Genomic DNA, 144,179 nt, shown 5'->3' on the forward strand with positions numbered 1-144,179 from the left:
TTTTTTTCACACCAGAGTAATAAGCAGTTTCCTAAAGATCCTTCATAATTACTAAGTGATGGAAGCAGGGCAAAACCTACAATGATTGGAAAACCCCTGTCCCAATTACAAGGATGCTCCCTCAACACTTTCTCCAAGTATAGTGACTTGCTCAGTCTCATTTTAAAGTCACTCCAAATGCACATTAGCATGCCAACACTTGCTGAAATTCCCAAAACTTGATTTTGGGAATGAACCATGACTTGATGTTTGAATAATAAGTAATGCAGTGGGATAACAGTAACTGGATTTGTGTAATTAATGAAGCACATTGTAAATTTAAAAATACGATCTTATTTTAGAAAGCAGAAAGGTGAGATTAAGGCCAAATTCCCATTATATAACAGAGCAAATTAAAATTCAGGGGGCATGAAACCATCTCAAATGTTACTAATAAACACCAAAAATGTGACAAGTAGGAAAGACTGACACATACACTCTAATCATTAAGCATTGAGGCACACAATGACTGAAGTCAATCTTCATCAATAGATGCAATGCGCCTCTCAGCTTTTCACTTCTGTAAAAAACAAAAATTAGCATCTTAATGAGTATTTTGACCTTCCCTAAAAATGACTTAAAATTGTGTAGATGTAAAAGGTATAAAAGACACTGTGTAACAGAGGTACACTGACATTTCAAAGTGTGCTCTGTGATGTGTGACACCTCAAAGCAGCCCCATCTGCACCAACCCTTTTGGTTTATGCAGTAGGACTTAATTCTGAGACTTCTTTGTTTTCTAACTGGTCTATCATCCTAAATTGAATGTACATTTCATTCATTCGAACTGTATCCATTACACAGTTCAAATCCCTAGACATACCACAAGTTTCTCAGTGCCAAAAAACACACGAAGAACTATATATACAGAAAACAAATAAGGTTATTAAGGAAAAAATTGGTAATAAAATTAGCAACAAAAGGAAAACGAGCAGAGCCTGCCTGTAATATCAATAATACTCAAATCATTACATATTACACAGCAAAATAGTCTTAAAATAGGGAAATAATAAACCAGCTTTTAAAGAAGGACTTTATTTTCAACTTTCAAACAGGAAAAAGTTTTAAAGTAAGAGAAAATGGAAAGGGCTGAAGAGGTCAGGCCAATATTAACCAACAATATTCTCATTATTTGTTAATTATGAAAATGCCAGTAGAACATACTGTTCTGTTTTACCTTTATCTCTTCTTCAACAGCACATGAATATTAGGAGGCATGACATACCAACTTCTCCTTTTCTAGTCTATCTCTTTCTCAAACTGAGAAAAACATAGGCTTCCAATAAATTACAAAGACAACAGCCAACAATTAATTAAGTAGACTTTTATTGCTCTTTCAACTTCAATAATATCTACAAAAAATAGTTTTCTTCTCACAATTATGAAACAAATATGAAAGGCAGGATGGTTCACATTATAGACTTAGTGACTTGTACTTCATATAAATGAAAAATATCAGTTCTACAATTTAATGTTTAATTTACTTTGGAGTTTATTACAAAACCAAATATCACTGTAATTATAAAAGTCATAAAAACTCTATACTGTGAAACTACACCAAGGTATCAAATATTACATGAATGAACAATAAATTGTTATTTATTTAAACATAGTAAACATTGAAAGACCCTCCCCACAAAAAAAAAAAAAAAACCTTGAATAAAGCAACGTTAAGAAAAGCCACAGCACAAAACCAATCAATGTGCAAAAAAATGATTAGCAACAAAAGTAGGGCTTAACAATTACTCTAAGTATTTGGTAATTAAATTTTTAAAAAAATCTTTAGGTGATTCCTTTTTAAACTGTTTTTCTGTAACTGACATTTATTTTACTTTCTGAAAAGTTAAAGACTACATTATGACTGCCAAATTTTGAAATTTGAATGTTATTTTAAAACTTGAGTGTCTTTAAGTCTTTAAATTTACTTCCTAAAAATAAATAATTGTTGCAATAAGAGAAAAGACATTTCACATATTTGTACTAGAACAATGATGTTAATCTACATAAATAAATTTAAAACATTGTTACTTAAACAGCTTGAATTGTAATGTTATATTGATGGCTTATATATTCAAAATCTGAGCACTTTGTAACAGGATGTTTCGCATGTTAAATTGTTAAAACTGTCAAGCACATTTACAGAACTGATATACAGGATAAAATTCTCTAAGTAGCGAGCTCTGGTATTATACTCAGTTTCGGAGAAGAGGTTTTTTTTGTTTTGTTTTTTGGTTTTGGTTTTTTTTTAAAACAATTTTGAACCCACCTTTGTGAAAGGAAAATGTCAACTAGTATACTCACACAGAAACTTTGAGTTTGTGGAAAACAGAAATGTTTTGGATGAAGAAAACCAAAGTTATTAATTTTGAGTAAACAAATCACCTTTATAAATACATGCAGTAGCACATAAAAGTTTTATCCAACACATTTTATAAAACACTTGGCAAGTATGAACATAGGTATGCCACAGCTTTAAACAATGTTAAGTTTGGAAGCTAACACACACACACACACACACACACTCAAACATGCTTTAGAAAGTTGTGTGTATCAGCATATCTAACATTAAAAACATATAGTCATCCTTTTATTGTAAGGAACTCAGCTCACTGTATCAAAAGCTGCTATTTTAGATTGAAACAGCAACTGAAAGTAAATTTCAGATGGTGAACATCAGATTTATGATAGTCTTTGTAAACAGGCATCTATAAATAAATAAAATAGGGTGAGAAAAGAATATCCTGAGATGGCTCTGTGGCCAGGGTATTCAGTAGCACTAAGCTCCATTCTGAAAATCAAGGCATCTAAGAAAGTGCAGGGCTGTTTGTCTGAATTTATTTTGTAAATGAATATGCACAGGTTTAATTATTTTGCACCTTGAGGTAAATCAGTACATAGCAACTACTACTGCTCATATACACCTATTTAAGGCAACACTTCAAAATCAATATACAGTAAACTGTATCTTCCACTGTCTTGCAATGAATGCTATCCATGATTCACTTAACACAAGCAGTTAATTACTTAAACATGAGTTACCTTTGCTCTTCAATGGAGTAGTCATATCAGATCATTTTGTAAATCAAGTAGTCAAAAGAAAGCAAGAGTCATTAATAACTGGAAACAGTAGAACATTTTGAATGCTAAGTATCTTGCAAGTTATATTTTTTCTAGCATTGGATAATCACTATACATAATTATATAATATCAGAGAAACACTATGATCCCAGGTAGTTTTCAGTTTAAATTTTAAAATCACTTCCTGTAAAATAAGTGCATTTGTTAACCCTTTGATGTCCAAACACAAGGAAATGAGGAGGAAATTTTCTTGTTCAGGTACATCAGGGGAATTTTAAAAAATAGCAGCAGATACTGGGGACTTTGGAACTGACTGTGCTGCTCTGAATAAAAATTAATCACTTAAATGGAAGCACATAAATGATAGTAAGCACCATGGGTAATACTCTCCATCCATTGCCAAGAGTCTAAAACTCTTTTTCAGGCAGTACCAAATAATGCCAACTATATGTTCTAAAGAAAAGTAGCTATCTCCAACATCTCTGCTGAGGCAGAAGTTGAATTCATTATTGTATTAGAATCTACAGAAAAGGAAATTGTATTAACTATTACATAGTTTAGAATGGATTGAAAATACTCTAGAATTGCTAAAATATCTGCTTTTGGCATTTCTTATGATCTCAAGATCAGTTCTTTGTATTTCTGTACTTTAATTATAAATGACGAAAGGGAACCCTGAAATTTCAATAAATTTTTCCCCTAATATTCATGTTACCATCTCCACTATTTCTGTAGCTTCTCAATATTCACTTGAATTTTGTAAATTAGTCTCTTGCCAAATTAGTTTCTCAACCCCATTCATCCAATCCTACAAACTTAACAATAACATTTATTTATTCTGTATGAAGTTATGAGTATATAAAAGATGACTAAAATGACTTGCTAGAAGTTAAAAGAGCAGCTCAGAAAAACTAAATTAAAAATACTAACACAAAATAGGAAAAATATCATCAATCTGAGCCATACAAAAGTCTAATTTTCTTTAAAAGACAAACAATGGCAGTGCTTTATATCAAAGATGAAAAATCTGTCAATTTTTTTCAGATAAACATAAACGCAAGTGAGCACCAATTATTTACATTAACAGTTTATACAACCTATTTTTCAAATATATATAATAATTCAGTATAACAATTAAAATAAGTAAAATATTTTAAAATGAAATTGTGGGGCACAGCCTATCAAATATTATCTATACAATAATAATAACAGTAAGAAAATGAAAGATAATTCTTAATAAAGTAACACTGATCATAAACCCATGAGAGAATTCTGACTCCTGATTACTTGATCGTACTATTTATGGTAATCTACTCAATAACTTGACCCTGATACAAACTACTTAACTTTCAGAGAGCAACAGCAAAAAATAGAGGAGGATTTATGAATTGTTAAGAGTATAAATTGAGAAAATAATTTCTACAAAGGTAACAAAATTTATTGCAAACTGGCATTTTATAGCTTCTAAATTCCTAAAAGTCATAACTGGTGTGGGTGCTAAGTTATAAATACCTGGAATTTACTCGGCTTTTAGAATAGAAATCTAGATATGGAAGCTTCAAGATTAAAAACAAAAATTCCTAAAACTAAAACTTAAAAACCACAGTTACTAAATTAAAAGTTTCCACTGTTGTCCAATCACCTCTACGGGCAAAAAAATGCCATCACAGTGCGACGCGGAGGACAGCCACAAGAGAGCACACACACAGAGAAGCCAGAGCGCGGTACTTATATCACAGCACTGATACGAAGACTCTGTTCTTCCTCTAAAGTACTAGGTTAACAAAGGTGAAATAATGTGAACATGTTTAGACACTCAAGTAAAAATGATAATTATATAACCTAACTATGTACCACTTAAGGCTGGTATAAACTGACACTGATGAACACAGATCCCCAAGAAATGTCTACTGTGCATTTCTCCACATCTTTCTTCTACTTCAGAATAGAAAAGCTTTTTTCCAACAGAATAAATATTTTAATAATAACAACCATGTACCTCATTTCTAAGAGACTATTTCATTAATATACACAGTCTCCATGGTGCTTTTAACAAACTTCAGGTATTATTTTAAAAAACGCAGTAGTCATACATATACAGCATGACATACAATATTGGTATAGTGATATGACACACACACATTATTGATATACATCTGTATCTATATATAATTCCGGTTGGTTCAATTCTATAATGAAGTTTCCGCATCCATGTATTTCTTCGATGGTTCATCTTCAAAATTTACTGTCACACTGACAGGTTTTTCGGGGCTATTTAAAACAAACAATGAGAAAAAAATTTAGAAGAACAAATAGTGGATTCCAAACCAGCTAACAATGAGTATCTATGTTAAACATTTCAAGATGAGTATTCAGTAACACTATTAACTTAAAACTTGCTACTTTAATTTTACTGCTTATTTTTAGTATCAATAAACTTAAGCCACATATTAAAAATTCTTAGTTTCTTAAAAATTATGTTTTCAATTGAAGTTTATGTTTTTAAATAATTGAAGGAGTTCTTTCAAATAAGTCTACTAATACACAATGTTTATTAGTTTTACTTCACTCATAAATAAGAGTTGTAGAACTGGACTTTTATTTCACTGAAAAATCCACTAACACAAATCTTTGTTAATGTAGATAAGCATCAAGTAATTTCCTTAAAAAAGTAACAAATTGGCAAAGCTTCTATTTCTAAATTTGGCTCACAAGTACAAGATCAGCACACTTATTTTACGTTTTTAAGGTAATATACCAATGACTCCCTTCTATATGAATTTAACTAGTTGACTGATTTGTCAGACAACAGCTGGATTTTGAAAACACATTTTCAGAGAAATATACTATTGTTTGCTACCTTTCACAAATTAGATGAAAGATCTCCCAAAGGTTTTCTATCAAAACAACATTGCAGAGACATTCTCTTTATTTTCATGTGATTTGAAGTTAGAAGGGCAACTCAAAGAACGGTGGAAGTGTAAGAGATATGTTGGTACTGCTAGAAGGCCTGTATATTTATTGTAAACTGTATAGTGCCTTGGCCAAGAGTGTGAAAACAGAAACTAACAGTAAAGAGATCAGTGACATTCTGGCACTGTGATCCAAAATGACAATATTTAACTTCAAATCTTTACAAAGTACTACACACTGGTAATCCTAGTACTCAGGAGGCCGAGGTAGGTGCATTTTAAGTTTGAACCCAGTGGGGGGCAACTTAGTATAACCCTGTCTCCATACAGCAAACAAAAGTTTACAGAGTAAAACACAAATTTAAATGGGATACTACCTTGAGAATCTCTATTTAACACAAGAAACAATGACAGACGCAATTAAATTCTTTTCTGAAATATGCAACTGTTTTCAAAAGTAACATATATTGCTGATAGGGAAGAAGCAGAAAAAAACCCTATAGGTAAAAGCTAATTAATTACTATCACCACACAGAGTTCATAAAGACAGTAATTAACAGTTTAGCTGTATGACTACCTACACTGGAAGGTCCTGATCTGAAGTCAAGCAAAGTATTACTATACTCAACATAGCACTTGACATAAGGTAAACCTAAGACATTAATTGAATACGAATGACACAGTGTCTTGGAATTTCATTCTTCAGAAATCTAAGTAGTACAGTTCTAAAGATCGTCAAAATAGAATTCCAAGGTTTCAGCCATACAGTAAAGGCAAAGAAAAAAAGAAGTACTACATAACAAGAAATGTAAGGAAAGAGTTATAAGTTTTAACACTTGGTATATTATAAAAGTCTTTATATTAATGTGTTTAATTTCTTCCAAACATCCTCAGGAAAAACATTTACCTTCCCCAAAGAGGTGATACATGAAAGCCAAGCTAAGCCAGGTTAAGCCAAGTCAAGCCAAATAAAACAAATCAAAACATAAGAAGAAACACAACTAGTTCTTTGCTTTTCTTGAACCAGCAAAATGCATGAGTAAGACAGTGTTCATTTAAAATATTTATTTAGTCCCTAGCAATTATCTTCCATGTTTTTAAAACTTTTATGTATCTATTTTATGCTGCTGTATGAAATTTTATCTCTAATAAAAGTACCTTAAATTCTTTTCTGAAATACGCAACTACGTAAATTTAAAAACTGCACAACAGATCACTGCTGGGATAGACAAAAGGAAGGAGAGCAAGGGAGAATGGCAGGAAAGTTGGTTTTGTTAAGTAAGGAAAATATGAATGAATTGGGTAAGTGTGATGACTTTACTGCATAGATCTCTGTAAGTAAACTGGCACCAGGTAGAAAATGCATAAACAGTTATTACTACCTCATGTTAGATCTGGTTACTTTGGCATTCTCAGTATTCATGGAAAGTGCCTTCCACTGTGCAGTTTTGGCCATTTCATCTGATATATTAACCACTGAGGGATCAACACTGAGGAACAAATACACTTGATGGTTAGTATTCAGTACTTGCAAAGCATTAATATTGTCATTTTTATATCTGTATGATTATTTGCTTTCATCTACATAAAACTGAGAAATCCCTTGTCATGCACTTAAATCAAGGTCCAGCAAGGTATCAAAATCCTGGAGTTCATCTGAAAAGGCCTTGTGAAAAGAATCGCATCTTCATTTATAATTAAAACTAAGCATAAAATTAAATTAACAAGATTTGGCTAGGCATAGTAGCACATGCCAATAATCCCAGCCCTTGTGAGGCTGAGGACGAGGTCAGCCTGGGCTCCGTAGTGAGTTCAAATCCAGCCTGGACTACATAGCAAAATCCTGTCTCAAACAAACAGGAAAAAAAAAAGTAGCAAGACTTATTTATGGAATTTTGCATTAGCACTTGATTTGGGGTTTCAGTAGTACTTTAACAGTATTTAGTAATGATGCCCTCTGGTCATGTTGGCTGTTTTATTACATTGAAGTAATATAAAAGATTTATTAATGTTCATAAAACAGTATCAATTAGAAAATTTTCATAAGTGGCACAAATTTCAGTCTCCTTAAATGAATATCCACAGTATGCAAGAAAAATTATGATAAAAACAAAATAAAAACCAAAACACTCTGTAATCCTAACTGCTTACAAGGCTGAGGCAGGGCAGTACATTCGAGGCCAGGTTGGTAACATTGCAAAAGAAAGAAAAAACAAACAAAATAGAACAAAATCCTTTGTTTTTCATAGTCCAGAGATAGAATTTACGACTTCGTGCTTGCCAGGCAGGCGCTTACACCGCTGAGCTCAACCCCTGGCTCACAGTCTTTATAAATCATTCAAAAAAGAGCATTAACACTGTGCAACTGAGAACAAAGTTCTGAAAATATTTAAAAAGATAACACTAGGAAAGCTTTGTAAGTTTCATTTTGGCTGCCATTCATGTTTTTAGCATCAATGTGTTATATTATCAATTATCAAAATCAAAGTGATACTGCCAAAAAAAAAAAAAAAAGTGATACTGCCCATTACAAGGGATAAATGTAACAATTCTAAGTGTGTGAATTACTGCAAAAATGAATTAAAGACCCCAAATCCAATAATAATGATATCCATAAATAATTTAAACCTCAAGGTTATGAGTCACAAGTATATGGAAGTATCATAAGGTTAACAGAACTATCTTCAAGCCATTTTTTCTTCAGTAAAAGAAAAATATTTCATGCAAATAAGCTACATATACAATGTCAAATTAGATCATGTTAATTTAATTAACAACATGACAGTGGCTAGATTATGAATGACTAAACAGCAATACTAGCTTTGTTGATAATTTAAGTCAGAGTGCTGCTTACAATTTAAGATTATAGAGAAGTGTGACAGGGTCACAAAGAAGTCTCAGGACCAAAGTTTACAATGGCAGAGTCATGCAGCTTGCAACCTCTACCTTAAGTAAACATTTATTCACTCGGCTGTCAACTTCAAAAAGTGGAGAGAAGGATCCTGAGTGAAGTTTCTAGTTTCTACCCTTCTCTAAGTATCTTCCTATTTTCAGAAATTAACAGTTTTTGAATATTCTATACATTTTATCTCAAAAGGAAACTAGAAGAGTTTGCCTACACTATATAAATTGTTTTCATATTTCAGAGCTTTATATTTTCCAAATGCTTTTATACAATATCTCATATGATCTTCATAGCAAATAACCCAAAGCTATTTAAGAAAGTATGTTGTGGCAAAAAAAATAGGTTAGCCATTTTTCAGCATTCTTGATGCTGTAACTTTAAGAAAAATCAACATTAACAATGAATTATATCATTTAAAAAAGGAAACAAAAGGAAAAATACAGATAGCATTCTGTTATACATCTGACAATATAAATTCCATTTAAATGTGAAGTTCCTTTGTAGTTACACTGAAAGAATGATACAACAGGACAGAAACCAAGTGACAAGTAACCTTAAACTGCCAGGTACTAATCACCATTGTGGCAATTTCTACACTCTTTTTATAGGTACAACTAATAAAATTCAGATAACACACATTTATAAAACCTTGCAAAGCTGTCTATCATAACTGGATAAATTAAAATTGCTACACTTGGCACTGAATTTAAAGTGTATGAATGTCTAATACTTTTAGGAACCATTTTTTTAGTTTGTAAAGTGTAGGAAGATTCCAGGGAAAATCATTAACTTAACACAGAATAAAACCAGTGGTAGAAACTAACAGCACAAAGTACAGAAAGACAATTACTTGATTAATTCATTTATCATAGCTAACCAACATGTAACAAGACCAAATATGACTATAAAAACTCCACAAAATAAGGATGAAAAATGGTTGAAGCAAGTTAGTTAAACACTGTATCAATAAACATTTTCTAACTAGTCAGAGAGGGAAGTTGTATCCATTGTGCAAATGAATTCTGAACTCTTAAGTAGCTAATCAGAAATGGAAATGTTATAGAAATACAAACCAAAATATATACAAATAATACAGTTGTTTAATCTTTTAAACCATAAAAATGTATTTTCCAAACTCTTTAACACCAAAATGTATGCAAACCATAAATGAAAACCATTCATCATTTTCCATAATAGGTGCCTTGTCAATAATGAATTACACCTCTGGAACTAGGAGAGCTACAGAGGCCCTGCACAGGTACACATCAGGAGGTTACCAGAAAATGGTCTATAGATATTTATTTTCCAGCACATACTGATCTTAGTACTCCAGAAGACAGAAAAGAAAAAGTAGTACTATTCTGACTAGAAAAATGGATTGAGCTATTCTAAAATTTGTACACCGGTTTTGACACCTAAATCTTGTTGGTTTGGCATAGCAGTGAGTTTAAGGCTGTCAGCCAGCTCCAGCTTTTCTTCATACTTGCTAGGCTGGGCAGATAAGGACGAGCAGACTTGATTTTCCAACTGTGTGAAGCTCCCCTTAAGCTCATATGCCAACCAGACTTTTACCATGTTTAAAAAACAGAAACCACTGCTTTAAACTATTACATGACTTGACATGGGTTTGAAATTGTTTTTAGGAAATAGTTATACCTCACCTATATTTGAGGGCCTTAACTGGAATCTGCAAGAGACTCCCCCCTTCAAATGGAAGGTGCACAGTATCATCATCCTCTTGAAGCATTCGTTCAGCTTCCTGTACAACACACATAGAGGCAGAGATTATTTTTCCAGAATAGTTCCAAGAGGACAGGTACGAGAACACCTTAAAGACTTAGAAACTCAAACTGATCTTACTTAAATGTAACAGACATCTGACATAACTGAAAATTTCATTTTATAATTATGAATGCATAGCATAAATTGAAGATCACTTGTAGAAATTAATATTAAATAGTGTAACATTTCTAAAGCTGAATCAATACTATTTGAAATCAATTTATATAAATTTGACTATCAGTTATTACATAGGTATATAATGAGAAAAAATTTCATGAAATCTCATGGTTTTCATTACAATACAATCTGCCTAAAACCTCATTTGTATAAGGCAGATTTTCAACGCCAACAATAGTAACATTTAGACTAATAATCCATTGCTGTAGGAAGAAGCCCTATGTACATGACATTTCACAGCTTCCTGGTGTCTACCCATTGAATACCAATACGACTTGTACAGTTGTGACATTCACTGGTGTCTCATCTTAGATGAGATGCCCCCTGGAAGTTGAGAACCAAACAGGCAACAGACTCAAAGGTTGGCGTTAACAATGGGGATGGGGAGGAGGCAGTACCAATGAGACAGAGATTTCATATTCTCCTAATACAAGCCCCACTATTTGCAGGTGGCAGTGTGGCCTCATTTTTAACATAAAACAAGGAAACCATTAAGTTACATAAATGTCCCAGCATTTCTTGCAAATCAGGAACACATGTAGAGACAGAACTTATAAGAAGGTATTTTTTGAAATACTTCTGAAAACGTGACAGTGAAACAAAGCTCCTTTTGCCTTCTGCCTCTCGAAAACTAACTTGATAGCCAGATTATCAACAGCCATTTTGACCTGGGAGGTGAACTGGAGAATGGAAGAAACCACATCCTACACGCTGCGAGCACAAGGAATGCAATAACGGGTCCCTGACAAACCTGCAGAGATGCAAAGCCAGGCCACTTGCTTTTGAGAATTCTTTTCACAGAAGAATAAATCCATGTGTTGAAAAGTCACTTTTACTTTCGCTTTGTATAATATGTCACTAAACTTTAACGGATACAAGTGGTAAGCAGGAAATCTACCTAAGTGTATTATAAATAAATTGTACTCTATTGGGAAGATATTAACAAATGCTAATATGGATTTACATATTAACTTTAATGAAAATATGTGGAGCCACATTCAAATAAATAGCCCTAAATTTTTGCCAAAAAATAAACAAAATTAGTAATTTTTATACTTCTAAAAATGTGTATTTTTCTTATCTCTGATTATCAAACAACATTGTGTATGAGAAAATTAAGTACAGCTATGATCAACACAATCACTTAATGCTGCATAGTCTGTACTTTTCTTTAAGTGGGAGCACTGTATTTATTAAGAATAAAAAATAAATTCAGAATGAAATATTCATGTATTTATCTAAGTCTGCAATTCAACTACCGGTAGTACTTAACAATACACACAAAGACCATGCTTTCGCTGGAACTGGTGACAAATGCTTGTGGTCCCAGCTTCTTGGGAAGCTAGACTGGGAGGGTTCCTGAGCCCAGACCAGTCTAGATAACAGCAAAACCTCATCTCAAATTGGGGGGGGGGGGAACCAGAGCTTTAGCTTTACTATGTATTTTTTAAAAAACAAATACATACTTAAAACTTCTTTTACTGGTATATATACTAGATTAAAATGTATGCTAAAGTTAATGTAATATACTTACAATTAACCTAAATGACACAATTATTCTGTTATCTATGTTTTAAAACTACTAAATTTTCTGATTCTTCTACTGTTAAGAACACACAATATGTAACTTTCCAAAAATACTGTGTCAGAAGTATAGTGGGGCGAGACTGTGAAATGGGAAAGAGGTGGCATTTAAGACCAGTTAACTAATAGTGCCTTCCTCAGTTTCCTTATTTGTAAAATGAAGAGAAAAACAGTAACTATACCTTATTAAATTTCTTACGAGATTTAAAGGAACTCATTCAATAAAGTGATCATAATAGTTTGTGATATATGATACATTAAATGGTACAAAATATTAAATGGAATGGTAAAAAAAATCTAAAATTCTTATCTTTTTACCTCTTTCTCTTTTTTCTTTTTATCATCTTCTTTCTTTTTCTTACTTTCTGGCATGAGATCATCAAGCCAACTGAGTTCTCTCTTTGTGAAACACAGGTCCATAAGCTTGCGAACAAAAACCAATGCAAGAACCTTCAAAAGTTACAAGAGAATATTAAGCAACATATAAACTATATCACTTAAAGAGGAAAGTATTAATTAAATCTTATAAACAATGGGAAAATACTTCATGTATTTTACATGAATTTAAAAATTATTTTATCCACTATCTTACTGCAAAGAAACTGAGTCACTTATTTATCTTTTTGAATTGTCTACTTTTAAAAAAAGCTACAAAGGGAAAAAAAGAAAATTGGATTTTTAACCTTTTTGCAGTCTGCATATTATAAAACATTTTGAGTATAGTGAATATCTTAAAGACATTCTGTATGTTTATATAAAAACCTTTGGAGCAAGCATTAGATTACCTATTTCCAACACTAAGTTTCAATCACACGTTTATCATTTACTGCTACTGAGAATCAGAATATTTTCAAATACTGATTAGCCACTTGGATTTCCTCTTCTGGTAACTTCCTATTTCCTATCTTTTTGCTTGCATTTGTTTTTCTCCTAGTTTTTATGACTTTTTTAGTTGGCTTTATTAGTACACGTGTATAGGACATAATACTTACATTTCTTGTATGGAGTGGACACACATACATAGTATATCCCAATTACTTTTTTTCATCTTTTATCTGCCCCCTTTATTCCCCCTCCCTACATTTCTTGATCCCCTCCCTCTTTGAAAAGGATCTATCTTCCTACTTTCTATAATCTATCTTTTATTTTACTCTTTTATTTTTACTCTCGGTTTTTCATACAAGGGAAATGATGGTATTTAAGCTTGTCTGTCTGGTTTATTTCACTTAACATTAAGGTCTAATGATGCATCCATTTTCCTATAAATGGCTCAAGTTTATCTTTCTTTGTGACAGAGCAGTATTCCCAGTGTATAAATACAACTTCACTATCTGTTCATTTACTGATGAACATATAGGCCACTTCTAAGATTTAGCTCTCATGAACTATGCTGCTATAAATATGAGTACACATGTACCTCTGTAATATAATATCTTTTAACTTTCTCCAGAAGATAGTAGTACAGCTGAGTCAAATGGAATTTCTAGTTTTAACTTTTGGGGAGAATTTCACACTAATATCCACACAGGCTATACTAGTTTACATTCTTATTATGGCTTAAGTGTCCCCTCAAAGTCTCATGTAGTCATGGAAGCAGCTGAGTCTAGTGCTTGTGACTGGTCCGCTGTCTCATGCTGGGATTGGAAGGTGTGAGTGCTGCCAGGGAGCAGGCATATAATATAAGGGAGGGGAGGAGGCCTGTTTTCCCCTTTTGCCCTTTCGCTCTTGTCACTTGCTGCCACACCAAGCACAGTGCTCCTTAGCCACACCATCCTGCCTTGGAGCCAGCTGAGTATACGGACTGAAACCTCCAAAAACTGTAGGATACATAAGCCTTTCCTTCCTTCATTTTGGGCATCAGGTATTTTGACTCAACAACACGAGAAAAGTAACAAAGACAATTCTCAACAATTATGTACAAGATTCCTTTTACCATGAAGCCTCTCCAGTGTTTGTTATCATTTGATCTCTTGATGATGGCCATTCTTTCTGGGGTAAGATCTCAGTGTTGCTTTAATTTGTATTTCTCTAATAGCCAGCGATGTTGAGCTATCTGTACTTCTTCTGTAAAGGGTCTGTTCATTTTACCTGCCCCATTTTTTTATTTTTGAATACCAATTGTTAGAGTTCTGTATAGTTTGGATTCAAACTCTCTAATTTGCCTTATGTTGCAAATATTTTTTCCCAGCTCACAGTATGATTTTTATTGTTTATAATATCTTTTGTATGCAGGAAATAAACATTTAATGATCTTACAGTCAAGAATATTTATCTTGTTTATAGTTGGGTTTCACCATCTTCTTCGAAAAGTTATTCCCAATTAGTGGATTATACAAATGTTCTTCTCAATTTTTTTCTACAAGTTTATTTTATCATTTAAATCCTGAACTCACTTATAATTTCTTTTTAAACATGTTATCAGATAGGGAGCACAAATTTATTTACTTTCCAGTAAATACTAAATTCCCCAGAAAAATAAGATAACTATCTTAAAATAAAATAAGCTACTCTTAAACCAAGTGATAAGATAATTTAAACTGCATCAAAGTGATAAAAGTACCATATATTCAGATAGATTTATGGACTCAGTAGTCTGTTTTCCATTTTGTCTATCGTTTTGCCAGCACTATTACACATTGGCAATTTTAAATACCTCATTATCCAAAAATACGATGCCAACACAGAGTAGGCAAAGCTTCTAATTATCATTTTGTTAGCTTATGGCATTTATTATATCCTTTTTAAAAATAAATATACAATTTATATACAGTAAAGTAGAAAAACAGCAGTGAGCAGCTGGATGCCGCAATAACTGTATACTCATGTTACCCAAACTCACAATCCTGAGCATTTTTACAATCCATATTGTTGAGTCTGGCATTTATTTTTCTCTATAAGCTTTAAAACAGTTTATCTAATGCACAATGATACCAGCCCCTATACCTCAATACACACATTAACTCTAGCAAAATTTATGCTTAGAACTATTACATTTATAAGCTACCTTCAGAAAACTGAAATAGCAAAGAACATAGTATATTTAGTAGTTCAGGTCTTATTTTATGTTGTTTAATACTGCTAGAATTCAATTTTTCACCCCATTAAAGACAGGCTGAAGCTGGGTGTGGTGGTGCTTGGCTGTAATCCCAGCACTCTGGGAGGGAGTTCAAGCTCGAGACCCTGTCTAAAAAAGGAATAGGGTACAGCTCAGTCAGGACAAAGTCCTCGATTTGATTACAAGTACTGCAAAAACAAAGCAGACAAATTGAAGCCCAACTCACAATATCTCAGAATATGATATTATTTGGAAATAAGGTCACACAGATGTAATTATGGAAATGTCATACTGGGGTGGGCTGCTAATACAGTATGAATTTTTCTCTCACGAAATCTCATGCCAAGTGAAGACGCAGCAGACAAAGAGCACTATTTGATGACATCAAGGCAGACTGGAGTTAATGCAGCTGCAAGCCAAGAGCTGCCAAGAACTGCAGCAGCCCCAGGAAACTAGAGACAGAGCACGAAAGATGCCTCTACGGGATTCAGAGGAGTGTGGCCCCAGTCACATTTGGATGGCAGACCTCTAGCCTCCATAACTGTAAGGGAACATATTTCCTTGTTGTTTTTAACCACATAATTTCTGATAATTTATTACAGCAGTTCCCAAAAAACTACTTTTCCTTTATATTCCTATATGAAACCTTTTCCTTTATATTCCTATATGAAATTTTTAATTTTAGTTAATTTATAAGTATCATATAGATTTGTATCACTATTCTGAAAAAGGTATCTTCCCCATTTTCTAGCATTACTGAAGACCTAGATAATCTACTAATTTTCATATCTTCTTATATGTGTCCTTTCTAACGTATTCTTAGTAATTCTACTAAAGATTTTTAATCTCTTAGATTTTTAACTATAGGGTTAAAAGGTACACTATCACATTTTCAAGAAATATGCTAATTCTTTTAATGTTAGAATCATTTTTATAATGAATTAGACATTAAAATTATACTCTTCATAACTTTCTAAGTTCTAGGTTAATCACTTTGTAAAAAAAAAAAAAGTGCAGTGAAATCCATTAAAAAACTATGTTGTTTTGGTTGCTTTCTTTTTGAATTTGGCATTAGATTTGTTTCATAAAAGTCATAAATTTTTAAATTCTTTAAAAATACAAAACAGATGAGGCTCCAAGATGGAGAAGCAGTAAGCAGCAGTGAAAGAGCGTCTCTAAGAGTAGCCGTCCAGACTACAGCAACATGAGGAAGACAAGAAGGAGGGAACTGGGTCCCTGGAACCCAGTTCAGATTCAGGAGAATCTGAAGCACGAGTGGAAGAGTGAAAAGACGAACCGCGAACAAGAAGGAGGTAACCAGGTGCACAAGAAGGAGGTAACCAGGTGCACAAGAAGGAGGTAACCAGGTGCACCTACTCCCTGAGAAGGAATTTGCTATGCAAGAACAGCAGTTCAACCAGCAGTCACACAGTGACAGCTCACAAGCCCAGAGGCCTCCACAGAGATGTGCAGCAGTGCAGGGGAGAAGCAGACACAAAGGACTGCACTAACTCGCAATGAGTGCTCAGGGTTCAGTCCTCCTGCAAGAGGCAGTGACTGGCTAGGAGACATCCTGAAGAGGGGTCTGCTGAGCTCAGAACTCAGACCGGTTCCCAGCTGGGCTCAAACTTGCAGAAGGTGTGTGGATGGCTGCATGCCAAGCCAGCCTGCTCTTAGCCAGAAAATGCAGGCTCACTGAGATTACCCAGTACCCCACCAAAAAGCTACTGCTGGCAAGCTGGCATACATCAGCATGGACCTGGACTCTGTCTCCACACACTGTTTATGAGTGACAGCAAAGACAAACCTGGAAGTAGACTTTTTAATAGTCTCTCTCTTGTTTTTTGTTGTTGTTCTTGTGGGGTTTTTCCCCCTTTATTGTTTGATCTTGTTGTTATATGAACATGGTTTCTAGCCTCTTTGTGGTTGTTGTTCTGCTCTGATTTTCATTTTTCTTTCTTACCTCTCTCTTTCCTTCCAGTCTTCTGCACCAGTTTTCCCAAGTCAGCCTGATTCCCCTTTGTCTTCTAGTATTATTTCTAATCTCTTCCTCTTCATCCACCTATTTTTTAACTAACACCCTATAAACTGTAATCCCTCACATATTAAGGACTTATATACTGCATATAATTTTTTGGTCTGTTTTACATTTTGTTACATAACCACAAATCTAATTTATCCAGTTAAAGATGGCAAATTAATGGTTACCTCCATTTGTCATTTCCTAGGCTATGATTGTTCCAATTGTTATTGATGATTGTACAATTTTAACAAAAAGGGACATAATTGTTATGAACAGCTATTTTTCCTGGTATTCCAAGAGAGATTGACTAACGGGCAGAGACAATACTTTGGTACAGTGCCAAAGAACTAAGGGTTGGGCCAAACAGGCAGCAGTTTCTCATCACCAACAAATTGAAGACCAAGGACCTTGCAACAGACTCAAAACCTAAAAACCAGTTGCACTTGGCAGATACTTCAGAGAAATAGTCATTTTCTAAGATTTCTAGTAATGGCAAGAAAGTAACCCACAACAGGCAATTTATAAGCATCACTTCAGGGATTACACCTAAAAAAAAAAGAAAAAGAAAATGAGAAGACACTGAAAAATAAGATGCAATCCCAGACATCCAGTTCAGCAAAGGCAAACCCAGAAGGCAATGAAGGAGGACAATCCAAAAGCTGACCTGGCCTCTCTGAAATGGGAACAACAAAGCAACTGAATGAGGTTCTAGAAAAAAATCAAATCAAAAAGAATCTCTCAGATAACTGCAGAGAAAATGTCATGAAAACTATGCTTGGTGACTCTAGAGCAGATACAGACAAAAATATGAAGGAGCTTAAGAAAATTGTGGAAGCCAACAATGCTCAGCATAGGAATCCATCAATCAGATTTTCAAACAGATATCCAAAGGAATAAAAATTCCATTGAAAGTATCTGCAGCAGACTAAGCCAATGTGGCAAGAGGATCTCAGATATAAGACAGGCTTGTGGTCAGCAATCATGAAAAGAAAGATTCCTTAAAAATAGGAAATCAATCCAGCAGCTGCTGGATGAGACCAAGAAGAATAATTTAGGATTCATTGGAGTCACTGAAAAAGCAGGAGACAGAGCAAAATATATATTAAAAAAAACTTCTCAGACATCATGGCAGAAAACTTCCCTGGCAGAAAAAAAGAACTTGACATACAGTTAAGTAAGATATATAGAACTCCAGTTAGCCATGATCCACAAACAAACCAAAAAAAAAGATCTACAGCCAGGCATACAATAATCAAGATTCCAGATATTCAACACAAGAATCGAATTTTAAATGCTGTCAGAGGAAAGACACAAATCACAAATAAAGGAAAATCCATCAGAATCACAGCTGACATCTCAGCACACTCACTCAAGTAAAGGAGAGCTTGGAGTAAAGTATTTCAAGTTCTAACAGAAAAAAACTTTCAAACCAGACTGATGTACCCAACAAAACTATCTTTCAAAATTGATGGAGAAACAAGATATTTCCCTGACAAAGAACATATGAGAAAATTTAAGACCACCAAGTCAACACTCCAAAATATTTTGAAGTACATTCTAGAAAAACATAACAAGGATTACAACTCCATGGATCCCAACAAAAGGAATCTACCAAGCAAGACAAAATAATTAAACAGATGAAGGTGGGAAAGTGGGGGGCAACAACAAGAAAATAATATAACAATGAAAAAAATCAATACATATCAGTTATAGCCATCAATGTTAATGGTCACAACGCACCAATCAAAAGACACAGACTGGCAGAATGGATCAAAAAGCAAGATCCAACAATATGTTACATGTAAGAAACACACTTCATTCAAAAAGAAATTCACAGACTGAAAGTGAAAGTCTGGAAAACAATACTCCACATGATAGGAACCCAGAAAAAGCCAGGAGTAGTTATTCTGTTTACAGACAAAGTAATTAAAGCCAAGTTTCATTAGTAGAGATAAGTAAGGTCACATACATCCTTATAAAAGGAATAATCCAAAAGGAAGAGACAACTAATCATACATATATATGCAACTAATACCAGTGCACCCAAGTATATGCAACAATTACTAACAGACATGAAAAATCAAGCACTAATACAAATGTATTGGGGAAATCTCAATACTCCACTGTCACAAAAAGACAGATCAAAATATCAACAATGAGATTTGTGGGCTGGGAAGAGAACCAAGAAGTCAGCCTGTCCTTCCTGTGAGCCGGGGCAGTTATAGGTTGAGCAGAGAACCAAGATGTTAACCCGCCCTCCCCATGAGCCAGCAGAGCCATGAGGCTGGTAAGAGAACCAAGAAATCAACCTGCCCCTTCCATAAACCAGCAGCAGTTGTGGGCTGGGAAGAGAATCAAGAAGTCAACTCCACAGTTTCCATGAACCAGTCAGTACTTAGGTTGGTGACAAGATGACATCCAATCTCCCACGAGCAACCAGCTGATTTGGAGGAATATAGCCTGGGACAACAGCAACTGAGGTACAAAAACAAATTAATGTTTCTATTGACTGACTGAATTTGCAGGCCTAATGCCAGTAGCCTGAGCATCAGTTTAGAGCATAACAATGTGCAACACATCAACTACGGGGAATTTCCTTCTGTCTTGTTTTTGAAATCCAATATTGCTCTTACTGTTTCGTTTTGTTCCATTTTATTGTTTTGTTTTATTCTTTCAAAATAAAAAAAACCAACGATGAAAAATATTAGAACTGAACTAAACTTTTGAACAAATGCATTTAGTAGATTTTTACTGTGTTCTACCCCACAACATCAGAATACACATTTTTTTTCAGTTACACTTGGGACATTCTCAAAATAAACTATACTAGCTCACAGAACACACTTATGTAAAGGCAAAGGAATTGAAATAATCCCATGCATATTATCAGACCATGGTGCAATGAAATTGGAAATCAACAGCAAAAGAAATCAGAAGAACTTCATAAACACATGGATATTAAACAACACCCTTCTGAAAAATCAATGGGTCACAGATGAAATTAAACAAGCAATTAGATAGTTTCTACAATTCAGTGATACTGACAATACAACATAGCAGAACTTAAGCAACACAATGAAAACAGTCCTAAGAGGGAAATTTACAGCAATGAATATCCATATCAGGAAAATAGAGCAAGCACAAGTAAACAACTTAATGATGAACCTCAGACTTTCAGAAAAAGGAGAGCCACAAGCTTGTATGGGCAAGGAAAGTATAAACATCAGAGCAGAAATTAGCAGAATAGAAACTAAGGAAACAATGAATCAAACAGTTCTTTGAAACATTAAATAAAATTGACAAACTCTTATCTAACTATGAAAAGACTCAAATCCTCACAATTAGGAATAAAAAGAGTGAAATCACAATGGACCCTGCAGAAATCCAGATCATCTATAGCTACTTGAAAACTTGCATTCTAATAAGATGGAAAATGCAGAAGAAAATGGACAGATTCTTATATACATATGAATTACTAAAGTTGAATTGAAAAAAGTAGAAAATCCTAAGTAAACCAATATCAATCAGTGAAATCAAAGATGTAATTAGAGGGGCTGGGGATTTAGCTCAGCGGCATAAGCGCCTGCCTTGCAAGCAGGCAGTCGTGAGTTCGATCCCCGGTACCCATAAAAAGGGAAAAGGAAAAAGACAAAAAAAAAAAAAAAAAAAAAAAAAAAAAAAAGATGTAATTAGAAATGTTCCCACAAAGAAAAGCCCAAGCCCCGACTGATTCACTGCTGAATTCTACAAGAAATTTAGAGAAGATCCAACACTACTATTTCTCGAACTCTTTAGGGAAATTGAAAGAGAAGCAATATTCCCAAATTCATTCCTGGAAGCAAGCATTATCCTGATACCAAAACCAAGGAAGGATCCACCTAGGAAAGAAAACTATAGGCCAGTCTCCCTAATGAACACAAGATACAAAAATCTTCAAGGTTCTGGCAAAAAGAATGCAGAAAATCATCAATGCACCATGACCAAATGAGTTTCATCCCAAGGGTACAGGGATGGTTCAACATATGCAAATCAATAAATGTAATACACCATACTAACAGAGCAAGGACAAAAATCATGTATCATCTCACTAGATACAGAAAAACTTTTAAACAAAGTCCAGCACCTACTCATGATAAAAACCCTACAGCAAATTGGAATAGATGGTCTTTATCTCAAACTGATAAAAGCCATCTACAATAAACCAGTAGTCAACGTCATACTAAATGGACAAAAACTGAAAGCTTTTACTCTAAAATCAGGAACAAGACAAGGACGTCCACTGTCTCCACTCTTATTCAGCACAGTCCTGGAAACTTTAGCCAGAGCAATTAGACAAGAGAAAAGGAGTAACAACATGAAAGGATGGAAGTTAAATTATCATTATTTGCAGATGACTTGATACTCTACACAAAAGACCCCCCAAAACCCCACTAAAAAACTGCTAGATTTAATAAACAAATTCAGTAGCACAGTTGGATACAAAGTTAACAGTCAAAAATAAATAATTAGAGCCAGGGATAATAGCAGCACGACACCTGCCTGGCAAGCATAAGGTTCTGAGTTTGCTCATCAGCACCCATCAAAAACCAAAAACAAACAAATAAATTAAAAAAAAACCCACAACTAGATCCAAAGATCAATGGAAAAGATTAAAAGATGCAGAAACAACTCCAAACATACTCAGTTGCCTTATCTTTGACAAAGGTGCCAAACACATTCACTAGAAGAAAGATAGTCTCTTTAATAAATGGTGCTGGAAAAACTGGCTCTACACATGCTAAAGATTAAAATTAGACCCACATCTTTAAGCACTAAACTAAAAACAGATTAAAGATCTAAATACTAGAACAGAAACACTAAATCTGCTAGAAAATAGGTGAAACTCTTTAAGTCATTGGTGTAGGCAAAGACTTTAAACTAGAAGTCCAATGGCACAGGAACTATCTCAACGAATCAAAACTGGGATCTCATTAAAAACCACCAACAAAGTGAAGAGAACTCACAATGTGGGAAAAATGTTTGCCAGCTGTTTCTTAAAGGATTACTATTGAGAACATATAAAAAAACTAAAAAATATCAGACCTCCCAATTTAAAGGCCCAATACAAAAACGGGCATCTGAGATGAACACACAATCCTCAGATGAAGAAATATAAGCAGCAAACATATATGAAAAAATGTTGACCATCACTGGTCATTCAAGAGATGCAAATTAAAACAACACTGAGATTCATCATACGCCAGAAAGAATGGCTATTATCAAGAAATCAACCAATAATAAATGCCAGTATAGCTTGTGGGGAAAAAGGAATCCTTTTCCACTGTTGGGAGTATAGAAATCAGTATAGAAAATTCCTCAAAAAACAAGCATTACAGATTTCATTTGAGCCAGCCATTCTCCTTCTGGGTATTTTCTCAGAAGAATTAAAAACATCACACCACAGCAATAATGTTTACTGCAACATTATTCGTAATAGATCTTGGAAACACTCCAAATTCCCATTAATTGAGGAATGGATGAAAAAGATATGGTCTTTTTATACAATGGAGCACTAGTCAGAATAAAGACAAACTGGAGACTTTCTCAGGCAAATGGATGCAATTCAAGACCATACTCATGTGAAATAACTCAGACGCACATATGCACACATCATATTGTTTCCCTAATGTGAGAAACTAAAAGAGTAAATACGATATTGTAAAATGGTGAAGAAACTGTTCAAACAAAAGAAAACTGGGACAAGGAAACGAGAAAAGAAGAAAGGGAAAAGCAAAAAAACAAGGAGGAGGAGGAGGAAGAGGAAGAGGAGGAGGAGAAGGAAGATGTGTGTGTGCATACAAAGATAATTAAATGCCTGAATCATGTACTCTGAGTAATTTAAAGCTAATACGCAATTTATTAACCTTTGTTGCCTTCTATTATCATATTTTCAAATTTTATTTTATTTCTTTTCTCTTTAAAATGAAAAAAAAAAATACAAAATAGAGCTCTAGGGCTGAGGGTGCAATTCAGCGGTAATGTACTTGCCCAACATGTATGAAACTCTGAGTTTGACTATCAGAACCATAGCAAATGAAAAGGAAAAACAAAACAAAGTAAAACAAAAGAAATGAGAACTCTTGAAAGAGTTCAAGACTAAAACCTTGAAAATGACATGAAAATTCAGAATTGAAGAGATCTGGCTTATAGCTACAATGAGATAAAAACACACATCTTCAAATACCTAAGACAGTTAAAATGGTCTATACTTTTTCTCAAAACCAACTATAAATTAAAAAAGAACTACTATGAAAATACACAATCATTTAAAAAATACAATTGCATTATTAACTGATGGCAAAATAAATCTGAAAAACTTACCATCATGGGAAAAACTACTGCAGCAGCCGAAGCTTTTATCACCCACAACAGAACCAGACAAGTGAGCTGAATGACTGTGAAAATGTGGACCTTCCAGAGAGGCACATAGCGGAGGTAGATAAGATCAGGCTGGTGCTTTGCAGGCATTCCAAATAATTTTATACGATCAAAAAACTAGATGGAAGAGAAACAAAACAAAGCAAAACAAAAAAAAGAAAAGGTTTCAACAAATGCTATTTCCAGTGTTCAGAAATAACACTGTACTCAAACTTAGGGTTCTCATGTTAAATTTAAAACTGTAACTTCCTTGAAAAGTTCTGAGAGTATAGCACACCATTTTAGAAAGAATCTCTGGATCTGGTTACTTTTTTTTTTTTTTTTTTTTGTCTTTTTTTCCTTTTTATCGGTACCGGGGATTGAACTCACGACTGCCTGCTTGCAAGGCAGGCGCTTATGCCGCTGAGCTAAATCCCCAGCCCGAATCTCTGGATCTGAAGAACGAAAAATCAGCTTGAACTGTTGCAATTAACTAGAATACCCAACACGAAATGTTGTTCTAGGCAGGATAAAACATTTAACCTCTGAACTTGTTTTCTATTTAAGTTTAACTAATGAATAACCATCCGAATGACTTGTAAGGTACTCTCCAAGACTAACAGTACTTCTTCTATGAAGATAACTTGAAGTCGCAATATTCAAGTATTCATTCATTGAAAATGAAACCCTGTGCAAATTTCTTCGCTTCTTGTGCTTTAACTTTCTCATTTATAAACTGGGAATAAGATCAGCCCTCCCAACCTCACAAAACTGCTGCCAAAAAAAAAAAAAAATCAAGTAAGATATAAGGATATTTTCTAACTAATAAAGAGCGGAGATCCTGGACCAAGCTTTTAAAAAAATCTACCTTGTAAAAATCCTGCAGCCACTAGTACAACAGCTGGCAACTACAGACGACAGCATTTCTGTGAGAAAAAAGTCAAAGGAGCTTACCTGTGCAGCCTTCACACTTTCCACTAACATCTGTACCAATTTTAGTGAGTTTCCTCAGGTTCTTTTCCAAGAAGTAGCGGAAGTCAAGACAGAGTAGTGAAATGACTGGGTTCTGGCCATGTCCCTAGTGCTCACTTACCAAATAACCCCTGCAAGTCCCTCTACTTATCACCTGATTTACAAAACTGAGATTTTTTTCCTTTCCTCTTTCTCAATCACCATTTTAAACATCAGAGAATAACTCATGTCCTAAACCTTCTAAATCATACTGTGCCATACAAATCAAAGACAATACCACTGTTAAGAGTAAAATGTACACTTTGCTTTTGAAATTCGTAACAAACTGACTTTAAAGTCTCGGGAGAAATAAAGCACTGAAATTGGTGTTCTGCATGTTACAAGCAGAAATTTTTTCCCCTTCCACTTCTTTTGATCTGCCCTTATATTGCAACACTCTGTCCTGAGAGTTACAGGGGTTTTTGCTTTAGCTTTAAAAACAGGTGAGGAGGGGCTGGGGGTTTAGCTCAGCGGCATAAGCACCTGTCTTGCAAGCAGGCGGTCGTGAGTTCGATCCCCAGTACCGATAAAAATGAAATGAAAAAAGACAAAATAAATAAATAAATAAAAAAAAATAAAAATAAAAACAGGTGAGGGCCGTGTTGGTTCACGAGCTTAATTCTTGGAGTGGCGGGACAGGAAGCAACAACTACGTCGCAAGTGTGGACCTGCAGTCACCAGTTAAAAAAAGTCACCTGTCCTGCAAGAGTACAGAATAAATCACTACCATCATAAAACTTAATTCCTGCATATTTTGAATAGTTTTACATTTTTCAACATAAACATTAAGTACTTAGGACTTGCCTGGATTCCTTTTAATGAGGAAACTCCCATATAAAGGAAAACACCATACAGAACAGGCATCGGAATAAACTGCAAGTAAAATTACCACACTCAGTATTAAAATAATACTAAACACAACATTACTAAGTATGCTAGTGAAACACAGTAACGAGTACACAGAAACATAAGTTTAGTGAAAAAAATCAAAAATCTTTACTGATGAGAGTTGGGTCAACCTAATATTTCTATGCCTAAGACAATGCTAAGAACCATAAACTCCTTGAAACTTTGTTCATCTTCTATGTGTTCCTTCCTGAAAAGGGAGTATTTTCATAGGTTAAAAGAACAGGAACTGTAGTCAAATTACTTCGTTTAAAAACCTAGTTAGCTTTTTAAGCAAAAAACATTTTCTCATGCTTGAGCTTCTACATCAGACAACTACGACAATTACATTACTTCAAATACATAAAAAGCAGTCAAAAACGCAGTTGAGACATTAAAAATCACTCAAAAGTCATCAGGAATTACAATTATTGTCAATGCATCCTATAGTACCAATACTGTTCAGTATTATTTACTAAATAATACCATTGAACTCCACCTCTAAACTAAAGGCCTTATTACTCTTAAAATTATGCAAATCCCAAACCACCTATCTATTTTACACCCAGGCCTTCTATAGTAAATCCTGGCTATTAACAGGCCCCTTAAATTAATTAAAACCACAATCATCGCTCTGACCAAAATGAAAGGCCTTAAGGCAAAAAACACTCAGCAACACAAAGAAAAACTCTATCTACTACACCTCACATAACTGACCTAGATGCTCTTCTAAGAGCCTTGGAGGAAAAAGAAGTAAAACTCATGAAGAAAAGAAAATGGACTTTTAAAATCTAGCCAGGCCCAGTGAGGCATACCTATGCCCCTGGGATCCCAGTACTTGGGAGGCGGGGGCAGGAGAATCACCCTAAGTTTTAGATCAGCCCGGACTCCACAATGAGTTCAAGACCAGCCTGAACTAGAGTGAAATAAAAATGATTTTGGATAGTCAAGTGTATTTTAATGTTTAATTTTCATGCAACAAGCATAAATAATATAATAAATGAGATTTTAAAACACTGCAATGAAAAGGTTTTTACCTTCAGTACTGAAGTCATGAACACAGAGAGGCCCATTAGAATAAAAATCATTAGTCCTGTAACGCGCTGCTCACGAATTCCCAGAAACTTGGGTTGTTCCCCTGGAGCAGAACACTCCGATTCAACCTTTAAGCTGTTGACGTGACTTATGGACAGCACCGTTGCAGCCACAAACCATGGAAGTCCCATGACAGAGCAGACGCCCAACATGACACCCACCATCAGCAAGTCAAGGTGATAGCCAGCCCCTTTCTGAAAAGCAAAGTGAGCACAGATGTTTCTAAGTCTAAATAGGCTCAAAATCTACATTACCTGTAAAAAGGGAAGAAACTGGTTGTTACCTTGCATCTTTTAAGGTTCCAATGAAGAAAATTCAAGCCCTGAAGGAATCACAATGCTAAACACAAAATTTAAAAATTACCTTCAATTTGTGTTCCTTTCTGTTTATGATTACAGCCGTAATCTGCTGATCCATGAAGATGAGAATAGTACAAAGCAGAGCTGGAATAGCAGCTATCAATAAGGTCCACCAAGGATTATCTCCCAATGGGCTTATGATCCAGCCCCTATTTGGATCAGTGGGCTGTTAAAAATTAAAGATTTTTTTAAAAGTTTCAGTCTTTAGTGCTCTAAATTTCAACCGCATAGAGTGGGACTTATAAGAACTCAATTAAGTCCAACTGAATTATTTGCAAGCACAGCATGCCCCTCACCACCTGACTCAGCTACTCTTTTCAGGTACTTCCTTCTCCCTTGAACCTGGGATAACTTTACAATTTTATTCCACAGAATAAGGCCAAAGTGCTGACCTCTAGAAATTCTGCAGCTTCTGGAACCCTGTTAAGATTATGCCGTTAGATAAGCCTAGATAAGCTTTCTTAGGGACATAACCCAATGGACCTAAAATAAGATGGTGAAGAAGGACAGGAAGGCAAACAAGTACCACTGCAGCCACTTTAACCACTGAGCTAAGTCCCCAGACCCGTGCAGGAAGCCACAGCATCCCAAAGGCTCCTGGACATCAAGCAGCTGTGTGAAGGGAGGGCCCCGAAGGGATCCAAAGAGCCAGCAAATCCACTCCCAGCTGGAACAAAGTCACAAGCAAATAAAATGTGCTGTTTGGAGATCACATTTCTAGTTTTGTTATGCAGGAACAAGACAGGCAAACCAGAGTGTCATTTCGACATGGTCTGATATCCTTCATAATCCACACGCTAGATCAACTTTTAAATTAAACTGCTTTAAAGATCCTAGACACTAGTGATCTCACCAGGATTGGTATCAAGACAAAAATGGTTCTGAGGACATTGTTTCTCCAAAGCAACTTCTCACAAAAATCTGGCACCTTCTCAGATACTAACAGACTTTAATGCTGTAACATAAAGTTTACTTTTATAGCCAAAACTGTTTTACAAGATCACAAGAAGCTGAGTACTTTTGGAGAATAGTAAATGAAAACAGATGTTTTTATTACCTATGCTCAATATTAAGCTTGTTTTTCTTTAAAATCCTTTCAAAGCTCAAGTACTCTCATCTTCTCAAATATGTATTAAAACTGCTGCACCATATTCAACAATTTATACAAATAAAAATATTCTGTTCATACAATGTATTTTATTTTGTGTTTCATATTTTGATTCCCCACATATACTTTCTACACTCTAAAATCATTCTGCTCTGCAAGCAGCATCAATAAATAAATAACAAGCATATGTTTGGGAATACCAATAACATGTTTCAACTGATATTAGAGGAAAATACATCAATATTTTAAATGACTATTAATTTATCATTCAACTATTCATATGTTCTCATAATACTCGGTAAAAACACTGACTTTTAAATACAAGCCATTTCTTAATGACTCCAAATCTTTGGGGTGCAGTGTCTATGATTTCAAACAGAAGTCTCCTAACTCCTTTTATTGTAAACCCTTAGCAACAACAACAAAAAATTATAAACTCAAATGCTCTATACTCTTTACATATTACATTGGTTATCAACAGAGTAAATATAGTTTTTTTCTTATTTTAAATTAAAATACAGATTTTAAATCTAAAATACACATGACCCATCATTTTCATATATACACCTTACTTTGGAGATCATTGGTTTTAATGATGTTTTTATGCCAATGAATGAATGACGTTCATTATACTCCTACTTCTGACTTCTTTTTAAGTATCTATTTCTAAAAAAATTTACATAATTCACTAAATGTGAAGATAATTATAGCCAGTAAAATGACACAAAATGTGCTCTTTTTATTCACCAATAAAATAAAAATCTCCTTGAAAAAGGAGCATGTAAATGGATACACACAGGTACAATCATAAACAGAAGTGGATGAAAGAAAACAAAAGTAGACAAGAAAGAAAATGTGTATTTGACCCTTACACAATGTAGAAGGGGTCACTAACCCTACTCATAACTGAAAATCCAAGTTGTAACTTGGCTTTCTAAAAACTTGAATAACATCCTATTATCTTAAGAGTAATATGTATACATATTCTGTACATGTAATATGCATTATACACAGTGAAAAATAATAAGACCCATGAGGGATCACTTTTTTACATGGTACACAGTCTACTGGAGAGCACACGCTCCTGAAGACATGAGCAGGGCCAAAGGGGATGAAACAAAGGCCTGAAGTGTTTCAGTTCACTGCAAATAGCAACAGGGGGTACAGCAGCTACAAAACTATTACAGTAGCACTATAGGCACTATCATTAATTTTAAGTAGTTGTGATTTAACACCATGTCTTTACATTCATTTAGTTTCCCCGCTATATATGACACCATGTCTTATGCATGTTTTGGTAACTTAACTTTTTATATTATATATTTTATAGTATTAACCACTTACCATTCCAATTGTTTATGATCAAAAAGTAATTTTCATTAAATTTAACAGAAAATATAAAAACAACAATTTTATCAAATTTATTCAGTACAAGAATCTCCTGGTTGACATAACACCAATCCAAGTAATAACTCAAAAAGTTAGTACATAAATAAATTCACTGCTTGAGTGATCTCTGGGATAAACTGTTAAATGGTTAAAAACAGACCATTATTTCTCTCTATACATATCTTAAGCATCCATGACCCACTTCACTTTTTCAACATTTCTAGATTATGTAATTTACCTATTTACTGTGTTTATTTCCAAATAAAATAAAAATCTCCTTGAAAAAGGAGCATGAAAATAGAACCACACAGGTACAATTCACAGTCAAGGTATGACTGGAAAAAAAAAATCTGCCAATTTAAACGTATGTACATGTGTATGTGTACGTATATAAAAAAAGAGTTAAGATAGTTAGATTACTGATTTCTCTGAGCTTGCTGAAGAGGACAACTGAAGGCAGATGTCATGTGCTCTGGGGGAATGATTTGGGGATGAAAATAAAGAGTTCTTCATTGAATATCATTTTTCTTCTGGAACATATCTTTCCATTGATTCTGCTGGAAAATATTACATGGAGCTCTCTAATTACTGTCAGATAAAATACAAAATTTATAAAGGAACAAAGAATGTTTCTTTTTCCTTGGATAGTACATCCAGAATTCCAGCTAGTAACGTACTATTAACAGGCACTAACACGAAACGGAGACTCCAGCCAGGAAAGCAGAGTCCATTTTTCAAACAGCTCCCAAATCTTCACCATATATGTAAGTATTCAGGGGGCAGCATCTCAAATTAAAGTAGTTTGATAGTCTCAAGTAACAAATAGCCACTTATTTTAAGTCTTACCTCAAATTTTTCAGGAACATGAAGTTTAGGAGATGGAACTCCTACAAAGTAGTCAACTGCAACCATTATTACTATTGTAAGAAATACAGCAAAATCACTGATTGTCGCTCGCACCTATGTTAAAGGGATTATGTTAATATAAATACAAAAATACTGTGTCCTTTCTGAGTCATCTTTCAAGATAAAATTTCACTAAAAAGTACAAAAATGGTTTTAAACTACCAAAGTATAATCAGTGACATACACATCTAATGATTTCCAAAGAAACAAAATTCACAACTATTCTACCCTTTATCTCATGATACCATAATATTCCCACAGTGAGCTCAGACACAGTATGTTTTTCACTATAAATTTCTTCATTACTCTCTGGCATAAAGTATTATCTTTAAATAATAATACTGTTTTGAAATAAACAAAGAAAATGAAAGATTAAAAACATGAGCATTACCAGACTGCCAAAATTTCACCCCAAAATTTCACCAGACTCCCAAAATTTCACAAGTTACCTTGGTAGGAAAATAACGCTTGGTCTTGAACTGCTTGAGGAATGAACACATAAAAAAGGTTGTAAAAAATAAGATGACACACCAGAAGAGCACATCTGGAATATAAGGTCCATGGTGACCACAAGCGGATCCTACAAATACCCCATGAAAGGTTTTACATTCCTATAAAACAAGGAGAAAAAGGAGATGGAAGGAATTTCCAACATTCAGCGAATGAATTTCACTGACTCTAAGATGCAAGTTATATGTCTCACTTAGAAAAAACATTGCCAAATCAACTATAACATATTATCAATTAACTGTAAGACACATTTGACTTCAGTGATGTTTGTCTATATAAATCACTGCAGTAATAGTACCTCCCCAAGTTATTCTTGTCTTCAAGCTTCCTTTAGTGAAAGGTTTGAAATGACTACTGAACTATGAAATGTGGGTTATTAGTCCACAATTACTGTCATTTCTTTATTTTTGAACCGGTGGTTTAAAACAAAAGTAGCAGACAGGCTGTTTATGGCTACAATGCCCTTTATGATGCTGAAAGAAGACGCTTCAGTATTAAACTGAAGTCAGTAGTAAAAACCATGGATAGCTCTCCAGATTTCATTCAGACCTTGAAATTAAAGACATGACGTTTAGTGACCAACAGAACAACATTTTTATTACTAACATCAATGATATGGTCAAATTATTGCATAATAAATGTGATTATAAAAGTCTATTGACTTGATTTTCCTTTTGAAGGAAAAATGTAGCTGAAAGGCAGTGAGAGATTAACAAAAGGCACGTAATTTTAAAGGCCTTCTGTTTCTCACTTATATTCTTATAAACATAATTCATTTGAGTAAACAGCCTGCCAGGCAAGTGCAAGGTCGTGAGTTCAATCTCTGGTACAAAAAACAAAAGTAAATAGCAAACAAAACAAAAAAACCTTTTGGTTTACTGAAAGAACACTTAAAAGTTCTGTTTATTTTCAAGTTCCATGTACAGAGAGTAGTAAACCTAGGATAACCCATGGTTCATAGAGTTAAAAGCTACAAAACAATCACCTGACATGGCCTTTTGGATATCTAGAAAATATACTGAAAATACCTCAGCACCTTATTTATCATGAAAAATACCCTTTACAAGTCACTTTTGAGTAGTACCTTTATTAACTAGATCTCTACCATTTAAAAATAACTTTAAATATAAGTAGGAGAGGATGAATCTACATGACTATTGATTGTTACTGCTTTAAATCAGCAACATACAAGAGGACTTTGGATGGCAGAATGATGTATTTCTGTACTATTTAACACAGAAGCTAGTGGCTACATAACATGGCTGGACACTTGGAAGTCTGGCTATTCAATGAAAAAGTAAACTTCTCATTAATTTTAAATACATGTACTAATTAGGTATCATATTGGACAGCACAGCGTTACATTAAGAATTTAGTGGCCATTACCTTTAGTGAGAAAGGAACGATCTATAGTACTGAGAGAAGATACTAAACAAAACAAAACAAGCCAAAGAAGCTTAGTGTTATGGTTGATACAGTGTGTCAACTTGAGAAGTTTAGAGCCAGGGTCCTCACTGTAAACATCCTGAGTCTGTGCAGGAGGAGGGTAGAAGATGCTGTGATTGCTACATCCATCCTAGATGGGAGGATAGTAGTCTGCTTACCATCTAAGGGAGGGAAAGAGATTTGCTCCCCACCCCCACTTATGTTCTTGTTGCTGTTGCTGTCTTCTGCCACCCTCAAGTGTTGCCCCTGCGCCACGCCACCCTGCTTTGGAGCCAACAGATTATGGACTGAAAACTCTACAAACTGTGAGCTAAATAAAGCTTTCCTTACTTAATTTATTACAGAATACCTGAAATAGCCATTATCATATATTAGGTATTCGTAACATGTTTTTGCCATTTTTCATTCCAGTTCTCTTAGTACTTCAATCAGACTAGCCTCTAAGAGTCAGACAAGATTCATAAGCATACTCATATCTTTGGATAATTCTATCCTGGGAGGGAAATACTGTCCATTTTTATCTTTTTTATCAGCTTCATTCCTTTAAGCCTGTACTTTTTTTAGTGCATGACCCACCCAAAAGTGGGAACTACAATTTGGTTAAAAACACTGTATTCTGAAAAAATACTACAAATTCATTCATCTAGAAGCAACAGCTAAACAAACAGATTAGCATAATATTGACCAAAACTCTTTAATACAAAATATACTTACAGAAACAGTGAGATTTCTCCAAGAAATATCATGAGCAGTTAAATTCTTGTTCTTCCACAGTGCTAGGGTTTCATTGCTAGGATCAGGAGGTGCAATACATACACATCTGAGAAATTAAGAGTAGTAGAAAGTTTTAAGGGTCCTACATTTTATGTTCGTATTCACTAAATCATTGGTATAAAGTGGTAGCTTTTAATTTCCTAACTTCTTTCCACTTTACAAAGCATGGGGACTAGGAAAGAAAAGTGCATCAAAAACAACAAAATGAAGTCTGGGTGCTATAAACAGAACAAATACAAATATTGATAAAATGTTTATATCATCAAATTGGGCAAATATGTCCTTGGGAAGGGGCCATCTTTAAAAACGTCTTTTAAAAAATTTCATATGATACTCCCATATTTTTAAGTAAGATTACTCATTAAATGCTCTCTCCTCATTCTCCATAGCAGTTACTGTTCTCCTAATAGGCATGTATTTCCAATAAAACTTACAGTATGGTTAAACCCTATTAATATTAAGCCATATTAATTAAGCTCTCTTAATATTAAGCCCTACTACTCTTGTCCAACCTTTGATCTTAAGATTCATTTTTTAAAGTCAGTTCACATTTACACTACCTGCTTATGTTCTGTGTGGAGTTGGTGCACATCCATACCAGATCTTCATACTTTTTTATTTGCTTTCCCTTCCCTCGCACCATCCTCTTTTCATTTCTTGACCCCCCCCCTTCCCATTTGAGGAAGACCTATCTCCTCACTTCCTATTATTTTTTATTTTGCTCTTCACAATTTGGGTTCCTCATATCAGAGAAATCATGGTGTGTAAGCATGTGTGACTGATCTATCTCACTTAACATTTACAGCCTCACCGTGCACCCACTTTCTTACAAATGACTTTAAGTTTATCGTTCATTATAGTACAGTATACTCCATTATATGGAAATATCACATGCATGCTGAAATAAAAATTTTTCATCAGAATAGGATCAGCAAATTGATGAAATCAGAGTTCAGTTCCTATCTAGATCTATTGCTACTGCCTAAAAAAAGTTGGAAATACAAATAATCAAAGAAAACTCGAAATAAAAACCTAAAAAAAAAGAAAAAAACAAACAAATATGCATACTCCTATTAGATTATGAGCTATCTGAGACAGTGCAAGAAATTGTGAATCAGCCCTTTGTTCTAAAGGCTTTAACTTCCAAGAGCTTCCATTTTCTGCATACAGGAAAAGGGCTACGTGTTAACAATATAATACGAATTAGGCAACTGTAAGCACAACGTCTGCAAGTGCTCACAGAATGTTAGGCAAATGAATACAATTAACATGGAACTCAGTTAACCAAAAAGAAATCTGTTCTAACAGTCTGTCACTAACAATAAAAGCCATGCTTGAGAAAGATCAAAAAGATAAAGGGCATCGGGCTGGGGATTTAGCACAGGGGCATGAGCACCTGCCTTGCAAGCAGATGGTCGCGAGTTCGATCCCCGGTACTGATTAAAAAAAAAAAAAAAAAAAAAACGATAAAGGGCATGGAAAGAGAAAAGCCAATGAAGAAAGAGTAAGTGAAGAATGTAAGAACAAAGACTACACACTTAGCATCAAAGTGTCTCTGATGCTTTCAAATAAGTCAAGGTCATGTAAGTTTTCATTTCCATCCCTACTTGTCCATCAAAGATGAAAGTATGCAAGGAAAGGAAAGGGGGGAGAAAGAAGAAGTATAAAGGGAAGAGAAGAAGGGAGAGGCTGAAGGGCTTTGGTGGGTAGAGGAAGAAAGGCAGTCACTGTTTTATTTTTCGATGATCACATGTAAAGTATGACTGCTAAAGTCACCAGACATAGGTATTTTCTTAGATAATTTTACTTTTTACCAATTGTATCTACCAATGTAGATATCATAACTATTGTACATGACTCTTCAAATTCTATTTTATTCTAGAGTTCAAAATCATTTTCCTTTCATGTTTCTCCCAAAGAGATAGTTCATAAACATAATACTGTAAAACTCTACTAAAAAGATAATCAATAAATATTAACAAACTTCAAAAACTTAGTGAAGATGGAAAATATATATATAAATATAAAAAATACTATGCATCCTACTACGTGCCTCAGATTTGGTTAAAAAATATTAAGAAGCAATATAGCTGCCTCATCTTAATTTATGGTACAGTAACTGTCAGTCAAATTTAAATTGGTCAAAACATTTTACACAGAAGAGTCAATATACATACACAAGTTGCCTCACAAAACAGAATGAACTTGATCAACTATACTTATACCCACTGAAGCAAAATCTAATGGGGAATAAATATGTCAACTACTTCACAGCTGACTGGGTAGTCAATATTAGATAGCAAAAACCACACTTACAAAAGCTCCATTTTCTGAAGCTCTGACACTGCCAAAAATGTATTTCAGTACTAGGGAAAAAAGAAGTACTTACGAGTAGCTGGTCAGTTTATCTAAATTATTGTGCATATTAAATGCATACACTTCTCCTAAATGAAAGAGCTTCTCCAAAGCTTCGTAGATGAAAATGATGCAAATGAGAGCTGCAAAAGCCTCTTCTGTAAATCGAGTAATGTAACACACAAGGCTGCTTGCATCTGTTGCAACCAAAACAATGCACAAAAAAGAAGTCCACAGACCAATACTGGTTCTTAAAGACAGATAGGAAAGGTCATAATCTCTGTTTAGAAATAAAAATGTGGACATGATCAATATATGCATGTGAACAGTAATCAGATCTAAAATTATTTACATCAAGCAATAAAAAAATGTTTAATTCCTAAAAAAAGGGTGAATTACAGAATGATATAAAATTGACTAATCTCTATGTAATTTTCTCCTTCAATTGATGACTTGCTGGTTATTATATTAACATAAAAGATTTACAGTGAAAATCTTCTAGGTAATAAATATTTCAGAATCATTAGACTTCACATTAGAAATCAGTTATGAGGAGCAAATGACAGATTAAAAAACAACCATATCTCACTCTTTGAAGATACAAAAAAGCTATGTCTATTTGGTAAAAAGATTCCCTTGGTCCAGTATCTTGCCAATACCACCACCACTTCCCTCCCACCATTATCACCACAGTAAAATGACTCCTAATTTTAAATTTCCAATATGAAATTATTAACAGGCTGTATACCTCTGGTCATTTCATTCTCTATTAATCCATAATCCATGTGGCATGACAGATTAGACTCAGTATCAGCTTATTTACTGAGCAAAGAATGAGAACCAAAACAATGAAGTATGTAAATGCCATCATCAAGTTGTTTCAGGCTAAAATATTCAGCTACATTGTAGTGAATAAAGGAACAGCCCTGGCCATGTCACATTCAAAACCTACTAGCTACAGAACCCTGTATTTATTTTCTGACTGCTTCACTCCCCTGGTCCTATATGTGAAACAGGACTCACTGCCATAGTCAGTTGCAGCCTTTGAGAGCCAACTCTTTCTGAATCCCCACATAAGACCAACATTCGATCTAACAAATAGTTGAGATAAACAACTTCTTACTAAGACAAAGAATTTCTGATTCTTAAGTAATCTGCTTATCAACTCAAATTCATTAATTTTATAAAAAAAGGACAATCTTATTTTCTGTATTTCCAAATTACTGAGATAGGGATGGTGGGCCTTGGTAAGGATGCTGGTAGGATCAACCACAATTGCTCTCAAATAACTGAAATATACATACTAATCACATCATTCCAACTGTAATACATATAAAATGAACTTTAAATTAATAATATAATATACAGTTACACAAATACGTAAACATGTGATGAGCAGAGAACTTACCTGCAGAATTTAAATAAAATTTTTTCAAACACTAAAACTGGACCTGTGCTCCCCAGTATTGTTAGAGGTTGCCCAGCAAACAATGAATAGGCAATCCCAGTTAACGATGCTCCAAAGAGAGACTCTATTGCACTCTGTTCAAGGAGAAAAGAAATGGATAGAAGCAATGCATCATAAACTCTCTCTAACCTACTCCATATTAAATGTTAGGTCATCTAGAACATAAAAATACTAACAAAGTGGGTATAAAGCAAACAACTTTAAGTCTTGAATTTAAATTTTAAACTGGAAAATGGCAAACACAATTTAAATACAAAGAGAAAACTGTTTTCTTTTTACATATTTAAGTGAAACTTTCTGCAATCACCCTTAATTCAAAACTCAATACTGTGAGATACAAGTTGCAAAAAGTACATGGGAGAAACACATACAGGGCTTCAACTTTACATATGGATATATTATTTTTTAAGTCTGTGGCACATAAAAATGGTTATGCATTACTTTTAACATTTCTGTATGCTTTAACAAGTTTATTTAAAAGCAAAAATACTTATTAAATACTTAAATGGTGCTACAAAATAAAATCTTTGAACAAAGCATAAGTTAATTAATATGTGACTCTTTTTCCTGTTTTGTTGTCTTTTGCTTTTTTTTTTTTTTTTTTTTTTTTTTTTCTTTTGAGACAAGATCTCACTACATAGTGCAGGCTGGCCATGAGCTCACTGTGTAACCCAGACTTGCCTCAAACTCACAACAATCTTCCTGTCTCCACCTCCCAAGTGCTGGGATCACAAGTATGCACCACCACACCAACTGACCCTTATCTTTTTCAAGCTGATTTTTAAAGAGTAACTTTTCATATATGGTAAAGCAATTCATCTGATAGGCTTAATTAATTTCTATCAAAAAATGAAATACTTAACATAAAATATATAGAAAAAATCTAAAAATTCACAGCAACTATAAACGAGGAAATATTTTATCATTAATACTGGGAGGAAAAAAAGGGGAGAGAAAGGTAAAAAGGAAAATGAAAGGTTCAGATAAATTTTAAACCATACCTAGCAGAGGACTAGGTTTTGACATAGTAAAGTGTACTGATACACTATGCCACTAGACAAAAGGTGGATCAGAAAAAGTTTGCTAGTCACAATTGGAGTGTACCACCCAGAAAGGAAAAGCCCATCACTGGTAAAGGCAAGAAAAAAAGTGGTTTAAAAAAACCACTTCTAAAACAAGAGGCAGGACAGCAGCAGTAGAAGAGCACGGCTTCAAAACCAGACACAGAGTGGAGGACTGGCTAACACTGGGTGCTGGCCCTGACCGTTCAAACCCACACGCTGCACCATTAAGTGGGGCTAATGATGGAAGAGAGCTTTAGTGTTCATGAAGACACCTAACAAGCAAAGTTTTGCAAACAGAACATAATACATGGCAGTAATTCTTATGAACTGTAACAGCATTTTTCAAAATCAGAATCACCAAATAATAGCAGACAATAAAAGTAAAACTTGACTATTAAGGTAAAAACAGGAGTAACTCCACATACAAAACTGTCTTGGCAACATGAAGGAAAAGCATCCATATCAATCACACATTTGTTCATGGCATGCAATAGATTTGTTTTCCTGCCTGTAGGAATATAAATTTGTGCTAAAAGACACAAGTAAGCTACCACAGATTCCTTGGTCCTATTAGAATATAATATTTAGGAAGAGATCTAGATCAGTGCTTAAGTTAAAAAAATATGTATGTAAATGATATCCAGCGAAAGAGAGAAAAAGAGTAAGGACAGCACAATGTTAACAAGCACAGATGAGCATAAAATTAAGGTTCTCCTCAGGATTAAAAAGCAGACACTGACAGATGAAACCTCTGCTTTCATTTTATCCCTACAGCTTATTTACAGAAATAGAACTTTCCCTTACCAGACCTACCTTTTTGAGTTTTAAACTGTATTTGTTCAGAGACTGAAATCTCCTTCCCTAAAGAAGTAGTACCTCCCATTATCCTGCCTTCCCTACTTCATTTCAAATTTCCAAGTTTCCACTCTACCCATTCATTGTGCCTGCCTCCTTTTCACCTCCACTCCCACAGTGCCGCTCCACCTGCTGCTGTACCAAGTTACTAGTTCTTCCTCCTCAAAACCATTAGTGCAGTTTTTGCAAAATTATGATGCTCTCATTCAACTAACATCTGATGATAAATGAGCCTGACTGGCTGGGCCATCTTCCTCTTCCATTCCATTCTGTTCTCTTCCTTTCCATAATTTTTTACTCCTCTCTAAATATCTTTCTAGCCACATCTATTTTTAGTTTCGACCCTCATGCACAGTGACCTCATCACTATGACTCTGAAACTGCACTTCCTAATATATCCATTTCTGCTTGAAATTCTAACACAGCAACTGAAAAACAAAAATATCCTCTTATTATTTTCCTCCATGACACTCCCACTCTCTCTACTTCTGCTCCTCAGCTCCCGCCCACGCTCTACCTTTACCTCACTCATGTATCCCAGTGCACAGTGCACAGGAACTGTGTGTTTCCCCTTTCTCTGCAGGGAGGATCACTGAGGCAAGGACACACATTCACCTTACATCTGTCTGTCCTCCTCCTCTCCTAACATACTACTACACGCACACAGTGTGAACAGTAGAAGGAGACGAGCAGGCAGGGACAGTCCATGAGCAAGCAAAGCAGCAGGTATTTCCCTGATGGGAACAGAACACACTTCCACAGGGACCAGCAGAGTTACAAGTACAATTTGTGACAGCATATAAAGTACCTTACTAAGAATATACACATTTGATACAACAGTTAAAAAAAAACATAAAACAATCTAATCAAATATAAAGAGCTTAAAGAAAATTTCAATTGTCTGTTTTATTTCATGTTTGGAGCATAAAACACCTTAATTGAATAAATATCACTTAGCTGTGACTAATTTTTATCCTTTGTTTAGAAAAATACAGATTTTTCAAGTACCAAATTTAATACTGTTAAATATTAATACAATATACTAAAGAATTATAAACCATCTCTTTAAAAGCCACAAAAAAATAAAGACCTCCTCAAAAAGAAAAAAACCTTTCCAGATTTTACAAAGCACCATAATCCCTAATACAGTAGTTTCAAGTACAGAAAAACTAAACTTTCTTTCTAGGCATATTTAAAAATGCAGGCAACTTTCAGTTATATTTTTCAAAATAAAACCTTTGGCTATTTTTACACAGATTTAATATAGGCAAAATAGAAAACTGTGTACTTAAAAAATCTATCATCTCTACAAGTTCTATCCTTCCAAATATCTAGTCAGCTCTACCCACCAAGGCTGATGAGTTCATATTAACCATACAACTAACTAATCCTAGGGTACCTTCAGGATGAAGGCACACTCTCCCACCCCATGACCCACCCCCAGGATCAGTTCCATTGGTTTCTCCCAAAATCCACCCCCTCCCAGTAGACAATGCAAGCCTTTTACTCAGTTTATAAAACCATTCCATCCAGCAAGGCAGGATAAACTTCTTTTTCCTTTCTTTTTTTACCTCAACTGTGCATCTTCTCCTGTTCATATGGCTTCCCCATGTTTTCCACAGCAATTACCTTGGGGGAAGTCTGGCTTGGGACAGGTTTGGGTAGACTCTTCAAATAAAAGTATGAATAGTGAGACAAATGCACACAGACACTTGCCTCTGAAGAGCTAAGAGCCTGGCCACTACCAATCTTTGTACTCACTATTCTGCCTTCTGTAGCTTCTCCAAGCAGCCCTCCAAAAGTGATTACAGGAGACATACAGGCACAGTATAGGAAAAGAATCGAGGCCAGGCACTGCAGGCTTAATGCATCCTTGAAGTCACTCAAGAAAAAAGGTGCTTTCCTTTTGATGTCAAGTATCAAACCACCAAAAAGCCTAAATAGGTGAGATGAAACTCGTCAAACTGTACACTAGAGGATTCTAACTAGTTCAAACTAAAACTATGGGCTACATAAAACTGCTGGTGCCTAGTGTTCTGTCAACAAAAATTAAAAATCCAATGCAAATCATGGTGTAAATTTTAGAAGATACATTCATTTAATCTAATCTATTGGTGATAGATAAAAGATTTCATTAAGTTAAAAAGAGACATACACATTATTTTACAGACTATAACTTGAAAAGACTGCAGGCAAATGATTTTATATACATGCGTAAGTGTAACTTTGGCCACAAATGTACAAAGAAACATATAATAAATGAAACTTAATTATTCATGAAAATGCATAGTAATTCTATTAATTACTGTTTATATTATAAATCTTAACAATAACTAGCAGATATATCAAGAAGATAACTATAACTCCTATAATAGCAATGCAGTGTGCTGCACAAAAGCAGTTAATTAAATGACTATAATATCTCTAAAAATTAGTGCTTTAATTGTATGAATATTTCTGCCTAGGAAAAAGAAAAACCTTAAAATGATTTCAGTACTTTTAGTCTATTATATATGTAGTCAAACCTGTATATATATATATCAATAAAACTAAGAAGTTTTAATGAGATTATGAACCTGAAATAAAACATCAAAACCATACCACTTCAAATTTTTAAAATCTTATCTTTGGATACATTAATCTGAAAATATTACAGTAAGACATAAAGTCCATGAAAGGAAGAGACTTTTCTTTCTCATGGCCAAATCTCCAGTGTGTAAACAATGCCTGAGGCATAGTAGGTACTAGATTGAACTGTTAATTCAAACTATAGGTTAAAAAAAACCTGATTCATAAAACAGGTAATCATTCCAGTACCAACTACAAGACAACGGATAAAAAAGTTAACTATAGACTTACAAAAGCTTTGGATGTTTCAAGCTTTATTATTCTAAACTTTTAAAAATCAATACAAATCCTAAACATACACTGACAAGTGAAAGTTCCTCTATAAACAAACTGACAGGGGAATAGCTTCCAATGCCAATGAGTATCTAGAAAATGAATCTGTATCATCAAATCAATAATTGATTATTTAACAGATGGCTCACAGAGCCTCTCAGGTGACTGTGAAGTCAATGGGTGTCTACTTTGGGGCTCGACTAACACTATTTGTATTTGAAGATCAAAGAAACAGTAACTATGGAGACCAGCACTCTGTGTACAGGCATGAAGCTTTATTCTCTCATATTCATACAAACTAAAACATTTCATTAGTCAGTTAACTCACTGTGACTTGAGCTTTTTCAAAGTTAATATTCACTATGCTGGTTATTTTTTCTTATAACATAGTAACCTTTGAGGCATATCAGCAAAGTCCTTAATAATGTGTCTGGGTAAAATATCCTAATTTTATCAAAGATTTAAGATTCAAATTCTTTTAATTCCACACTGAACACACAGGTCAATAGCCATACGCTTTGCTATAGCATGAAAATATCATGACATTTACCTACCTCTACAAAGTATTTTAAAACGTTTATACTGGCAATATTTCTGTTCTTTACTCCAAAAGTTAATTTTTTTAATATGCTAAAAAGGTTTCCAGAACTCATTACTGGGATATCATGTTTGTTCATCTACTTGTACATCATCTCATAATGTAATGTTCATTTAAAGAGTTTTAAATCTATACATTAACACATAAAAATAGTTTATCCCATAATTCTGTAACTTGATATGGAAAACTGTAAAATGACACTACAATTCTTTAAAGAACCTTCTATAGAGGCAATGGAAATTCACCTATATATTATATAACTGTATTTCTGAACACATGGTCCATTATTTTAAGTTTGGTACATGCTATTAAAATTTATTTTTAAATGCATAAGCATTTTCCCTAACATCACATACTTTTCTTAGTAACACCTATTTTTTAAAAACATGATACAAACACTACACAAGATTAGGTTCCAAACTCTAGGAAAGAAAAAAATGTTCCCTTTTTATCCGATCGACCCCTAATCCCAGAAAGATATCTGCATTGATACCCACCGTCCAGTCCTCTGCAGCTCAGGCCCAGCATGATGAGCGGCCTCCTTAGGAACCTCACCAGGCAAAGGGGCAGACCCATTGGGAAATACTGGAATCTTTCTCTTTTCCTATTTCATAAAAAAAACACTTTTAAAATTCTCTTTTTTAAAAAAGTGAGATGGCATCTTGATTTAAAGGAACATCAGATCTTACATGGTTTATATATCTAATCAGTACACTGAGAAAAAAAAATGTTTCCTAATGTAAACTTTTTTTTTTTTTTTTTTTTTTTTTGTCTTTTTCCTTTTTATCGGTACTGGGGATCGAACTCACGACTGCCTGCTTGCAAGGCAGGCGCTTATGCCACTGAGCTAAATCCCCAGCCCTATAAACTTTTTAAAATAAATTGTACTTGTGAACCTAGAATGCTTTTATTCATATTTCAATTATATGTCTAGCCTTCTGCATTTCAAATTGTAACATCAAGATACTGTAAATCATATTCATACATATCATTTCAAATTAACATTCAGCACTATTTACAAATATACACATTTTCCAAAAAATATAACTCAAATTTGTAAAAATATTGTTCATGTTAACCATTGAAAAACACACGCATATTAATTTCAAAGATGCTATTTTTTTCTTTGATTAAACTATATCTCTTTAAAAATAATTCGTTTATAATTTTCCATTATATTTTAGTTAAAATTCAAGAGTACCATTTCCATGATACAGGATCCCTCAGATGAAGACAAATGAATAAGCTTTCAACTGGTTATCACAAGAAGTAACCAAGGAAAACAGAGTGTGTGTGTGTGTGTGTGTGTGTGTGTGTGTGTGTCTGCATGTGCGCACGCGCGCATGTACATGCACATGTAAGATGAAGCAAAATCAGAAAAGGAGGAGACAAAAAAACAGAGATGTGTGATCCAGAAGGTCCCTGAAGTCTAAGGCCCTGGCTGCAGCACAGATTAGATTTATATACTCTGGGTTACAAAACATTTACAGACTAGCAAAAGCCATCCCTAGGATTACCATCTGAAACTGTTAAAACCAAAACTAATTTAGATATTAGATCAAAGGGAAAAGAAAAACCAATTGTACAGAATTTGTGGAAAACAATTAAAAATGTCACTTCATTATCTATGAGATAAAGTTAAAACATCACACAAAAATCCCTCCAAAACAAGCATTTATATTAAGAAAAACTTAAAAAGACAAAAAAGTAAAAACAAAAAATCTTCCCTAAAGGTAACTAGAAGAAATCAAATGATAAGTGAACAACAGGAAATGAGGTAAAATAAATAAACAAACAGAAACACGATTTTAAAGAAAGAAATTTGAAATACATTTTAAAAGCTGGCCTGTTTGAAACAGATAGTACATGATTAGTCCATGAGCAAATAAGATACAGTAAGAAGATAACCTCACAAAATGCAGAGATGCACAAAACTTGAATACCAGAAAATATAATTTACCAAAACTGATCTCACAAAAACTAAAATTTACACAAATCAATATTCGTAAAACGAATAAGCAAATTGTGAAGTGTACCATAGGACAAAAGATGAAAGCTCAAAACATATTACAAAAGGATTTTTCCAAATTTTTGAAGCCTAATAATTCCACACTATTTCAGCTGTGAAATATCAGGAAAAGGGAACTTAGAAATTCTCTTCTACAAAACATGTACAATGATGATACTAACACATGATGGCACAGAAATCTACAGACAAAATTACTTACAAATGATGCAAAAAACTTAAAATAGCAGACAGACCTCCACGTCCAAGCTGAATTAACTCTAAGAATGCAGCATTCCACATTTTAGAGCAGTTATCAAAATAAGTGATAAACACAGGAAAGTATTTTATAAAATTCATATCCATCTACATTAAAAATGTCAGAAAAAAGACAGCATTTACCACGATAAAATGTGTGTTTTGGCCCACGCATCATATGTTTCTTAACAGGAGAAATACTACAGACATTGATGCCCAGGTAAGGCCCCTGCTGGCTGGCTCTGCAGCTCAGCGGCAGGGCGCTCGCCTGACCTGTGCACTCTTAGCTTCGCACCATCGCATCAGCACTGGGGTAAATCGCTCACTGCCTCTTAATGCTGTAACAGACTGTAGTTAATCAGATAACAGAAAAATGCTAGAGGTATGAAATTTGGAAAAGGAGGGATAAAACTGTCTCTTATAACAAGTGACATGACTGAAAACTACACACAATAAAAGATGACGGCAAGACAAAAATACATATGACAGAGCATACATATAATATACAATTATATTACCATGATATATATTCTATATGCAATGGGCAAGAAAATGAAACCAAGACCTCATCCGTAATTCAACAACAAAAAAAGCAAGTACTTACAAATACACTCAACAGGGTGTATGTAAGTACACTGTAGGTCAGGCAACATTTGGGGGGATTAGTACACGTGTCATACAAAATAACTGCATATATTGTTGGGAAGTTTGAACATGCACATAACACAACAAAATGTTTTTTTCATCTCCTTTCCCTCCTATTCCTTCCTGCTTTCTTCAACTCTAATTCCTCTTCCTATTTTCAAAAGCTATTTGTTTTTTTAATTCTTTTCATCCTTTTTCCCTTCCCTCTTTGCCCATCCCTGCATCTCTTGTCCCCTTTCCTGTTTGAAAAAGAGCTCCTTACTTCCTTTTATTTTATTCTTTATATTTTGGGCTTCTCATAGAAGAGAAACTACATAATATTTAAGCTTTGCATGTCTGATTTATTTCACTTAACATTATGGTCGAGAGAAGCATCCATTTATCTACAGATGCCTCTTTTGTCATTCTTTATGACAGAGTAGCACTCTACTGTACCACGTTTTCTTTATCCATTCATCTGTTGATGGGCAAAAAAGCAGATTCCGAGATTTAGTTATTACAAATTGTGCTGCTATACACATGGGCATGTATGTTACCAGTGTAACATGTTGACTTTAACCCTTTTGGGAAGATACCTGGAAGGGGAAACAGCTGGGTCAAATGAAATCACTAATTTTAGTTTTCTGAGGAATCTCCATACTCATCTCCAGTGTGAGTGTCCTAGTTTACATTCCCACCAATAATGTGGAAAGGTTCCTTACAGTCTTGGCAGTTTTTGCTATTCATTGATTTCTTGATAATAGCCATTCTTTCTGGAGTGAGATGGTACCTCAGTGTTGTTTAATTTGCATTTCTCTACTGGCCAGTGACAGTGACGTTAAACTTTTTTTATGTATTAACTGGCCAGTTATACTTCTGAGAAATGTCTGCTCTTTTCAGGTGACCATTTTTTGACTGGGCCTTTTCATTTTGGGCGATTTAATTATTTTGAGTTCTATAAATATTAGTCCTCTGTCTGAGGAATAGCTAGCAAAATTTTATTCCCATTCTGTTGTCTCTTCACTCTGCTAGTTGTTTCTTTTGCTGTGCAGAAGCTTTCTAATTTGATACACTCCATTTGTTGATTCTCAGTGTTATTTCTTGTGTCATTGGGGTTTGGTTCATAAAGTCCTTGCCTATACCTATGTTTTCAAGTGTTTTACTTATTTTATATTCCAGCACATGAAGTGATTGTCTTAACACTTAGATCTCTGACCCATTTTTATTTTAGTTTAATGCATGGTGAGATATATGGATCTAGACTCTATCTTCTTCATGTAAATATTCAATTTTCCCAACACCATTTATTAAAGAGGCCATCTTTCTTCCAATGTGTGTTTTTGTTTTGCCTTTTTGAGACAGGGTCTCATGCAGTTCAGGCTGGCCTTTGGGCTTACTTTGTGGTCCAGGCTGATCTCAAACTTTCAACAATCGTCCTGCCTCAGCCTCCCAAGTGCTGGGATAATATGCCTGGTTAGCGAGTATTTTGGCCTCTTGGTCAAAGATCAAATAGCTGAATTCATGTCTCAGGTTGCTTCTGCTTCCTCTACCCACCCACATGTCTGTTTCTGTACCAGTACCATGCTGTTTCTATCACTGTAGCTTTGTGTTAAAATTTTGTAAGCTGAAACATGGAATTTAAAAATTTTTCCTAAATGACACAAAACCCAACTTGAAAAACAAAACAAACAAACAAAAAAAAAAAAAATGGGGAGAGACATACCATGTTCTTGAAAAGATAGATTCAATGTCAAAGATGTTGATTCTCCCTCAGTTCATTGAGAAATTTAACTATTATCACAACTGTTTTCTTAAACCAGGAGGTTTTATTTCTGGAAATAGAAAGCTAATTTTACATAGAAAAATAAATATGCAGAGAAAGCCAAGAAAAATATGAAAGGAAAAAGTCTAGATTTATCAAATATTAAAATATACTTATCAGATATTAAAAAATCCCAAAACAAACAATACAGAATTTATTCATTAACAGAATGAAAAAAATCCAAAAACAAGCACAAACGCAGATGAAATTTAGTTAAAGTGAAGGCAGCATCGCCAATCAAGGCACGCATATCTGGGCATGACGGTGCACACCTACAGTCCTAGCACTCAGGAAGCTGAAGCACTGAAGATACAAGGCCTGTCTGGACTACACTGAGGCCCCCACCTCAAAAGAAAACAAACCAAAAGGGAAGAGAAAGGGGCAGTGCTCACTTTTTAATGCATTAGGACAAGCAGACAATTAAGAAAAAAGAAAAAATTGGATGCATAACAGCACATAATACACTATGATAAATTCCAAAGAATCAGAGAATGACTTAAATGGTTAAAAATAAAGGAAGAGGGAGAAGGGGTAATGAACACAAGACAATCAGGAATATTTAACTTCACTAATTACCATGCATTAAAATCCAATTAAAATATATTATGTATCAAAAAAAAAAAAAACCACCAAACTGGGGATTTAGCTCAGCAGCATAAGTGCCTGCTTTGCAAGCACACAGTTGTGAGTTCAATTCCCAGTACCAAAAAAAAAAAAAAAAAAAAAAAAAAAAAAAAATATATATATATATATATATATATATATAATGTATCAAGATAACACCAATCAGATTGAAAAATATTTGAAAGTTTAGTAACACATCATGTTAATGAAAATGTAGTGACACAGACATCAGTGTGGGAGTCCAAAACAGTTCAGACATAGAAGCGATTGGGTAATATCTACTTAACTGATGATTGCCCCTTTGAACCAGCAATCTGATATTTGAAGTTGTAGCCTATAGATAAATCTGTACAAAACTGAAATGGCGTATGAGTACAGTGGTACAGTTTTCAGTAACAAATGCCTAAAAATAGCCAGGGCCCAGGGACAAAATAAACAATGGTATATGTCTATAAATGGAATACAACACAGCAGTGGTAAAAAGAATAAAGAATACTTCCATGATTTCTTATAAACAGGTCTCTAGGATATTTTGTTGTACAGAGTAAGTATCCCTTGTCTAAAACATTAGGACTAGAAATGTTGAGATTTCAAAGTTTTTCAGATATTAGTGTATTTGTATATATTTCATTGGTTGAGCATGCTTAATATGGAAATGCAATCTGAAACTTTTTGAGCAATATGTCAGTATTCAGTATAAGGAACATTATATCAGAAAAGTATTCAAAAGGAGGGGTACTGAACAAAAGACAATCAAGAATATTCAACTTCACTAATTAGAGTGCATTAAAATCCAATTAAAATATATGATGTATCAAGATAACACCAATCAGATTGAAAAATATGTTACAATATTCAAATTCAAAAGTATTCAAAAAGTTATACATTTCAGGCTGTTCTGAATTTCAAGCTACAGATGCTCAATTTGTATGGAAGAAAAGCAAGATACAAAGTAATATATATATATAACATGGTAAGTTCTGGAAAGAAAGGGAGAAACATGGCTGTATTACATGAACTGAATGAAACCAGAATAATAAACAAAACCTACATACCGTCCCATAGGTGGTAGGTAAAAGAGAAAGATGTTTAAAATGCCAGGTAAAGATGCGACAGCTCAAAATATACCTCTTTGAATGGTTTTTGTATTTATATTTTTCATGGTGCTAAGGATCAATTCCAGGGCTTCATACATGGTAGGCACACTCCCCAGCACAGAACTACACTGCCCAGTCAACAGTTCTGGTTTCTGAATCTTAAAAATACATAACCTAAAATTTTAATTTAAAATGTTTTAATTAAAGTACTTTACAGAAAGGCTCTGGTTCTTACCTGAGAAGGGACACTTTTTGGTGGCTCTATGCGGATGGAAGGGTCCCACTCGCCCGGAGGCAGGACAGTTACTTGATCTAAAAATTCATCAATTCCAGATAAAAGGTCATTTCTGTCTTTTGCTTTATAAGCTACATCATGAAAAATCTAAAGAAAAAAACATTGAGATAAAGATTTTAAGGATAAAAGAAAATTCTACACTTGGTATATCCATTTTAAGCATCATTCACAATAAAGATAATTACCTAAACTCATACCTCAGGCAGACACTACTACTCCGTCCTGACTATAAACTGTAAAAGGAAAGGTAACCTACTCTTAGTGTGATCAGATAAGCTAACAGTGACAAACAAAATACTGATGTGTAAAGCCAGAACAATTAAGAAATATTTTTGTTGAGAAAATATTTGATTATTCATTATGAAATCCAATACTGTGGCATGTAATACTACTCTTATGACACTTAAATATTATTTACCCTAAGGGAATAATAAGTATAGGGATGTACACACTATTTAATAAAAATATTTGCTGGTTATCTACTATTTGCTAGGAATAATTCTAAGCACTATAGACGAAGAAACAGAGACAAGGTGAATTCCTTGTACTTGAGAATCTTTTCAAGTTGTGTGTGGTGAGCTACTTTTGTGACCCCAGTCCACTGGGAGGCTGAGGTAGGAAGATCTCAAGTTTGAACACAGCCTGGGAAATTCAATGACTTAGCAAGATTGTTACGAAATAAAAACTTTTTTTAAAAAACGGCACAAGTGTAGTTCAGTATAAGAGCCTCAGGATCAATCCTAAGTATCACTACCAAAAAAATAATGGTTAAAGTAAACATATTTTTTTAGCAGGGCAAAAGATAGTAAAACAAGGTAATTAAATAAACATGTAACTGCAGACAATGACAAATGGTCTAATGAAAAAGAAAACAGAAAGGAAAGCTGATGGAGAAAAATGTTTGAAGGATGAACAAGCAATAAAATAGCATTGACATCAGTGATAATTTTTAGGCTTCACTGTGAAAGACAGGAGCACTGTAATTTAATCTTGTACTCATTATATCAAGGAGACTTCATTTACCTCATCTGTCATGAGGGTGGCTATAGATCTGCCAATTTCATGATACTGTGGTGCCTTGCCTGCTGGGCCCAGCAGCAGAAACAAAAACCTAAGGGGAGAGCACATACACGGATTTAAAAATAAAGATCTAGGCAGTCATTTTTAAAAATTTGTTGCACTGTAAGCACAGAAACACTGCTCAGACCCCTTGCTCAATCCCTGGAGGAATCACCGAAACATCAGCAAGCAGTCTCCCCGTCACTACAGCACTGAAATTAATTTCCTACTCTGTTACCACTTCATAACTTCCTTAGGGCAAAACAGTAATTAAAGTATTTTTCATTAAAAATTCTCATCTTCTATAACTTTTTGTATGAAACAATACAGTCTGAATAGATGACATTATCTGTAAATAAAAGATAGCAAACCCATTAAGTACCTGAAAGTAAACAAAATTAAGTAAGAGTACATATGCACAATATGTGCTCACTCAGTGATGATACAATTGCCCAGCTTACACCACCAAAACTAAAAAAGTCTATACAAAAAAATCTACAATTCCTCAGACTACAGTTCTGTGTAAAAATTCTCAACATGCAGACATGAGATTTTAGTCAACTAATTCTGGAAAGAAGAGGAATTTTTATTTATGATGCCAAATTGAACATAAAAGCTTTCATTATTCTAGCAACTATAAAAAAAGTATTAATTTCCTCCATGATTATATCCCTGTTTGCACTACAGTAAAGAATTAATATTCACATGCATGCCAGATATAATGGCACTCAGGTGGCTGAGGCAAGAGGATCTCCATGAATGAGTTCAAGACCATGCTGAATTACATAGTGTGACCCTGCCTGGAGGGGAAAAAAAAACACCACATTCATCCTAAGTACAGTGTTACAGATTATATATGAATGCACGTAATTATTTTTTCTCACATCAACACTGCATCATTAATGGAAACTTAGCAAACGTAAAGCATATTAAAAATAAGTACTGTATATTCCCATCACCTCCTTTTATTCTTTGTACATATAAAATACTTTAAAAATAAGTCACATTGACAATTAACATTCCAAAGCTAGTAAACTAGACTGTCCTTTGTATGGCTAACAAACTGGTAACTCTTTATAAGACAATTCTTATGGATATTACCCTTGTCTTAACTTTTAATTTGTAACGTATAACAACCCAAAAATTTTATCAGACCCAAACAGAGGTTTGGGTCTACCTCAAAGGCATTACTACATTTAATCAACCTTATAAAATACCTTCATTTTACAAGTAAAACTTAGAAAATTTAAGTCAGACTTGAGCCCGTCCCATAAAAAGTTAAACGGCAGATTCAGCTCTATTCTTTGACTCCATTGCTTGCATGTAACATTAGATAAATATGGAAAATGCAAACCAAATCTACTAACATAGCTCAGTTCTACAGTACCTGTTTGGTACACACTACTAAGATACCAAACTGCTTATAAAGGTACAAGGGAAATTTTTTCCTAAAAGAATTTTTATTTTATTTCCTAACTTTGAAGAAAAGCTAAGTCTAATACTCAAAACATGCTGGTGCAATGACCAATACTAACAATGAAAAAGAGCTTTTTGTCATAAAGCAAGGTATTTGTTCTTCTGGTGGATAAAAACGTTTGACCATGCTGAGAAAACATGAACTGGAACTAACTTTTACCTGGTAGGAACAGGGACCTCGGTCAGCCCTGAGAGGAGGACAGCAGGTGCCAGTCTGACGAACGCAATTATAGGTCTTTCCAGAAAGTCCACTTCTCCCACCAGAACATTGGATGCCTCGGCTCCCGTAGGAATCTTCCTCATGAAATTCATGTCAACCTATTGACAAAGAAATAATTAACAAACAAGTCCTCACGGTACTTGCAAAACTGTTTGGAAGGAAACAGAAAGAAAAGGAATACTTTTACAGACTATCTGCTATGTGAATCTTGATCTAAAAAAATTGAAAATTTCTACAAGTATAAAGAATGAAATAGACAAATACAATAAAGCAAGCAAAATATTTATCAGTACTACTATTGAAACTGTCACAATTTTTACTACTTCAGAGATTTAAACTACCAGGCATAAAACACGAAATTTTTCAATGAATATAGCATTATTCATTAAAAACCATTAAGGACATACAGTTCACAAACTAAAAAGGATTCATGAAATTATACACAGTGCTAAAATATATTCATAATTTTCTGTGGTTTAATTTTAGAAATGAGTAAGTCCCTTTTATATGTTTATAAGTCTCTCTTTAAAAATTCTAATGCCCCCTAGTGTTTTCATTAAGTAGAAAAAGTATTATTTACAGCTGAAATCTACAGCCCTTCTTGGTTCAGATCTATGATAATGCCATAAGTGAAATTTAGTTGCCTGTGTATAATTACAAGGAAAAGGTTACAAACATGATAATAAATTATGTCAACTTCTTCATTTATTCAGTCCCACACAAGTCACTAAACAGTCACTTACGGGCTAGCTACTAAAAACAAAAGCAGCACTTACAGCAGGCCTCGTGAGTCCCACACCCAGTGTGCCACAACTACAGTGCCAGGAGGCAGACTCCTGCCCGACAGGAGACAAAGAGGTGGACACAGGAGAGGCCAAGTAAAAAAAAAGGCAAACTGTCACAGAGGAACAAAAATAAATAGCAACCGCCATGTCTAGAGGCAATCTGTACTGTAAATTACATTGACTTACACATTTAACAGAATAAATCACAATGAAAACTCCATTTTACTGTAAATAACAGCGTATCAGTAATAGTGTAAGGAGAAATACTCTGTAACAGCCTTTCCACATAACCAAAATCCCTACTGGAATGCTTTCTATAATTTTAGGGTGTGAGGTTCAGTAAAACTGTAATGCAAGCCATTAAAATTCTTTGATATGTGACTTGAAAGCCTCACATGACAGAATAAAAAGCTAAAGGATTATAAACAGAACCTTGCTTGACATATCATAGTTAACAAGAGCCTTATACTGGATGCAAAACTATTTAGGTATCATCCTGCAACAAAGTAATATTATAAAAAGAGAACAATAACTGCATGTAATCAATTGTTCTTAAGTATTCAAAATGTATATTTGTAATTCTTTTGTAATTTAAGCTGGGTTTTGCCCTGCTTTGTTAAGGTAAATTTTTTTTTCCTATTTCAACTAAACTATTCGTTTAATGAATAAAAAATTATATACTGACATAGTTTCTTAATGCCATGCCTTTACCTATCGATACACCAATACATTTCCCATTGGCATTCCAGAAAGTACTAACACCTTATGACAGTAATTCTGGGATCACTCTACAGCCCAGGGAAGGCTGATCCACTAGTGCAGTAACATCATTCCCAGAATTGACCTTTCTAGTGGTGGTAGCTCCAGAACAAATGACTGTATTTCAAAAGGTACCAAAATTTCATGATATCTATGGGTAAGTACAGATAAGAACACCGTATTATTAACATAACCTTTTTTTTTTTCAGGATTGCTAAAGCTATAAGCATATAGTTTCACAAATTCTTAGAAGTACTCTCTCACAACATATTACAAATATCACATGCAGAAATGTAAATAGCATTCTACTAAAAAATTATTATAATCCCTGTTGCTGATGCCACAAATTGTAATTTCTCAGTAATGATTATGAAATGAAATAAAAATAGTTAATGGCTAATTACCTTGCTGAAATCAACGGTACTATTTTCTCTGCTTCCTCCACTTCCATTACCTTTAATTTCTCCACTTTTACTATTGTCCAAGTTTCCAGGAGCAGACTGTGGAGATGCTAAAATACCTGTATTTAAGAAAAGACACAATTCCAAATTAATGAGGAGGTAATTCACTTTGTAGTAACTCTGCTCATATCCTGAAAGTGATAGTTTATTATAAAAGCAAATGTGCAATTAAAAAAAAAAAAAAAGAGTGCCAGGTGTTAGTATCATACCAGCAAAACTAGAAAAACATTTTAAGCAATGATGAAGCTATACATTTTAATATTTAAACTAACTAGAATTTACAGAAACGATAGCTTTTGAAAAATTAAAGTGAGTCAATATGGAACCAGAAAAAAATGGAAGAAAAACCTGAGTCTGATTACCACTGCAAATACAGAATCTACACTGAGCTGAGTGACATCTAGCTACACTTAGTATGGTCACATCAATAACTACACAAATTCCCTAGCAAAAGGTGTAACTCAGAAAAATTAGTTTCGTAAGGCTGAAGTTTTCTTTTATATTTGTAATGTCCTACTGTCATTATTCCTAAGAAATATAATTTTAAAAGATGTGGGTTTGGGGGCTTGTTTTTTGTTGCTGTTGTTTGGTACTGAGGATCAAACTCACGACTTTGTGCTTGCCAGGCAGGCACTCACACCACTGAGCTAAATCCCTGGTCCTAAAAATATATGTTTCACAATGTAAGTGCAAATATTAAAGGTTTTATAATCCAAGAATTTGTTGTATAATTAATTCTCTATCCTATGATTCAGACAAACCTGACTAGCTTGTGTTTTATGATAGTTGTTTGAATCACAATGATAAACACATAATCAAGTATTAGTATATTCAAGTGACATTCAACAATATTTCACAGCAATCACTTAAAAACATGACTTAGTACATGGCCCATGGTCAGCAATACAAATTCTGCAAAAAGTGCGTATCTCAGAAAACTTAAAATTTGCCAGGAATTGGTGCATGCCTATAATCTTAGCCCTCTGAGAGAGGCTGAGGCAGAAAGATCCCAAGTTAAAATACAGCCTGGCAGTTTAGCAAGATCCTGCCTCCAAAAGGGCGGGGGGGGGCAGCTATATAAGCAACTCAGTGCAAAGTCCTTGGGTTCAATCCCCAGTATCCCTAAATAAATAAATAAATTCAAGTACATTTCACACATTTCTACCATTAAACACACATTTTTTCCCCCAAACACCGAAGATTTTCTAAATCAAGAATATAAATCAATTAATAACCAAAATACTGGGTATCAATAGGTATTGAAATGCAACCAGCTTAGTTTTAATTGTGCCACACAATCCAGTGATTCACAGAAATTCAGCTAAAATTTGCCTTGTGGTTGGAGACTACAACCTTTGAAGTTACTATTGGTAATCAAGTTCTAGAATTTTAAGAATATTAGATATACCTGATGCATTTAAGAGTTTTTAGATTTGTAGAACAAATTATAGCTAATGAATACTGAAATTAAGACATCTGGGTTTACTACGTAAAGCAGTTATGAAGGAATCTTAGCCACTTCTCTGTTAATACATAAACTATCATTATGACTTTGAAAATCTGAGTATAAAAACAACTGTTATCGAGCCCTGTGCTCATTCTCTGAACAAATTAAACAGTTCTGAAGTGAAAACTATTTCCTAGGACAAGTCATTTTTCAAAGTGTTTAGTATGAAAAAGTTACTAAGATTTCTCTTTGACTTTTGTCCCTGACCATCTAGAATAACGTCCCTTTCTTGTCTAACTAGGAGAGTGTTCAGCAGAATCTTCCATCTATTCCCACACAAGAAAATCAACAAGAATATCACAAACATACTGGTGACAACTATCATTTAATGTTACTTTCAACTGCTTAACTGTATTCTATCTGTTGGTATACATTCAAAAGAAAATGTAATTCTGTACAGTTTATCAAAATAATCACAGCCACCAGATTTGGGGAAACGGTAAAATCAGAAAGGTGTACAGGAAAGTAAAATATGGCAGGAATGGTTGGATAACACAATATGTATCTCAAAAATACAGCTAGAAAGTATGATTTAAAGTCATTTAGCTAATCTGACCCTTCTTAAAAATTAGCATGGCAGGTGCATGTTGTGTTTTCTACCATTATCCTCTCTTGTGTAGTCCTCCTTCCAAATCTCAGCTACATGAAAGCTATTTTCTTAACCAATAAATCAACTTCCCTGCTCCTATAATGAATTCCTAATGTTCAGAATTAAGTTATCCCCTCAAGATGGTCTTCATCATTAGCACTGATAACTTAGATGACTATTTCTTTGCTTGGGGGAAAAAAAAAAAACAGATGTGTGTGTATGTGTATATATATATTTTTTGTTTTTGGTGCCAGGCATCAAACTCACAGCCTCGCGTTTGCCTCTCTCTCTCTCTCTCTCTCTCTCTCACACACACACACACACACACACACACACACACACACACACACATAAATGAAATCAATGATGGGATTTAAAAATCATATTCAAGTAAACCTATTATTTTACACTTGTGTATTTTTCCTAAACAGCAAGTCTAATTGGATCAAAGATTTCAGTTTTCTGTCATTCAAATGTTGAAAGCGGTAACAATGCTCTCAACCATGGGAGATCACGGTCCTCATACAGTTTGTTTCTAGGACTGGGGAAAGCAAGTGGCAGCTTGTACAGAGACCAGAGATGTTGCTTAAGTATCCTACAAAGTACGGCCCTCTCCCGCCAAGCCATGCAGCAAAAAGTTATACAGCCCAAAGTGTTAACAGTGCCATGGCTGAGAAATAATGAGTTAGAAGAAAAGCATCGTTACAGAAAATAAAAGCAAAATCACCTTTAAAAAAAAAAAAAAAAAAAAACTATCCTCCAAAGAATATCTAATCCACTTTCTTTTTTAATACAGGGATGCACAAATGGTGACTCTGATACTGGTCTCTCCAAAATGAGGATGAGGCCATTTATTGCTAATATTATATTAGACTTCAAGGAAATTTTGTAAGTGCTTTAAGCACCAAAGGTAAACAGGAAATAATGGAATGCTGCTCCTATGACTTTTCCTCAATAATTGCCAGCCTTCTACAGTCCTCTTAAGTAGTAACTGAGTATTTTTTTAGAAATTCTCTCTTCCATTTTAATTTCTTTTCAGAAAAGCTTTTAAATCTTATTGCAAAAAATTAAGGAGAAAAAATTATGTTCCTCAATTCTCAATTTATTGCTCTTTCTCTACCCTTAATGTGGATTAAATAAGCCATTATGAACCTATATATTGCTTCTTTTATAATAAAAAGCTTAATCCTTTATTATTTATAACATGAAGGCTGATAAAACAAGAAATATTATTTACTGAACTACGTGATACAGATAAAAATAAATATAAGTTTTAAATCACCTTTATTCAAGGAAGATAAAAAAGGATAGCCAGTTCTTTTTAATATGAGTGGTTATTCCTCAGTAGTTATTTCTAGGTTTTTATCCCTCTTATGTACAGTTACTTCATTATTAAACTACCTTTTTCATGAAACAATAAAATACTACACTATAGATTTTGTTGTAAGTAGATCTGAGTTCACATCTGATTATTTATAGTGTGATTATCTCTAAATCATTTTTCATTTATAAAATAAATGAGTAACAGAAACCTCATAAAATTATTATAAAAATCAAATATTATCATCTGAGAAGTACCTATCCCTGTCTAGCGAAAAACTATAAAACAATGGTAGACATAATCAAAACAAACGATACAATGATGTAACCCTGTAATTCCAATTACATTTCTAAGAGTGCAACTTTTTTTGCAACTATAATGAACTCTAATTAACTGTTCTTGTGATTGGATAAACCCAATAGAGAAAAAGAGGTCTTTGACACAGTGGCAGGAAAACAAAAATGAACAAGCACAAGATTTAAGCTGTTTCACTTACTAGTTGTATCACCTAACTTCTGAGCACTTAAAAATGAGTACATGTGTCTAACTCAGTAACATCTGCATACACACTGAATAGTGTAATTTAGTAACTAAACAGTCACTACAGTGTTAGGTAATACCAGAATACTGGAGAAGTGTATAATACATAATTAAAACTACTAACTAGTATCAGTATCTATCATGTTAATGCTTAGCTGAAGTATGAATAGCCACTAATGAGTACTTTTATAAAATGGAAAGATGTACATATGTAAATCTTCATATAATCAATGTGTAAGATCCAAAACTACCATAATTTACAGACCTTAAATAAAATATGCTATAAAGTTTTATTATGGAATCATTTCTGAAATTCACATATGAAAATAATCTACTCTTCAGTGTAAAAAAATCAGATCCTTAAAATATCCAAGTTTTGTATTAAAGGTTTATCTGGCATTAAGAGAAAGGACAACTAAAGTCTACTCAGAAATATAATAATCGTCTTAAACACACAGTTGTCTATTAGAGAACCTTAATCTTCACAGAGACAAAATGAAAAAAAGAAATTGATCTTCCTCTGTTAAAGGCTAAAACATGATATATTTTCTTTGGGAGAAAAAAAAGGAGCAAACAGATAGAGTCCATCACTTGATTATCTTACTTATATGTGTTCATTCATCCTATGACTGAACTGCACAAGGTAACATTCTTTGGAAAAAAATGGTGAACAATATTAATTATAAAAAATTTCCATTTTCTGAACTACATTCCAGTGGCTTAACCACTAAAATTTTAGTGAAAACGTTGGAAAGGGATTAGATTGTAATGTAATTCTGTCCGTAGTCTTTTTATATTTCTATTTTTAATAATTCTAATCTAAAAATATACTATAAACAAAAAAACATGCAAAAGTCAAAATAAATTACAAGTGTTATCTACATTTGCTGCTCAAGTTATGTGCTGAAAGCATTCCAAGTGCAAGTGATCCAGAGGCACAAAGCACCACACATGGGAGACTGGGAATAGTTGCCTGGAGTTAAGTCAACATTCTCCTCATTCTTCTCCTCCTGGCCTTCCAGAGCTGCTAAGTCTTCCTCGGGCGGATGGATTACTACAGTGGGGATATCGTCACTGGCAGGTGAGACCAGTAGCTCTGGGGCCTGAGGCTGCCTTTGCTGGACACTTCTGGAGGTCAGGCGACTGAGGTTAGGGCTGGAAGGAGGGCTGTTCTGAGGGGTGGGCACCGGGGTCGTGCACCTCGAGCCTGCAGGGGTTCCAGCTCTTGAAGCAGGAAGAAGGTGGCTGAGAAGAAGAGATAAAGGCGACTCTCCTCTCAATGAAAGGTTTGAGGCAGAGAGACCTGTTCGCAAAGAGTGGTGGGAGGCTGAAAGGCCTTCCCCTAAGATAAAACAAATAAATGAAAAAGATGAAGTTCACTGCAGAAGGCAAATATAGAAACACAAAAATCAATCAACACTGTCAACTGCAAGCTTTAAAGGCCCCAAATATCCAGTTCATGCTGTGAGGTTTGGCATGTCAATCACATTCTTAAATATTAGAAAGTCACCGGAAAGTTGTTTAAACTGTAATTTGTTCCCTGAACACATAATAAAAGGGGGAAAATGGTGGAGAACAATATTGTTAGAAATTAGTATAACCAATTGGCATTTTAAAAAAGAACACGCAATACAAAGTTATTTCTTAAATAATTAATAAATGGAAAATGAGAAAACAAAACCAGAAAGAGAACCCAAACCAAAACTTACCAGCATGGACCGCTTACATTTAGTACAACATTTTTCCTGTATTTTACCATATAGCTACAGATAATTATTCCTCACAAGAAAAATCCACATTAACAATGGCTAACAATTTCTAGCATAAAATTGATATTAAATATTTACAACATTAAGTTAACAGGGCAGGGTTGTACTCCCAAGTGAAATTTAGAGAAGCAAAACAGGTTATGGGAATTCCTTTAAAAGATAATTACACAGTCAAATTTAAAGCATACATATTACTAAATGGTCTAAAGATACTTAGTAATAAATGTCCTAAGGTAAGTTTCTTGTTTCTAATATCAAAAATCCATTTAACAACATTTATGCAGACATTAAATTAACTAGGTAAAAAGCATTTAATCAACAATAGCAACAAAATCGTCTAAAATATATCAGAAGATCACACGTACTTATAGATAAAACATCTAGTATTTCTATTAGTGAAGCTGAAAAGAGTAACATCCCTTTTGTCTGTTTGTTTTAGGAGAAACGGGAGAAATCCAACAACTTCTGTTGCCTAAGTTATCAAAGTCACATGCTCAAGGAATCTCAGAAGTATTATAAATACTAAATTTTAACCCATTACCTCTTTTTAGTTAAAACAAGCTACATGCAGAAAGTGTAAAATTACAATCACAATAAAATCATAAAATGGTAGCTAAAGGAAAATAGTAATTACCTTATAATTAAAAGTAATCAAATTAAAATTGGAGAACAAGAAATCGCTACATACAAGAACTAAAAATTTTAGCCTTTAGGTAAATTCAATTCACTAAAGTAGAAAATATCCAGAAAGAAAGGTGAACCTCGCCATATGTGGCTTACTTCTAAATTAAACTTAGGTTTACAGATTGTTTTTATTTATTCTTATGCCTTGTAAGACATAATTTTAAACACATGCATTAAAGTTTTAATAATCAAATGGTCAAATTAAGTATCTAACACTGAGCTACAAATAACTACTGTCAACTTTAGGGTACTGAAGTCAATCAGCTGTGGCTGTTTGCTTCTACAACACTTCCAAGTCATACTACCATTTCAGAGAAAGAAATGGAGGGAAGAAATGCTGTGCTCCGCATGCATCACTACTGGAACCCTTTTCAGTTTTGGGCAACAGTAGCAACTACAGACCTGAACTCTAGATTCCCTGTCAGCACAGTTCATGTTGAGAGCCAAAATAGAACCCTCGTGTTGGACTCCTCCACCTCAGACAGATACAAGCAGGGAGAACCCTCCCTGTGTGTCCACCTAAGTCACTGATGGAGGCTAATGACTACAAAAACACTGTCTTCCCATGGCAGAGAACAGAGCTAGATTCTGTGCAACAGCCCCAGTCATTCCTCATGGCCTGAAAGACAGCAACTAGGTCATCCTTAGTTGAACAGAGGAACTGCCATAAAACTGCATGAATAAAGAGCCGTTAAACAGAACACCGATCCAAAAAACACTTAGGAAAAAAACCCTAATACAGGTGTAGTAAAAAGGGTCAAACTCAAGACTTAGAATTTTTAAAAATTAAACTAAAATTACAGGTTAGAATTTATCCCTTTGTAATCAATCATAAAAATGTGAAATCTTGAAACAAAAAAGAAGTAATTCAGGGTCAAGGAAAATGACAGTTTAAATTAGAAGAAATTAGTCTGTGCCATATTAACAGTAAATGCTTAATTTTTTCATCCAAGTAATTTCTACAAATGACTGTTGTATTTTAAAGAAAGCTATTTCAGAAATAGTATTTTTTTGGCCCGGAGATTTAGCTTAGTGGCGTAAATGCCTGCCTGGCAAACATGAGGTCATGAGTTCAATTTCTGATACCAAAATTAAAAAAAAAAAAAAAAAAGAAATGATATTTTTAAAGGCACAAACAACAATACTTCATAAAAAACAACCAAAAAAGAGGTCTGGGGATTTAGCTCAGTGGCATAAGCACCTGCCTTGCAAGTGTGCAGTTTTAAGTTCGATCTCCAATACCAAAAAAAAAAAAAAAAAAAAAAAAAAAAAAGATGCAAAATACCTACTTATCTGGAACCATCATCTCTCTGTCCCCATAGGTTAACTGTAATATATTAGAATGCTGTTAGAAAAGAGTTAGCGATATTGGATGCCACAACTTATCTCACCATTCCTTTCAAGCAAGTGAGGGTCAGAATGTTTCTTGCCTATGTCTGCAAAAGATCGAACAAGCGGAATCCGACTAGTAAATCTTTTCTCATTCTGATGATGATGTCTCTTCAGGAGAGCTTCTCTGACATTCTCTCTTATGGACTCATCTAATTGACCAGAGGCTATCATGTTGTCTAACACCATATCTGTTCAAAAGAAAAAACAGTTACTATTAGTAGACAATAAAGTAACTGTAACATAAAACAAACTAAACAGCTCTAGAAAGTCTTATGCATCCTAATATTAAATAATGCACGCATAAATGTCAATATTATCCATACAGTAAAAGGGAAATGACAGAAACTCTTATTTTACTATATATGTTGTTTATAAAAAGGCCACTCTTACACTTTTAATAGTTTTCTCATTGTTGACAGTGCCTTCCTACATTGATGTAATAAATTCTATTTTCCTAAATATTTAATAACTTTGGCTAAGATACAAAGCTAATTGACAGGGCATCTCATACCCTCCTCAAACTGTTCTGCTACATAAACACATGGACCTATTCATTCCATCATTTATAATTTACTGAGTACAGCAGTTAACCAAGCAGAGCACATGTTTTGAAGAAGTAGAAAAGCAATAAGAAAATAAACTATCATGAATAAATTTGAAGAGGAATAAGCCACTGCAGGAAATGAAGAGACCTATGGCAACTTTATACCTTATCATGGTGACATTATTTTTAATTGATAAATTATGTATGAAGATTTTAAATAGTAGCACTAAATTAAGATTGTTTTTAGAGTCAGATTTTCAAAGCTGTAAGGTCACTCTGAAAAAAAAAAAAACTTGAGAAAAACCAACCTCACAGGCAAACTCTAACACAATTACGACAGCTCACTGTCAGGTGAACTCCAGATTATACCACCTTTACTGAAAGCACGCACTACGCTGCACTATGTGATAACTGCAAAGCCAAACTAAAACCCCTATGTCCATGTTCAATAGTCCTCACATTGACTCGGTTTTTTAGTCATTCACCAAGTAATGACTTCAGTAATCTAAACATCTGTAACACATGCTGAAATTCAACAATCAGATAACACTGAAGTCTGAGAAACCCATTAAGTTTATGGTTCTTTAGACAATCAAACACTACAGATTTTTTTTTTCCTAAGGAAGCAATTTATGGTCACCAATCACACTGTCAAACTCATTACCACTTCACTTGATCTTGGTTTTGAAGATTTATAGTTAGTGGCCAAACAACTGTATGGTCGCTGTCTTTTTCCATTTTCTACTTATACATGATCCTTCAAAAATCTCTCTGTTTCCACACTATCCCTGCCACTGTTCAGGTTGCTCTCTTGGAATAATCTTGTTTAGACAAGACAATCTAAACAAGATTATTCCAAGAGAGCAACTAGAGAACTTGCTTCTCACCTCTTCCTAATCCAAAGCCACCCCACAGCTGGGTGTGGTGGCACATGCCCAAAATCCCAGCTAGTGTACCTGGGTGTTTGAGGTTGGAAGATCACCATTTTAAGGTCAACCAGAGCCAGCTCACATTTTATTGGCAAAACAATCTTTCTGAAGAATACCTCAGGATCACACCAGTCCCCAATTTAAAAACCGTCAATACTGTCAGGGTAACTACCAAATAAACTCTTAACTTCTTATCCCTATAATTCAAGGCTAATAATAACACATCTTTAACATTTTCCCCACATTATCTCCTACAAATACTCAAGAAATCTGTCTGCTTTTGTGAAACTGAAGTATGCCTATCTCTAGGTCTTTAGACTTCCTTCGCCTTCTGCTCTGTGTCCTCCTCAGAACACATTTTCTTGCACTGCCTGTTCCTGTTACAGGTACTCAAAGTCTGTGAGTAAGCTGTACCATTAATGTTCTCTGCAAATCTTCCTCAGACAACTTGCTCCAAAAAGGAAAAAAGAAAGAAAAAAACCTTTCATCTCCAAATTTGGAGAAAACAGGCTATCTTACTCTCTTCTTGATATTTTATTTTTAATGCAACCTTCTTCTCTAAACTTGTCCAAAACAAAAGTGTTATGTATTTGTGACTACTCATTCCATCTGGGCAATAATGAAAGTTCAATAGACTACTGTTAAGTGAATACCTAAAATGTTACTTTACTTTTATTTATTTTCTTGGCATAACACTGTTTTACAATAGCCTATTCCATATTTTTCTACTGTAAATTTGACTTTAATAGAACAGCAGCTGGCTGGTCTTTAAGGTCGTGCCTGGAGGGTACTGGAAGCAACCTTTGTGTTACCTACTTGGTATGACACATGGCAAAGTGCACAGAGGCTGGGATTTGTACCCACATAATGATCTGGCTAACAGGTTTTTGCATGTTTACCTGAGCATCACAGGGGGTAAAATACACCCCCACAACTTTTGTTCTGTAAACATGTATTTTACCATAATGGAATCTGGGTGTGATTCACAGTAGCTGTGCCTGAGGAAGCAAAAACTATCTTGGCAAACAAACAGCAAGGTGGAGTCCCAAAGCAACAACAGATTAGCCATGAAATGTTCAATGCTAAATTTTTGTGCATTTAAGACTTTTTTCAAAACAAGTTTAATTTTTGATTTTTCTGGTAGAAGTAGCCCAATTCAGTACAAAGACACATGAAAAGCCAGATTTACAAGTTTTGGAGGCAATAGAAAGTGAATCATCAGATTACTAATACATGGAAAAGGAAGATGATAATGACTTTGCCATTGGCTGTACGAGCTAAAGTTCTTTTTTCTTTTTATCGGTACCAGGGATCAAACTCACGGCCGCCTGCTTGTAAGGCAGGTACTTATGCCGCTGAGCTAAATCCCCAGCCCTGAGCTAAAGTTCTTATGACAATGAAATGGGTGAACCAATATAGACACAGGGAATGCTCATTTCCTTAACTCAGATGATGATGAAGAAAACTGCAACACGAGTATGTGTTTCATCAGTCGAAATGGCACAAAATAGTACTACAACCAAATACAAAGATCCAACGCTAGAACTAGGTCCAAAAATATAGTGAGGATCTTGGCATGGGTGAGACCTACTGGATGGAATGCCAGCACCGCCACTCAGTATTGCAAATGTAACAGACAAAATGCTACAAGATGTTGTGACATACAAAAATGCTTAAATACAAGGGAAATGTTCTGCATGCATCAATAGCTATACTCGAAAATACAGTGTGACATCTTACTAGCTAAATTAAAAGCATCCAGAGGTCTGCTACATTTACCAGGGCTTTCTCACAGTAACTGCAGGAATGTAAAAGAGAGGGAAAAGTGATGGTGAGTTGGAAGTTTCAAAATGGGTGTGGATTCAAGGTTTGTAGAGTAACAATGGCACAGGAGATTTGTTTTCTTTCAAAACTGCCTGAGCTTTGGTAACAAAATCACCCACCAAAAAAGAAAGACAACTGGTAATATGGTTGTTATCCGTCCATTGTTTGAGAGACATGTAATTCTGAAACAATTTACACATGAATACATGACTATTGATGAACATCTGGCAGCATTTCATGGTCATTGTAGCTCTAGGTAGCATCTGCCCAAAAAATGATCAAATTGTGGCAGATTTATTAGGCTTTCAATTTAGAAATTTAACCTCGAATTCAGGCACCAGGTTCTTATTCATACAGTAATGAACTGAAAAATGTTGTTAACAAGAGATTTGTTGCTCCATCTTACAAATTAAGTAGAATGTGACATTTGACAATGGGTTCACCACTCTCCAATTAATGTTACATTTGCTAACAGAGCACAACTGACAAGTATAGGAACTGTATGCAAGAACAAAGCAAAAATTCCAAATGAAATGCTGCAATTTCAAAACTGGAGATTTACACAGTACAATCTTTGGATTTCAGAAGACGTAACAATGGACTCTTACACGGAAAAGAAAAAGAAACTGGTACTGCTGATGTTAACATTGCACCATGATGGAAATACTGATAGAGAAACCTTGACAAAATGGAAGCCTGAGACGTAACTGTCCAAAACAAAATCAAAGGTGGAGATGTTGTTGAGTTATAAGCAACTATGATGTCACTCAATACACCAAGTGTTGGCCAGTGCTTGTGTTTTACTCCATCCTAAACATGTGTGGCAAAGTTTGATAGTTTACAAGGAAAATAATAAGTGCAAAATACTACAGAGAAATTTTCTTAGAGGATTAGGATTGGCACACATAAGAGATCATTTACAGCAAACGTAAAACAAAACATTTCTGCCCAAAGAACTACATAAAAAAAACTATGGAGGGACCAGGGATATAGCTCAGCAGCATAAGCACCTGCCGAGCAAGCACTAGGTCCTGAGTTCGATTCCTATACCCCTTCCAAAAAAACCGTAGATCACGATGGTGAGTTGACAGGTAAACAGGCATATGCGACATCACAAAGACTACTGTGAAAACAGAAAAGCCCCAAAGACCTCAATTGTATACTACAAAACAAGAAAACAAAAACACTGATGTGCTGTCAGTGTAAGTGATACTTGCATATGAATATACAGCTCACATGAGTGAAGACTACACTGGGTGTGACAGTTGAAGCTACATTATTTCTGTGGTGGACTTTTGTATTTAAAGTATGATTTACATAGGTATTTATTTCTGAAGTTACGTATTAAGTTTTACAAATAATTAAACAGCTGATATGAAAATGCTGATGTCTACTCTAAGCACTCATTACGTTTGATATTTTATTTTACTGATACTGTCTTTTCTTGCTAAGTGTACACTTACAGTAGAAAGCTCCTAACAAAATAGGAAAACAAGAAAAGTAACGAGAGCAGCCTGACACACAGGAAAGGAAAGCACATGTGCTGTCAGTGTAAACAAGATGTGTGCACAGAACATGCTGCAGTCTCGTGTAAAGATTGCCTTCGGTGTGACAAACGAAGCAAAAATTACTTATGTTGCAGAGTTATTGGGATTTTCATTGTAGTTCATATCAGAATTTATTTCTGACATTATCTTTCAGGTTTTATAAGCAAGTACATAGCTGATGTGAAAATGTTGATGTTTACTCTAAATGTGTAAAATATATTAAGAATACTTTATTTTAGAGATACTTTATCTCAATGTTCCTGTTAACACACATTACATAATATAGTAAGAACCTCCCACCAAAACAGTGAAATCAACCAATGATAAGCATGTCCAACAAGGTGGCTAGCACAGCAAAACACATGTGCAATCAGTGCAAGAAATACATGTATACAGAACATGCTGCTGTCATGTGTGAAGACTGTGATAACTGAATTAAAGAGCATTTATCTTGTAGAATTCTACTGATATTTTCATTGTAGTTCACATAGGAATTTCTGTTATATTTTAGGCTCTGTATACCAAAGTCAGTGTTGAAAATTTTGATACTTTTTATCAACACTCAAAAATATTAAAAATTCAATACTTAACATTTTGAGGTTTTTTCTTTTAAGTACTTATTGTTTAATAAAATGCATAAAGTTAAAATTAATAATTAGTTCACCAGTAGAAATATTCTGAAGAGTAAGCATGGGTAATATACACTCATGACAACGTGCCTTTACGACAATATTGACATTATGCCTACAGGACAGCCTTAGTACACTTTAACTATAATAAAATTGGTCTAGGGATTTAGCTCAGTGGTGCAGCACCTGCCTGGCAGGCGTGAGGTTGTGAGTTCAATTTCCAGTACCCAAAAAACAAAATTAAATAAATAATTAAATGAAATTACCAGCAATTTCATCTAGAGTGCTTGCTCTCATATCCAGCATGACCGTTCCATTCAGAATGCAGCTTCTTAGCTCAAAAAGACTGTGCAAAGACAAAGTGGCCACATAGGGTTTACTCCATCGGTCACCACCATCTTCAACGTCCTCCTCAAATTTCAGCCACCTGAGCAAATAAGTAAAATTATTACATAAAAAAAAATCCCATGTTTTTAATTTGATAAACATAAATTTGTTATTTTAAAATAAAACCAAGAAAATCAACACCAGCACAGAATTTTCATTATAAGCACGTTTTCACAAATTTGGCCAGTGTCTACAGTGGCTACAGTCACACACTCTTTCCTGGCTATGACAGTAACAGGCCTATGGAAGCAAAAGCAGGAATTTAATGTATTATTCCCTTTGAATCCACTTTAAAACTACAGATCTTTACTTAAGATTCTGGTATTTAAACTAGCCTAGGAGGCACATGCTTGCAATCCTAAAGATGTCTTCAACTCATTCAAATATAAATTCAGCAGTCTAAGACAGGAAGATCTGTAGTTCAAAGTCAGCCTATGTAACATAGCAAATTTAAGGCTGGCCTGGAATATACAGTAAGATTCAAAGAAGAAAAAAAGAAGACTGATTTTTTTTTTTTTGAGACACTAAAATGTATAACACTATAATTTCATTTGTATTATTTTAAATCAAGGATTATTTAAGAAGAAAATTTGAGAACAGAGGGGAAAAAGTAAAAATGAAATTCCCAGATAACTGATAAAGAAATTTTTTGCCAACTGTCTTAAAAGTACCAGATATATCTCATAATTTCAATTTAATATTCTCATTATCAAAAGAAAGCTAAGCTAAAACCTGCGACTTGAGTCTTACCTAGCAGTTTCTTTCCATTCGTACTCTTCTCCATCTCTGTAGCACAGCTCATCCATCTCTGTGAAGAGGTCGTGAGGAATATGTTCTTCGTCGTCATCTTCAGTACCGAGGATAAACTGAACTCTCTGTGATGGTGTGTCTTGACAAAACAAAAGTTAGACACAAAGTTTTCCTCAGTTCATTCAAATACAAATTCAGCTTACCAATGCAAACACTTTTGTTGTAAATAAATCTACTTCAACCCTTTTTAAAAAATTAATAAGATACCATAATTTTAGAAGAAAACCAGGACCAACAATCAGATGCCCCCTTCAAAAGAGTATCACAAAAAAATTACCAAAGCAGAGGAAGAAAAACATTAAAAATAAGTCAAAAAAGTTTTATACCTACTCTCAAATAACCAAAAATAAGCCAACAGCCTAAATGATTAGAAACTGAAAGCTACAGATACATAGAAGCTACCTTTTCCTACAATGACAGAGAAATGAGTCTGTTGGCTGGAGTTAAGACAGGGCACAAGTCACTGCAAGAAACAGACGCCCCATTCATGGCCCTGAGACTAACCCACTTGCATGGTGCAGGACTCCCAAAGATGGCACAAATAATCCAGGACAAGGAAAAGCATCAAGACTTGCAATTAAGAGCAAAATGAAACCGATGAACATGAGAGATGCACTGTAGATGTAACAAGCAGGATATTAGAACAGGTCAGAATATAAGGACCAGATTGGAAGGAATTCTTAAAAGGAAAAGACAAATCTGAGGAAATCACAGAAAAAAAAAAAAAAAACAAGACAGGAAACACAAAAGACTAAGCAAAATGATGAAGAGAAGTAACTCCTACAAGGAAATCATAAAAGCAGGAAATGTAATGAAGCTTTGTTTGCTCTGCATTGTTATCAGGGTGCCCCTTCAATACGAAGACCCATGTCATTTTTTTGAACTTGGAAGTCTGCTTTTTCACTCATCAAGAAATGTGTGAAAATGTTAGATAAAACAGAACACTTAAAACATAGTTCAGTTCTGCAGCTTTACAAACTGCTTAACATTTGCTACCTGCATGATCTTCTCTGAGAAGACCATTTTACTCCTTTCTTTGCAATCTATACGCCTCCTTCTTCCTACCTGACGCACTATTAAGGTGCTCCAGTACACCGCAGTGTGGAAGGAGTGAAAGAGCACATCCTTACACTGTTCTAAATCATAGGAAAAAGCAACCTTTCAACATTAAATGTGATACTTACTGTAAGTTTTTTTTCAATAGGTGCCCTTCATCAGGTTAAAGAAGTGTCCTTTCATTCCTACTTTGTACAGTTTTATTATGAAAGGGGGTTGACTTTGTTTTGGACGTTTTGGACCTACTGTGGTAAATGTATGGCTTTTCTCCTTTATACTGTTATATACTTATACTCATACTCATAAATGTTTAATTTTTAAACAATTGTACATTCCTACTCAGTCATTACATTAGTGTCTTATTTTCACTTTAACATACTATCACAAACCTGGAGGCTTAAACAATACGAATTTATTTTGTAATTCTTATAGTCCTGGTCATCATTAGTCTGAAACAAGTCTTACAAAGCTAAAAACATACTGCTGGGACCAGGTATGGTAACACATACCTATACTCTCAGCACTCGGGAGGCTGAGGCAGGGGGATTGTTACAAGTTTGAGGCTAGCCTGAGCTACAAATGAGTTCAAGGCCAGCTCGAACAGTGTAGTGAAACCCTATCTCAAAAGACAAAAGAAAAAAATAAATGAACAAAAATAAAAATATACTCCCCTTCTGGTGCTTCACAGGAAAAATTCACAGCCTTACCTTTTTCTGGATCTCAAGGCTTTTTTTTTAAAATAGATCCTTCTACATTACAACCACTTGCTTCTTTTGCCACATCTATTTCCTATCTAACACACTGATATCCACTTACTAAAGTCCCCTCATTGATCAGACCTCTCTGCATAACCTAGGATAGCACATCTCCATGTCAAAACCTTCTACTTAATTCTATCTGCAAAGGACCTTCTGGTTAAGAAAGTACGTATTTACAGGTTAGGGTTAGAACATAAAACATCTAGGGGCCATTTTTAGCCTATGTCTATCACAATAAATTATCTTTTTAAACTATTGGTGGGATGAGATTTGGTTTTATGTTGTTTATACATTCACAGGAAACATTCTGCCTGTAGTTTCATTTTCATATCGCACTTCTGTCTAGTTTTGGTATTGAAGTAATGTTGCATTAATAAAATGAATTAAGAAAGTATTCCTTCCTCTTAAATTACTCAGCACAAACTGTATTTCATGCTATTTGAATTCATCCCTGATTATCTGGTAGTAAATTCACTATGAGAATGCTTTAGACTACAAATTCCATTTCTTTGGACATTCTTTTAATACATTTCTGCCCGTTTATATTCTTAAAGTATGTGTTTATTTAATCTACATTATCAATTTTGTTGGCATGAAGATATTCATAATGTTCTCAGAATACTTTTCTATAGGGTCTGTATAGAGAACTCTGGATCTTTACAGCATGCGTCTTCTTGCTCCTCTGTCCAGACTGGCTATAAATTTACTGATTTTATTACTCTTTCCAAAGGACAAGATTTTGGTTTGACTGATTTTTGTTATTCGTTTTCTGGTTTTTATTTCATGTATTAGTGATTTGACTTTTTTTCTTTTACTTTAGGTTTAAGTGTCTCTGTATTTTCCTTAGTTTCTTTAATTGAAAGCTTACATCACTTATTTTCAACCATTTCTAATATAAACACGATGAACAGTCCTTGAAGTACATCTTTCATTGCTTTAGTTCCCTTTGCCAAATGCAACATATCTACGGTCAGAACCCTGATCTCAGTTTTTAAGACTATATTAGTTATTTGCCTCTGTTGGGATTTAATTTCCAATGACTTAAAAATATTTCCGACTGTACAGCTCCTTTAACCCATGACTCCTAAGAGCCTGCTGGCTCTGGTCAGGACCCCCTCTCCCAGTGCTGTGGCCTGAAGACTATTTCCAGACAGTAAGATCAGATCGCCACAGGGATTTTCCTCACCCACATATGCCCACTGCGCAGCCAGTGCTGCCCACTGTCCAGTGTCTGGAATTATCATTTTGTATGTTTTATTCACTTTTAAGCTACTTAAAATCAGAGATCAGTTTCAAACTTCAGCTATAAGAGGAATAAATTCTGGGGACCTAATGTACAATATGGTATCTATAGCTTATAATTCATTGCACACTTGAAATATGATAAAATGGTTTACCTTTCCTCATCAGATACAAAAACTATGTGAAATGATGGATGCACTAATTAACATGATGTGGTAATCATTTCACAATGTATATTTGTATAATGTACACCTGAAATACACAGTTTTTAGTTAAGAATCGTAATTTAATAAAACTGAGGGAGAATAAACTGAGAGAGAAAACTCAATCTATTATTTCACCATGTCTAGCAGCAAAAGCTCTGTAATCTCTTTTTCAAATAGAACAGGAAAGGGGTATCACCTGAATCACTTTCTCTATTATTTGATAGGGCCAAAACGAACCTACTCTAGGGATATACATCTTCTCTAAGAATAATCAATTCCTTAAAAATTCAATACTTGAGAGGCTAAGGTCGAAGGATACTAAGTCTGGGATCAGTCTGGGCAAGTGAGATCCTATCTTAAAATAAAAATGTTTTGTGGACATAGCCCAGCACTAGCATGCGTAATACCTTGGATTCATTCTCTAGTACCATAGATAGATGAGCAGAGATAAAAGTCAAATATTTTCAGCTACATAGTTTTTCCATTATTGTAGCTTGAAACATTGTTACCTCAGTGAATATATAAACATAGTTTAATACAAAGCATTTTAAGTCATAAAAATATCATGTGCCTTTTTATTCACTATCAATTACATCAGCATAGTGATATACTCACAGACAACCATCTGTGATCCTGAAGTGGATAGGTACGCACATGCAACAGCAAGTCTTCTAAATCACTTAGCACCGTCAAAATTCAGTAGTGGAGCTTTCTAAATTCAGTATTCTTGTCCTTTTGCTAGCAACATGACCTTTGCCAGCAACATGACCATTAATATTTTATTAGGTCATGAATGTCTCTCAGCAAAGGTTAAGAGATCTCTTTAGTCTCTCTAAGCTGAAGTTTCCTACCTATGAAAATAGTAAGATCTGGGGCTGGGGATTTTGCTCGCTGGCATAAGTGCCTGCCTGGGAAGCAGGTCATGAGTTCAACCCCCGGTACCATTAAGGGAAAAAAAAAGGGCTGGTGATGTAGCTCAGTAAGAATACTCATAAGAAAAAAAAAAAAAATAGTAAGATCTATTCCGAAACTCTTGTGAAATAGCTGAGTTTAACTAAGTGGTAGACCACTTGCATATTATAGCAGGTATAAGGCTCTACTGTCTAGCCATGTATGAGGTGCTAGGTTCAATACTCAGAACTAAAAAAAGAAAGAGAACAGCAATTGTTGAGAACACTAAATAATGGAACACGTCTCAAAACTTAGTTGATATTTTATGTAGCTAGCCAGGCAAAATGGTGCCCAACGGTAAGTCCAGCCCTCAGGAAACTGAGCCAAGAGGGTCAAGGTCAGCCTGACTACCAGCTCATTATTTACCTGTCTGTCTGTCTGTCTGTCTACCTAGGTCACCAGTAACTTAGGTTCATGTTGTGGCTATTTTATACACAGTGAGTTTGTTATGCCATGTCTTTTCACAAAAATTTAGTTTTAGCATAGCACACAAGTGCAAACAGTGGTACAGCTTACATGACTTCACCAGCCTAGTAGATCAGATCTTCAGCCAAAAAATGTGACTTTAAAAAGGCACACACACAAAAATAAAGTCAATACAATCCAGAAGCTTTAGTATTTCAGATGTCTATGCAACACATATGTAAGTACTGAAATATATGGCAAAGAAAAGGAAATAAAATCCTACTAAATTTGAAGGTAAATGATAAGACTGAAGTTTTATAACTTTGAAGTTGGACTCAATGTCCTTACTTTTTTTTTTTTTTTTTTGCCACTTACACTAAGGAGATCTTAACCTATCAGCCAAATATTTGCCTTATTAAAAAAAAATCTTACTTCAATAAAGATCATAAAGTACGTAAAGTTCTAAATTACTCCCAATTTCCAGTCATTAAAATAAAAGATGTAATCAAAATGTAAGATATAAAAACATAAGATATATTCCAGGAAAGAACTAAATTATCAATAAGAACAGCTATCTCCTCTTACCGTAAGAAGGAGATTCTCGTCCATCCTCTTTATCCGATTCTTTATCTTTTCTTCTCCGGTGGTGATGTTTGTGTCCACGATGCCGATGACGTCGACGACTCTCCCTACCAAATGGCACATGAACACCAATATATACTGCTCGGTGACCTATCAACAGATTCAGAAATGTATTACCAATTTTTCAAAAGGGAGTAATAGCATGGCATTCACTCTGATAACACAGAATTACATATACACTAACATAATTAACAATGGTAGCTTCCCGTTACTTCTCTGGTTTTACATAGCACCGCACAGAATGTCATGTATGTGGCAACTTCCAAATTACTAAGGGCTACATTAAATGTAAATTATCCAAATACTCCAGTTAGGGGGCTGGGGACTTAGCTCAGCCGCATAAGCACCTGCCTTGCAAGCCCGTGGTCGTGAGTTCGATCCCTGGTACCAATTAAAAAAAAAAAAAACTCCAATTAAAGGGTAGAAATTATAAGACTACATAAAAAGCAAAATAGTTGTGACATGTTTTGGAACAGAAAAATACTACTACTAATACTGCATTACCCTATCTTTGTATTCTGACCAAAATAAAAGTTATGAAAGGCAGTCTCTGGTTTTGTCCGCTGAATAAAACTGAATCAGGGAACCAGAAAATTAACTGCTCTAGGTCAACTGTTGAGAGGTAAGAATTTGGTGTCTTTAAAGCTTAAATGAAGGCCCCTATCTGTACTCAGTAAAGAGGGACATAGACTACCCATTTAACTAGTATACAATATGCAAAACATATCTGATATTGAGCTGTTTGTATTTTTATATACAAAATTTGAAAAATGTAGTGAATTATCAAGTTGATTACACTGTTTTCCTAACAAATTCCATGAGATGGTCAGAACATAAATAAGAACATTTTCATCCTTAGATAAAGTTTAACAGTAAACTCGATCTTCAACATTTTTGGAGACTGTACTTGTGAATTTGCTGATTCACTAGAACTTCCTTGTAAAAAATCAATATTCATGAAAGTTTTGAGGTCACCTGTGAACATGTAAAAAACAGCAAGTATTCGAGTTGATCTGATATTCATGCTCCCAGCTAAGGTACAAAATAAAGGTGACACTGAGGTCTTTTTTCACCTGCCAGTGGTGACACACACCTGTAAACCCAGCTAGCCCAGAGCATGAAGCAGGAGGATCACAAATTTGAGGCCAGCCTGAGCCATTTTACAAGGCCCTGTCTCAAAACAGAATATAAAAAGCCCAGGGGATGTAGGTCAGTGGTGGAGTACTTCTTGTCCAATTCCTAGTATCCTTCCCAAAAAAAGCAATTATAGAGTGTTAAAAAAAAAAAAAAAAAAAAAAAAAACTTAATACTTATAGAAACATTCTGAACTAAAATTATCTGTTGAAACATCTTCTACAATTCAGCACTGTCCCGCACATAGTTAGCACTCAATATATGTCCACAGAAATTAAATCTCAAATAGAAAAACATTTTATCAGGAATTCCAAATTTAAAAATTGATTATACAGGGTTTCTTTTAAAAGCTGACAGGAATATTTCTGGGATTAAGAGTAGTATTAGTTGAGCTAGGCATGTGTGCACATACCTGTAATCCCAGCCCTGCAGGAGGCTGAGGCTGAGGCAGGAGGCTGTTGGATTTGAGCCCAGCCTGACCAAATTAGTGTCGTAACAAGACTCTGTCTCAAAGTAAGAAAAAGAAATGAAAAAGGGCTAGGGATGTGTCTCAGTGTGAAGGTCCTGGATCAAGCCCCAGTATGACAGACAGGAGTGGACAGGGGAGGGAAGGAAAGGGGAGGGAGAGGATAAAGAGGAGGGAGACCACCGAAGGGTTAAAGGTTATGACACAGTGAATGTAAGCAACCAACTACACACTTTAAAATGGTATTTTACACTGTGAATGATATTCTAATAAAAAAGTAATGCTATAACAAAACTGATTTTACCAGTTTACTTTAGCGAAACTATTTCCTGCTGAACACCAAGAAAAGTACACAATAAAGCAAGTTCCCATTACCAAGCACTGGAAATTACAAAGTTGTAACTCCAATTAGCACCAATCGTCTTAGAATAAAACTGCAACGTATCCAGATACAAATAAATCCAGAGAATCTACAGTTCAGAAAGACTAGATAAAATAAATAAAAGTGTAACAGACTCCAAAGACTGGGAGATCGAACCTTGTGTTTCTGCATTTATTTTGGCCTTCGTGCCCTCTGTTACAATATAAAATATACAAGGGGGCTTGTTTTCTACAAGCCCCAATAAGCCTAGACTTCTGAAGTCACTTTTGGCAGTTTTAAAAAACTTCAGATGTAAATGAGAATTCTTACGTCTCTTTCCGTCTCTTTCAAAATTAACAAATTAATCATCTGATATAAAACCAGGTACCATAGATTTTAACAAAAGAAAAAAAAGCAGTCCCTCAAAAGGAATTACAAATCACTTGCCATGAGCACCACTTTAACATAATGCTCAGCCTGAACCTCAGCAGCAGTGAGTCATGCTGTTCAGGAACCCACAGGTAAGATGCAAAGGGCTAGCATATTCTTCCTGCAATAATTTTTTTTTTGGTACCAGGGATCAAACTCATGACCTCAAGCTTGCTAAGCAGGCGCATGTGCCACTGAGCTAAACCCCCAGCTCTCTACTACTCATGTTGTAACAGCGTAACAAACCCAAACTGAGGTCACTGAAGGGAGATCTAACAGTCCCCTTTCAGAAGTGTCAAAGTTGTGAAAGATCAGGGACCAATGAGAAACTGTTGAAGATTAGAAGAAAGTAGGGAGACAGGACAATTAAAACTACTGAATCATGGAACAGAAAAAACCGTTAGTGCAGAAAACTAGTAAATTCCAAATCAAACCTGTGATTTAATTAAGAATAGACTAGCAATTACTAATTAACTTAGCAATTAGCTAATGTTATCTGCATTTTCACAAATATATGATGGCATTCATAGATCTGGGTGCAGCACACATAGGAATGCCCTGTACCATCTTGGCATCCTATTCTGTCAATCTAAAATCATTTCAAAAGGAAAAGAACAGAAACCATTTGTCAGGATTTCTACAGGCTTAAGGAAGAAACCATTTGCTTCATAATTCTATGCAGAGGTTACTGCAGCATTTTAAAACAGACCTATATAACAAACATTTTGGGGCCGGGGATTTAGCTCAGCAGTGTAAGCACCTGCCTGGCAAACATGACATCATGAATTCGATTCCCTAGTACCAAAAAACCCCAACATTTAGCTAACAATTAATGATAATGGCTTCTTAGTCCAGCACTCGGCGTGCTTGTAATATAAATCACCAGGCCTGCCAGAAGTAAAAAATAAAATAATTACTTATTTTGTAACTGTGGTCTTTCACTTTTCCAAGAAATGGTAACTATATGTGAAGTCTGAAAGTCTTTCCCAAATCCAACTTATGTAAATGCTTTTAGAACAAAAATGTTCCATTTTTAGACACAGCTTAGTGTTTATATGGATGCTTGCTACAAGATGAAACTATACCAGGAAAATGGTCAGCATTCTTCTAAATACATATTCTACCTCACAACTACAAAGAAAAGTTTCAAAAAACAAAGAGTAGGTAGAATTTAAAGAACACTAACAAACCTTAATTAGTAACCCACTGTGCTAAGCATGGTAAGTTATTTTAAATAAACTTACTTTCTAGTTCTTCTTTTTCAAACTTGGTGTTCACTGTTGAGCTGGTTTTACCAAGATCCACAACAGCTTCTTCATCAGGACCCTAAAAACAAATTTATTCTTATTTACTCATAAAACCAGTAATATTTAACATTTAGTGATAAAACATTTGAAATGTCAAAAAGTATGAAACAGACTACTTTCTCTCAAAGAAATGAATTCTTCACTGCATCCTTTTTAAGGTAAGTTTACATGATATTTTTTAAGTCCACAGAATACCATTAAAAATCTCAGTAAGAACCAATGTGATGCCAACCATAGAATAATCCCAGCTGTCTCTCTGGGAGGCTGAGACAGGAGTTCAAAGTCAGCCTGGACAACTTACCAAGACCCTGTCACAAAATCAATTTTTTTTAAAAAGCAAGGGCAGAGATGTAGGTCAGCTGTCAAGGAACAAGTTACAGATTCAATTCCCCTGGCCACAAGAAAATAAAAATAAAATAAAGGAACTGAGTGGCAAATATTTTTCAATGGTTTTTTTTGCAGAAGATACTAAATAACTAGTAATATATTCACTTCATGTTCAACAGAAAGCCTTTCCAGGACCAGAGACTGATGAAAATCTGGTGCAAAGGAATTTCTACATGCTAATATGAAATATTCTTAAATTTTGCTTTTAGGTCTTCAACTTCAAACAACTATATTGGACTATGGTTAAACAGAAAAATTTCAGAAGTGGACTCAATATGTGTCCAATAACTTACAGGTTAACTAAAAGTCAACAAAAGGTTAGAAAAACTTTTTAGAACTCCACAAAGGAAAAACCACACCAAACTTCGAACTCTCTGGAAGTTATACCTTTTAGTTGTGTATGTCTTTTGCTTCTACCTTTTAATTTTGTTCCAGTCTTCAATTAAAAAAAAATAGTAAACATAAGTATTGTATTGCAAGGACTATTTTTATAAGAATAAAATTTCAGCCAAGCATGGTAGCACACACCTACAATCCTAGCACTCAAGAGGCTGAGGCAGAAGGATCACTGCAAATTTGAGGCCAGCCTAAATTACACAGCAAGATCCTGTCTCAAAATAAATAAGTAAATAAATAAATAAATAAAATTTTGGTTTTAATTTCTCATTCTAACTTCTAACAGCTTTTGAAAGGAACATTACAATCATCAACTTATTATGTACAATTCTGAAGCACAAATAGAAACAAGTGAACAGATCACCTTTAAAAAGTCTGGGTATAAGTTCAAGTTGAAGTCAGATACAGCTAACTGCAATCCTGCGGCAGCATGGGCTGCTGGAGCTGTGAATGGAGAGCGCTGAGCAACCTTTAGCAGTGCTGAACAAGAAACTTCTCAGTACATACCAAGTAAAACTATACACTTAAAATTCTTCTTCCATGTCCAAACTCAATGCCCACATTCTATCTAAATTCAGGAACTCAATTTGCACGAATTTTCAAATTCCTTACTATTGGAAACTTTCACTACTTGCTACCCCAAATTCAGAACCAGAATATATTAAGAAAACATAGATCTTCTGGTACCAAACTTACTTTCTAAAGGCCAGATATCCAAACAGCCATTGAACAGATTTGGGTATAAGGCATATGACTCTGAATCACAGCTGTTCAACTTAACATAGGAAACTCAGAGAAGTTAAATAACTCACTAAGGAGCCGTATGTAAAGGAGAAGCAGGCTATACAGACCAGGGACAAAGGCATACAATGCACTAAGAAACAGATAGCAGTATATGTAACTAATCAAACTGCTGCTCAGTTCTTCGCACTTCTTAGAGAAAGGCCAAGGAAGGAAACCAAACCATCAGTTACCTGAGTCACATTCCCAAGCCTTTATCTACCCTTCAATGACCGTATCTCATTTAGTTCCTAAACACATGCAAGTGCAAAAGACAAGATCTCTTCTAAAATAAAACGGACAAGAATTGTGTCTTGAGAGGTATCAAACTGGCTATTCTAATAAGGATTAACTGCTCCCATTCCAAGTGCAGCCTGCACAACTGCCAGAAGCAGCAGCAAAACAATACACTTAACTCCTGCGTTCAAACAAACAAAACCCTGCTTGTTTTTATGCAGCTATACTTACATGTTCAAAATATGCTAGACATACTACTAATTGGCTAACTAAAATTAAAAAAACAGCTTCAAATGCCAGGTGCTGTGGTGCACACGTGTAAAGTTCTGGCATTCTGAAGGCTGAGACAAGAGGACTGCCACAAGGAGCATGGGCTCCACAGTGCCATCAAGGCCAATCTGAATTGCACCGTGAGAACCTATCTCAAATCGCACCCCCCACCTGCTTTTTTAAGTTATGGGCTGGAGGGACAGGAACGTGGCAGAGTGAGTGCTTGCCTAGCATGCCTGAGGTCCTGGAGAGTCACTGCCCAGTACTGCCACAAAAAAAATTTAGAAATCTATTACTTTATAATTTATTTAATATTCACTTTGTTATCATATTACTTAAAATACATGTATCTTTTACCGTTAAACACTGATCACAGAAAAATATTCCTACAAAGTAGAATATAAAAACAGGGTACCATCTAATACTCCTTCTTTTCTGGTCTACCCAGCTTGCACTGCGCTCTGTGTGACACTTTGAACAAGTCACTCGAGTTCTCTGAACTTTCCATTTCCTTGTGATGGGTTTTTGTAAGTTTTCTGACAGTGACTCACTATACAGTTCAGGCTGGCCCTGAACTCTGGATCCACCTGCCTCAGCTTTTTAAGCGCTGAGATTGTTAGGCATGCACCACCACATCTAGCCAGTGTTCCTAGTAAGGAAAAAACGAAGAGTAAAAGGAAATTTCATACTAAGGAATCCCTTAAAATGGATCCAAAAGTAGAACAGATCTAAATGTATTGCTGAGAAAAGATCTCAGACTAGTGAAAAACAAGTGATAAAGAAATAATGTAAGATCACATTTATATTATTCATAGGACAAAGAGAAATTTTATTTCTCAATGTACAAGTATGTTTCTATGCATTTATATTAAATAAAGAAGGAAGAGGCCTGGTTGGACCCATACCAAATTGTTAACTGCTCCTTTCTAGATAAGGAACTTAAGTTTGAATAAAAAACAAGTTAGAATATCACTTCATTGTTATTGAAATTTTCAACTAGAATGTTTTCATGTGCAATTTGTATAACTGTTAAAAAATTTTAAACCTTAAAACATCATAATACTACATCACTGAAAAAAAGATAAAAGACTAAATATGCATTTCTTCTTTCCCTTAAAAACATTACCAAGTTTTTCACTGCAAAACAAGAAAAGCAAAGCTGGGGATGTAGCTCAGCCGCACAGCACCCGCCTGGCAAGTGAGAGGCTGTGAGTTCAATTCCTGGTACTAAGGAAGAAAAGAAAAGCAGCATAAAACTGTCTTAGAACCACAGAAACTGGCTATCTTGACATACAAATGTTACAAAGACACAGCAGACATGAAAATCCCTAAGAACAAAGCCACTGGGTGTTTTAAGTGGGCAATATCTTTATAAAACAAATGTATGTTTCAAAACCTACCACGTTAGTACAACACTGCATGTCCTTATTTCTCATAAAAAGTCAGCATGAGCAGTGTGATGCACGCCTATTATCTAGCATTCTGGGAGGTTGAGGCATGAGGATCAAAAGTTTGAACCAGTCTGAGCAACTTAGTGAATGAAACCCCTCTCAAAAATTAACAAAAAACTAAAAATAAAAGGCTGGTGATGTAGCTCATCAGTGCCAAGACTCTGGGTTCAACCCTGATTACTGGAAAAAAAAGAAAGGTTAATTTGTGTCTCTTAAGTTTATATAAAAAATCATAAGCACATATTAAATATTTGTAAAGAGAAACAGAACTGCTAACACCATGACAGAAAGCACTGAAGAGCAGAGACAATCCTACAGTATTTCATTCTTTTATTACAAAGAACATTTTTTATTTTCAAAAAATACGAATTTCAAGCAAGACATGGTGACCCGGGCCTGTTATCTTACTCTTTGGAGGCTGAGGCAGGAGGCTCACCAGCCTTAATTACAGTGAGACTGTCTCAAAAAAAATTCAAATTTTGATCTAATAAGCCAATTTTTATATATATTTATTTATTTTTGATACCGGAGATTGAACTCACAACCTCACACATGCCAGGCAGGCACTTACACCGCTGAGCTAAACCTCCAGCCTATAAATCAATTATTTGAAAGATTGTATCTAGAAAAGACTTTCCTATTGTTTACCTCCTAGAATACAGTGGACTAATAAAAATAGCAAGAGCTACCCCAGACATCACAAATGTTTTGCTCTGACTTTTAGATGGGTCATAAAGGATGCTGCTTAGAAAAATCTAAGAAAATCTAACTAAACAAGAAAGAAGGTCATGGCACCAGGAAAACTCAAAAAGACAGAACAGTAAAAAGACATCCAAACTACATCAATGCAAGAGGGACTCAATGTATCTTAAGGAAATTATTTAGCCCTGTTTTCAATATTTTTTTTATAAAATAAGGTCACTACCACTGTACTGTAACATAAGGAACAACATGTTAATGATCCAGATGAAAGCAAAGAGAAAGCTTCAAATATCCACATATGAAATGACCTGTATATGCGGTTTATTGGTACAACAGGGCTTATAATTGGGCAAGATTGGAAATAACTCTAGGGTTTGTTAAAAAGAACAGCTAAATAAACTATACGACATGACCCAAGGGACCACAAGTCAGTTTTGATAAATATGATTTTGAAACTGAGGCTAAATAATTTACTTAGGATTAGAGTGAGTCAATCCTGCACTGATATAATTTAGGAGCCTTTTATTTTTTCCATGGTTTCGCTAACACTATGAATTGAAATTGAATTTCTCTAAAGACAATTTGAATTTGATGAAAAGTTTTGAAGGGCTAACAGAAAAAGTGAAAAATGCAAGAAAATGAAAACAGAACTCAAAGAAATATAAGGCATAAATACTGACAAGTAATTAGATTCAGTAACATGAGGATTCAGGTTACAACCAAGTTACTATCAGGTAACTTTTCACAAAGCAAGTGAAAACCTACCAGGGTCCTACCCAAATTATGATATTATACTGTTTCCATGAAACTCACTCCAAGTTTCACCCACTACACAGTAACACAACACATCAACACACATGTAGAAACTCTATTTTAGGGTTATCAAACATGCATAAATTTATAGCAGAGTTAAGAATTTTTATAACTATTTACAAAAATGGCTCCTTCTGTAACTCCTTTAACTCCTTTACTGATAAATAAAATGTATAGAAAGGCACACACAAAAAAAAAAAAAAAAAAAGAAAGGAAAAAAATAAGAAATTTCCTACAAAAGCACACACATTCTGCAGAGACTGGGGTTGAAAGAACCATAAAGATTCATGAAATAATTAAATGTTTTTCAGCAAAAGAAGGTCCATAGGTGTTCTGCCAAGACATCTCATCCTCAGTACACCTGCGGTTATCATTAGTTGAGTATTTCTAAGGTTCTACTACAGTTTTTCACTGAAACCCAACATAAGATAAAGTGAAGGAGCCTCTCAGCCTGATGGTCATCCCCCTATTCCTATTCTCCCCATTAATAATACTCCTCGTTCCCCAAAAAGTCTATGGCACTGTGAAAGGCTCATTTCCTTAAAAACTAGACTAAGGAACTCATCTATTCATCCAATAAGTACTGAGAACATATTCTAAGGATTACTTCACACACGGGCGCTATCAGTGAATAAGATGTTAACATAATTGAATGTTCTGCTTATCAGTTAACTTCCAACTAAAATGCGACTCCGCCTATTAAGAATCATCCAGAGCTAATAAATAAACATAATAAACAATGAGTAAAGTCTCAGATATGGAATAGGCTTTTCTGTTCCAGTTGATTCATTCTTTAACTATAAAAAATAGGGTCAGGGATTTAACTCAGCAGCTTAAGCACCTGCCTGGCAAGTGCCCAGTCATGAGCTCAATCCCCGGTACCAAAAAAAAAAAAAAAAAAAAAAAAAAAAAAACCTATAAAAAATAAAACATATACACAAGTTTAGGTGACTTAAGATCACAATCAGTGAAAGAGTAAAATTAATAGCCATATCTGCAAGTACTGTTACATGAATTCTTTATCCATATAGAAAAAGGTCTCTGCAATACATCCTGAAACCATGTGGATTTTTTTATTAATCTATAATTACAAATGTATGCAACTACTTGTTTAACTATCTCCCAACTGAATAAAAAGTTACAAGAAAGGAAGAATACTGTAGAAGGGAAAAGCCATGTCACTGTGGCTTAGCATTATTCCAGCACCAAGCAGTGTTTGGTTCAGGTGAATTCTCTATGAACACGTATTAAATGTTCAATATATTTCAAAGGACATGACACTTTACTAAAAATTTCTACTGGATCCATTTAAATATTCCTCTGATATACACAAATAAAGCTTGAGCATATTAAAGTACTCAATACTTTCAATCAGTTTATAAACAAAAAAAAAACCAGCATCAACATGTAATAAAGTCAAAATTCAATTCACAAAAGGGAATCTGTGCAAAAATCAAACATTTGATTTTGCTAGAAACTCATTTTATAACTCTATAACACATTTTACTAATTCTTCTTAATCACTTATCTTACCTGAAAAGCAAAATCTACAACTTATACTTGACTTGGTCAATTACCAAAAATGAGAATTAGCAGGCCAAAGGCATACTAATAAGAAAAAAGTATTAAAAATTATAAATATAACATAACCTTAACACATCTTTTTTGATACTTGAGATTTACAAAATTAAAACAGCCACTGAGGATCCATAACACAAATTTGTATTTCTATTACATACGACACATGGCTATACCCCAAAGTAACACCTCCCCTAAATTATGATTATTAACTAGGCAATTTCAGTTATCAAACACTTCGGTTTAGCTTCAAAATACATTTAACCATTAAGGGAAAGTGACTTCTTGCCCAATTTCTAATATATATAACTTCTACTCTCAATGAATTATTCTAAATAGGTTCAAAATCAACCTTATAGAGTAAAAGATACCACAAACATTTCTAACTTTACACAGGATTTACTCTTCAGCAGATGACTTTGACAACCAAGGACACAGAGGATGATACTATTCTAAGCCACTGCTAATTAAGCCTGACATTTCTTGAAGCTTCACTATTTAACTTTTAAAGATTCAAGTTTATCTGTAAATAAAATATAAGATCTTAACTAAGTACATACAGGCAACTTCTTTTCCAGACGAAATCTTTCCATAATAGTTCTTGCTTTTGATAACGTAATGCAGTAAGTCCCTTGAAGATCCCAGGGACAGTGAGTGCATATCTGATTTAGGTCACTGTGCTTTGCAGAGATGAATTCTTCTAAGTTACTTTTATGGTACAGCCAATCACTGTCTTCTAAGTTACCTAATCCGCCAAGCTAATAGCTACAAATTGCACAGGGTCACACCACTTACAGATCTGGAAAGTAATACAATACACACGTTTAGAAATACTAAACGAAGAATGCAGGAACCAGGTTCCCAGGGAAATCTTTAGAGTGTCAGTACAAAAGAGAACACACTCAGAATACAAACATAAAGGCAGATATATATATAGATGAGTGTATTTACATGTGTGTGCAGTAACTTTCAACAAACTGACTTAATTCTAGCCCTTTCATTTAATTCATGAAAGACCCCAAAACGATTTCATCTCAAGACAGCTTTGACTTTTTTTAGTATTCCTAAATTTATGCAAACCAACCTGGAACTACATTACTAGGATTAATAATTATCATTTTAACCACAGTATTTATACAGATAACAGTTACAATGGAAAAAGGAAACAAAAGTCACCTCTTTTAACTTCTGGGCTTGGCAGGTTCTTGTGTGTGAAACCTATATATGTCTACATTTACCACATCGGAATTAAAACTAAGAAAACTTTAAGGATCATTAGAAAAACAAAACAACACATGAAATATATATAACTTCTGAATGAAAAATAACCAGTTTCAAAAATAAAAGTGAAAAGACTGAGTTTCGTGGTTTTGCAAATCTCCTCATAATCTGACTGACGAAAACTCGGATTTTCCTTTCACACCCCCTTTTTCAGCTACTCTGATCTGATTAGCTGGCCACAGACTATTTAGAGACCCAGGTGAACACAGATAGCCTGTGCTCTTTTACAGGAATTGTGGATACTTGTCTGACTCTTCACCAAATTCAACCAAACAAGTATGAATAAAGGAGCAGAGATAAAAGCAGGGAAAAAAAACTATACAATAGGGACAAAATGATAAAATATACAAGAAAAAAGAATGCATTTAATTTAAACCTAAAATCTGCCCAAGAGCAAATACTCTAAATACATTACAAAACTATCAATGAAGCAACACAGAAATCGTTTTCTCCAGTACCAAACAGAATCAAAGAAATAAATCTTCACTACAGTCCAGGAAGATCATTTACTTAACCAAAAGGCTCATTTGGCTTAAAAGTAATCAATTACTTTTTCATCATAATTTGAACACATTTCCATGATCATTCTGCTTCACCCACTGGAGATAAGAACCAAACTATTCTGCCTCAACCAGGAATAAAGTATCAAGAGATTATTAAAGCAACTTATGGATTCTGGTAAAGGCAAAGAACATGAAAATACAATTCAAGATAAAATCTGCAGGGCTCAGCCTTTCCCTTTAACCTAACACCCTAACATTTTTAAAGGATACACTAGGTACAGCATTATCCACTCTGTATATACCCAGAGGTAAATACCTCACAGAAATAAAAGCACTGAAATATAAAGTCAAAAATATGTACTGTCAAACTGGCAAAAATCAGAAGACAACTTGAAAGCACGTAAGGGAATGGCTGATTACACTAAACAGTCTAAAAACTTACAAACAATGACACAGAACCAGAGTCACACCCAACAGATGTCAGTGGTATATTACAAAAAACTACCATTGCATGTTTAATATGGCACTCATACTTTACAAAAAATAAAACCTATTTGTGAATGTATATGTCTTATGACAAACTACAGAAAAATGCATAATTTGTCTTCTGTATTTCAACAAAGATTATGTTACCTTAAAGATGTTAAGATCTAGTAATTCAGCACAAGTGGTGCACACTTGTAGCACCCGCTAGGAAGGTGGCTAAGGCAGGCGCAGTATGTTCACAAGCCCAAGGCCAGTTAGGCAACTTTGCAAGACCCTTGCTCAAGTTAAAAACATAAAAAGGGCTGAGGATGTAACTTAGCACTCCCTGGGTTCACCCCAAGTACAATAATAATAATAGTAATTCCACATGTAATATTTAATATCAAATGTAATCAATGCCATTAAGGTGAAATATCAGTGACAGTCTTTCAAAAATAAGGTAATTCTTCTTTTAACGAGATACAGTCTTGAGTGTGAGGGTGTGTGTGTGTGTGTATGGTGCTGGGGAATGAACCCGGGGTCTCATGCATGACAGGAAAGCGGCTCTATCACTGAGCTCTATCTCAATCCATTTCTTATTTTAGACAAGGGCTTGTTAAATTGCTCAAACTACCCTTGAACTTTTTATCCTCCTGTCCCAGACTCTTAAGTAGTTAAGATTACAGGTGTGCTGTATTGTTTTGTTGTTATGCCCTTTTTTATCTCAACCACTCCCTTATTCATTAAAAAATTATTTCTTTTTTAAACTAAAGGGAAAAAAAAAAATCAAAAAAACTAGCAGGATATATTATAGTAACTTTTTTGATTTCCTATTAACTTGATTAAGTCCTGTAATACTCCCACTATCTTGTTTTGACTGATTAGACTCTGTTATGATAGTATGATAGTATTAAGTATGACAGTATTAAGTATCAGAATATAGGCAACTACTTTGAAGGCAATAAGATTCACTTTGATGCCCATTCTGGTTTGACTATTATCCTCTTTTGAAGTTCTGTAAGGTTTACAATGTTTAGGTTTTATTGGTCTTGTTCGCTACTGTTTTGTTCAACTTTATAAAACCTAATGAGATAGACAATTCTTCTTAAGGAAGCAAGAGGCATTATGGTAACCATTGTTGATAACCTTGTACTCTGTTTTTACATCATGTGCTATGTCTATCCTTGGTTTTGACTGACAGCTTTGTTTTCTCATGTTTGATTTTATTCTCTTACCAAAAAAAGTAGTAAGATCTATGGGAGCAATAAAACCCAAAATTGTGTAAATTTTGTTGTAATAAGAGAGGGAAAAAAAAAGTGCCCTAAAGAATACAACAGCAAGTGTGTTTAGGTGTGTTAGATGACCATATTAATATTTTTGATTGGATCATTGAACACAACTATTTGCAGTCTCACTGTTTGAATGTTCACTTTGTATGCTTTGATCCTGTGACCTGAATCACCATTTCTAAGATGATAGTGTGTAATCTATTAAGTGGTGATATCTGTTTTTTTTTTTGTAGTTCTGTATTATTTGTACCCTTACATTGTTCTGTTTTGTTCTGTTTTTTTTTTTTCTCTTTTTCCTTTTAAATAAATTTAAAAAAAAAAGATTACAGGTGTGAGTGAGCCCCCATGCCCAGCCACTTCCTTTTACATACTTTCAATACTACTAATTCAGTAACAGCTAGTAAAATTGAAGTTATTACCATAAGGAACAAAAAATATGAAACAGTAAGTCAGCATAAATATAATACATAGGGAGGCTTTATCTTAATTCAATTTCCACAAAAACATTTGCAGCAGAAAATCAAAAGACAAAGGGAAAACCCCTGTAAAACAAACAGAAAACCTGTCTCATTTAAAAATATAAGTGTTTCAGCCAAGAACACAGCCAGTTCACCTCCTTCAGAAGTATATCACTGCTGAGTCTACATTGCTTAATTTGCACAACCATTTCATTTTTCACCACCACTAAAATTTAGTCTTCGCCGTGTAAGATCACCACCTAGTGGCTGTGATTAGAGGCATGGACTTGTTCTCTCACTAGTACACACACATGTATGGTGAAGACAATGCCTACCTAAAATGCCTGCCCCAAGCAAAGAAAGTCAAAGTCTGAAAAGTCTTCTGGCAGTTGTTTCAAGACACCCAGACATTTAATTTTATTCAGAAGACAATATTAAGAAGATTAAGTAGAACTCTGTATTTCACTTGTCTATCAGCCAAATGTAGGATATAGTGGAACTGTATTTATTCATAAGGACACTTTACATGTGACACTGAATAACCAATGTATGTGTGTCACAGTGAAGTAGATTTACAGTCAGTTTTTTAAAAGTTCTTTCAATGGAAAGAAGAAACACCACTTCAAGAATTTTTATTTTTCACAATAGTTTGAAGTATAATTTGATATTCACTAAATAGCTGAAAAATCTATTTCACAAAGAAATACAGTATAGGCATGGCAAACATTGTTTTATCTTTGCAGAAATAAACACATTATGATAAAAAGTAACAACTGTACTTGGTAAAGTATCTCTCTCTGTGTCTGTGGGTGGTTCTAGAGATGGAACCCAGGACTTCACACATGCTCCTCCAGTACTCTACCAACCGAGCCAGAGCAGTGGTCCATTCCTAAAGGACACTACTGTGAGAAATGGGCTAATGCTCTGGGGTCAAAGCAACTTACTCTAGACAAGGCCTGCATTCAACCCCAGCGAGGAAACAGTACCACTTCAGTGCTAGAGACAAAGGTGATGCTCAGTTTACAGGTACACTGAGAAAATGCTTATTTGCAATATTCACAAACGTTTATTACAACATATAGGTCTCATCTTGAACTACAGTTAGCTAAAAGATTTTAAGAAATTTAAAAATCTGACTGGGAAGAATTAGAATACAACTGAAACAATTGAGAACAAAATTACCAAAGCCAAATTATGGTTTCATATATTAACTAACATATTTAAACTCAGGTTCTCGGTAGAAACATGCTTTTTTCTCACTTCCTCTAAGGCATTCAACTAACGAAGAGTCCCTCCTCTGACTGAAAAAAACATATTCTTGGTCTTCTCCATTTCAAAGCGGATTTCTGCTCGAGGAGCCTTGACTCTACTCCTCCAGGTCCGGGTTTCTCAGGCTCAGCACCAATGACATTTTGGACTGGACACTCCTTTGATGCAGAAGAAGGTGAGGGCAACACCCCCAACCCCACCACCGAGAATCACTGCTTGAGAAACAGCCAGAAGCCACTACTGTTTTAGGTCTCTTTTTTGTTTTTGTAGTGCCAAGGACTGAACCCCGGGCCATACCCAAGCTGGGAAGCTGCCCTCCCACCGAGCTACACAACCAGCTCCTCGTTTTCAGTCCTTTCAACATCTGTGAAGAACAATTTAAAATCTACTAGATTCTCCCTCAAAAGTCAGTACACAGATGCACATGGTAAAAATAAACTAAGTCTCTACACTTTTATAAAGGCTGAACTCTGCACTCTACACATTTGATTAATCTGCTTCACTAAAATTCACAGCCCTAACTTACTGAGAAGGATCCAGCCTCAAGAGACTGCATCAAGAAAACAAGAAGCAGACACAGACACAACAGTGACTCCAAAAGGACCTGAGAAAGGAGCACGGGTCCCATGAAAAGGACATGAATGAGAGCTGAGTGTGGTGGCACACTCCTGTAAGCCCAGCACTCGACAGGCTGAGGCAGGAGGATCCTTGGAAGTTCAAGACCAGCCTGGGCTACAAAGTGAGCCCAAGGCCAGCCTGAACTACATTGTGAGACCATCTCAAAAAAAGGAAGATGACGACGATGACAAAGATGAAGACAAGACTAAGAAGACAAAGACGTAGATGACGAAGAAGACAACAAAAACAAAGAAAAGACGAAGAAGACAACGACGACAAAGAAGAAGACGACAATGACCACGATGATGACAAAGAAAAAGAAGAAGATGATGAGGAAGAAAAAGAAAAAGACATGAATGAGATGGCTCATGGCTGAGGCAATTTAGTCTTTCTCTACCTGAAGCTTTTTCAACTCTTCCCAGACACCAAGCATAACTCTGTACTCTGTACTCACAAAAGAATCTGATGAGTTTAAATGAAGTTTTTTGACTACAAATAACTACAAATAAATCAAAAGAACCCTGCCTACAACTGCCTGGAACTCTGAACAACTACTTCTATTTATTTTTACTTACTGAAAGAAGAACTGTCAATTATGAAATGGTCATAGATTGGAAATTCAGATTCAAATATTGCCAAATTTGTTATGTAGGTCAACAGACATGCCTTTATTAATTACAACTGCTTGTTGACATTTACTTGATACGGTTAATGGATTAAGATAACTTTTATTTCTCAAATATTCATATATAAATGAAAGCTACATCAGAGGGCAATTACCTTCACACTCAATAAAATATAATTTAAAACTTTATAGTTTCATTAAACTACTTCAGAACAAATAGGTATTTTATTCAGCATTTTTCCCACGTTAAAATACCAAAGATATTCTTAATATTTTTGTATTTGCTTTCCAAGAAGAGACATTATTTTATGTGGATAAAAACAGAAATGTTTCCTAATAGTAGTAACCAAATTAATGCTCAAAGATGTCAGAGACACAAAGAAAAACTTGGAGGTCCTCAAGGTGAAAGTGAGAGACAGATCAAAGACCAATTCTGAATTTCTTTCTTTTTCCTCTTAATATTCACTAACGTGACACCAGTTACTTTTAAAAGGATAAAATGAAGCCGAGCATGGTGGTGCATACCTGTAGCTACAGCAATTTGGGAGGCTAAGATAGAATGAAAGAGGAAGATCACTAGTTCAAAGTCAACATGGGTAATTCAGTAAGCCTCTGTCTAAAAATTGAAAAACCAAAGAAAAAGGTTAGAGATGAGCTCACTGGCTGAACACTTGCCTAGCATGTACAAGGCCCTAGGTTCAATCCATAGCACTAAAACCACAAAGGTAAAGAACAGGAGAGAAAACTGTTAACAAGAAACTTCATAAAACCTTTCGAAGTACAAAGTAAATGGGTGTCTCAGTTGGAAAATCAACAGTAACTTTAAAACAGGTGACTATTTCTACCAGGAAATAAAGTAGAACCCAAAAAGCAAAATCATATTTAACTTACATAGCACTACAAAAATTTCAACTATGATTGCTTAAATATTTATAAAAGTTTTCAATTAATGACCTAAACCAGGAAATTATCTCCACAAATTATGTTAGCACAAAAATATACCCTTATCCTGAAAAACTGTACCTATAAACATGTAGTGCCATCTATCAACCAGTTTATCTGGGCTGAAGATAAAAGTTCCTGTTTATATAAGTAAGCATTCAATTAAACACCAGGAGTTCGTCTTACTACACGATCATCTTTACCAGCCAAACTATGTTACTTTAACATTTAATATTTAAATGAAATTAACTTTCCCCTGCACACATTTATTATCATTTCCAAACTCATTTCAAGCTACCAAAAGACAGTTTTCTTTATGCAAAATTTTAACAACTCTGTATACAACAGATTTTTAGTGATATGTGTGAATATTAAAAACAACATATTCCATGCTAGAAATGTTTGAAGCTAATTGCATAAAGCTCTTGTCTGCCCTAGTTTGAAAAACTCTTATCTTCAAATCTTTGACATCTAGAGAGGAAAAACAAAAACAATAAAAAACCACTGACCCCATAGAGAGCACACATACCATCACTTGCCTTTCCAATAGTAATTATGATTTTATACTCATTTAAGTCAGATCCTCATGAAATCTGGGAAAAGACAGCAAGCAATCGAGGACACAGCTGTGAAACAGCATTCAAACCCAAATATTACAAGATTTAACACCAAATGTTATAACACGATGCAAACAAGTTTCTAGTTCATTTATATAAATTTGCATCGTATTAAAAATACGCATTACCATGCTATCCTTGCACTGTCAACTAACTTTTCAACCGTATCAAAGATTTTACATTTATTTATTACCACCAGAATCATTTAGATATGTATGCAGATATACACATATTTCAAACATTTGTATACCTATCCTCCGGAAAGAAACCTCAATTGTGTCCCCTTGTTCATGTCATTATCTAACAATATTTATCAAGTGCCAGAATAAAATGTGCCAAGACTGAGACAAGAAAGAAGTTTAGTACATTCAGAGAGTTAAAATAACTGAAATGCAGAACAAGAGGAAAATGCAGTTCAAGAGAAAAGGACAGAGAAGAGAAGTAAATGGAACAAATCTTTTAGGCCTTGCAAGTTCAGCCTACTTCTGATAGCAATGGACTTTCAAAGTGGGAGTGACAATCAGCACAGTGCCTTTGCACCACGTAGACAATTCTGTGTGGGAGAGGGAAACCAATTAGAAAGTTACTGCGTTAAGACAAGAAGCCTGAAAGCTGATGGTCAAAGGCAGTAAGAGAAGCAGGCTGTCTTTAAGATGCTTAGGATGCTGAATCCACTGAATCTGCATAAAAAGAGAAAAAAATTCAAGGAAAATATTCTCATTTCAACCACTGAACAATCAACTGATACTAGTTCTTATTCAATGAAATAAATGGAAAAATAGGGCTGGTGATGGAAGGCTTGCTACCAAGCACACGTCCCTGGAGTTGATCTCCAGCAGCAAAGGGCAATAAAAAAAAAGAAAGGAAAAGAAGAAAAAAAGAGTTTGCTAAGTGGAGTTTAAGACAAGTTTAACAAAACAGTAAAACTCCATTCCATAGTTTCAACTGACTCTGAAATTACGCAAAATATTTACTAGGATTGAAAAATTTAAAAAAAGACACAATTTGAAGAGAACGAACAACATGTATTGTATCCACTGTAAATAACAGGATAATTTAAAAAGAGCTATTTCCATATTTATAACATCGTGGCGTTACATGAAAACATAAAATCTATGGGGCCATCAGAGGGTGCTGTGTAAACTTAATTTTGGATACAGATGAACACAACGATTAACATCCTCAAATAAAGAGGGGCTGAAGATACGGAGCGAGTTCTAAACTGCTTAAGGACAGCAGTGAAGTCAAGAAAAGGAGGGCAGGCAGCAGATGGGGTTAGGAGGGTTTTAAAGCAGCTGAGATACAGTAACAGACTATTCCAATAGCTGGAGCATTGCTAAGACTCTGTAGGTTTCTTCCATGAGTAAACCATTACAGTAAAAGTACTACAACGCATCATGTCAGCTACTTCAGAGCCTCAGTAACAAAAAGCCATGATAACTGCAGATACCTTGCTTTTTGTTTATGAGCCTCAAACAGCTGACAAACACTTGAAAGTGAACAGGGGATAATCTATTAGTCCTTCTTTCTCATTATATTGCATTTATTATCCATGGCCCATGTTCTTAATATGAAGTTCAACTTTCAAATATAAAAACATTTTTTTTTGTTTGAGACTGAATTAAATGCAAGGCCACTGACCTACAGTCCAAGTTTTTTAGAGGAACTGAAGTTTTTAGACTTTTTGATAAGAGTATTAACCTATGTCAAGCCAGGAACGATGATGCATATCTGTGTCATCTTGGGTATTCAAGAAGCTGAGGACGAAGGATCAAAAATTCTAGGCTGGGACAACTTAATGAGACTTTCTCTCAAAACCAAAATATAAAGAAGGGCTGGGATGTAGCTCTGCCTAGCAGGTGGTATTAGGTTCAATACACAATACGTGCACACACACATATATACACATACACGTGTGTGTGTGAAAATCATACGTCATGCTATATATATAGTGCGTACAATATGTATGTATGCATACATATATATGTATGTTTACGAGAGAAAAAAGGAAATAATATAATCAAATTTCACAGCAATGTGGCTTCAACTTTTTTCTTAAAAGTACATCCTAGAAAGACCTTTTGCATCACAGCCCAATATAAGTATATATGTTTACATGTTTATGCATGCATGAATAAAACAAGTATCACATAGCAATATTTCCCTTAACCCTTATAATATATTCTTTCATTATCTATTTGGCTTCTTTTTCTCCATAATGCTTTTTATAATTCTCTCATCGCTGACAAGTCACAATCTATAGTTTGAAACACTTGGAAAGATCTTCAAAAACTGAGTATCTGAAATGCATACTTCCTAGGTTTCATTTAACAATAACTACTGCAAAAGCTGAAAAGTGAAGGGCAAGGTTAGTGTTGACTCCTGCTACACTGACAGTGGAGAACAAGGCGAGAGAGTGCAAAGGTAAAACTGACAATCAGCGAAGTTTAAAAATTCTGCTTAAACTCCTGGAATAAGTGATAATTAAATTCCTAGATTTGTATATGTAAACTGTGGACAACGTTCCTTTATTTGAGATGTAAACTGAAATAAAAGCTATGACACTAAATTCAAGACAGTAAATTAAATAGTAAATGACCTCCTACTCAATAGGCCTAACCAAATACATCTACCAATGCTCCCTTACTACAAATTATGTGCCATTCTATTCTCTTAAGGCAGATTATAAAATGAAGCTGGAAATGTCACTGCTTTTGCTTTCTCCAAAAAAAGTTCTTAGTAAGTAGGATTTACTCCTCCAATCAGATTCTTCTACTTATTTAGAACTCAAACTGCCCTGAGTATTTGAAGTTTACACTATAACAAAGGAAGCGACCGTATTGTTAAGTATAAAATAATCCTTTCCAGCTAATACATTCAATATACATCACTTAATCTTTAGAGCCATTTACTGCTAACTTACTGCAAGTAGGAGAGGATCGCAAAATAAACAAACATCAAAAATTAAACAATGATATAAACATACAACTCACATTTTTCAGCTGATTTGAAATGATTTTAGATTAAATATAATCGAAAAACCCTCTCTTCCAATCTCATTAAAATCTTATCTCCAATGCAGTATGCCTGTGACCCCAGTGCCTTAGCATACATGGCTAGCACCATCCCAGGCTACTCCGGAGGGAAAGACAGAACTGGGTCACTCACGACAAAGCAGGCAGCATGTGCTTCACATGCATAGTGGCATCCCTCGAGGAAAACGCTGAGCCACCCAGGTAGGTACTGCACACAGAGTTGATGTGGATCATAGCCGAAGACCAGGAATTTAGTAATCCCATTCTTAGAAGAGAGCTGCCTTCCCTTCACTCTGGAGTTTATTTTTAACAAATCTACCTATCTATTGTCTACAGAGAAAAATCTTGTTTCTCCCACTCAACACTGTTTTATTTGGAAAAAAGATAGTACAGCATAAACAGGAACAGAATTAAAACATTCTTTCAAGAAGCTAGTCATGGTAATTCACATATGGTGCCAGCACTCTGAGAAACTGAGACTGAAGGCTCCCAAGTCTGAGTCCAAGCTGGGCAACTCAGTGACTTAGCGAGAGCCTGTCTCAGTTAAAAAAATTAAAACAGGACAGGAGATTCTCTGCTATGGGATCATTCTACTAAAATACTTCGTTTTGGTTCCTCATCATTAAAATACTATAATTTTACTTATTTCTATCTTCTATCAAAGCTGTTTTTAAAAGATTTGAAGAAGCTTAAAAGATGGCAATAAGAAAACCTCTATCCCCAAAAATGTATGTAATTTCAGAGTACAACACCTTTAATAGAAGTTAAAAAATTCTCCTAACCGCCTTAGCAAATAACCATTTTGTAAACTAGAAAAAGAGCTAGAATAATCTCACCTCTAGTCAACACTACACAGTTAATCTGAAAAGTCCTATATATCTCTAAATTGTTGAATGATCCCATGTTCGTAATGACTGATATATATACATATATAAATAAAATCACATAGGCCATGAGTATGTATGTGTGTGTGTATATATATATATATATAAATATGTATATATGCACATGTATACAAAATTCAAAGGCCATCTGTTCACCCAGTAAAATACATGGAAATTCTTATTTCTATTTACACACACACCCACATACAAAAAAAAGGGCAACTTTAATATGAAACAAAGCACAGTTCATGATCACCCCTCAGCAGTAGTACTAGAAGCTAACGTATGCCTTGTCTGCCAAACACTGTACTAAACTTACCCGCTGTCCCATAACACCCTGTAGAGTAAATTCTAAAGAGTTAATAGGTTCAACAAGGCCCAGTAACATTAGGTGTGGTGGTGACCTGCAATACCAGCATGCAGGAGGCTGGGAGAAGAGGATCGTGAGTTTGGGGCTGGTCTAGTAAGAACTTGGCTAAAAAACAGTTCAGTAAGATCTCATCAAAATAGAATTAACTCTCTAGTAATATTAGCTGCCTACAACAAGCCAAGAATCAAAAGGGAACTGCAGGGCCTGTAGGTGCGACTCCATGACACACTCATTGCCTAGACAGATGAGAAATTCAATGACAGGAGAGAAGTAGTAAAAACAAGGTAAGGTTGGAAAAATGACCATCTCAAGTCAATATCCTGTATTTTCAAAAGAAAATCATCATATTTTAAATATTTTGTCAAAATTGTAGTGTTTAAAAGAAAAAAAGTAATTTAAAAGAAAATAACCCCTGCCCAAAAAGCCATTCACAGAATATCTCACTACTGGGATTTAAACACGGCCAAGGCTTTCTATTTTTCATTTCCTCAATCTGTACAATATTTCCTTTACAAGTCTGTCATAAACATATCCCATGAGAACTCAGGGTGATTATTAATAGCACATTCCAAGAGACACTGTTTTACACACAGTATGTACTTTTCCTTCTTCATGGAAAAGCCCTATGAGCTAAGAATAATGACTTCAATTTTATAGATGAGAAAAGTGAAATTCAAAGATGTTAGCTGCCCAAGGCCAGCTGGCAAAAGATTAGAGGGAACTCACGTGTCTGAATCCAAACCACACTCCTCTACCAAGGTTAAAATACCTGCAAATTTTACCATCTTTGAAAATGAGGGTTTGGGCTTGTGGTTATTTACTGAATTTCCTATTACTGAATAAAAACAGCTCAATAAATAAAGGCCAAAATAAATGAAGTCCAAGTGAAGGTCACCTGTAGTCTGAATGAATCTCTTAATCTTAACAAAAAAAGAGACCAACTTGCCCTGATATGATACAACTCATAACATAAATCTCCATGATGCTACTACTAACAGCATTCACAAAAAAATAAAATGAAAGGGATATAAGGAAACTTGTCCTGGATAATTATAAGATCATTTTGGTACAGCTTTGTGCAAAAACCAAAGAAATAAGCAAATAAACACAAAGTTCTAAATAATATACTTAGTGCATTGGCCAGTTACAGTGCCTATACAAACACTCAGGCATGAATGGGGAAGGTAGGGAGCAGAATTCAGTAAGAAAGTGGGTCCACAAAGCTCAAAATCACAAAGTTAAAAGCAGATGACCTGAGAAAGTTCACTTATGTAAGTAATACTTCTAAAAAATAAGGATACACAATTTCAACCCCATACACGTATCAGCTGACATCTGATCAAAGACTTGAAATCTCTTTTCCTGTTTTTGGTATTTATAATAGAAACTCACTACTTCCATGACACAACAAACAAGAGTTTACATATATGTATATACTGATAAATTAATGTGTGAAATAACCATTGTTTTCTTACAATTCAAAGGTATTTAAAACTGGTGAAAACATTTTCATTTTACTGGTACTTACCACATGCCTAAAATCTTGCTTCAAGTTTAAAAGTAATGTTGAATCTTCTTACTTTGATGCTGAGGGTGTAGCTCAGAGGCAGAATGCTTGTCTAGGTCGTAAGCATCTCTAGCAATCCCCAAGCAAAACCAAACACCCTCTAACTTGGGAATTGATCCCGACTACATTCACTGTATTTATTCAGAGCCCACCTCGGTGGAACAAGACAAGGAAAATTCTCTTTTACTGGCAGTAATACCAAAACTAACAAATTTTTTTCTTTAAGGATTGACACCACAAATAAAAACTATGTAATTCATTATCTAGCTATTTAAACAATTAGGAAGCCTACTCAATTTCAAATCATACCAATGATATTTTTCTAACATTCGTTCACTGAAAAAATATTGCTTCCTATAAGTTAACCCCGAGAATTGCACTCACTGAGAATTTAGCAATGACCCAGAGAAATTTTATCTACAACCCTTCAGGACTCTACAGTCAGACAGGAAAATTTCATTCAGATATTAAATTTCTATAAGATCGGTAATTCACATACATTACAATACTCAATAATTTTAACGATAGAAGGAGTAGGGGGTATAGTTCAGTGGTAGAATACTTCCCTAACATGCATGAGGTTCTGGGTTAGATCCCCCAGCACCAAAAACACTAAAATAAACAAACATAGAGGAAAACATCTACAGTTAACATGGAATTATCTGAAGGAAATAGAACTTTTCAAGTACTACACAAGTAAAATCATCTAGTATGGTATCCCTACAATGAGAAATAGAAGGAAGATAAGGGATCGTGCAGTGGTTTGGTATTAACCATGAACTCAAATCTCAGCTTAGCCTCTTAATAACTGCAGGCCCTGAAAACTGTTAGAAAATCTCTGTCTATGACTTCACGTCTGTAGCACCAACGTGTCTAAATCATATATTTAATAAATGCAAGGCTCACAGCTGGTTTTGTTTTTGTTGTTTTTCTGTACCAGAGATCGAACTCATGACCTCATGTTTGCCAACCAGGCTCTTATGCCACTGAGCTAAACCTCAGCCCCTGGCTTTCTTTAAAACATCAGTTACCTAGTCTTCACTGATTTGCACTGCAGCAAAAGACAAAACCATAAATCCTAGAGTAGGATTTACAACAATGTGAGACAGATGACAGTCCTCCTGCTCAGTACTAGAATTAGGGGAGTGTGGTAGAACTTTCAGTACAGTTTCCTTATTTCATCCAAGAGACTATACAATCTCTAAATGCCACTCACAATGGTTTCTAGTGAAAGCCAAAAATTTATCACATATTTCTCCCCAAATACTGGCTCCCACAAATTAGCAAAATGGAAATTACTTCTGTAGGCTTATTTCTAACTTTTTTAAAATGAAGTGATCGACATTACACATAGCATGTGTATAATTTGAGTGATCTATAATTGCTGGGATGTCTTCCCCCAGTACCGTGGAGAAGCACAATCATTCACATGAACTCAGGGAAGGATGCCTTCTGGAGCAAACCAGGAAAACGATGTCCCTTAGGACAGTGCCACAGTAACTTCAACAAATGTAAACAATCTGAATAAATCTTTAAAATATTCATGATCCTTAGTCAAAGGTAAGGACAAGGTCACAAATGAAAACTACAGGTCTAAAAACTATACATAACCAAGCCAGGCATGTCTGTAACCCTAGCACTTTGGAGGCTAAAGTAGAAGGACCAGGGCTTGAAGGTCAGCCTGGACTGCATACTGAGACCTTGTCTCAAAACAGCAGAAGCACAAGACCAAGCAGTTACTTCTTTATGCCTGAGACACTGCATTTACAAAACAGCACCCTAGTCCCTTTCCACATCCTGCCTTCCCTTTAAAGCCCATGAATCTAAATCCATGAACAGAAAGGGGTAGAAAGTGACTGGAGAATCAGGACATTAGTAACATACAAACTCAAAATTTTCAAAAGAATCATATATTCAATGCATAACTTAATTAAGCATATACTATGCAATTTTACTGATAGACATATATTAACAACTTTCTGTGGTACCTCTGTACCAGAAAAATCAGGTAATTCTTATATATTAGACTATTAATAATCATCCACTTAGCTTTTATGAAATAGTTGGTATGTCATACTATGGCATAAAGCACCATAAGAAATCATCCTATTTTACTTAATAAGTAATAACTTGGATGGCTCAAAAGTGAAAACCAGGTTTAATGAAATTTCCACTCATCTCAATCCTTGCTCTCACTCACTCCCAATGGTAACATCTTTATTAATTTTCTATTTCTCTTCTAAGAGTATTAATACAAATACTGGTAAATATAAACAGAAATTCTCATCCCCCCATTACAGAAAAGGTACTGCACACTATACTGTAGTCTGCACCATGCTCTGTTTTTAGTTGATTGAGCTTAACTATTTCTCCACTCCTGAGTAGAAACCATCCACACTATTTAATTGCTACAGTATCACACAGTGTGAATACACTATAACAAGTAAACCAGTGCCCTGACTGGCTGCCTCACACCACCTTCTTGTTTGATGTTTTTCAAATTTCTCCTATATAAAATAAGCTCTAATTTATTGAGAAGTGTCTCAAATAGGTTTATAATCACAGAACTTCCTTTCCTAGATGCATAACAATGGAATATACTAGTAATCCGCTGTTTACATTTTCTGAGAACCATCAGGAATTGCCACCTCAATTGGGAGCATCTTCATCAAAATATAATGTATTAGCGTATTATAGGACTTCTCCAGTCTTTAACATACTGTTACACACTGAGTCTCCAAAAAATATAGTATGTAACATTTTCCAATTTATTTGGCTACAGAATGATACTTGGCAGAACTCCTCTAGATCTAGCATTTTGTGAAATAAACCTTGGAATGTTATGGGATAGATTTAATTACTAACAACTATTTAAGCAAAATATAAAACTATGAACATTCAGATGCAAGAAGTGGCACGTGCCTGTAATCACAGCACTACAAGTAGCTGAGGCAAGAGGATCACAAATTCAAACCCAAACTGGGCAACTCAGCAAGATCTTCTCTCAAAATAAAAATGAAAAGGGCTAGAGATGCTCAGTGGTTAAAAGGGCCTCAGGTCAATTCCTAGTAAAATACACATACACAAAACACAAAGTTTTAAATAACTCATTCAGCCAACCTAAGCTCTTTTTTGGAATACATTCTTTAGCTGGTATTTTTGGGCCATAAAACTATCTGAGGTTTGACTGTAAAGCTACATGACACTAGCACAGAAACTTCACTATGGTTTCTGGGGATTCATGGACTCCTGAGGCCACTCCACAGGTTGTAATCTCTAGAATAAAAGCAATTTTAACGGGACAGTGCCCTGTCACCTACAGCACCTTTAATACACCAAAGACCAGGGTACAACCCAGAGCATTTTTCAGAAAAGCTAGTAAAAAGCCAGCAAAGAATTTACTATGAAGCGTGCTGTGGTGCTAAGTAAACAGCATACTCACAGGGCTCATATTCAACTAATGTCAAGCAAAGTACTGTGAGAAAGAATGGTTACTAGGGGGTGTGATCTGATTTTTACACGTGTCTTATATTTTATATAAACTGGATTCTCCCAGGATTAAGAAAGCTGGTTTTTAAATCATTTTATATTATATGAAATCAAAATTTATTTTTTTCTTTTCTTTTCTTTCCCTAAGACTGGTTTTCATCATACTGCCCAGGCTGGCCTGGAATTCCTGGGCTCAATGTAGCCTCCTGCCTCAGCCATCTGATAGCTGGGACTATAGGCATGCACCACAGTATCTGGTTTCAAGGATTCTTTAGAAAGTATACATTTCACATTTGACAGCAGGAGTTACTAGAAAAACAATTTTGTTTCAAATTTGAATGTAACAATGGGAATAGAAAAGAAAAACAGAAGTCTGTCTTTTAAATGGAAATCAAAAGTATGATTACATCTGGTCCTGAAAGTACCATTCTGGGCAGGGAACTTCACCCTAATTTGCATCTGCCCAAAGAGGGCATCCTTAGTTATTCCCATTCTCAGGCTCTCAGTCTGTGACACCTCTCATCCCTCACAGTTTCCCCATCCCTCACTAGTTCCTCCCACCCACAGCAAGTACTAAAAAGTGCTGAAATTCTGAAAAGACACTTTCCAGGTCAAGACATTATCTCAGTAGACAAGATATAACATAAGATTATATTACTACTTATCAAAAATTTGTTTCTTGGAGCATTTTTACAATGGAAATACCTGTCGTACTAACATGTACTCAATGAGGGAAGACAGAACATAATTTCCTTTATTCTTATTTTTGTTGCATCAATTCCTAAGACTACAGGATTTCTGTATTCTGTTTATTTTTCCACAATAAACTAAAGTATTAAACTGAAATTATTCTGCATTTAAAATAGCATGCACTAAGTACAAACACAGTGTTTACACATTTTGGCAAGCTGTAAGAGAAAAACAGCTATGTCATCTTTTTTTTTTTTTTCATATTCTTTTAGAAATCATTTATGGAGTGGGATAGCAGTCAATGGAACAGCACCTGCCTAGCATGACCAAAGCCCTAGAGAAAGAGGAGAAGTCCATTTTCCCTTCTGATAACATATGATACAGAGACCTTCCAGTGTTGGGTCTATTTTCAAAGATACACTTGTTTCTCAAGTTCTTAGTCAGAGATGATTTACAACTCAACACCTTCTTCAAATTGGGCAACTTGACAGAAAATAAGCAACACACTTCAGGAATATACAGAGAAGATGAGATCCGTATTGCCTGACATATGAATAGAATGAAAATCAAATGACACTGTTCACATAACTTTCTCTGCAAAAGAAATAAAAAACAATCCTCAAAATATCAATCCACCTTTTCTGTTTCATTATGAAAGGTGCGTTGTGTTCTACCTTTCAGTCTGGTACTGCTTGAAACAGACTTGGTGGCGCACTCCCCTAAACCCAGCTACTTGGGGAGCTAAGTAGGCCAGCCCAGACAATTTAACAAGACCCCATCTCAACATTTAAAAATCACAAGGGCTGGGGATGTAGGTCAGTGGTACAGCGTCCCTGGGTTTGATCCCCAGTACAGGGGAAAAAAATTGCTTAAAGTAAACTCATTAAAACTAAATTAGAATTTAAGAAACATCACAGTATTTTAAAACATTATCTTTGGAGGAGGAAAATCTGCTTACAACAGCCCAAACAGAACCTGTCTGTTCTGGCACAACTCCAGTTATAACGCAAATCTAGGCGAGGTGTGGGAACACACAGCTAAAATCTCAGCTCTCTGGGAAACTGAGGCAGCAGGTTCTCAAAGTTCGAAGCCAGCCTGGGCAAGTTAGTGAAACTGGCTCAAACTAAAATTCATCAAAGGGCTAGGGATGTGGCTCCATGGCAGAGTGTTTGTGCAGCATGCAGGAAGCTCTGGATTCAATTTCCAGTACCACTCCCCTATCAAAAAACAGCAAATCTGAAAAGATGCTTTTGGGCACTAGCTTCTTACAACACTCTTTGAGAATGTGCAATCCATGGAGATTAAAAAAAAAAAAAAAATCACTAATTTCAGCACTTTAGCTCTATTCTCATGAGCTAGCCCTCTGCCCTCAGGAAGACTGTAACAAAATGCCAACTATTGATATTTTGGGAATTTATAATCATAATTATAAATAATCCTACACTTTACCAAATTGTACAAACAAAATTTCCAAGTTGCTTGCTAAACAAAGACAGATGCAAATTTCATCCTAAGCTACAATGTTAGAATAGCTTCCTTACTGATACCTGTTTACCGCAAAACTAAAAATGTTGAACACATACAAAACAGTAACTACAAAAGAAACCATAATCAGCAAAAGGAAACTATGACATAAGTCAAAATGTATATTGATCTATAATACCCTGTAACATAAACTTATGAAACACTGTATGCTCCTTTGTATAAACGGCCCATTTTGTCAGTTGCAGATCCTATCTACTGTAAGATCATATTTGTGGTGAGACATATAAGAAAGGGGAAGGAAAGAGGAAGAAAAACAACCTATTACAGGATGTTGACAAGTGTAACTACTAAATTTGAGAATATACTGGTTAGCACACATTGCCACATACCACTAAAATATATACCAGGTTCATCTAACACCAGGCTACTTGGCTTTCAATTTCAACATACTCAACTAACAGGAATCCAGTGTAACAAAATACCCTTTATCATACCCTAATTCTCTTACAACAAAACCCATGTACCACCAGTACACAGACCAACAATTTTCCAACCCAATGACCACACAAAACAATTCTTTAATCCAATTCATTGCCCTGCAGTTTCATTTGGACAGATGACAGATTTGCTGTCTCTTCCTTTTATTACAACTCCAAGGACTGTGGCCCAAAGATATCATAGAAAAAGTAACAAAAGCCTGATAATATGCCTAGGATACCATATCTCTTGAGTTATCACTATCTAACCACAATGCCCAAAGAGAAAGCTTACTTACACACTCAGACATAAAACTTATCTACCCATCACCAACAGAGTCCAACTGGGTTAATATCTTCCATTTATCCTAATGACTTTTTTAAAAGTACTTCTAATACCCTCATGGAATGTTTTAACTGGCATTCCCATATGGAATATAAATGTTAACAATGTGTTGTTCATTCCACAAGCCAAAATAAACTCAATGAAGTAGGATTCCACAGTATTTGTGTATATGTTCACAGTCTATCACCAATGAGATTCCTAACATCCAGAAAATGAAAGAAATTGTTTACCAGCACATTTCAAGAACTAATTTCAAAATTTCAGGTACAACAACTGAGTTAAATAATATACAGCCTAATACAAAGTAAATCATCTTATAATGGGAATCTTCTAAGCAGTGCACTTCGCTGTAACAGAATTTAACCTATACTAGAAAACAAGATTATCCATTTCGATCAATTCTAAGTGATACCACATTAAGCTTTCTACAAAAGTGGAACTAAAACTCCTTATGGCTTTCCTCCATTCATGATGCCAAGCTCAATAAAAAATTATAGACTAGTCATTTTTTAAACAGGATTTTACTTTGTAACCCAGGCTGGCTTCCACTCATGGTTCCTCTGCCTCAACCTCCTGATTGCTTGGATTACAGGTGTACACAACCACATCCATTATATTACAGAATGTTAGAAGAAACCTTAGAGCTACACTATGAAACAGATGGGCTCTAATTTATTCAAATTTTTTACATAGTTAAAAGCCTAAAATGATATTTTATGAATATTAATTTTATTCTTTTTTGGCAGTCTTTTAAGCAGTCTGCTGTGAATTAAAAGCTAGACTGACAAATATAATCTCTCACTTTTATAGCTTTCATTTACCAAGAAAAACAGGGTGAAGAAAGATTTGCCAATGCCAATATACCTTTCCTCACAGTCTCAAATCTGAATTCTCTACAACTTCAACTTTTTACTGCCCCCTACTTTACTTTTGGACTGATAGCTTACTATATATGATTTCTGGTCTGCACAGGTTTGAAATAGCCAAGTCTTATCTCTCAAAGATTTGGGAGATACAATCTTCCAAAGCTTTCCCTTGCCATGCCACTAGTATCAGTGTTGAGAAGTCTTAAAGTCAAATATTTGTCTGCACATAGCTGAATGTAACTTCAATTAGGCTACAGCTGATTCTCCTTTGCTGCACACTATAAAATAGGTTCCAAATAAATATTACATGGTATGAATGACTTAAGAGTGCAACAGCCTTATATGCTGTTTCTTCTAGCCAAGTACAGTATTTGAGAACACATACTTTCCAGCTTTTATGAAAACTTAAAATGTTCTTTACTGCTGAACTGAAAATTGCAAATAAAAACAGCTAACAGCACATTTGATATCACTATTAGAAAAGCTACTATATAAGTTATTCAAAAACTGCCCAAAGAATTACAGAAGATTCCTTAGAAGTTTCCAGTATTCCATTACTATTCCCTGTGAATAATTTTCCTAATAACCGCTGCTAAATGACTTACCTCACTGTCTGGAGACTTGGTATTCTTCTATGTTTAGAAAAATTTCTAAATGAACATACACAATTGAATAATAACTAGTCTCCAAGGCCTGGCTGACAATCTTAGAATTAAGGGGGAGGGAGGGGAATTTAAAGAAAACTTGAATAAAAACACGTGAAAAGCAATTTTCCTATTAGCTGTAAAGACTGGAAATTTTTCCCTGGAACCTTTCTTCCTTTCCTAGTCTGAGTAAAAACTGCATGTAGGAAAATTTCTAACACTCTCATCTCCTTTGAGTCACAAACTAGGAAGGGGGAAGAGAGCCACCACGGTGGGGGCACAAGCACTCTACAGGAACGCAGGAAGTCTGCTTCTAGAGGATGGGTCACTCATCCATCACCCCAAACTGGGGCCCTGGCCTCCTGGAAGTTCACCCTTAACTTTTTTCTTTTTCCCTATGAAGCCAAGCCAACCTCCCAGGGAAACGTGATTTTTGCTAAGCTGATGAATCTCAGCAGCAAGGCTCAGCTCCGGACACCGAGGCTCTCCTCTTACTACTTGGCCTGCGACACGAGGATCCTCCTGGGCTCAGCCCACAGGAGGCGGCGGCGGACCTGGCAGGCAGCAGCACCAAGCAGCCCTGGTCGCGAAGGCAGCTTGATCGTCCACGCGGCCAGCGAACTCCCCGAACAAAGCACACGGCGGACTTGGCGAGGAGGAAAAAGTCTCGGCAGCTCCTCCCCGTGCCGGGGGCCACAGACAGGTGGAGCCGCGGTCTCCCTCTCGGGTTCGGGGGCTCCAGAGGACCCCGGCGCCAAGGCCACCGGCTGGGGTGAGCGGCAGGAAGCGGGGGCGCCCCGCGCCGCGCAGCCTGGCCAGGGGGTGGTCGGGCTCACGGAGCCCCGCGGCTGGCGGCGGCGGCGAGGATGCCCCGACCCGGCCTGCGCCGCCCCGCGCCCCGGGCCGCACACAAAGGGGCTGGCGAGGCGCCGGCCGGGGCGAGTGGCCGAGCCGCGACGCCCGCTCGCCGCGCCCCCCCTTTGTCTGCCTCGCTCGCGGCGCCCCCCCCCGCCGGACCCCGCCGCCCGCGGCGCCCTCACCCTGCTCGTTACCCGGGTGAGTAGCGGTCTCATCTGCTCGCCAGCCCCATCCGCCTCCATGGCCGGCCGGCAGCCCGCGGCGGCCGCTACCGCGCTCCCCCGCCGCCTCCGCCGCCGCTACCGCGGCCAAGAGCCCGCGCGCGAGGGGCTCGGACGTGCGTCGGGCGCGGGGCGCGCGCGGAGACCCGGCGCGGGGACGCGGGCGCGCGTGTCCGCGTGGCTGGTACCGCGCTGGAGTGAGGCCGCGGCGGGGAGCGTGGACCGAGAACTGAGCGAGCGGGAGCACCGCGCCGGGCGGAGGAGGGAGCCGCGTAGGGGCCGGGGCGGGGCCGCAGCGCTGACGTGCGTTCTCGACACGCCCCCTGCCAGTTTGGCAGCGCGGAGCAGCCCGGCGCTCCTGGGGGCCCAGCCGGGAGGCCACCCGGAGGTGGGACGGAGGAGAGGGCGACGGACATCTAGCCCAGCCAATCCGCGGCCCGCATGATTCCGCACCCCGACGCCCCGCCCCCTTAGGCCCCGCCCCTCTTTGTAAAAGCTTAATTGACCAAGGCTGAGAATCTAACTCGTTTTTTTCGGGTCGGAAGTTCCACTGACGTTCGGAAGTGGGAAGGGGGTCACCAGCTCCTCTGGCTGCAAACCACGTGTTTTACAGACAGAAGGAAACGAGCAGCCTGCCTCTGTCGAGGAACTAATAGGTCTTCAAGGCGAGATGCAGGAACTCCACCTTGAGGCCTGTGAAAGGAGGGACAGCTGACCCGCAGCCTCAGGTGCTTCCCCGCTGATGTGCGCCGCGGTGGGCTTCTGCAGGCTGGCGAGCCCTCCCTGTAGAGAATAGTGTCTGTACCTAGAGATGACGAAGGTCCCAGCCTCACAGGGTCACAGCAAGATGAAGCAGATTGCTATCTTGAAATGTGCTTGGCACATGGCAGGCTTCTTGTTGACAGGGGTCTCTTGATATTTAATGGAGATAACAAAAGATTTACTTGAGAAAAGCATAATCTGGCTATAAAAGGAAATACATGTCAGAGCTACATGTTAGAGCGTCAAGAGTTCACGTTGTTCTTCTCCGAGATGGTATCAGTAAAGCCCTTTGTCATCCATAGCTGGCTAAGTATGCTAGACTGACATTTTGCAAGCATACTTCATTTCTGATACTCACAACACTACAAAATGTTTGCCATGGTTTGAATGTGACCCCAGAAAGCATGTTTTGAAAACTTAATCTCCTGTGCAACTGTTTTAAGACCTAAGAAGAGGTGTTTAGGTCCTAAGCCATCACCCTTGTGAATGCATTAATGCTAATTGTAAAAAGGCTTGAATATACAAATGCAGTATCTGGGCACTGTGATCTTTTGCCCTTTTGTTTCAAAGGATGGTGCAGCTGTGCAGCAAGAGGGCATTCACCAGATACAGTCCTTCAACCTTAAATTTCGCAGCCTCTAACACTGTGGAAAAATAAATTTCTCTTCTTCATAAATTTCCAAGCCTGTAGTATTGCTATAGCAACACAAAATAGGGTAAGACAATTTTGAATCCCCATTTTACAGATGAACAAGCTGAGGTTCCCAAAAATAACAGGTTCTAGTATGTGGAATTCTTTTTATCATACTATTCGAATGCCTCATAAGATGAACAATAGAAAAAGAAGAGGTGAAGCAAAAATGAAAAAGACTGACCTAGAGAACTGGAAAGGAAAAAAATATCTCCTAAAATTGATTGAGACATCAGTCACTTGCACCTGTACCATCAGTCTCAAAGGTCCATATAATTTATATAAATGAATTTCTCCTAGGCTCTCGTACAGTGCCGCTCCATCCACAGAACTCTGATGACTATATACAGATTACCTCTCCTCCCCTTTCTTTGCTGTCTGTGCCTACCTAGCACTGATTTCCTTGTAGCAGTACACGTATTTTTATACTTTATTTGACACCATCTGTATACAGACACACGTGAGTGCTCCATGTGAGCTTCATGAGGCCAGCAGTTTTTTATTTATGTTTTTGCTGTTATGTCCCTAGCACCTACCATCTGCCCTTCCTGAGACCTAAGAGCACCTCAAGTAACAGCTGAGCATGTGGTTAGTGTTAGTACAAGAACAACACAGGAGCCATGACCCTTGGTGCCAGGGTTAAAAGTACTAAACAATCAGCTTCAAATAAAAATTGATCCTTACCAGAGCTTGCTAAACAACGAGGGTTTCTCTTCATTTATCTTGTGACAAGAAAAGAATAAACTCTTAGTTTATTTAAGCTACAAAAAATGTTGATGAGTTCTGTACTGTCTTGTAGTTCTCCCACTCTTCCCATCATTCCACCTCCTAGAAGAGTAATGTAGTAACGGTACGATTTACACAGTTTATTACTCACAGTTGCCCTTGTGATTCAGACTCAGCTAAAATTCATCCTAAGGTGCCAGTGGACTGAGTAAAGAAGATAATGTGTTAAAATTGCTTTCTGCAGATAGAGGTGGCTATAAAAGTGTTTTCCAGGTACTGTGAGGCAAATTGTTCTCTTAAATATTTATCTGAAATGTAGCACAAGGGAATATTTGCTCAACAAGGGTGAATGTGAACCTAAATTTACCACTAAAAATCAATTGGTAGCACCTAAAATTAATGTTTTAGCTATAGCCTAAAATTCAGGGCATTTCTGGTTTTCTGGAGCAATAGTAATTCTAGTAGGGACTTGGATGCAACCCGTTGGCAGGGTTTTCATCCCAAGGAACCTACAGTCTTTCTGCAAACAGTTGTTTACAGCCAGGGCATACTTTGTAAAGACAAGCAGTAAAGCCTGAACCTACCTTTAACCTTTAATAGAGGATCCTTTGACAACATGTGTATCTTCATTGCCTCTTGTTATAGTTTAGATATTCTCAGTCATCTGATCCTATACAGGTGTTAGAGGGAAACTTTCTATCCTCCAAAGCCTTTTTTCCCCTAGTACAGAAGAGCGAGGCCAGAGTTTTCTCACTGAACATATACACATCCTTTTTATATTTTTTTATTTTGTGACAAGGTCTTGTTAAATTGCCCAAATTGGGCTCAAACTAATGATCCTCCTGCCTCAACCTCCCGTGGACAGGGATGACTATCCATGTCCAACTCCTCTGAAACTTTGACAATGGAGTTTATTAAAGACACAGTAGGCACATTAGCAGGAGGAAAAAAAAAAAACATTGTATTAAAAAAAAAACATCTATACACTGAGGCTCACAAACATGACACTTAGAAAAGTACAGATAAACCCACTAGGTGCTACACTGGGTGCACCCTGAAGCTGAGACCAGAGAACAAGCAAAACCAACCTGGGAAACAGTGATTTAGGGAGACCCTGCCTGTCTCAAATTTTAAAAAATTAAAGGGCCAGAGCAAAACATGAAAGCCCTAGGTTTAACCTCCAGTAAAGCGAAGGAAAAAGAGCAGATGTTTGAAATTTATCTACCGTCCCCAACTACAGAAAGCAGTAGGGAGGCGGGGCTTGTGGGAGGGTAAAGGCCGGAAGTATATAGTGAGGAAAGGTGGTCTCACTATTTCAGTGAAGAGTCTCCAGGTAATGAGATTTGGCATTGGAGCAGCAATGAGAGGTTATGACATCTCTCTGGGTGTGGCATAGGTACTTACTGTGATACAGATTATCTTCCCTCAGTGATAGGAGGGACTAGGAACAATTAGGTTCTGGGAGGATCTACCTTCAGACAGATAAGGAAACTTTAGAAAAAGGCGGCAGAGGAGGGTCAGAGCCGGCTCTCGACTGCTTCGCAGGACTTCCAAAGGCTCTTAGTTAAAAGTACTCAGCATGGCAACAAGACTAGGAGTATCATTTTCTGACATCCAAGAAAGGAAAACTGAAATCATTGAAATAGAGACTTCCAGAAGAACCTCAATGAGGGAAAGGAAAATGTTTTAAATATCCATTGTTCTTTTGTTTCCATAGGCTAGGCATACAGATACATTTTCAAACAGTAAGTTCAAAGAAAAACAGACTTGGTCCCAACATCATAGAGTTTAGAGTGGAAAACACCAATATGTAAACAAACATGAATAATGCTATGTATGTAACTATATTATGATTCGGGGGACCGCAAAGACAGAAAACTCTGTATTCGGGGGAGTGCATATAAAAATGTTTGGGAAAACTACAGAGAAATATAGTAGATTTAAACTGATCCATGTATGGCAATGGTTAGGCATACACATTAGGTGGTATCATGTATTTGGTCATTGTTCCTGACTCTTGTCACACCGTTAGCCTTTCTTGAGCGGTAGTAGTGTCTCTTGTTACTCACTATGAATTCTTTGCTTGGCATGGTGGTGCAAGCCTGTAATCCCAGCACTCAGGAGGCTGAAGCAAGAGGATGGAGGTTAGAGGCCAGCCTGGGCAAGAGTTGGGCCTATACCCTAACATATGGACCAAGGTTCAATCCTTATACCACAAAGGAAAATAAAAACAATGAACAAGAAAATTTGATGAGTTTCCAGGTTGCTTCCGCTCAATATGTGGCAGTTTCCAGAGAGGGCAAGAAAGTTCCATTTTCCCCACCGCGTACCTTGCCCTGTTTCTCTGGCTTTCATCTGTAACATCTGCACTGCTGACTGTAGGTGAGGCTTTCACTGAGTTATCTGGGCCTTCCTAACACATTGTCAGAACCAAGGATGGCTCTGTGGGAACCCTAGCTCATATATGATCAAAAATATGGGTAACAACCTACTACTGAAGTGGGCGCTGGCTTGGGAGACTGAGTGCTCAACCTGTGAGATAGGACACACTCTCCAGGGAATTTCAGCCCTGAATTGACTTGGGTCCAGTTGGTATCCAGAAATTGCTTGTGGGACACACACACACACACACACACACACACACACACACACACGTACACATCTACTCTTAGAAATGTTAGTGTAAGAGGAGCAAAAAAAAAAAATTTTATTTCCTTTTACAGTGTCACTTCATTAAGTAAATGCAAAGGAGAAAGGAAAGAAGAGCATCACAGGCAAAGGTTACATCAAGGTCAATGGCATTGATCCGAAAATACAGGACAGCTGGATGACAAAGCCTGGCTGCTCTGGACTGCTGTGAGCTGGTTCCCTTTGTGCTTGTGGCTGTATCTTTAGGCAAGTCACCTGGTGTCAATAATCTGTTTGTTTGTTGTCTTTTTGAAACAATCACTTACCAGGTAGCCTAGGCTGGCCTCAAATTCATGGCAATCCTCATACCTCAGCCTCCCAAATGATGGGATTACAGATGTAAGTAACCATGCCCGACATTTGCTTTTACTTTTGGTGGTACTAGGGATTAAACCTAGAGCCTTTGCCCTGAACTGATATTCCTAGCCCTTTTTTTATATTTCTTTTTGAGACAGTCTCACTAAATGACTAAATTGCCCTGACTGGGCTCAAATTTGCCATCCTCCTGCCTCAGCCTCCCAGAGTGCTGGGATTACAAGCTTGTGCTACTACACATGGCTAACATCTTTGGAAGGTGTTTCAGTGATACTTTCCCTCATGCTTTTCAACAAAGATTAATGAAAACATCAAATGCAGTCCCTATAAATGAGCAACAGTAAGTATTTGTTATCATTATCTGATTGGAAACCATGAGGTGGGAAAAAAGGGGACTGAGTTCAAAGGGGAAGGGATTAATGTTCCAGGTTCCTAAGGAGCTTATATGCACATCACAATGCAAACTCAAGTGCAGCATCTGTGTCTACCTTGTCACTGGGTGCATCCCAGCATGCCTGATTTGCAAAGGGTTTGAATAATGGTGAATGTGACAGGGAAGCTCCTTTAGGAAGTTACTTTTGTTTCCTCCTTCCCTTTGTCCTTTACTTCCCATGGATGTGTGTATATATATATATATATATATATATATATATACTTTTTTTTTTTTTTTAAACAAAGTTACCGTCTCCTCCCTTTTGCTCAGCATTCTAAAGAGAAGCCCAAGCTGAGTGCCATGGTTTATATAATCCCAGCCTTCAGGATGCTGGGGCAGGAGGATCTTGAGATTGTGGTCAGCCTGACCTAAACAGTGAATGCAAGGTCAGCATGGATTACATACTAAGCTCTTGTCTCAGAAAATTTAAATGTGCACACACATGCTCGTATGTAAACATGTATACCCTAAGTAGTTAAGATGTTAGCTGATAGTTAAATGTTTCAGATTTATAGAACACAGAACACCTGATGATCATAGTAATGTCCCTCTTTAGTCTTTAGTTCTGTAAATTGCTGTGACATTCAACTGGCAGAAGAACAGTGCATTTGTTTGAAGAAAATCCAGTAATTAGCTACAGGAGGTTGAGATCCACTGCAATGTTCTGCCATACAAAAAAAGAGAAGACACCTTGGATACTGAAGATCTAACTCAGCACACAGCTTTCCTACTGTGCTCTTTCTTTCTCTCCCTTTTTGTGTTCCTGGACCAGCCCCCTCCGTGAGGGAATTTTAAAGATGATCTCCTCTATTTTGTCAAGACTCTAGCTCTTGAAAAGACCTGATTCTTTACTAATTCTTGTCTCCTAAATATTGACCTTTGAGCTGTGGACAGCCTGAACCTTAGCCCAAGAACATAAATGCCAAGGAAATTCTATCTTTTTGCTACACAACAAGGCAGATCCATGCAACTGAGAGCATTAAAGAGGGAACTAACTAAAAATATGGCTAGTCTTAACTGAAATATACCAAAGTTGAAAAAGATTTAACGCAAGTATGAAGTAATCCCTTAGTCATCATAAACTAGTTACATAGTGAATATAATGGTAATATTTTATATATATCAGGGTAAACATTTAAAATTAATTTCAGATATTTCTTTTGATGTTATTAGTGTGGCTACTAGAACATTTAAGTTACCTATCTGGAAGCCAGGCATGGTGGTACATGAGAGGCTAAGGCAGGATGTTCAAAAGTTTATAGCCAGTCTAGACAATTTAGTGAAACTCTTTCATAAAATAAAAATAAAAAGAACTGGGAATATTGCTCAATGGTAGAGCATTTGCCTCTCACGAATGAGGTCAATCACCAACACCATGGGAAAAAAAGACTTTACATATCAGGTTCACATCATTTTATTGGATGACACTGGGTTATAAAGCATAAATTAAAGCAATGCTGAACAGAATGGAAAATACAAGACATACATTGAAAGTAAAACTGATAGGACACAGTGACCCATCAGATACAGATGCTGCAGAATGAACAATCAAAAACGTCTAAGTCCATGGACATGATGGATTTGATATCTTCAAGAATATCTAGTGAGAGATGGGTAAATAGGTGTGGAGCTAGAGGCAGAGCTCTGAGCTGGAATTACATAGTCCAAAAAACCTGCTTGTCTCTATTGAAGCAAATAACTCCTCGGGCTAGGGGGATCCCAGATATGTCAGGACAATTCTTACCCAAAGAGTCATCCAGAGAGAGAAAGACAGAGAAGGTTGCAGATGGCTAATTCCAAGCTACAGAGGACATGGAATCTCTATGTAGCTATGTGGTTCACCTGGAATGTGATACCACTGTTTCTAGAGACAGATGCCTCTTTTTCACACTTACAGAACATTTTCATCAGTTCCCGCTAATTAAAAAGTATGGATAGAATATAGGTTCAGGTATGGTCACTGAAACATTTGTGATAGAAAAAAATAGCAATTATCAACATGCCTCTCAATAAGGGGAAATGCATAAATATATTTTAGTGTTGTAAATGATAAACTGCAATTCAATATCAACAAGAATAAATTGGCTTGGCATGGTGGCACAAACCTACAATCCCAGCACTCAAGAGACTGAGGCAGAGAGATAACAAGGCCAGCCTACACTGCACTGTAATGTGAGCCTGTCTCAAAAGACAAAAGAAAGCGGGTGTGTGTGCATGTGTCTATAATCAGAGCACTTGGCAGGCCAAGCCACGAGTTTTGCAACTTTGAGCCCACCCTGGGTAGCTTAATGATTTTGGAAGACCCTGACTCAGAATAAAAAATACAGTGCTGGAGGTGTTTCTCAGTGAGAAATCTCTCAGACACATTACAGCATCTTTACAAAGGAATTATTTTAGCATTTCCATTGTTCCTTTATTTGCGGTTATTTTGGTTTTGTGCTAATATACACAAAACTATTTGTGGGCCTATTTCTATATATATATTTTGAAGGAACTACACTGAACAAAACTACAAATTACGAGTGCTACCATGGTTAAATAACTCAGTAAGGAAGGGAGCTGGTAGTAAACCATGTACAGGCTGACATTTAGTTCACTGTTTCTTTTGCAGTGCTGATTTTTTTTTAAGTCAGTCGAAGTCATTGATCATCTTAGCTTTGTCAGGCAGCAGGCTGGAATGCTATAATTTACCACTGAGTAAATGGTGGCAGGCAAGCACGAAATATCTGGTCACACCTGAGTACACCCAGATGTGATTTCTGTTTCAGAAGACTGATGATGCTTTTGGGCTGAGCATGCATTAGATCCCTGCTGCTCATGTCATAGAAAGCAGGCTACTCTTTACATTCAGCTAAACTTCAATAAACCCCTTTTTTGTGAAAGTGATCCTTTCAGTCACAACCACCATTAGGACTGTGATGAGTATTAGAAAAGAATACATCTAAACCAAAAGGAAAATCTGAAATTTTAAGGTTCCACTTTGAAAAACACAAAGAGAGACTTAATAGATTTTTAGGAAGCCAAAAAGAGAAAAAAAAAAAAAAAAAGATTTCTTGCCATGGAATCAAACTTCTCGACATATTATCTTGCATTCATGTCAAAATAATTGCTTGAATTAGTTTAGATAGCCTTGGAAATTTATACTCATTTTACTGTAAGATAATCTAAAACTGGTAGGAAAGAAGAAACTTGGGTTCTATAAAGCCTTGTACAAATCACTTAGTGCCTCCAGACTTCTGTTTCCTCTTCCAAGAAATGGGAATAATCCACACCACAATGCCATCTCCTCAACTACAAAATTCAGCGCTCTAAAAGGCTATTTTGTTTTTGTGTTTTTGGTTCTGGACATCAAACCCAGATCTTCAAACATTCTTGCCAAGCACTCTGCCACTGAGCTATACCTCTAATCCCAGAAGATGGTTATGAACATGACAGTTTGGGAAACCCTGGTCTCACAGAATTTAAAACAAAGGCAAAAACTCTAGCTTCCAACCAAACAGTCATTGGAGAAGCTTTGTTCTAAAAAGAATTATTTGGAAGGGCTTTGGGGTGTTTGTTGTAATAATTGGTAGAAAACTTCCAATTCCAATTTGTGTTTGTTGATTCTGGTGACCTGTGGACTCCAGTGCTACCTCATGAAGCCCTCACAGGTTGCTGGGCAACAGGTTACTCTACCAGCTGGGTTTTGTTTCCTACACATAAGACTTTCAGAGTCTCTAACAGCTTTATTTCTTTATTCAGACATTCTTTTTGTTTCCCTGTTGAGAAAAGACGCAATGAAGAATATTGACTACTCACTTCCACAGCTTCAGTCTTCTTTTGGACCCCGAGAGCATACACAACTGTCCTCCGCAGGCTCAAGTTTAAGCCATTTAGTTTTTGAGTGGGCCTCAAATACAGAGAGAGTCATTATAAACAGCTTATGAATATCTTTATACTGCAATGACACTTGTCATAGTTACTATTAGTGTGTCTGCTTTTTCAAAGTAGAGCTTACAGAGGTGACGTTCTGCCAGAAGGGGTGGTGGAGGTAGAGAAAAGAGAGGAGGAGAGGAAGGAAAGAAAGACATAAAAATGGTACTTTGAATATTTGAGGAAATTTGTCGTGGTGGGGGGTAGAACACGGTGATTGAACTCAGGGAACATGAGCTACATCATAGTTACTTCTACATCTTTTTAAAGACAGGATCTAAGTTGCCCAGCCTAGTTTTCAACTTTCAGTCATCCTGCCTCGGCTTCCCAGACTGCCGTGATTACAAGCATGCACCACCACACATGGTTAAAATATGCGTAGCACCCTTAACTTGCCAAGTATTTTCTTATCTGTTCTCTCACTGGATTTTGCAACATCTTTGAAATAAATGCAATACGCATTAATAGATCTGCAATTCTCTATTTGAAATCCTTAAGGCCATACACTTCTAAAATTGAATTACCTTTGAAACATGATTTCCTGGAATATTATGATTCAGTAGGCCTGGGATGGGACAAAAGCACCTATAACTTCAGAGAGTCTTAGGTGATTCTTATCATAGGCAAGTTTAAGAAACATTGTTATAAACTGGGTATAGTGGTGCATGCCTGTAATAGCAGTATTCTAAGAGGCTGAGGCAGGAGGCTTGCAAGCTTAAGCCCTGTTTGGGCAAGTAGGTGACCTAATAAGACCCTGTCTTAAAAGAAAGAAAAGAAAAGACAAAATGAAAAAAATAGAAAATGAGAGAAAAGTCACGGGATGTAGCTCAGTACAAAGGTTCAGGGCTCCATCCTTAGTACAAAACACACACTCCATCACCACCACCTAAAAATCAAAAAACATTATTATAAACTGTCATTTCCTTCCTAGCCATTCTTGCTAGTTGTAATTACATATTATTCTTGCTTGTTAGATGACTTCTCTAATGTCTTCCCATACTAACCAAGAGCAAATTCCATGAACATAGAGATAGTACATATTCTTTTTAAAAATTTTTATTATTACATGTTTGCAATACATAATGATTACTTTTATTGTGGGGAGTTGGTACATGTACATAAGGAGTAAGGTACTATCTATCATATGTCTGGATACAAATAATACAGAGTGTGTAATACTGTGATATAAGAAATAGATACTTGGACTCTGACCCTCGTTCCTAGCATAGAGCACTGAAAAAAAATATTTTTTTTTTTTACCAGTACCAGAAATTGAACTCACGACCACGCACTTGCAAGCAGGTGCTTATGCCACTAAGCTAAATCCCCAAGCCTAGAGCACTGAAAATTAATGCAATCTCGAATGGCAGGAGCGAGAGATCAAATTTTGTTCTAATATTTGGCCTTTGACCTTGATGTCTTACCCAGAGCATATAATCTGTTGGATTTCCTAGGTGATCTTTTGTTCTAATTATGTGACTCTGGGTGGGCTCCAAGATAGGGGCTGGTCACCAGGAAGATCAAGGCTTAATTAGAGGCCTGGTATTTTCCATTTCACCACCTATTCTCCAGAATGGACAACAAGGCTGGAAAGTGAGCTAATAATAGAGTATGTTTACAGGATAATTCCATAGAAATCATCTTCATAGATATCCCTGATTATTGGGTTGAGAGAGCTTCTGTGCAGGGAAACCATATATATATATATATATTTAAGAGCAAAAAGCAAAATGGAAAACAAGGGTAGAAATAATACAGAATTTCAAAAAAAATAACAGTAAGGAATCACTAGTTGATAAATTACATATTGTTATCTTACAAATAGTTACAAAATCAAAGCATAAACAATGAACAGACAAACAATGACAGCACAAACTATTCTGTTTGATGAACTAACAAAAAATAATAGTATGGTTATCTATCTTGCACACCTCAACGTACATACAGTTATATGTGTACACCAGAAGTTGTTCTTTCCTTTCAAGTACTTTCTTTCCCTTTCATTATTACAATATCTATTATACATTTGGATGTTATTACTCTTTGAGAGGGAAACACTTCTGACTTTAAAAAGATCACTGTCTATGTATCTCTTCATCTGGCTGTTCACCAGTATCCTTTATCATATGTTATTAATGTAAGTCATCTTTCAGAATCCACAAACCTCACCGCCAGACACCCAAATCCATGGATATTCAAATTCACATGTAACCTATGCACAACCTTCCATATATTTTAAATTATCCCTAGTTACTTACATACCTAACAAAATGTAAATGTTATATAATAATCATAATCTGTATCATTAGGGAATCCTAACAAGGATAAAGTAATCTCTACATGTTCAATACAGAAGCAATTGTTTCAAATATTTTTGAAACTGGCTGTTGGGGCCAACTACAATTAACTGTGTTAATTGTGTTTAGTGTTTTTGTGAAATTGTAATTGTGCACAGTGTTTTTGTGAAACCTGAGGCCTCTCCAGTAAACTGATCCACCTAAGAGAGGATTGTGGGAGTCTCTAGATTGTAACCAGGTTGCACAGAAGTTGGGAACCCAGTACTGGCAAGTGGTGGCTGAAGCGCAGGGCAGTCTGGTGGGACTCAGCCCTTCACCAGTTCAGGATCTATAGTGACTCCAGGTAATGTCAGAATTGAGTCGGAGGACACAGAGTTGGTGTCTACTGGAGAATTGCTTGATAAGGGAGGTGTGTATGAGAAATTTAACATTGAGTGTGTGACTGTAAAAGGAATAAACAGTTCATTTTTTCTTTATAGAGTTATTACTATCTGTGAATGATCAACCGATAGTAATATATGAAAAAGTTAACAATAAAATGATAGAAAGGACATAGACTAAAATATTAATATTAACATATCTCTTGAACTGTCAGTGGAAGGATCAAAGAAAAAAATCTGTATTATCTAAGCCCAATTTAAGTCTGGATCATCCAGGGGAATGTAGGAAACACTCCACATTTGGAAACCACGAAATGAATGTATATCTTCACTCAAGCAAGGAATTTTTGTTACCTTAAGGAGGGTGCCTTGCAAAACTGGAAGGGAATTGCGAAACATGACAGGCTGATGGCCAGGTGCATAAAGACATCAAACTCTTAGAGAAAATAAATATTCTGTCCGTAACTACTTAGCTATCTATTATGTGAGCAAGTATATTTTATGATGAGCTGACATGAGAAAAAATATATGAAGCTTAACTTTCTGGCTGTCTTGAGGCCAGTCCAACAGGAAATGATCACTAAACAAGTCAATATAACAATTGAATAGAGTTGCAATTTCTGTTAATAATTAGGCTTATCAAAAATTCTAAGGTCAAGAGGATGTGGTGGTACAGTGCTCTGGGAAGATGAGGCAGGAGGACACAAGTTCTAGTCTAGCCCAAGTAACTTAGTGACTTAATAAGACTCTGTCTCAAAATAAAAAAATAAAAAAGGGCTGGAGATACAGTTCGTGTGGAAGGCCTAGACTCCATCCCCAGTATCACTCACACACATACAAATACACACATCTGTAAGGGCAAAGAATGTTATGTCATGGAAATCAGGAACCTACAAACCATCCCCCCCAAAAAAACTGTCTGATTTAAAACATTAAATTAGCGATGACACCTAAATATCAGCTGGTTGAAATACAGGACTTGTATAGGTGCACAGAGCACAAGATGAACCCACTGCGGATCTTCTGTTACCTTTGCTTACACCAGCGCTGCATAGCTGTTCACAGAGTACTCACTGAATCTCTTTGCCAGAAGAAAAGGGAGTTTGCAAAGTGGAACACATGGTGTTATCTCCCTGTTCGCCAGTTATTATAATCAGCCTCCTTTACTATGTCCATTAGCCAGTTTTACTGTGCATGGACATATTAACTCTGGCATCATTTTTGGCTGTAATTCTCTGGACACTGATTACCACAGCTTCTGGTGATGACTGAGGTCATTGTTGCTAAGCCTTAATCAGCCATCTACAATCAAACTCAAGTCAAAAAGGCCTTGTCAGGGGTCTGTAAATGACAGCCCACGGCCAAATCTGACCAACTGTTTTGTAATTGAAGTTTTATCAGCACACAGCCATGCTGTTCATTTGTATATTGTCTGGGCAGACTTTGGTGCAGAGTTCAGTCGTTGTGACAGATTGTCTGATCTACAAGCCTAAAATATCTATTTCTTGTCCTTTTAGAGAAAAGGTTTGCCTACCACTCAGCTAGAGGCACAGAGGCAGATAATAACTACTGTAATAAAGTTCTTTTGTGTTGTTTATCATATGCTAGGTACTATTCTAGTCTTCATATATGTGAATTCTTTGGTTCCATCTGAAGTCCTCACTATGATTCTATGAAGTTAGCATAATGCAGTGAAGTAGCCACCCTAAACAGGAAATAAATTGCAAAACAAATAGGTTACCATAAAGATTTTTAAAATGAAGAAAAAGATTATAATTTGGAGGCTCTAATAGAGCAGAGAAAAAAATCAAGGTAGAAATTATGTGGATAACGTGATTATGGAAACAGATTATTAGGTCACCTGAAGACTCCTTATGAATATGGGTTAGATGAAAACGTAATAGATAAGAAAAATTTTTGAAAAGTGGAAATGACAAGATCAAAAAATAGAAATTCCCAGGAAAGTTTTTTTAAAGTGGATTTACTTGAAAACTTTTCTTCTTAAAACTCTTTTTGTTTTTTGTTTCATTCTTTTCCTTTTTTTTTTTTTTTTTTTTTTTTTTTTGTACCAGGGATCAAACTCATGACCTTGCACTTGCTGGGCAGGTGCTTATGCCACTGAGCTAAACCCTTGGTCCTCATTCATTCCCTCTTTGAGGCACAGTCCCACTATTAGTTCACACTGGCCTTGGACTCACTATGTAGTCCACGCTGTCCTCTTGCCTCAGCCTCCTGAGTGCTGAGGTTACAGGTGTGGGCTACCACATCCTGGTCTAAAGCTTGTCATTGGAAATTCTCTTCAGATCCAGCCCACTTACATAAGAAATCCAATATTTTAAATTTATGGCTCCATAATTATATTTTTTATTCTCATTGTATTTTTATATTCTTTAACTTCATACACTACACATGGCCTCCAAAGATTGGCTTCTTTCGAAAAGTAAATCCACCCAAGTCATTCCAAAATTAGATTTTCCAGACTTACCTGAATCATTAACTGTTCTACACAAGATGCTGGCACTAGTAAGTACTCAGAAAATAATGACTAAATTAAAGGGTCAAATTCTCAAAAAATTTTTCGAAAGTTTAGGAAGATGACCACATTGTTTGAAAATCTCTGTAGGTGATTTCTGTGAAAGAAAAACATGCATTTGCTTCATAAAATTACTTGGATTCACCTCTTCAACAAACACTGAGAGTCACGCTCAGCAGTACAGTTTGAAGTGCCCTTTGGAAAATGGATATGCAGAGCACTTTGTTCAGAAAGCAGGGAAAAAGAGGTTTCCTTTTATCTGTGGTCTCCTCCTTAACCTGTCATCAGGTTTTAGTCTGCTATTGAGTCGTGTTCTCTTGGACAAGTACCAGAGTCTGAGGGCCCTTTCAGACACGGCGGACCCTGCACATCATTCCACAGGCGGGCGCCAGGATTCCACAGTTGCCCACAGGGGTGCAAGAGGGTCGGAGGGGAGCAGAGATTTGGCGGGGCAGCTGCGGGGAGGTGGGGTCAGGTGAAAACCTACCCTCCACACCTGCACATGCGCCACTGATGCCCTGGACTTCACTTACAAAACAGATTTGACGATACATCATTAAGAAGTAAAGATGACACCTGCCAAGCATTAAACTGTAAGCACACAGCTCCCTTCTGAGAGCTTGTGAAACCAGCCCTCTTCAAAGCTGACTGTGTGCGAGACCATGCGGGTTCTACGGACAAGACAGAGACAGTGCCTGTCAAACTTTTTTGACTGACTGAGAGCGCAGATAAGAAAATGGAAAAATACTCTGCAGTATGTGAGAACATTGATGGGAGTAAAGCGTGGTAGCTGCAGAATGGAATGCAAGGAAGAAGTTCCAAAGACAGACATTGTTGGGAAGACCGAATGTACAAGGAGGAGTAAAACCAGAGGCATTGAGCGGATGGAAGAGACAGCCCTGGAAGAACAAGGTGTAGTGAATCTGGGACACTCCAGAAACAAAAGTGGCTAGCTGAAGTGAAAACACATTTTATGGTGGCATGTCTGCATGTGTACGAAGGAGGGTGACCTTTCTGCTTTGTGTTAGTGAGTGCCAACATTTCTTGAGGCCACAAGGAGGCATTGGAAAAGATTAAAGATGAAGTGACTTGTATATGCTGGTGTTCATGTAAGATCACACACATTGCAACCCAGAAAGAACAATTTCAAAAGACAAAGTGGGAAAATTTGGTATGGAGAATCGTTATCATCAAAGGAGCAGAAGAAAGGACCGGATTTAGGGTGTACAGGAAGCTCCACATACTGGAGGGCCTCACATTGGGATAAGAAAGGCCCAGGATATCATAGATGGACCAATGTGGCATTAATTTCAACATTCAGCTGCTAGTGGTATCAAACAGCAGGGCAGGCTCTGCCTGATTGACTAGGTTTCTTTGGCAAGAGGACACTAGATTAACAGTAGGCTGTTACTATTCCTTGTTCTAAAATTCTTACACAGCATTGAGGCTTAATCATTGTTATATCCAGAATTCAGTTTCTCACCCTTCTTAGCAAAAGATCTTATGTGCAAAGCAAATATAATAACTGTGATAGATGCTGACTGAGGAATTCTATGGATAGACCAGAAGGAAATATGAAGACATGTTGCAGTTTACTCATTAGGCCTGTGCATTTGGAATATCATCAAAGGGTGACAAATGTTGGGAAGATAATGTACCAAACGCATTCAATTTGCACTACAACTTTTTGATCACATGAAATGTCTGCCACAGAATAAGAATTCCCTAGTTTACCAAGTGACTGATGACTTCAAAATTAAGTTTTCAATCATGAATCTTCACATATTTGTTAATCAAGACAGCAAGAGCTGTAAGAGGCAAAATAACAGGTCAGAAGGCCAACAGTTCGGGCACCTGGGACTTTGCTGGACATGGAGAATCGTGGGCATTTGTACATACTTAGAAAGTCTGAGAAGCACTACTCTTGAGTATCTCCTTTCTTAAGTAGACCCTCACTAGAATTGAGAAAGCAACAATAAACCACTGAAGGCAAAATTTTAAAAATTGCTGAACAATGTGGGCAGTGAGAGTTAACAAGGGAAAGTTATGGGCATCATTAATGTTTTGGTTAGATGTCAAACCCTCTAGGTTCAATACCCATAAAGATTTCTTAAATAAGTGAAATTAACACTTATTTATGGTAGTATAATCTGGGCTGATTTTTTTCCTAGGAAACAAATTTTGGAGGAATTTTCTTAGTGAAATCATAAGCAAATGTTTGAAGTCAGGATATCTCTTGATCCAACCTTTGTTTCATGTATTAGGAAGCCCAGAATGGCTCTCAGCCAGCTCCCTATGGGAGAGGAGTAAAGTTTGTCTCTCTGCTGCACCACAGAAATCTAAGTCAGGGATATGAAATAAACCCTCCAGGAAGTGAGTTGATCGAAATGTTATTTCCTCAGCTATGAAGTTAATAAACAAAATTTAGTAAAAGAACCAAAAACACGTTGGATTCTTACGTTCCCTAAAATGGTAGAAATAATTGATGTCATATGATAAAAATAAACAAAGACTATGGGAATTTTTTTCTCATTGTTCCCTACTGTGTTGTCTCATCTTTCATACCTTATTCACCACGTGACCTGAAAATCAGCAAAAGAACTTTTTTCCTTTGTGCATGGTAAATACCAGCTGGAGCTTTGTGAGCAATCAGTAGTACACCTGGCTGAGAACAAAGGTAACTGCCACCTGAAAACTTTCCATTCTGCTCTTATTCTCCAGAAAGAATAGAAGAAACTTCTATGGACTCTCACACATAGGAGTTTTCCTAGAGCACTGACAATTTTCCAGTTTCCCCTGCGCTTATTCTGGGTTCAATCTCAGAATGACCTTGTTTCTTCACATGCCTGTAGTTTCTTTCTCCTGACTGCAATTTGGGATGTCCTTAGGTGACCCGAACTTAAACATCGACACAAGCAAAATATACTTAGAACTGGCAATGTAGGAGAGGCTACATATAACAAGTCCTTGCTTTTATTTCTCAGCTATTCTCTGCAAGCTTGCAACCATTTTTAGCTAGTTGCCTGTCTATTCTTAACACCAATTACCTAAGTTTAGAGAGACTTCACTACCTGTACATGAAACAGGCTTCAAGTTCAAGAGAATTAATATACCCAGCAGGGTCCATGACCAGTGGTTCATAAGCTTTGGAGATGGATAATCCAACTTCTTTATCTCTGAGTCCAGATAATTCTAAATGGGTGCTCTTTTTTATAATTGGGTCAATATCCTAACATATCTTTGATTGGCTGCATATGCTCCTCCTGGATCATGTACTTCTCTACTATCCAAATGTTTCCTGTGGTTTCCAAATAAACTACTAGCTCTTGAATCATTGTCTTTGAGTCTGCTTTGTGGGAACACCAACTCAAATGGCTACCAAAAATTCTTATAGTGGATTCAAAGCCAAATATACATAATTTTAAACATTCTCAGGACTGCTAAAAGTTGGCAATTAAAAATTACAACCAGATTAAAGTCAGTGGAAAATAAAGGCATTCTGTTAAAAAGTTGGCAATTCATGCATTATCCAAGACTTAAAATATGCCAAACCAAAGTATCTTCGCTCATGAAATCAATATTCATCCTACTGTTTATTCATTTCCTCAAGGTGTTTTGCTGACTCAGCGATTCCTGCTGGTAAATAGTTTCACAGAATGAAGATATAATAATTTTAATGTGATTTGAAAGTTACAGCGTAAGCCTCTGATTCATGATTCACAGGTGCTTGCTGTAACTTTAATTCTCAGGTACTAAGTAACCTTGGACCATCTGAATGCCTATTTTCAACTACATTGCACTGTGCTATATAACCAGAGTCCATGCTTAATAAATATAAATTTAGTTTTTATGTTTTTCTTACTTTACATTACTTTCTTGATGTTAGAGTTTTCTGGGGCAATAAAGGAGCAGAATATAAGAAAAAGTAAAAGTGGCCTTTTTATTTAAAGGATATGGAGAGGAGCCCACAACCAGCAAGGGTTTGGCTTTCTCCTCTGCCCAGATATGGGGTGTGGGGTATGTGAGACCTTTGACCTGATGTGGTGTTTGGGCGGGCATTGATGACATGCAAGGAGCTGATTGGAATTTTCTTCCTGCGCACTGGGAAAGAAAGGAAGAAGTTGTAATCGGAGAAGAAGGAAGAATGACCTTCTGAGTAGGCATACCCAATTTTCCACCATGGTGAACTACCGCCATAATGTCCTGTAATTTATTTTAGGGCAAAACTCTTACACTTGATAGTTCCCTTTGCTCCAAATATTGATTTTTTTCATCTTTTCTCTTTACTGAAATTCTTGTTCTTTTTTTACAACAACATGACATAGTCTCCACTAATACACAAACCGTGGATGTTCATACCAACTCCTTATAAATCAAAAAACCTCTCTTATCTGCTGGATTTTGGGTGCTGATAGCTCATAATGCAGTTCCTTTTCAGAAATTATCCTAGACTAAAACGAGCTATCTTGTCCAAGGTTACACACCTCCCTGGGGACACTGGTATTCAAAAGGCCCAGACATTTCCCCCAGTCAGGGACAATTCTGAAGGGCCACACCACCTCCAAAACTCTGTCCATGACCTACTGAGGCCTCTTTTTCAATTGCATTCAGCCCAATTTCTTTTGCTGGATCCTACTTTCCTTACTCTTTTTATAAGAGCTGTTACTATGATCCCAGGCCAATTAGCATTCTTCAGGAAAAATCTCAGACTCTACTTGTTTCCCAAAATGTTCTAAGGAACTTCTAAACAACATCAGAAGATAAAGAATGATAACAGTGGGCTTCAAGTACAGCTCAGGGGTGGAGTGCTTGCTTAGCATAGAGAAGGCCCAGAGTTCAGTTCTCAGTATAGAAAAGGACAAAGAAGGGGAGAGAAGGGTACTTGTAACTTAGTGATAGAGCATTCTTTTAACAGGTATGATGCCCTGAGCTTGAGTTTGAGTCCTAACAACACTACTGCAGATATACACACATACAAAGTATTCATTTTACTATCAACTGTGCACTTTGTTAGTGGTACATAAGATGGTGTCACACAAACTTAGAATGCACAAGTACGTACTTATGTATTTGTCTGTTCTACAAATAAAAATATATGGGAAAAGCAAAGTGTATAAATCTGATTCAACAATATACAGCAAATATAATATCACCTAATATGTGAAAGGAATTCAGTAAATGTTTCCTGAATTTCTTATTCTGCTTTCTTATACCATATGTACTTACCTCATAAATTAGTGTTTTGAAGATTATATGTGAAATTCTAAAACATCTTCATATTTTAATCTAAACGTAGATAAACAAAACCATTTCTTTGTAGAAATTATCAGATCAGTTTCATCAAGTAAGTACTCTGGATCAGGTTTTTTACTGGAACTCTCCCTAAGTTGCCAAATATAACTGTATATCCTAAAATCAAAGTCTTCAGGAATAATCCAGGAAAAAGACTTAAATATAAGATGGTTCAACTGGGCAAGTGGTCAAGCACTATAATCCTAGCACACAGGAGGTTTAGGAAAGAGGAGCACCCTGAGTTCAAGGGCAGCCTTAACCACATAGTGAGACCCTGTCTCAACTCCTCCACCAAGTCAGTTCATAATATTTAGCTTAATGTTCAGCCTATATTTACTTTTTGATAGTTGAACAAGTAGATGAAATATAAACAATGCTCATTTTCTTAAACAAAAATTTTAAAGCTTAACATACCTGAAAATAAATCCATCATTGTCACAAAGGGACAGCTGTCTCTGACCCACCATCATACTGATGGGAACAATTCCAATATTTTGAATATGCCTCAGGCTCTTCTAATAATATCACACATCTCACCAACATCCTATAACACTCCCAGTTACATCTATAAATTATTTATGTGAATCTTTCCTAGTAACTTTTTCTGAACTAATTGTATTTGATGTGTGTGGGGTGAGAGAGAAGTTTTGAAGATGAGAAAATGCTCCAAACCAACAAACAAACATAAAAATAAGGATCCAATTGTAAAGATAAGAAATAAAATGAAGAAAAGATAGAAATAATTATGCTTCTGGGATGGGATGGCATTTCTGTTGGCGCTACCTCTTTAACTGCTAGCCACTCCAATCACTAGGTGGTTAGGGTGTTGCAGTCAGATCACTTGTGTCCAATTAGGAAGCAGCACCACTGGGAGGTGATTAGGCTCAAGGGCAGAATCATCATGAGTGGGATTAGTATTCTTACAAAGAAGGCTTGAGAGAATTCCCTTGCCCTTGCACCATGAGAATTTTCGGTGAAACCAGTAAATTCTATGAGATCATGGTGCTGTCCCATATCGACATTGAATTGTTTGGTGCCTTTGGCTTGAACAGCCAGACTACAGAACTGTGGGAAATAAATCTCTCTTTTTTATAAGCCTCCAAGTGCATGGTAATTTGTTATGGTACCCCAGGTAGACCAAGATATAGGTTCTGGCTAGCAGCTGTAAAAATTAGACCTCAAGATAAATATAATGCTGAAATATAATGAAACACTATGTCTTACCAGTTAAGTGGTGCTTTTTCCTGACTGGTGAATAGTTCTCTTTCTCCTTAGGCCCCATTATGCTAAGTTTATCCTGTGGCGCTCTTCCCAAAAGCCTCACTGTCATCTGCATCTAGCCAGTAAAAAAAGAAACATGCTTATTTCTTAAAAGCTTTGGCCCACAAATGTCATAAGTCACTGCACATTCCATTGATCGGAATTCAGTTGAATGGCCTCAACTCACAACCGGGCAAGCTAGAAACATAGTCTAGCCATGTGTCCAGGAAAAAGTGAATTTATTTTTGGTAAACATTTAATTGATCCAATCAGAGACTTTAGGCAACACGCCCAACTACGAGCGAGTTTTTCGTTCCCTACTAGAAGGAGCGCAAAGGTGCCAGCTGGCTGAGTGCTAGCACTGCTCAAGAGCAGAGACACATCTAAAAGAGCCCATCTTCTCAGCTGTCCTTGGAGTGTGTGCTGCTTAAGTTCCAAAAGCAATTGAAAACGTTCAACAGTAGTTGCAATTGACACACTGAAATAGGATCCAAGATAAGATCCTTTATTTTTATTTATTTGTTTATTTTGGTTTTTTTTTTGAGACAGGGTCTCACTGTATAGTTTAGACTGGACTTCAACCCACTTTGTAGCCTGGGCTTGCCTCAGACTCCCAGTGATCCTCCTGCCAGGGCCTGCAGAGTGCTGAGATTACAGGCATGCACCACCATACTTGGTCTAACATCCTTTCTTTACTCCAAGACAGGACAGATGGTCTCAGGAATGAACTAAGGAAAACCAGCCTCTTTACCCCTTCTCTCTTGTAATGAAACAGAGACAGTGTTTGTGGATGTTTCTGAGATCATTATCTGGATGCCTCCCCTCCCCTATACTGCTACTTTGCGGGCTAGAATTTCAACATTAAGGACTCATTACCAATTCACTTTCTGAACATTTTGTTGACAAATGGAGTAAACTTCTCATAAAAAACAGCCAGAAAGAAAATAAATTCTCTTAACTTGTTTACACAAGAAGAAACAGCAAACCTTTCAACATTCCAGCCAAATATGAGCATTTTATTTGAAGAGGGCAACTTTGAGGTTAATGGGATTCTTTTTGTATTTACTCTTCCAGAACAATGACAGAGAATAAGTTACCATTCAGAAGATAGCTTCACAAGAGAAGTTAGGATCCATGCTACATTTGTTTTATTTAGTTTGAAAAGGGCATTCCTGAGTGTAAATATGCTCAGGTTTATGAGTCAAGTGAGACTATTGCAGCAGAGGTTTTCCTTTTGTAGCCTACAAGGTTAACTGAGGCATGTCTACACAGAGAACCCTCCGGAATAATTAAGACATGGCAGTAATCACCACCACACTAGATTTTATCAGTGTTTACCCACAGTGTCTGCTCATGTTTACAAATCACTTAATAATGTTCGTGGAAATGTCTTGCCTGGTATTCATTTTCAACTAGCTGTACAGTGTGGGTGAATAATCTCCTTTCCCTCCTCCCCTTTCCTCTCCTCTTCCCCTTCTTCCTCTCCCTCCTCCTCCTCCTCCTCCTCCTTTGGCTTAAATGCTAATTACACCCAGCTGTATAATTACAGTTGTTTTCTCTTAAAGAAATATCAAAATGCAAAATCCCATCTGCAGCAAAGAAACCTGGAAAGTACTTAATGTGTATTAAAAAAAAAAGAAAAAAAAAACTTTAAAATACAAGTATACATGCTTTGTCTCCGGGTTACCACAGTTTGGAGAGAGATGCAAATGGAGAGACATGACAGGAGGAAAGAGAAACGGAGAGAGGGGTGAAAGAGTCTAAAAAGGGGAAGGAGAAAGAGGAAAATGGGAGTGCACGAGAAGCAACCTGGAGCCAAAGAAAGAGCAGCCGATTTTTTTTTCCTTGAGAGGACTGAGCCACAGTTGGACAAAGGGAAGGGAAGTGAGGAAAGGGTTTCTGGACAGTATGATCAGAGCAGAGGTAGGAAGAAGTGAGTCCCATTAGTTCTAGCTGTGGCTAGGTTTCTACCCTTGCTGTAGACTCTGAAAAGCAATGTGTCTCAAGCCAGCAAGATGTTTTTTGTAGTTCAGGGTTTTTGTAAATAGACAAGAGTATGCCACGATCGCTAGTAATTAGTTTAAGAATATTTTTATCATCCCTAAAAGAAATCACATATACATTAGCAGTAATTCCCTTATTCCCTCATCCTACCAGCTCCTGGAAATCAGGGCTTTCTTTTTTGTTTCCAGTGCTTGGGAGGCTGAAGCAGGAGGATCGTCTGCCCAGGCTACATAATGAGCTCAAGACTGGTCTGAGCTACTTAAGGAGACCCTGTCTCAAAAAAACAAAAGGAAGGTGGAGGGATTATTCAAAGCGAACTACGATGAAGAGGTGTCCATTTTCCTCAAATCACCATCTTGTCTTTTACAGGTGGGAAAGGGTCCTTTATATCAAGGAACAAAAAGGAGAGGAGCACAGCAGGACAATATAAATCTTCACAGTGGCTTTACCATTGCCTGCCACCTTCAGCATAGGGGAGGGGGAGCAGAGAGAGAATGCAGGTCTATACACACTGTATCTCTCAGGCACCTTCATTGTTTTAAAATTTTATCAGTACATGTTTGCAGGACATAATGATTACATTCACTGTGGGGAACTGGCGCATATACATTACACAGCTCAGATTTTTTTTCTCCTTTCCCTCCATCCTGGTTTTTTTTCCTACCCGTATGAGATTTATTAATATGTTTTATAAAGCTTTAGCAAGTTAATTATCATAAACGCGATTAACAGCCAAACTAACAGGCCATAAACATATAAAAAACATAAAGCAATTATACTAAATCAAGGCACACTTTTAGATACATTGGCCATGATGGATTACAATAATTTTTTCTCTTTTATTTCCTGCTATTGCCTGTTTTTTTTTAATTTTGCACTTTATTTATATACTGTTTCTTGTATAAAACAAACCATACACTATTTAAGCTTCTGTGTCTGATTATCTCACTTAACATGATCTCAAGGTACATCCAATTTCCCTTGAATGACTCAAAGTTACTCTTCTTTATGACAGAGTAGAACTCCATTGTGTTTAAGTACATTTTCCTTATCCGTTCATCTGTTGATGAACATATAGGCTGCTTCCAAGATTTATCTATTATGAATTGTGCTGCTATAATCATTGATATGCATGTATCACTGCAATGGATGTCTGTAACTCTTCGGCGAAGATGCCTAGAAGGGGAATAGCTGGGACAAATGGAATTTCTAGTTTTAGTTTCTTGATGAATCTTCATACTGATCTCCATAGTGGTTGAACCAGTTTACTCTCCCACCAGCAATGAAGAAGGATTTGCCCCTTGCAGCTCCTCCAATATTTGTCATTCTTTGATTTCTTGAAGATAACCATGGTTTCCAAGGTAAGATGGAATCTCAGGGCTTTTTCACTTTGCATTTCTTGAGTGGCTACTGAGGTCGAACATTTTTCCATCTATTTATTGACCATTTATATTTCTTTTTTGGAGAAGAAATACAATTCATTTCAGGTGTCTATTTTTTAATTGGGTCTTTAAATTTGAGAGGTCTAATTTTTTGATTTTTCATATATTCTGGATATTAGTCTTTCATCTGAAGAGTAAATAGTTTTTGCATTGTATAGGTTGTTTATTCACTATCTTGATGGTTCCTTTGCTGTACAGAAGCTTTTTAATTTGATGTGATCCCATGTACTGGTTCTTGGTATTATTTTTTATACAACTGGGTTCTGTTCAGAAAGTCTTTGCCTACACCTGTATCTTCAAGAGATTTACCTATTTTGTCTTCCAGGAGAATAAGTGTTTCTGTTTTAATATTTAGATTTTTGATCCATTTTGAATTTAGTTCAATGCATGGTGGAAGAAGTGGTCTGGGTTCAGTCTTTGTCATGCGGGTAGCTGGTTCTCCAAGCATCATTTGTTAAAGGGGCTATCTTTCCTCCACTAAAGGTATTCACCCTCTTTATAGAAGATAAGGTAGCTGTGAGTGCCTGGCATTGTTTCTGTATCTTTTGTTCCACTGATTCATAGATGTGTGATTTTTTTCCTTTTGTCAATAACATGGTATGTTTGTTTGTACTCACTGCAATTGTAGTACAATTTGCATTCTGGGATTGTGATGTTCCCTGCCTTCGTCCTTGTTTTCCAGACCTGCTTTTTCTGTTTTAGATTTCTCCTGTCCCATATGAACTTTAGGATTGCTTTTTCTAGTTTTGTGAGGAATGCCTATCGATAGTTTGATTAGGGGTTTGCTAAAGCTGTATAACAGTTTTGGAGGTCTGGCCATTTTGACTTTATTGGTTCTGTCTGTTCAGGAGCAGGAGGTATATTTCCATTTTTGGATGTCTTTTTCTGTCTTCTTTTTTCAGATTATCCTAACATTCATTGTAGAGGTTTTTCACTTCATTGGTTAGATCACTCCCTCAGTAATCCATTTTTCTTAATGCTACTTTCTTAATGCTTAATGGAAGATATTGTTTCACTTATTTCTCTCTTGATGAGTGCATTATTAGTGTACAGGTATACTATTGATTTCTGAGTGTTGGCCATGTGTCCTGTTGCACTCCTGAATTTCGCTATTCTAGAAGTATCTTGATGGAGTGTTTGGTACCTTATGTGGAGCATCTTGTCTTCTGAAATAATGATGATTTAATTTATTCTTTTCTTATAAATATTACTTTTATTTCTTTCTCTTCTTTAATTGGTTGGGCCAATATTTTGAGAACTGTAATGTACAGGAGTGGTGTCATTGGACATGCTTGTCCTGTTCCTAATTTTAGAGGGAAAGTTTCAGCTTCTCTCCATTTAGTATAATCTTGGTTATTCATTTGTCGTTGATGGCTTTTACCAGATTGAGACGAAGATCTTTTGTACTGGTTTTCCTCAGGGTTTTTGTTTTTAATCACGAATGGATGTTGGATTTTGTCAGGCACTTTTTTCTGTATTTAAGTAGATGATCATGTGATTTTTATTCTTGCTTCTATTTAAGTGGTATATTACATTTATTGATTTATGTGTATTGAACCATCCCTACATACCTGGAATGAATCCTACTTGGTCATGATGTTTGACCTTTTTCATCACTTGCTGCATTGTTTGCCATTATCATACTGAGGATTTTTGCATCTATATTCATTAAAGACATTGGCCTATAATTCTTTTTTGGGGCCTGATCTGGTTTTGGAATAAGGACAATTTTCACCTCCAGGAATGACTTTGGGAACACTGCTGCATTTTTATTACATTACAGAGTTGGAGGAGTATTAGATCTTCCCTAAAGTTCTTATAGAATTTGGAAGCAAATTCTTTGGGACCTGGGCTTTTCTTAGTTAGTAATGTTTTTATTGCTTCTGGATTACTGGAGTTTTATCTTCTTGGTTCAGCTTTAGAAGCTCATATTTAGTAATGTTTTTACTAAAAACATTACTCATAGTTAGTAATGTTCTATTGCTTCTGGATTACTGGAGTTTTTTCTTCTTGGTTCAGCTTTGGGAGCTCATATTTAGCTAGGAATCTATTTCTTCAGCATTTTCCAATTTAGTAGAGTACAGGTTCTCAAAGTAGTTACCAAGGATCTTTTGGATTTCAGATAACTCCATTGTGATTTGTGTCTTTTTCATTTCTAATTTCATGTATTTGAATCTTTACTTATTTTGGTGAGATTGACTAAAGGTGCATCTATTTTGTTTAATTTTTCTAATAACACTTTGATTCATAGATTCTTTGTACTGTTTTTAGTCCCAATTTCTTTAATTTCTGCTCTGAATTTTGTAATTTTCTTCTTCATTGTCATTTTGGCTATTACTTCTATTATCTGTTTAGTTATATCTTGCTGAGTACTTCTTTGATTTATGCCTCCTCTGTTATTCTTTTGAGTAAACTGAGTGGTTGGCTTATGCTATTCACTCCCCAGTGCCCCGTGGGTCAGCTGCAGCAGAGCTGGGAGTTTTAAGAGGCATTTTATTGCCTGGTCTTCTCATGCATTTATTGTTTTGTGCTTATGTCTGTGGATGGTTACAGTGGAAGATTTTGTTGCTAGTATACAGATCTCTTTAGTTAGTTACTTTTTGGTGATGTACTTTGGGTGTGACTAACTATAGTCTTTTACCTCAGTCCCAAGATCTAATACTTTGGTTATTTGGGAAAAGAAGATGTAGTATAATTAGCCCAATACCAAATTCTCTGGGAAGGTACTTTAATATTGCTAATGTCACAAAAATAATCTGAGTCTTCACTTACAAAGAAAATCCATTGATATGAGACCATGATAATATCAAATAAATCAGCGACAGTAATAGCATCCGAGACCTAATTGTGGTTCAAACACTAAGACAACCCAGGTATTGACATACAACTAATATGTACTAAATACAGCAGCTACATCTCCCCTAATGGTAGAAAAGAATTCAAGAGTAATCGTACAATATTAGCTATCTAAAGATTAATAAAACTTTATGATTATGCCATTAAATACATAGGAGGTTGGTAATGGAGAAAGAGTCTTATTAGGGAGTAGAACGATATTTTTAGAATTAAATAAAGGCAAGAGAAAACAGTGATGAAACACTGAAGATAAAATAGAACGTGGGAGAGAGAAATGTTATGGGGAATAAAAATAAGGAAAGATTAAAGGGTGAAAAACTCAACAAGCGAAGAAGAAAACATAAAAAACTGAAGTAAGAAAGAGGGATAAGCGAGGAGAAAAGGACAAAGGGAAATTCTCTGAACCCCAATAGAAAGCAGACAAGGAAAGAAGATAAAAGAAGAAACAACACAGAGCAAAAACAACATAAAGATAAAAAAGAAAGAAATCTCTCTCTGATTTTGAATGTGTAGTTTTATTCCAAGGTCTACAGTTCTGGAGCAGTGTTCAAATCAAGACACAAGCCTCTCCACCTGGTAAAGGAAGGAAGCAGAACCCAGACGTGGACAGGATGCAGGCCCAGCAGGCAGTGGATGAGGGGCAGGGCACCGATGCTGGACTTCCACATACAAAGCACCTCAGGTGAGCCTGGCCCCTGCTCACGGGAGTGGGCCGTGTCCCTTAGCTCAAAGCCCTCCAGGGTCGGGGCTGGGGATTTATCTCAGCGGCATAAGCACCTGCCTTGCAAGCAGGCAGTCGTGAGTTCGATCCTTGGTACCGATAAAAAGGAAAAAGACAAAAAAAAAAAAAAAAAAAAAAAAAAAAAGCCCTCCAGGGTCTCCTTCCAGCCACTCTTTGAGCATGGCCGTCTCCCTCGGTTGTCTCTCACCCAGTCACTGTGGGAATACGACACTAGGAGTCTTGAAGTGAAGTTGTCCCATAGCCACTCTGAGTGCAAACAACCCTTCCCTGAAAACCCTAATTGGGGAACTGGGGAGAAAGGGAAGACTGTCCCTTGCTTTTTCCACATTGCGTTCTGTCTTTTCAATTTTTCTGTAGATTTTAATTTTCCTACCAGATCTTTCCTGTTTCTCAGAGATCTACTTTTCTCTCTTTTTTTCTTCCCCAGTTGTTATTTTTCAGTGTCTGGAGTCTGAGTCTTAGAGAGGGTGAGTTCCTGCTTACCACTCTGACATTTTCATCTTTGATTTTTTTCCTCTTTCTTGTGGAAAGGAACATATGCTCCAGCCTCCTCAAATCCAATAACCTCTTTTCTATCTCTGTAGCTCTGTATATTCTGATAGTTTCATATAAATGGAATTCAAAGTGGCCTTCTTGGGTGTGTTTTCTTTCACATTGTGTTTTTTAAGGTTAATCTATGTTTTACTATGTATCTCTATTTCATTCTTTTTTGTAGCTGAATATTTTCCAATCATATGGCTATATCATATTTTGTTTATTCATGACATTAGTTTTTTTTTTTTTTTTGTTCCATGGATTGAACTCATGATCTCATGCTTGCCAGGCAGGCATTTATGCCACTGAGCTACTTTTCATCTATTACAAATATGTTTTTATGAACATTCCTTTACAAGATTAATGTTTTTAATTTGGATATATGACGGGATGAAATTTTATGTTTAAATTTTTTTTGCATTTAAAAAAATTTATTATTTTTTTGCTTGTTTGTTTTTGTTTTTGGTGCTAGAAATTGAACCCAGGGCCCCCCATCATTCTAAGTATGCTCAGCACTCCACCACTGAGCTGGCCACACTTGTAGACCCTATGGTTAGGTTAACTTGTGAAAAATAACCAAAATATTTTTTCAAAGCAGTTACACCATTTTGCATTCAAACCAACAATCTATAGATATTTCACATTCCCTATAACATTACCAATAGTTATTATTTTCCAAATGTTTGATTATAGCCACCCTGCTGTGTACAAAGTGATATGGTTTTGATCATGTTTGTTCAGCCACTAATGGTGAGCATCTTCTATATGTTTATCAAAGATGAGAGGAAGAACACCTTCACAAGTTTATACCCCACTTTAGAGGAAAATGAGAAAGATACAGAATTCCTCCTATGTCTGTTGCTTCTTAATTACCTTCAGCTCAAAATAATGCTATGTCAAAATGGCATATATTGGGATACCATATTCTGATTCCCTTCAACTCCTCACCAGATGTGATTTGCAAATATTTTCTCTCAATTTGTGAGATACATTTTCTTCTTCCTTCCTTCCTTCCTTCCTTCCTTCCTTCCTTCCTTCCCTCCTTCCTTGTGTTTTAGGCAGTGGGTGAGCAAACCCAAAGGCTCACATATGTAAGACAAGGGCTCTATCATTGCTCCGTACACCCCAGGCCCATTCTTTATTCTTGTTGCACAAAAGTTTTTTTAGAGAAGTTCAGTTTCCATTCTCTTCCTCCTTCCCTTCCCTTCCCTTTCCCCTTCTCCTTCCCTTTCTCCTCCCTCTCCTCTTTCTCCTTTTTTCCCTCCTTTTGACTTTTTTGTCATTGTTGTTATATCTAAGAAACCAATGTCTATTCAAACCCATGAAGATTTACACCTATACATTTTCTAAGAGTTTTACAATCTTAGTTTTTATGTTTAGGTATTTATTAAACCATTTGAGTGAAATTTATTTAAATGGAGTCTGAGGTAAATAGTAAACTGCTTTCTTTTTCATGTAGATAACAATTGTGCTAACATCATTTAAATTAGATTACTCTTTCCCCATTGAATTTTCTTGGTATCTTTGTCAAAGATCAGCTGGCTATTAAGTTGAGGGTTTATTTCTGAACTTTTTCTATTCTCATGTTATTATGCTTGCTAATTGTTATGATTTCAGCAACTTTGTAGTTATTTTTGAAATCCAGATATTATATCTTCTAAGTCTGTTCTTTTCCAAGATTGCTTTGTTTGTTCTTATTTCCTTCTGAATTTTCATGTGATATTTAGGATCAATTTATTGATTTCTGCAAAGAAGACAGGTGGTGATTTGATAAGGATCACACTGAAAATTTAAACTAAGAATTATTGCCTTGGGGCTGGGGATTTAGCTCAGCGGCATAAGCGCCTGCCTTACAAGCAGGCGGTCGTGAGTTCGATCCCCAGTACTGATAAAAACGAAAAAAGACAAAAAAAAAAAAAAAAACTGCCTTTTTGTAATACTTGTTTCTGATCTGCAAGATATCTTTTCATTTAATTAAGTCATTTTTCAATGTTTTATAATTTTCACAGTGTATGTTTTACATTCCTTTTGTCTAACTTATTCCTAAATATGTTATTATTTTACATGCTTGTAAGTAGAAATTTTTCCTAGTTTCATTTGCAGGCTTCATATAGCTGGTGTCTGGAAGTATAATTAATTTTTACATTGAACTTACATTCTATAAACTTATTGAGTTCATTTATTAACTCTGCTTTTTGTGGATTTCCAGAAGTCTCTTTATCCCAGATTATGTAAATAGGGACAGTTTTAGTTCCTCCTTTCCAAACTGAGTAACTCTTAGTTAGTTGTTTTTCCTGCTTGGTCACTCCAGCTAGGTCCTCTGAAAAATGTTACATAGAGGTGCAAGAGTGGTTATCCTATTGTTATTGATTTCAAAATGGAAAGCATTCAATCCTTCACCAGGGCATTAACTGTTGGTTTTTTGTTGATGCTCTTTATCAGGTTGAGGAAATTACCTTCCTTGGCTACTGTGTTGAGTACTTTTATTAAGAAAAATTGCTGAATTTTATTACATGGTTTCCAGTAATTATTGAGATGATCATGTAGGCTTGTCCTTTATTCTATTAATGTAACATACTCTATTTATTTTTTTGTTTGTTAAATTAATCTTGCATTCTTGGGATAAATCTCATTTAGTTATGGTTTATAATCTCCTTTATATACAGCTATCAATTTGCTAGTATTTTGAGAAATTTTTCTTCATCACATGGTGAACGTTTTCACTATCATAGGAATAGTAGTCTACAGTTTTCTTTGTCTATTTTTGTTATTAGGGTAATACTGGCCTCATAAAGTGAGTAGGAATGTGTTTTTTTTTTTTTTAATTGCCTTTATGTCTTGGAAAATTTATGAATGATTTTTGTTATTTTTTGAAGTACTTTGTAAGTTTCTCAAGTGGGCTTTATTTGTGGAAAAGTTTCTGGCTACTCATCAATCTTCCTGTTTGTTTTGGGTCTACTGAAATTCTTCATTTTTAGTCAGTTTGCTACTTTATATTTTTCCAGAAATGAGACAGTTTGTCTAGGTCGTCTTTGGGGTTGGAGTTGTTCATAAGGTCCACTTAATTTTTATAAGGTTGGTAGTACTCTTACCATTTTCACTCCTGGCTTTAGCACCTTCATTGCCTCCCCTTCTTTTCTAGCTAAGTGTCATTGTCATCAGTTTTGTTAATTTTCTTCCCAAAGAACCAGCTACTGGTTTTGTTGATTTTTTTCATTTTTCTTTTTCAAGACATTGAAATGACAATTTTCTTTTTTGGGACAGGACCCCACAAGCACCAACAACAAAAATAAAAATACATATATGGGATTACATTAAAACAAAAAGCTTTTGTATAGTAAAGAAACAATCATCAGAGTGAAGAGAAAACTTGTGGGTGGGGAAAAAAATATGTGCAACCTCTACATCTGACAAGGAATTAACATCTGGAACACATAAGAATTTTAAAAAATTCAATGGCAAAAATCTACATAATTAAATTTTAAAAATGGGCGGTAGATTTAAACAGACATTTCTTTTAAAAAAAAGACATAAGAGGGACTGAGGATTTAGCTCAGTGGCTTAAGTGCCTGCCTTGCAAGCGGGCGGTCATGAGTTCGATCCCTGGTACTGATAAAAATAAAATAAAATAAAATAAAAGACATAAGAATGCCCAACAAGTATAGTACAAAATGCTCAACATCACTAATCACCAGAGAAATGCATATCAAAATCATAATGAACTAGCACCTTACTCCAGTAAGAATAGCTTTAATAAAAAAGACTGAGGATCTGGGAGCATGTGGAGAAAAGACAGTACTTGGATACTGCTGGTGGGAATATAAATTAACATAGTCTTTATGGAAAACTATATGAAGGTTCCTCAAAAAACTTAAAAAACAGAACTAACATATTATGATGGTTACTCTTGGTTGTCAGTTTCATTGGACTGAGAGATGCCCAGGAAATTAGAGAGAACACTGCTGAGTATCTATGAGGCTGTTGCTAGAGATGAACGGTGTATAGGTCAGTGAGTTCAGGGAAAATGATTCTCCTTGAATGTGGGTGGCACTCTTTTAATTTTGGGGATGTATGAAACAAAAGCACAAGAAAAAGGAAGCCACTAATGCCTATAAGCTCGATTTTTTTCTGAGCAAGTGAGTCTTTTGCTGCTGCCATCTTTAAGGGCATCAGACCCCAGTTTTCCAACCTTTAAGCATGGACTCACACTAACAAATCTCCCAACTGCTTCTAGGGCTATGGCCTTGGACAGTGTCTACATCATTGGTCCTTCTTTTCTAAGGTGCTCAGCTTCTTGAAGTGACCAGGTATTAAATCTTATAGCTCTCAGGCACTCAGATGACCACTGTCACTCTCTGGACTCTGATTATGTATGTCAATCTAATATTTCCTCTTTTATAATATAAATACATTGCATTCTATTGGCTCAGTTCCTGTAAAGAACCCAAATACACGTATGATCCAGCACTCCCATTCCTTGGCATATACCCGAAGGTAAAGAAATCCCGGTTAGAGAGGCACTCACACTTCCAAGTTTATTGTTACACTGCAATATTAATTAAGAGTACATGATGGTTACAAGAGGCTGGGAAGAGTATAGGAGAAGAAAGGATGAAGAAAGGTGGACCAATGTTAATAATATGTTAATAATAAGTATTAGGTTGGCACAAGTTCCGATATGCTATTGCACAGAAGGCTGGCTACAGATAGCAAACATACATTATATATCTCAAAAAGCTAGAAAAAATGATTTGAAATGTTTTCACCAGAAAACAGTGACATATATTTTGGGAAATAGACATATTCAACCTGATCACACAATGTACATATAGAATATCACATTGTACCACATTAATATGTACAATTTTTGTGTTTTATGTAGCAGTTTAAAAATAAGTTTAATTTGGGGGCTGGAGATTTAGCTCAGTGGCATAAGCGCCTGGCCTTGCAAGCAGGCAGTCATGAGTTCGATCCCCAGTACCGATAAAAAGGAAAAATACAAAAAAAAAAAAAAAAAAGTTTAATTTGAAAATACAAACATTGAACAATTATATTCTGAAATATACAGAATGAGAAGGGCTAAGAAAAATGCGAAGCAGGGTTAAAATGTGGAGTATACTGGCAGGAATACCCTAGATGAGCAAACACCTAAATGCAGAGAGAAAGTCAAACATCTACTGGGTTAGTAAAATATAGCAAATAATAAATGCAAAGACCTTAAAGTGGAAGAGTATTTAGCATAGTTCCTGGGGAAAAATAAGTAGGCAGAGGATTGGTAAGAAATGAAGTGAGTGAGGTACTCAGTATATAGGTCATTTAGGTTTGGTGAGTGAGCCAATGACAGTGATAGTTTTGCACTTGGAAAGACTCCATGTGAGTAATGTATGGAGAAGAAACCAAGAAAGCATCATCATTGAGGTAGCTGCCCTAAGCTGCCTCTAGGGAGTCAGGTCCTTGCATGGTACTCTCATAAGTGCAGAAAGAACCTGTGACTTACGTCTGAGATAGCAGGTAGATAGCAAAGATGATGGATGTCATTCTCAAGATTGACTTACGTTATGTAAGTCTTCCTTTTGGCAGATTGCAATCAGAGATTCTATAGGTTACATTATGAAGCAAACTTTTGTGGTATGAACTGTCTATGGCGAGATCTTCTTGTCAGGAAACTATGAGACACTTTTAAAATCCACATGTGCCATCGAGAGCCAGCAAGATTAGCACCTGCAGTTATGCATCCACAAGGCATTAAATGTTACCAACAACTTAAATGAACGTGGAGGTGGATTTCTCCCTACTTGAACTTCCAGGTCAGTATGCAGCCTGGGAACAGCTTGAATACAGACTGTGAGGCTCTGTGTAGGGTGTGTTGTCATTTCAGATCCCTGATCCATAGAAACTGTGAGATAATAAGTGTGTGTGGTTTTAAAGTATTACATTTGGGGTAATTTGTTTCCCAGCAACAGAGAGGCAAATAATCCATCAGATGATTTTGTGATAGTCCAGGTAAGAACTAAAGGTAACTTGGACCAAGTTAGTTAACATAAGCATAAGAAGGGTCTGATTTGGGATGTGTTTGGAATACAAAGTTGAAGATTCTACCAACAGCTGTCATAAAAGTTTGTATTTGAGGGGCTGGGGATTTAGCTCAGTGCCTGCCTGGCAAGCACAAGGTCATGAGTTCAATCCCCAATACCGCAAAAAAAAAAAAAAAAAAAAAGAAGAAGAAGAAGTTTGTATTTGGACAGGAGTCCAACATAACTCCAACAACATCCCCATAAATATTATAAATTCCTAGCTTACAAAAAGTACACAGCTTATAAATATAAACATCCAACTGATTTGACACTTAGAATAGCAAAAATAATTCTGGGCAACAAGGGCAGGGCAGAAGGCATCATGATTCTTGATTTCAAGTTATACTCCAAAGCAACAGTGATAAAAACAGCGTGGCAATGCAAAAATGACAACAACAATGAAATAGACTTGTGGGTTAATGGAACAGAATAGAGGATGCAAAAACAGCTCCAAGTACACTCCACCGAATTGTCTTTGACACAGGGGTCAAATATAGCACTGTACTTTTTTTGGACGAAAGATAGTCTCTTTAACAAATGGGGCTGGAAAAACTGGCTATTCACATGCCAAAGATCGAACCTAGATACATATCTCTCACCATGCACTAAAGTCAAAATTGATCAAAGATTTATCTACATGTCAAAACAGAAACACTTAATCTCTCCAGAGACAAAGTAGGTAAAACTCCTGATGATACAGGCGTAGGTAAAGACTTTTTCTTACAGAAAAAATAATACCAAGAATCAATGTATGAGATCACATCAAATTAAAAACTTCTACACAGCAAATGAAACCACCAAGAGAGTAAAGAGACAACCCACAGCATGGGAAAAAATCTTGCCAGCTACTCATCAGACAAAGGGTTAATATAAAGAACTACAAAATATTAGACTCCAAATTTAAAGAGCTAATTAAAAATGTGCATCTGAAATGAATTGTACTTCTCAGATAAAGAAGTACAAATAGTCAATAAATACATGAAGAAATGTAAATATTGCTGGCCATTTAAGAAATGCAAATTAAAATAACACTGAAATTTCATCTTACTCCAAAAACAATGGCAACCTTCAAGAAATCAAATAACAGCACAAGCTGTGGGGGTGGGTTGGGTTGTGTAATCCATCTTCAGTGCCGGTGGGAGAGTAAACTGGTTTAACCACTATGGAAATCAGTGTGAAGAGTTCTCAAAAAACTAAAAGTAGAAATTCCATTTGATCCAACTATTCCCCTTCTAGGCATCTTCCCAAGAGTTAGACACATTATTGTGACACATGCATACCAATGTATATAGCAGCACAACTCATAATATCTAAATCTTGGAAGCAGCCTACATGTCCATCAACAGATGAATGGACAAAGGAAATGTGGTATTTTCACACAATGGAGTGTTACTGTGCTATAAGAAGTACAAACTTGAGTCATTTGTAGCAAAATGGATATACCTTGAGACTCTGATCTTAAGAGAGATAAATCAGACACCCAAGCTTAAATATCACATGATTTCTTTTACATTGAAAATCTAAAATACAAATAAAGTACAAAATAAAAGCTAGACAATAGGATGTAAAGAGACTGATTTTTTTTTTTGGAACCAGGAATCAAACTCATGACTGCATGCTTGCAACGCAGGGGTTTATGCCGCTGATCTAAATCCCCAGACTCAAGAGGTGGATTTCTTCATTTAGGAAGGGAACTGAGAAACAGAGGGAAGGAAAAGGAAGGAGAAGCAAATGAAATAAAAACGGTGCTGGGATTACGAAGTTCTGTGTATATGCACTAAGTCCCTACAAAGATAAGGAGTCCAAGAGAGGCAGGAAGGGAAAGGGGAGGAAGGGGTTTAAAAAAGAAATATGAAATATCATAGATACGTACTAATTCTCTCAGTGAATATAATCATTATGTACTACAAACATATGCCAATAAAAATAATAAAGAATTTAAAAGTCAATAAATTTATATTCGGCTTATCTTGGAAATGAAATCTAGTCAATCACTGTTGATATGCTGTAGCTTTTGAATCTTTACTAAGCCAAGTT

The 144,179-nt window shown here is 35.9% G+C and overlaps 1 protein-coding gene across 12 annotated transcripts; it reads right to left on the bottom strand.

The window, feature by feature from the left end:
* Positions 1 to 1,348: 1,348 nt before the first annotated feature.
* Positions 1,349 to 107,421, bottom strand: Slc4a7 (solute carrier family 4 member 7). Of its 12 annotated transcripts, XM_063257058.1 has the most exons (27): positions 107,163 to 107,421; positions 77,527 to 77,608; positions 73,836 to 73,982; positions 68,573 to 68,711; positions 67,702 to 67,862; positions 61,962 to 62,150; positions 59,091 to 59,459; positions 54,104 to 54,219; positions 52,932 to 52,991; positions 52,096 to 52,253; positions 50,424 to 50,511; positions 49,341 to 49,487; positions 43,173 to 43,279; positions 40,938 to 41,112; positions 37,198 to 37,331; positions 35,824 to 36,069; positions 33,375 to 33,480; positions 31,154 to 31,315; positions 30,645 to 30,758; positions 27,306 to 27,467; positions 26,885 to 27,136; positions 25,767 to 25,835; positions 23,916 to 24,089; positions 12,796 to 12,927; positions 10,596 to 10,693; positions 7,412 to 7,519; positions 1,349 to 5,388 (listed from the first exon to the last, which is right to left on the bottom strand). In XM_063257058.1, the coding sequence occupies exons 1-27, from the start codon at positions 107,220 to 107,222 to the stop codon at positions 5,307 to 5,309; spliced, it is 3,837 nt and encodes a 1,278-aa protein (XP_063113128.1). In that variant the 5' UTR covers positions 107,223 to 107,421; the 3' UTR covers positions 1,349 to 5,306. The 12 variants fall into 12 exon arrangements, with proteins under 12 accessions (XP_063113128.1, XP_063113130.1, XP_063113129.1 ...); XM_063257060.1 differs by lacking the exon at positions 52,932 to 52,991 and having other exon boundaries at positions 62,001 to 62,150; positions 107,163 to 107,419; XM_063257059.1 differs by lacking the exon at positions 52,932 to 52,991 and having other exon boundaries at positions 107,163 to 107,419.
* Positions 107,422 to 144,179: the final 36,758 nt, after the last annotated feature.

This window comes from Cavia porcellus, unplaced genomic scaffold, assembly GCF_034190915.1.
Source record: "Cavia porcellus strain 051 isolate PalLab524CR breed Dunkin Hartley unplaced genomic scaffold, mCavPor4.1 scaffold_10, whole genome shotgun sequence".
Classification (NCBI taxonomy): Eukaryota; Metazoa; Chordata; class Mammalia; order Rodentia; family Caviidae; genus Cavia; species Cavia porcellus.

Coding starts and splice junctions, on each gene's coding strand:
- Slc4a7 (XM_063257058.1), bottom strand. CDS start 107,222: ATGGAGGCGGATGGGGCTGGCGAGCAGATGAGACCGCTACTCACCCGG. Junction 68,712..73,835: donor ACGAGAATCTCCTTCTTACG/GTAAGAGGAGAT, acceptor TGTTTTGTCAAG/ACACACCATCACAGAGAGTT. Junction 5,389..7,411: donor GTAACCAGATCTAACATGAG/GTAGTAATAACT, acceptor TGTTTTAAATAG/CCCCGAAAAACCTGTCAGTG.